This window comes from Spea bombifrons, chromosome 5, assembly GCF_027358695.1.
Source record: "Spea bombifrons isolate aSpeBom1 chromosome 5, aSpeBom1.2.pri, whole genome shotgun sequence".
Taxonomy (NCBI): domain Eukaryota; kingdom Metazoa; phylum Chordata; class Amphibia; order Anura; family Pelobatidae; genus Spea; species Spea bombifrons.
In genome coordinates this window covers 31,639,115-31,783,293 of record NC_071091.1, presented here as the reverse complement: position 1 = coordinate 31,783,293, position 144,179 = coordinate 31,639,115, and the positions used below count along the sequence as shown (strand labels likewise).

General features: G+C 40.2%; 4 protein-coding genes across 5 annotated transcripts in view; 2 read left to right on the top strand and 2 right to left on the bottom strand.

Annotated features, from left to right (window-relative positions):
* The window catches only part of EEPD1 (endonuclease/exonuclease/phosphatase family domain containing 1), a 50,351-nt gene extending 18,098 nt beyond the window's left edge, over positions 1 to 32,253 (top strand). The window contains exons 2-7 of the mRNA XM_053466390.1: positions 10,729 to 10,780; positions 20,927 to 21,037; positions 26,916 to 27,050; positions 28,221 to 28,347; positions 30,746 to 30,940; positions 31,632 to 32,253. Coding sequence (XP_053322365.1) covers positions 10,729 to 10,780; positions 20,927 to 21,037; positions 26,916 to 27,050; positions 28,221 to 28,347; positions 30,746 to 30,940; positions 31,632 to 31,831 — 820 coding nt within the window. The 3' untranslated portion in view covers positions 31,832 to 32,253. The remainder of the gene's footprint in view (positions 1 to 10,728; positions 10,781 to 20,926; positions 21,038 to 26,915; positions 27,051 to 28,220; positions 28,348 to 30,745; positions 30,941 to 31,631) is intronic.
* A 5,588-nt stretch (positions 32,254 to 37,841) lies between these two features.
* Positions 37,842 to 46,841, bottom strand: MATCAP2 (microtubule associated tyrosine carboxypeptidase 2). Its single transcript, XM_053468066.1, has 7 exons — positions 46,632 to 46,841; positions 44,063 to 44,748; positions 42,838 to 42,981; positions 41,982 to 42,114; positions 40,859 to 41,164; positions 39,421 to 39,518; positions 37,842 to 38,308 (listed from the first exon to the last, which is right to left on the bottom strand). Exons 1-7 carry the CDS (start codon positions 46,663 to 46,665, stop codon positions 38,147 to 38,149), a joined length of 1,563 nt encoding a protein of 520 aa, XP_053324041.1. The 5' UTR covers positions 46,666 to 46,841; the 3' UTR covers positions 37,842 to 38,146.
* Positions 46,842 to 61,010: 14,169 nt separating this feature from the next.
* ANLN (anillin, actin binding protein) lies at positions 61,011 to 81,991 on the top strand. Of its 2 annotated transcripts, none has more exons than XM_053466670.1 (24): positions 61,011 to 61,190; positions 65,798 to 65,951; positions 66,672 to 66,965; positions 67,379 to 67,725; positions 68,024 to 68,318; positions 68,741 to 68,922; positions 69,000 to 69,104; positions 70,248 to 70,368; positions 70,759 to 70,875; positions 71,475 to 71,770; positions 71,901 to 72,040; positions 72,702 to 72,849; positions 73,224 to 73,359; positions 73,777 to 73,956; positions 74,731 to 74,857; positions 75,183 to 75,231; positions 75,483 to 75,539; positions 76,815 to 76,850; positions 77,213 to 77,234; positions 79,879 to 79,991; positions 80,131 to 80,217; positions 80,513 to 80,620; positions 80,720 to 80,892; positions 81,043 to 81,991. In XM_053466670.1, the coding sequence occupies exons 1-24, from the start codon at positions 61,173 to 61,175 to the stop codon at positions 81,158 to 81,160; spliced, it is 3,423 nt and encodes a 1,140-aa protein (XP_053322645.1). In that variant the 5' UTR covers positions 61,011 to 61,172; the 3' UTR covers positions 81,161 to 81,991. The 2 variants fall into 2 exon arrangements, with proteins under 2 accessions (XP_053322645.1, XP_053322644.1); XM_053466669.1 differs by having other exon boundaries at positions 71,472 to 71,770.
* Positions 81,992 to 84,735: 2,744 nt separating this feature from the next.
* AOAH (acyloxyacyl hydrolase) lies at positions 84,736 to 119,468 on the bottom strand. The gene is made up of 21 exons (XM_053467712.1): positions 119,325 to 119,468; positions 115,435 to 115,530; positions 114,925 to 114,991; positions 113,750 to 113,849; positions 111,609 to 111,671; positions 110,839 to 110,921; positions 108,237 to 108,285; positions 107,647 to 107,717; positions 105,283 to 105,331; positions 104,941 to 104,989; positions 104,184 to 104,278; positions 101,189 to 101,280; positions 100,683 to 100,765; positions 99,462 to 99,498; positions 98,923 to 98,997; positions 97,227 to 97,399; positions 96,404 to 96,462; positions 94,906 to 94,965; positions 93,394 to 93,490; positions 86,396 to 86,472; positions 84,736 to 85,649 (listed from the first exon to the last, which is right to left on the bottom strand). Exons 1-21 carry the CDS (start codon positions 119,464 to 119,466, stop codon positions 85,521 to 85,523), a joined length of 1,746 nt encoding a protein of 581 aa, XP_053323687.1. The 5' UTR covers positions 119,467 to 119,468; the 3' UTR covers positions 84,736 to 85,520.
* Positions 119,469 to 144,179: the final 24,711 nt, after the last annotated feature.

The following is a 144,179-nucleotide window of genomic DNA, read 5'->3' as shown; positions in this document are numbered from 1 at the left end:
TGTTTGTCTCAGACAATAGAATTACTGAGAGCTTTCCTGCTCAATAGGTAAAACTTCATGTTGTATGTGTAGGCTACTTCACACGAAGTTTTTTTGTACTTATAATAAGTTGTGATGTATAACCATAATAAATACATATACAAAACTGCGCTAAAACAGGGCTGGCCTTGTAGGCAAGTTGAGTGGCTGCCTGTGGTGCCAGTCGGGGATCATCATGTGGTTTACCAAGGATAGATAAGTGGAACAGTGGAAAAGGTATTATATGCTGAATTTTAGCAGACACAAAGCTATACTGAATCTAAGGTCTGTCTCTAAGCCTGGAAAAATTGGCTGACTAGATCGGCTGGTTTTTATCTGCCGTCAAATTCTGTGTTTCTATGGTTTGTTCTTATGTTGCAAAGCAAGTGCAGAAAGAGGAAATGTCTTAGACGTAGGTTGCCTTGGCCGCCAATAACTCTGCAGGTGGCCATGATTGCAGCCTTCAAAATAGATGCTGCGTCTACTCTGTGCGACTATGTATTGATTGTGTTCTATGGTATGCATCTGTTCTAGACAAATAGGCCCATTATTATACCTGGACAAAGATTTATATTTATGTATATATTTTGTGAGGCTGTTAACCCCAGGGAGATGATTAGCATGGCATTTGGGCTCAGGTGCTATGAAGATCATACATATGGGTCCCTGGGGTGGAGCAATTGGAGAGTATCTCCCTGTTCAGTAGGAAAATCCTTGCCGGCTTTTTCAAGAGGTTAGAGGTCTGCAGGATCCGGCCCGGGATTAGTATAAGGCCTGCACATTAAAACCTCCTGGAGCCTGTGAGAGACTGTTGAGGGAAGAGGAAGTTTCCCTATGCTCCTGAAGAAGACCATCCCTGAGCCAAGTGAGGCAATACCTACCTGGATCTTTTGTGTGCTGTCTCGGGAAGGTTTTCCAGAGCCTGGCTTAGCTGGGTCTGGCTGGAAGGTCAAGCTAGTGGGTGATTAGGCTGGCTGGCCAGTCTGGGCCAGCATAGTTTAGTCAGCGAGGGCTTCAATTCGGAGCTGAGTTTTTCTTTTTATGATTTGGTTTTGGGGTTTGAGCAGTTAAAAATAAAGTACTGTTTATGCTACAAGCTGGTGTTCCTGACTCTGATTGCCTTAGAGGACTGTGCTTAAGACTCCTAACCGTGGCATTTATGGCCCTCGTGCTACAGGGTTTGTCATAAAATACTTTAAGAGAGTGAACAACAACGTAAAAAAAAAAATCATGGCGACCTGGCTGCTGAAATGCGTCAATCCTTATACTGTAAATGTTAAGCATCTGTATTAGTGATAATTAAAAGAAAACAGTTCTGTACTAAGTAAGTTACTTCATGACTGTCTGCTGCTGTCTTATACCCATCATATAAAATAACAGCAATTTGTAACGAAAAGAATAGTAATGTCCATGCTTCAGTGTTTAATTGTTATAATTTAGCACCTAGCAATATATTATTATGTATTGTTCCCAGCCTTGGTGATTGACACCGAAGCCCATCTGTTAGCTCAGTACCTTGGTACTGTTTAGACACCGGATGTTTAGATACCCAGCTGGTATTCTGGGGTTTTTAGTTTTTTTGTTTGTTTCTCATCATGGAATCTATTTCAATTTATACAAAGAGGAAAGTAATCCCAAGCTTTTTTTCTGATCCCTGGTGTCTTTTATTCATAGTTATTGAATTAAATGGGATGGTGAGCATAGCCTAGTTGGGATAAAGGACAGATATTTTTATTGTCAAAAAGTGGAACTTAACAGGGAAGAGATAAGCCAACGGGGAGGAATAATCATTAACAGCCCGAGATAAGACTTTAAATTAATCTCTTCATTGTGTATACGAGAAGTAAATGTGTATACGATTTATATGTATGATGGGTGCTAAAAGAAACACATTATAAAATCTTTATAGAACAATAGAAACTAGTGTTGGCTTATCTTTTATCTTATTTAACAAGTGAAGGAAGAAAGTTGACTTCTTGAAATGTGAGTTTAGTATGTCATGTGACCAAGCGTCATGTGATTACATTGACGCAAATATAAGCAGTCACATGAATCAGTCTAAACTGTTTACTCTTCCAGAAATATTGTGCAATGTATATATGTGTAACTTTGTGGATGACACATCCAACAAAGAGTAGCTGGGGAAAGCTATTCAGTAGCTATTTTCTCTCAGCTGTAGGACAATAGGGATCTAAACAGCAACATAGTCCTAGAAAGACAAGTTCAGGTGGGCTACAAGACCGGGGGGGGGGGCCTGTGTTCATTATAATCAAATTCTTTTTACACGTTATAAACGTTTCTGTTGTGGGAATGAGATTTTTAACCTGTCAAAGAAACATAAGAGCTTATCAGAGGTGATATGTTTACAATACAAATAAGAAACCTTAATTATGTTATTGTTAACATACCTGGTATGTTAGCATTACCCTCCTAACCCTGTAATGACCAGAGCAGACTTGCCATATAATGGGAGAATATGTTTACCAAACAAACATTCATTTCTAATATTAGACTTATGTGAATAAAAGCAAATTATGCTTTTAAAAATATACATTTTTGAAATAAAAAAAAATTATAATAGGCAGACTTGTGGTGTGATTTGCCACATGACTTCTCACCTATATTTTAGGAATTGCAAGCATTTCCCTTATATTTCCACTTATATTTGTTTAACAACCTTCTACAAAAATGTATTAAGGATTTGTCCATACCTGGGAACTCACTGGGTTTCACCTGGAGTCTCCAGGTGAAGCCCTGCTTCCCAGGGTCTCCAAGTCAGATTTTGCTTTCTCTTTGACCAGGCTCACTCCTGCCCACCCTTAAAAGGCTGTTTAGCGCTCTCCCTGCCCCATATGTTGCATATTTTTTAATGTTTCGGATGCTTATCTGTGTTAGATAAATATACCCATGACTCCTCTAGAACCATCTTTCTGGTGGGGTGGTGGCAGAGTAGTGCATATTGGAGACTGATTATCCATCCATCTTTCTGATGTTAACATATACATGAAAATACAGTTCCTGTTATAAAAAGAGGGTTGCTTAGTTTTAGGTAGGAGTTGAAACCAATTAAAAGTAGGAAAACATGTCTGATTCATCATATTGTGAAATAGAAATGAGGCCAAGTATGGTCAGTGGAGCTCCAAAATTCATACATGTTTTCCATTGAATAGTTTCCCCTTGACAATTATTAGAAATTTCCAGAAAATGAATTTCATATTTGCTGTCACACTATTTCAGGGAAAGAACAAGTGGTGGCAACTGGTTACAATTTAGATCTGTGCACCAATTTTTTTTTGGGGGGGGAACTGGAATCAAAACAATCGTAAAAATGAAAAGGGCCATCATATACATCATGTACTCATATGGTGGGTAGCCATACCTCTAAATTTACCAATTCTTGCGAACAGACCCTCCTCTGGCCAGCCCCAACACAGGCTTCTCGATTTGGACACCTGTAATGTGATACAAAAATCCTACAGTAGAGATATTTTTAGCCCAACAGAAAGCATTGATTGATCAATGTGCAGCTGCATTATTCTTAAATATGTCACCAAGTAACTGAATGTGGTTACTGGAAACAGACCTCACAAGGTTTGTGATATCAATGATATAGTAATATAATATAAGTATTATAAAGTGAATTGAGATCAGATAAAGCATTTCATCTAGTGGATTATTCATACTACAGGGCTCTGAACTGGCCCTGGATTATAACTATATTTCAAGAAATCACATTGTGTGAATTCAGCTATTCTTGCAGGAGAAACTCACTAGGGTTGGCCCTAGTATACAGTTAGGTCACTAAATTCCAACATACCATGAGTCATCTATTTACTATATGCTCCCTTACTATATATAATTTTGTTTAAGCACCAAAGTCATCCTACGCACCTAATACAACCTACAACCGGTCATCTGCTGTTCTGCTCAATGGACCAAACACCAGTTGTTTAAGTTTGCATACTTTTTGTTTCAATGAAAAGCGCATCGATTTCTACCAGGACATTACTGCTTCTCTGGCTTTTATTTTTAATTCTCCTGCACATTTCTCTCAAGGATAACCTTATTGATCTCATTGATTTCTATTAATATTTAATAGCAGTATTACAGGTATCCTTAACGCACTGAGCGCTTTCTTTATTGACAATTTTGTGCATTTCTCTAGACTCCAAGCAGTCCTTACAGTACAATCTGTTTTACTGTCCAGGTGTGACAAGGTTCGCTTGAGAGCTGGACTTTAAAGAAGATCTTTTATCACAAAAAATAACAATAACAGTTATACATACACATAAGAGCAAACGAAATCCCAATATTGTGTAGCATAATAGAATTTAAATATAAAGGAAAACATAGGAGAGACTCTTACAATGTAAAATGTTGGTGCTCCCTTCTTATATAGTCAGAAGCGTCTTCTTATTCAACCAACAAGATGGTCTTAGAGATACTCAATGGGTGCTCTCAAATAATAATGAGAAAGGCGGAGAGGAGAGGATAAAATGTCTTTAATTTGAAAGTAAAATATCGGATCTTACATTAAAATCCGTTCAGAGTCTTGGAGTTCAGTCACTGGCAGTAAGATATGCAGCAGCACTACTGCAATATCCTCGTGTACAGTCCCTCTGTTGAAGAGAGCTCCAGGTAGCCTATCTTGGAAGGTTCCCAGGTATGGTGGTGTCTAAAATGTGATCTGTTGCAACATCTGAAAAGTGGTCTTTAATCACCAAAGCAGCCAATGTAATTATCCAATCAGGATGAACATTCTTTTGATTGCTATGGTGATAACTGTCATGGGAGCAGGCCTGCTAATAAAGTTACAATGAGTGGGAGGAGTCACATTGGTAACTGACTCCAGAGGGAGAGTAACTGACAGCAGCCATGACAAACACTGCCTGTGAGTTATGCTAGATGTTTCATGAATAAAGCAGTTAACAGAAGATCTACTGGAGTGTTTATTTCATGACATGGTGTCAGAAGTGCTGTTTACCCTACATTAACAGTCTGCAAGTTTGCCAACATGTCCAAGTTTCAGCCTCCTGAACCCTTTGATTTCTCTCAGCCTGCAGCATGGCCAGCATGGCGTCAGAGGTTCTCCCGGTTTCGCATCGCTTCAAAATTGGATAAGGAGAGTGGAGAGGTACAGGTTAACTCACTCTTGTATGCCATGGGGAAGGATGTAGAGCCCATATATAATGCATTCATTTTCCAGGAAGGGGAAGAATATAACTTTGATATTGTCATGGACAAACTGAGTGCCCATTTTGTCCCACGGAGAAATGTAATCCATGAAAGGGCCTGTTTCTATAAACGCAGTCAGCTAGCAGGAGAGTCTGTGGAGTCCTTTGTACGCAGTTTATTTGAAATGGCAGAGTACTGTGAATTTGGTCCTGCTAAGGAGGAACACATCCGTGACCGAATTGTTATTGGTGTAGCTGATGCTGATGTGTCGCAGAAGTTGCAGCTGGAGCCTGAACTGACACTAGATGTGGCTATCAGAATGGCACGCCAAAGCGAGATGGTAAAAGCACAGAATGTGACCATGAGGTCTGAATGCATGGTGAATGAAATGCAGACTACCACACGTTCTATTAGAGAGAAGCATAGTACGGGCAGTAGGCTGCAGACTGCAGAAGGGCTGAAATCACGCTGCTCTCGCTGTAACCGCATTCATGGACCGAAAACCCCCTGCCCTGCTAAGAATAAGAGATGTAGAAAATGCAATCGCATGGGTCATTTTGAAGTTACATGTAAAACAGAGATGGTAAAGGAAATTGAAGTTGGATGTGAATCTGAATGTACAGATGAACTATTCCTTGGATCAGTATCACAGTGGCTGGACACCGATGACTGTTGGAGTGTGGAACTCCCTGTGATGGGGGCATGCATCAAATTCAAGATTGACACAGGGGCAGATATCTCTGTTATGTCTGAGAAAAGCTTTAAATCATTACCACAATGCCCCATCTTGGAAGCTAGCAGAGCATGTGTCCGCAGCCCAGGAGGGCGTGTAGACTGTGTGGGCAGATTCCTCGCACGCAGTGTGTATAAATCAAGGCACTTCACCTTCTGGATCTATGTCATAAGAGGTCGGTGTGGTAACAACCTCCTTAGCCGCACAGTGGCTTGTAGATTAGGCCTTGTCTCTAGAATTAATGAAATACAGAGTGACATGTTTGGAGACATAGGACTATTAAACTGTGAACCGGTACGGATTCAACTGAGACCCGATGCTGTTCCTTACAGTTTGTCTACTCCTCGCAGGATACCATTTCCTATTTTGCCCAAGGTAGAGGCTGAACTGAAGCGTATGCAGGCTCTAGGGATAATTGAGGTGGTGACGGAAGCAACCGACTGGTGTGCACCCATGGTGCCGGTAACAAAGAAAAATGGAAAAATCAGAATTTGCGTGGATTTAAAACGTCTGAATGCGGCAGTAAAAAGAGAACGGTATGTCTTGCCTACACTTGAGGATATTGCACCTAAGCTGGCGGGGGCACGATTCTTTTCCACACTAGATGCCTCTAGTGGATTTTGGCAGATCCCCTTAGATCCAGGTAGCCAGAAATTAACTACTTTTATCACCCCTGTCGGGCGGTTCTGCTTCCGCCGCCTCCCTTTTGGCATCTCCTCGGCTCCAGAGATCTTCCAGCGAGAGATGAGTGCTCTCTTGAGGGACCATGAAGGCGCAGTAGTTGTCATGGATGATATTCTGGTCTATGGCTCTACAGCAGAGGAACATGATCACCGTTTGGAAAAAGTGCTACAGACTATCAGACAGTCTGGACTTAAGCTGAACAAAGATAAATGTTGCTTTAAACAATCTGAATTGCGCTATTTTGGACATCTTGTAAGCAGTCAGGGCATAAGGCCCGATGAAAGCAAAGTACATGCCGTCACAGAAATGAAAAGCCCTGCGACAGTGCAAGAACTTAGGCAGATTCTGGGTCTTATTAATTTTCTGGGCAAATTCTTGCCAGATCTATCAACAGTTTTGCACCCGGTGACCGAACTGTTAAAAAATGATGTTGCCTGGTACTGGGGTGAGCCCCAAGAGAAGGCTTTGGCTCAGGTGAAGAAGATGTTGGTGTCAGCACCAGTATTAAAATTCTATGAGTCTACCAGGACAACAGTGGTGAGTGCAGATGCAAGTTGTTATGGGCTTGGCGCCGCACTGCTACAGGAACATGATGGGGAATTGTGTCCAGTGGCCTTCTGTTCACGGACCCTAACAGATACTGAAAAGCGGTATGCCCAAATTGAGAAAGAGTGTCTGGCGGGTGTGTGGGCCTGCGAGAGATTTCAACGATATCTAGTGGGCCTGGATTTCTTCAGCCTGGAAACAGATCATAAGCCCCTGGTGCCTCTGATTAACTCATTTGATCTGGATAAGGCCCCAATTCGCTGCCAACGGCTACTAATGCGCCTTCTGAGGTTCAATGTCAAAGCCATACATGTTCCTGGGAAGAGGATGGTGGTAGCTGATACTCTGTCAAGACTTCCCTTAGAAGACAGTGACTTCTCTGACTCTGACTATGAGGTCCAAATGTTTGTGGACTCTGTTATGTCTTCACGTCCAGTTTCAGAAGCAAGACTAGAAAAAATCAAACAAGAAACCTTGCAGGATGCTGATCTCCAGGATGTTATCCGGTTCATTCGGGAGGGTTGGCCAAGCTGCCGATCCGCCTGTGTGTCCCTAAGCAGGTATTATACTGAGAGGGCTCACCTCTCTGAGGTGGATGGCCTTATTCTTTTCCAGGATAGGATTGTCATCCCAACAAGCTTAAGGCGCGAGGTGCTACAACAGCTACACCATGGCCACCAGGGCATCACAAAGTGCAGAGAAAGGGCTGCGCTATCAGTTTGGTGGCCTGGCATCAATGTGGATATAGCAGAACTGATCTTAAGGTGTGCTTTCTGTCGTGATAATCGGCCTACTCAGAGGAAGGAGCCCCTGGTAACATCCCCACTGCCTGGGGGCCCCTGGCAAAGGATTGCTGCTGACCTATGTGAGATGAGGGGTAGGAGATACCTGATTGTGGTAGACTACTACTCAAGATACATTGAAATAGCACCTCTCACTGCAATGACTAGCCGAAGTGTCATCTCCCATCTCAAAAGCATGTTTGCTAGATGGGGCATTCCACTGGAGTTTGTGAGTGATAATGGCATGCAGTTTGCCTCTGATGAGTTCAAAAAGTTCAGTGAGGAATATGATTTTCGGCACACCACGTCTAGCCCACACTACCCGCAGTCCAATGGGGCTGCTGAGAGGGCCGTCCAGACTGCTAAGCATATTCTGAAACAGCAGGATCCGTACCTAGCCCTCATGGCTTATAGGGCCACACCGCTGCAGGCAACCGGTACAAGTCCAGCTCACCTCATGTTGGGCCGCCACATGCGTACCACTGTCCCTCAGTGGAATCTCAGTGTACCGGCAAGTGATGACCTTCCATGGGCAGTGAAGGAGAGAGACGAAAAGATGAAGACGTCTTATCAATTCTTCTACAACAGAAGACATTCAGCACGCCCTCTGTCTAAATTGTCCCCTGGCCAGAGTGTTAGGGTGAAGCTAGACCAGGAGACAAGCTGGAAGACCCCTGCTACTGTTATATGTCACTCTCAAGACCCACGTTCCTATGTAGTACAGACCAACACAGGTGCTGTGCGCAGGAACCGCAGGCATCTCCAAGCTATTCCAGATTTAGACTGCGGAGAACAACCTGGGGAACACTGCACTGATACTCCACTGGCAGATAGTGGACCATGCCCAGTTTCGCAACCAGAGCGTAATACAGTTGTTCCAGGAGGTTCCCAGGTCTCTGCTGCCTCCAATAACTTCAAGACAACTTCCAGCGGCAGAGTGGTGAAACCTCCAATCCGTTACAGGGACACAAACTGTATAATGTTTAGTTAGTACAGTAACATGAAGAATGGGCAGAATAATCCCTATGTTACTGGGGGCTAGGGTAGTCTACCCCGATGCCCAAGTCAGGAATATGTTGTTGTTTAGTTTAAAATATATGCATATTACCTACCTCCCTGCTGATGGTACCTTTTATATTGTTATGTATTGCTGGTGTTTGTTCTTATTTCTTTAAGGAGGAAGATGTCATGGGAGCAGGCCTGCTAATAAAGTTACAATGAGTGGGAGGAGTCACATTGGTAACTGACTCCAGAGGGAGAGTAACTGACAGCAGCCATGACAAACACTGCCTGTGAGTTATGCTAGATGTTTCATGAATAAAGCAGTTAACAGAAGATCTACTGGAGTGTTTATTTCATGACAATAACATCATTTAAAAAAAAAAAACTTTGCATGAGAACACTTTTTTGACATAAATCCATGGGCGTCTTGGAAGCTCAGTTCTGTTATCTCTGGGACCCATATTTTTATGAAGACATTCATTGCAGCTGATGTCCAAGACTTTCAGCAAACCAATTTTCTTTTGTTCTGTGTAAACAAAGTTAATTTTGGCAGATCACTATCTCTAAATTTTTAGTGCACAGCTGCTATTTTATACTGTTGAACAATAGCAGCATTCAATAAAACTCTAATGAGGTTTACATACTTTTGGAACCTAGGGACTATAGATTGGTGGAACCCAAGGACCACCTTACATTTTAGTGTCTAATGCAATCATGCAAAAAACTAATAAATATAATACATTAAAAGAGGCAGTAGTGCATCAGTGAAGCATTCACCCTTAATCATATCTGGGAACTCTATGGGTTTGACCCGTAGTCTCTGGGTGAAACACTGCTCCCTGGGGTCTCTGGGTCATCTTGCTTTTTCTCCAGGCAGAGAAACATTGGATATTCTCATGCCCTGCCCATTTCTCTCTTACTCCTAGCTATTTATGGGTACCGGGAGCTAGCCCCATCCCTTGCAATGCTTGCCTAACCGCCACGTGTGGGCAGCCCTGCCCCCACATAAAACCACTTCCCTAGAAGAGGGCAAGCTCAAGATGGGTGACCCTGGGAAGTTTTCAGATATGCCCTTAAAACACCCAAAAGTGAACACCACCTGCTATGAAATTAAATGGGATGAAGCCAAGCGACATTACAGAGTGTTTCACATAAAAATAGTTCCCTGAATAGCATGAAAGACGGTGGGGACAGTCTCTTTTCTATTGAAACATCATCATTTTTTTTCACCCATAAATCAGGTATATATGTGTACAATATAGCTTTTTTGTTTTTGCATGCACTCTTTTACAACATGTTACATTTTTTCCATGTATTTACGCTTTGGTTCCTATTTGAAGAGAGAAAAGTATATGAACATTAGAAACAAAATATTATATTTTAATTGTATATACAAGAAAGAAAACTGTATCGGCTGTTTTTTTAAAGGGTGTTGATATTTATAATATTTGGCCTTAATAATCTGACCTTGAAAGTATTGAATTAGACAAAGAATACATTACATTAAATACCGATTCTGATGTGTGTGTACAGTTATTTGGCACATAGAGAGAACATGTTTCATCCTTTCTTTGGTGCATTCAACTGGAATAGCAATTTTAGTTAAAATCAAATTAAAAAAAAGAATATTTATAAATCAAATATGCTTTATTGTTGGCATCATGACAGTTAACTTTTTGTGCTGGGTTATATTAGATAGGCCATATGCAAACATGATGAAATATATTTATACAGAAAAAAACACAAATTGTTAAATTAAATTTTACACATTTTTTTCTTTATATTTAGTATCAAGCTATTGGCTGTTCAAGAACTGTCTGATCGAGATGCCCTGGAGAAGGTAACTTTCTCTGTATTTTTTCATTCATTTATCTAATTTAAGGTAACTGTTACTGCTGCTCGATAGAAGCTTCATGCAATAATTATATAAATGTGTAAATAATACAATACTAAATTGCTTTCATTAGTTTTTTTTTTTTTTAAGGAGAAACACAATGTTCATGTGAAATAGTATAGGGATGAAGCATATGTTGTTGTTCACATCTTTACTGACATATGAATTGATTGCTTACATCTAGCCAGAAACATTGTATAAAAATGTGTCTATATTCATTATTTTGGTTTAAATATTTAAAGTTATGATTAAAGGGACAGTATGATGCCCCATACTGCCCCACCAATGCAGAATGCTGTACTTTTTGCAGCCAAAGAGCTCTCTCATTGAATTCCACAGCTCTGCTTCTGGTCTTGCCTGTTTTTGTTCTTCTCATCTTCTGTCTTCTTTCTTGGCTTGCTTCCGCACCCACACTCTCCTCCAATTGGAGAAATGTGCAGCATCAGCCCCCAAGGGGCATGCTGTGGGTTTTGGCACTTGTCTTTCCGTGCAAGTCTGTCAGCATTATTCTGACCTTTTGGACAGCCTCTCCCTTATTCCCCCAATCGGAGGAGCTAAGGCTCTGTTGCGGAAGTGCTCCAGGATGCCAGGTTAATGGAGCGAATAGCAGGAAGAAGCAGATCAAGAAAGAAGACAGAAGAACAAGAAGAGGCAAGACAGGAGGCGGAGCTACAGAACAAGAAATTGGGACACAAAAGTAGCTGGTGAAGAAGGCAGGGAGAAACTGAGAGAAAGTGAATGTGAGAGACTCTTAGTAAGTTTGAGTGAGAGTGAAAACATTGTGAAAATAATCTGCTTCATTTTTGTTTGTTTCGTTGTGGTCCCTCCTCAGTTTCGAATATTCATAAGAATTAATAAAATTGGCAAATTTTGTTAAAATTTGTACAAATCCAAATGCACAAGTCTAGTAAACAGCAACGTATGCTACACTAGAATAAGAATTCTCTGAAATATCTACTGCAAGGTATGAACCAGAAAATGGCTTGATGTAAATGTGTCACCACCCAGCTGCATTGTTCCTGTAGAAGAATTATATAGATCAGGGATGTCAGCAGCATGTAATCCTGCCAATGTTTCTTCTAACTAGCATGTAATCAAACAATTACATTGCATGTTACTGAGCAATGTGTCAAGCATTATCCTATCAACCTATTGTGTCTGGAATTACATTACTAAAATCAATTTAAAGCAGATGTATCATGTTTCTGAAATCCTTTGTTTTACTCTGCTATACACTAAATAAACGTATGCAATGGTGCTTCCAGGTAAAGATAAGCAATGCATATGTATTACAAACCCATCTAGCCCACAGGGGAAGACATCTTCACTTTTTGTTCTCATGATCTACATTATTATTATTATTATTTCTCACAACGTCATCCAATAACTAAAGAGAAAGTTTGCTATAGAGTTGAACATTTCATACCCTTGATACCATAGTCCATTATCAGCAGTAAATCCCATAGAGCAGGGGTGTCCAAGTTTTTTCTGCAGTGGGCCACTTCATCAGAATTGTATACGTGCGAGGGCCGCACTCATTTTTCACTGTGAGAAAATATGGCCTTTAATAAGATATGCAGATTAAAATAAAGTAAGTGACACAAAACCTTTACTTTTCCTCTCACTGATTTCTGGGCCTAGAAAGTTTTGTGACTACAAATTCAGGATTCTGGATAAGTAAAAATGAAATAGTTCTATTTATTTTAGGGATGCACTAAAATGAAAATTCTGGACCAAAACCGAAAATTCAGGGTTCACTTAGCCGAAACCAAAAATGACCCCCCCCCACCTTTAAAAATAAAAAAAATCCCTTTTACACACCAAAATTGTACAAAAAAAATGATATATTATGATTGTTAACAGCAATCTCAGGCATACCCAGATTCCAGCATGTACTGGTTGACTGGGCATGATAGGAGTGTGATTGCTATAAACAATCATATATAAATTAATAGTTATTGTATTTTTTGTCTAATTTTAGTGCGTTAACACACCACAATTGGACAAAAAAAATCAACAATATGACTTGGCATGATAGGAGTGTGATTGCTAACAGCAAACACACTCTTTTTATACCCAGGCAACCAGTAAATGCTGGAACCTAGGCATGATGGGACTGTGACTGCTGTTAGCAGATTGCTGTTAGCAATCACACTCCTATCATCCCAAGTCAGCCAGTACATGCTGGTACAGGGTGGCTGTAAGGGTAGACCCCATACTGCTGGCAGCATCAATATACAAGAGGGGCAGCTAGCCAGGTTTCAGCATGTACTGGCTGACTTGGCATGATAGAGTGTGATTGCTAACAGCAAACACACTCTTTTTATACCCAGACAACCAGTAAATGCTGGAACCTAGGCATGATGGGACTGTGATTGCTGTTAGCAATCACACTCCTATCATCCCAAGTCAGCCAGTACATGCTGGTACAGGGTGGCTGTAAGTGATGTGCAGACCCCATACTGCTGGCAGCATCAATACACAAGGGGGCAGCTAGCTAGGTTTCAGCTTGTACTGGCTGACTTGGCATGATAGGAGTGTGATTGCTAACAGCAATCACAGTCTCATCATGCCTATGTTCCAGCACTTACACATCCATGCTATCATACACACACAAATTCATTCATTCACAGATTCATTCCCTCAATCACGCATACTCATTCAAACAACCTTCCCCACCCCCTTACCTGCACTACAGCCAGGGCCGGCCGAAGACTTAACGCCGCCTGGGGCGAAGTTTAAAACGCCGCCCCCCCCACTGACGCCGGGGGGGGCGGCATTTTAAACTTCGCCGACGCCATTATCAACCCCCCCCACCCCGGTACTTACCTTTAAACAGTCCTGCGGCGAGTCTCCCTGCTCTGCCACAGTGCCGGCTTGTAATGCTGAGCGCCGGAAATTGACGTCACTTCCGGCGCTCTGCATTACAAGCCGGCACCGGGACCGAACAGGGAGACTCGCCGCAGAGGAGAGAGAGAGAGGGGCGCCAAGCGGGTAAGCGAAAACTACTCGGTGCCCCTCTCTCTCTCCTCCGCTTCAAAAAAAAAAAAAAAAAAAAAAGCGCTTGGGGCGGCAAAGTGCCGCCCCTTCTAAAGTGCCGCCTGGGGCAATTGCCCCAGTCTGCCCCATTATAGGGCCGGCCCTGACTACAGCTCTCGATGCCGCTCACAGACTTCAGCAGGGGGCGTGGCCTCCCGCTTCTTCTGTGCAGTACAATAGATCCTCCCACAAGTAAGCAGCAGGGCTCTTGTGATCCTGGCTGCCAATCTCACGCCGGCCGCACCTCGAGGTCCCGCGGGCCGCATTTGGCCAGCGGGCCACATGTTGGACGCCCCTGCCATAGAGTGTCTCCTGTAGGAAGCACTGAGCTGGCCCTTTATAATGCATAGTTAAATTGGCGAGGATAGTTTTAAGAACATTACCTATGCATTATACTGGGGCAGCTCAGCCTTTATGATATTGCATAGTGATGTCAGGGATGTATCAAGAATGAGACTAGCTTAACCGAGAACAGGTAGCGTCTTAATAAGCTGCTGTAAGGTTCTTCCCTGTTCAGGAGACCCCCAAAATTTGAGCTCACTTGTGCCATTACAGAGAAAGAATCTCCATCAGCAATTTCAGTATAATCTGGCCTACAGGGACAGTCCAGAACCAAATTGCGAGGGCATTTTTCCCTACATGAGAAATATATGTTCTCCTTTTTGGAAAACTCTTGGGGCCCTCCTCATCTGTAAATGCGAGTTCAGATGTAGACCTCCTAGCACACATCAGTCTCACACAACTGGCAAAGCCCATAAACATACACGATTGTTTGTTCCCTTGTCCTGAGGAAACTTGCTTCTCATCTTGTTTCTTGACTCACCTTTTGGGCAGGATAAGACTGACATGCTGATGGAGATTCATTTGTTTTGTAATAGCCCAAGTGAGCCGAATTTCCCAAGTGGGGATTCATCATAGGGCAGGATATTAAGACACTGTCCGTTCTTCCTTAATCCAGTCTCATACCTCTTTATGGACATAATGATACATTAAGGTTTTATTTTCCAAATGTTCCTGCAAACTCCAGAGTTCATGTTGATATCAATGTCCTCTGTATATAAAATCATAAAATTAAAGAATGTAGAAACACTATATTTACATCAAATATTGTTACACAGTAAATTAGACATATGTTCTTAAATAATTTGATGAGTTCACAGACTGGCCGGCGAATGCATTTGTGTCGTGACCTTTATTTATTTATTCCACTACAAAGAAGACCCAATGTACCGTTCAATTAAAAGTTTGGTCCAGATGATAATCAATTAACAATGAAGGTTTTGTTCTTGTAAAGGTAAAATCGGTCAGTGGCCATAAGTTCTATTGTCAGGTTTGAGTCTCACAGCTGCTCAGGGTGAAAACTAAACACACATTTTGGCAGTGGGCCCCGGTGGGACAACACTTGCCAAGAAAGCCTGACCTCGAGATAGCATGGATCTGTAGCCAGCCATTGTTTATGCGCTCTCAAGGAGCAGTTCTCAAAGGTCTATTTGAAGAATGAAAAAAAACAGACTTTGCTAAATTATGCCACTTGAATATATAATAAGATTTACATTCATAATATGCTGGTTTTAATATTTAGACCATTTAAACCTTATCAGTGTTATGCTTCATTGTTATACTATAACATTGCTGTCATTTAAGTAATAATAAATATAATTAATCAGGAAATTATGTTACATGATATATTATTATTATTTATTATTATTATACATGTTATTGGAACCATTTTCATTACAGGGTAGGTGTTAGCTCTGAATGATCCTCAGTCTAATGAGATTTTCTGGTCTGTCTCAATTTAGGTATGATCAGCAAAAGGATAACTACTACCATATGATAATGATTATAATTTTCTTGTTTTCAGAAAGCGTATCCATTTTCACAGTCGATATATTATTAAATATTAAATAAACTTTGTATTTGTTGAATATGACAACTAGAATGATATCTACATTATGCAATCAATAGCAAATTATGAATTATGTATTGGTTAGGCAATTTGAGTTTCTTGTAAGGTACACCAAGCAAAGCTCCGCGGAAGATGTTGGTATTTCAAAACCTGTGTTAAAGGAAGCAAGTAGAAAAGTGTTTTCCCACATTGCTGTAGTTATGTTTCATCTAATTTTAGGTATGTTTATTGTTATCCGGTGTTCCTTCCTGGCTAATCAGAAAGTCATCATAAGGATACAGCCCAAGCCCTACATGAGCATTAATATTTCAATGGAGTTTTCCTGGACTGAAGAATAGGGTCTTAAGTTGTCCTTGAGAATGGGGTATTTATTCTCTCTGGCTTGTGTTCTGACTTCTTAAATTAGAACTTGAGGGACCATTATTTTCTGCTCACAGCCAGGCAGTAGTTAGGATATTTATAAACTCTTTCCAATGTTTGTGTTTAAGAGACACTTCTGTTGGGAAAGATTATACCATACTTTTTTGACCCATTTCAGTTTGCCCCTCTCATGTACTCTGGTGTTAGAACAGTCCTCCACCACAATTAAACTCACAATTATGTATATTCCATGAGCAATAAAATGTGTATAAACCATTAATCAGCTACTATAGATGAGAGATTCTCAAAAGGTCTCATTCCAGGACTATGTAGAGTATACATGGATGCATGCATGTATATATATATATATATATATATATATACCGTATTGGCTCGGATATAGGCCGCCCCCGTATATAGGCCGCAACCTAAAAGTTTGGTGCTTTTTTAAAGAAAAAGTTTTTTTCTTTAAAAAAGCACCAAAAAAAACATGCTGCCACTCTGTCCCCCCCCCGAGATATGCTGCCACTGTCCTCCCTCCCCGAGATATGCTACCACTGTCCTCCTCCTCCCCCCCGATATGCTACCACTGTCCTCCCCCCCCGATATGCTACCACTGTCCTCCTCCCCCCCCATATGCTACTACTGTCCTCCTCCTCCTCCCCCCCGCGATATGCTACCACTGTCCTCCTCCTCCTCCCGCCCGCGATATGCTACCACTGTCCTCCCCCCCCCCGAGATATGCTGCCACTGTCCTCCTCTGCCCCCCCCTCCTCGACTTACCGGAGCAGACTCCCGGGTGTCTTGCGGGGCCGACGGGGGACATCTACGCAATACGCGTATGCAACTTCCGGTGCCGGTACCGGAAGTTGCATACGCGTATTGCGTAGATGTCTCCCGCCGGCCCCGCAAGACACCCGGGAGTCTGCTCCGGTAAGTCGGGGGTGGGCAGAGGTAAAACGCATCGTGCGGACGGTCCGCACGATGCGCTTAGACAACCTCCCGTGCCGGCACCCCCCCTGTGGGAAGTGCTGGCAGGGGAGGCTGTCTGAGTGTATCGGCCAGTAGGATGCAGGTCCCCTGCACCGCTGCGGGGGATCTGTATCCTAACCCTGCTGCCTGCCCGGCGCCCGGGACTGCATGTCCCGGGCGTCGGGCGCTAAACCCCGAATATAGGCCGCACCCCCACTTTAAAGACTTAAAGTGGGGGAAAAAAGTGCGGCCTATATTCGAGCCAATACGGTATATATGTGTATACGACAGTATGTGTTTAGGTATGTATATTTTAAAGATATTGTGCTGGATTCAATTATGGAAATAATCTATCAAAGAGAATTAAATAATGCTTCTTGGCCAAATAATGATCTGGGCCAAGTTACTGTTTCTCATTTTTCTATTCTAGTGTGTGCAAGGAGTGTTGTTTTATTACTTGTGGTAAATTAACCGTATTTGCTCGATTATACGACGACCCCCCAAAATTTGAATATTTAGGAAAAAAAGAAAAAGCCTAAATATAAGACTACCCTATAGGAAAAATGTTTTATTACTAAATATTACGTCACATTTAAACTTACATGTTTTATTTGCCAACCTGCCCCCCAGTTATGCACATCTGGCCCCAGGCTTGCCACTCTGCCACCCCAGAAATGCCTTATACCACCTACATGCCACTCTGCCCCCTCCCATAAAAAGGCATTATACCTGCCTATATCCCACTCTGCCTCTCTGATAGGCCTTTTAACCCCCTATATGCCACTCTGCCTACAGGAATGCCTTAACTCCCCCCATATGCCACTCTGCCCCCCCCCCGACTTATCCCTCATACCTCAGACTCCCTGGTGGTCTAGTGAGGCAGCTGGTGGACGTCTGTGACTGAGCATCGTAAGGTCACGTCACGCCGGTGCTCAGTCATAGAAGTCCCGTCGGAAGTGCCGGCAGCAGCGGAGGTTGACTGTCCGCATCACGCAGAGATTCACCGGCTGCCATGCGCACGGACAACCTCCGCTGCTGCAGGCACTTCCACCTCCCATGCAGCGCTGCGGGGGATCCGGATCTTAGTCTTATAATCAGACCACTACATGTCCATCTATGTACATATCACACCTTCCAGCATTTGAACTGGCCAAAGAAGCCCAGTTTTTTTTTTTTTTTATAGACAAGTCTCTACATACTTTTTATTTAACTTTGTGACCTACTGTAAAATAGTTATACAAGTCAGGCATCTTTGTATTTTATTTACACATTTTAGTTTATAATCATGTTGTTTTATTGTTTTCTGCACACTTTTAGGCTGTAAAACACTCATAACCTACCAAATATTCTGAACTCCTATGAGTGAGCAGAGGGGGAAACAGGGTCATCAAGTGACGAAAGTTTATTCCTGCAGCTTGTGTGCTTTCTTTTACTTTTTATTTTATTTGTTTTCCTTTTTAATTTCAAGTTTGCTTACATACATAAATATATGCATATTGTCTTTGTCTTTAGCTTGTGCATAAAATGTCTTAGTTTTTATTTTAAGTTTTTTGTAATGTCTAAGTGTTACTTGCCAAGCCTTAAAAAAACGTCATTTTGTTGTTTACAGCGCGCAGTATGATAAGGGTGTTTATCCAGTAGATTGGACTATGATAACAAATTGCTAAAATTTAGCTGCCTGAAAACAATATATTATGTAAGAGCTAAGACTTTTAACGCAAAAAACAGAGCATCATTTTGGAAAACGTACTTTTAATTTTATACTTTTGCTTTGAAGAACTATAACGTATTTGCAGCACAGTAATAATTGCCCCTTTTATACATGTTTCTTAAGTATAATGATTTTGAACTGACACAATGTGGGCTAATCTATTATCAAGTTTTTTCTGCCTGAATAGTTTAACCCCTTAAGGACAATGGGCGGTCCCTAAACCCATCGAAAACAATGCATTTGAAGCCCGTACATGTAGGTTTTGTCAAATATATAGATAGATACATATATACACACTGATTAGCCATAACATTATAAACCACTTGCCTACTATTGTGTAGGTCCCCCTATTGCCACCAAAACAGCCCTGACCCATCAAGGCATGGACTCCACTAGACCTCTGAAGATGTGCTGTGGTGTCAAATTTACTCAGATTCTTACGCTAGCCCATTTTTCTTGCTCCTAACACATCAACTTTGAGTTCGAAATATATGCGCATAGAAAAATATGTTTTTGACTTAATTTGGATTTTATTTCCCCCAACGTTGGACCATTTCATTAAACTGTCCTGTAGACTGTCCCATTAGACACACTCGGTTGACAGTATTTTACCTACTCTTAGCCTCACTTGCATACACTCATACTGGCCACTCTTTGCCACATACCAAAACTCCACTGACCACTCTGACCCTACTCAATCACACCAACATATACTTTAATATGTATTATAATAAGGCACATGGCGTATATTCTAACAAACATACCACTCTCAGTAAGATAACACAGTATCCTTTAACACAAACTCAAAACATACACATTGTGTATATCTATCACAAACCCCCACGCTTTGTCACAAACACACACTACACACAGACACACCATACTCAGTAACACACACACTGCTTTTAGCCACACACACACAATACCTTGAGTACCTTGCACTTCCCAAGTGTGGAGTCCAGTTACCCCACTGAAGACCCCTCAAGCAGGGTAGGACTGGGGATGTTGAGGTGGCCCTGGCACTTTTAAGTTCTGATGATGTAGATACGATCAACTGCCGGATAGGAGCAGCCACACATATCCAGCCACTGGCTGCTCCAACATCATCAGGACATACAGTGCCAGGGCTGCCTAGACATCGGGTGAGTGTGCGGTGCTGTCGGCCACCGGCCCAGCTTAGAGGGAACACTGCCACCTCTGGATCCCATCAGGAGATAAGACAGTAATTGATGTTGGGTCCGAGACTAATCAGCCATAATGCTGCAGTACTTAAAAACATGAATGGTAGACTCTGTGTCAGCAGTCTGTGTAATGTGACCTAGCCTTGGTTTTGTTTTACCTGACTTGTCAATTTGTTATTTGTAAGCACCACTGAGTTACTGTGTTTTTCATGCCTGTAAAATCAATAGTTACAGAAACAAACAAGAAAGAACATCCTGATTCTCCTGGTTTGTTCCATTAATTGTTACTCTCTGGTGTCTTTCCAATACACAGTAAAACTAAAATGTCAAGGCATACAGTTAAAAAAAATTCTATCACTAAACCCATGCTCTAAATCCCAAGCACGGGGAGCTGGTGGCATGGTCTGTCAGCAGGGTCACATCAGGTTGGCAACTTGGCTCAGGTTAGGACATCCGTAGGCAACTTCTGGTGAAGGGCATTCCTTCGTTTCCCTCTGCAAGACTAATGATACTTATTTATCACCATAATATGCAGTGTACATGAGGTCCAACCTCAGTAAACATCTGCTGCAGGATGTTCTCAACTGGCCCTGGATAATGTTTAGTTAATTCAGTGAGATTTCTGCAACGTCTCGTTGTCCACTGAATTATGGATTAAGCAGAACAAGCTCATTCTTTTTTGCTGGAGAAATAATAGTAACTAGTGAAATGAGAGAGTTGAAACCACAACTCTCCTGCCAAGACTTCCTTTAGTGAATAAAACCCCAACTTCATTTTGCATTAGAAAAACACAGTGCCATTTACGTATACTTCTTATGATATTTAGCGAAAACAGAGGGGTGGATATAATTCAGCTATTTTTATATTTTTGTGTGAATGTTAATGAAAAAAAAAACTAATAATTGTTTCCTCTTTTGCAGTTTTGTTTGGAATTAAATCAGCCATCTCTGCCCAACATTCGTAAGTGGAAAGGGGTAATGGGATCGTGGAAGTGCGTTATTTCCGAAAAGCCATCATCCTACTTAAACGAGGTATGTAACAATTTTATTTATGGTTACACTCCCTTTTTTTTACTGATAGAAATATTTGTTGTTTCAAGGGAGATGTTTTTAATTTGTTTTGGCATTAGCCTTAGCATTAATATTATCATTGTTTTTTTGGCAAAAGGCAGGTATCCGGCTGTTCTTTTCAAAGCCCTATAATGCAGTGCCAACTTTGGAGCAGTGTATTATGGCTGAGGATGTGCGTATCTAAAGCTGGGACAATATTTTTGCAAATTATTATGTTTTTTGGTTTTTTTATACAGTAGTGTAGGATTTTTTAATACCCAGTTAACCCTTGGCCGTCACATGATTAAAAGTTAGGAAAATATATATGTGGCATGGTTTGATTCTGCATTTTAAAATTATATTAATGGTTTTATGTATAATATTAATTACATTTATCTTACCTACTTGCTAATATGTTTTGAAATGTATCTTTAGTTGAGCTAAATTCTTTGAAAGCGATAATGTCCCCTTGGTGTCCCTGGTCACTAAGATAATGGATAAATGATTAAGGAGTTAACAGAGTATTGTCTTTGTGCACAATACATGTTTTCGGTCAGCAAAAGGTACATATATAGTTATATTTTAAAAAAATTTATGATTGGATGAAAAGCTGATATATAGATGTTTTTAGCTCAATCAGGTCACTTACTGCTGACAGATACTTGTTGGCAACTCATGAAAAAAAATTATGATTTTTATACTTTCCACTTTAATTGTTCTATTTTAATAAACACACTTTCTAAGACAGCTTACAAATGCTCTGTTAGCATTACAATGAGTCAGGGTATTTATTTAATTTACTAATGTTAAGAAGTAGGCATTAATAATGGGTATTTTAATTGGCCATGTTTAAGCTTTGTATACTTAAAGTTCACATTTATAAACTATGCAAAGGCTTAATTAACCCATTAGGTTGCTATGTGTTTTGCCAGGCTCTTAAATCTAGAAATAAAGAGGCAGTAGTGCCTAATATCATTTTTTTGCAGGAATGAGTGAATAAACCTGTAACATAACTAGGTACGTAACTAGAAGCCACCGGACAAGGTGCCCTCTCACTTCACCAAGCAACATGCCCCCCCCAGTGTCACCTTTGCCTCCAAACAGTTGATCAGTGCCATCTTTGTCCCCAAACAGCTTGTCAGTGCCCCAAAACAGCCTGCCTGTGCCATTTTGCCCCCAAACAGTCTACCCTGTGCCCATGCTTACACCACTTACCTACAGGAGTGGTATGTCTGCTGTGTGCAGACCGTTTGAGCATCCAGGAAGTGGATGTGGTGTCACTTCCTGTCCTCTGGATCAGTCAGGTGCAGGGTGAGGGTGTGAGAGATCATGCAATCAGATGATCTCTGTGCTCTCCATGCCGCTAGCTGCAGGTATTACCTGCACCTAGTGGCTTTAAATGGGCAGAACAGTGGTCGCAGGGGACACCCTGGCCCCCTACAGTTGCAGGCCCCTGTGACCATGATTGTTTTGCCCCTCCTCATAAGGAAAAATGCTATGCTGATTTTATAGCAGCATCAACTTCCTCATTAAAATGTCCTCTGACTTCATTCTGGACATCTGCACAGAATAAGCTACCAGCACACAAGCCTTTGCTGGTGGCAGACTAGATTGTGTGTATACCACTTGCATTTTGTATGTACTACTTTATTGTTGTACCTCGCGGCTCGTCCCGGCTGAACTTTGAACTGCTCCCGCTCGGGGTCCCTGCGACCGATCACGTCGCTTTTTGGACAGGATATCCTCAGGACCCAGAGCTATCCATCCCTGCCGCTCCTTCGGGATCACCCCGAAAACGACGGTTTAACGGTGTACGGACATTGCGGGGCTCGGTGGCCTAAGTGTGGCACTGGACTGGGCGGGGATGTGTGGACTTGGTTTATGGCCTTTTTCCTGTGTTGGACTGTGTATAAGCCCGAGTGTTTCCTAAATAAAGAGTCCCGGTTTTACCTCACTACGAGTCCTGCCTTGTTATTGAGGTAAGCCTCGGCGCTGCCAAAATAGCCAAGCAATTTACATAATAGCACTCTTACAACAATACAAATAATTGTAAAATGTATTATGTGTAAGAACTTCCTTCCAATTTCCTCTGGTGCCCCATGCAAATGTGCTTAGGGACTTTTGATCTAAAAAGAAGGGGAAGAGGTTATAAATGGGTACATGTGTATTTAAAGGATCATTATGACAATGTATGTAATAAAGTACTGTTAGCTACATTTGGCTACAATGTGATAAACAGAGTGTGTACCTCTGTATTTGACAAAGAAGAAAAATTACCTGCACTAATATATAAAACAGGTTCATGAATGAATAAATGAGTGCTTATAGATCTTATATGGTCAAAAATGATACTCTTAGTCTCATAAAAGGGCCTCCCAGCTATCAACCCTCGCACCCTCAAAAACCCCATATGTCTCACACCTGGTACACTTAACTCTGCTGATGCAAGAATAGTTATATTTGACAACAGAGCATCACCCATCAACAGGGATTTGGTTAATGAGGGTATGAAGCAGTAATAGTACAAGGCATAGGGAAACACATTCATCCACTTTTGTTTGTGATTCAAACACATGGGACCCATAACCTTGGGGAATACGGTGTAAGTACAGCTAAGGATTCCGGGAGCTGGCATGTTTGTGTAATTCAATCATGGGTTAATAATTATCAACTGACAGGGATAACTGGGCACCATGGTGCACATAGCTTTCTTCCATTCTAATAATCTAGGTTATACCTTAGTGCACTGATTTTAAAATGGATGTATTGAAGCTTGGCTCCCTTTACTGTAAAGATCTTCATGTGAACATTGCTTCATATTTTTTTTTTTTTTACATGAAATGGCTATATATATACTGTAAATGGGAAAACACATATTCATCACTGCTTGGGTGGCTTGTTAGTTCCAAGTATATTTAGGTTCTAGAAGTAAATCCTGTGGCTGAAAGAAAAGTTCTTAAAGTAAATCATGCGTATATGAATAGTTTACATTAATCAACAGACCATATTGTACTTTACTAACACAAATGTATTTAATATAATCTGTTTTATGTACATGGAACATAGTATATCCCAGCATGCATTTACTTTTTCTGTGTACCTTGATTTATAATCTTGAAAAAAGCGACTGCTAAAAAAATGATTGTTGTAGATAGTGGGGCTGCAAGTTATTACATTACATTAGTATACGTTATACTAAAGTTTCCATTTAAGAACCAATAAGCCACCCTTAGTTCTCATTCAGACAGTTGCTTTGGCACTGTCAGCACCATCAGCCATGTGTACATTTTGTTTTTTGTTGAAAGGATTTAGGCAGTGCTGTCAACAAATTAATAACTCTCACTAGTAAATGTTCCATATCAGTAAACTCTGATGCTGCATTATTTCTTGTCTCTCTCTGTCTCCCCAGCGCATTAAATCTGCCCCATTTCTTCCTTTCATTAGCACTGGAGCAGGGGAATTAGAGCCAATGAGATGATCAAATAAAAAGCTTTTACTCGCAATTAACTGCATATAACCTGCATGGGAAGACAAAGCCTTACAGTAATGCTATTTCAAGCAGTCATCTTTTATGAGATAAGAGGCAGTTTATAGGTTGTTGATGAGTATGCGGAGTTGGCAGGAAGCAGATTGCCACTAATACCAGTTTAATGGAATCTTATTGATCGTGGAAGTATATTGTTTCAGGATCTGGCAATGGCATGGTATCTTATAATAACTTTTACCCGTGCAAAGGTGATGAAGTTAGATGCATCCACATAAGTGGATTTTTGTAGCTACAGCTAGACCCACCTCAATGTAAACACAAGTTTTTTGTGGTGGGTCTTTTATGGATAATGGAATAAATCCATACTAACAAGCTGAGCAATTTGTTTAAAAAAATCAGGGGGCTTTTTAATGCAATTATATTAGTATTTTCTACCCACATTACTTAATCCAGTCCCTTTTCTCCAATTCCATATTTTTTCATACTGTATGTTTTGAGTTGTGAAGATTTGTGTTTGGAACCAATTAATATAATCATGCTGACTGGCAGATGTGTTTCATTGCAATTTCAAATATAATGGGTTCAGGGGACACCAACAGGGTCTAATAGTAATTGGAGTGAGAAGTCTTAATTCGAGGTCTGCCCCTGAAAAGAAGGACATTGGGTCATCCTGCCCTTGGTGACCATATGTTTTATATTTTCTAGGCTGTAGGAAGGCTATACTAGAGAAAAGGTAGGCACACTGCATAGGTAAAGAGGGAAATAGCACGCTGTGGTAGCAGGTGTGGGAGTGAGAAGGCGCGGGAACATTATGGTATCCAGAAACCTTCTCTTAAGATGATCCAGCATTCATTGGGGAATTTCATTGTCATTTTCATTTAAACCACAAATTGAAACCTTTCATCTCAACAAATGTAGCTATGCATTACCCAGGGCTAACACAACCCTTCTTGCTGGAGAAACACTCCAGAGTTGGCCCTCCGTAATGTGATATCAATCAGATGAAATGTGTAACCTCCCAACAACTCATCTACAACGTTTACTGCATAAACTTAAAAGAAGTTTAGTCACTCAATAATGAGCTTTATGTGTGGAGGTGCGTAAAACAAATGAAAATCTGTCAGTGGCAAAAGAATTGTGAATAAAACTCACCGAGCCACTAAAGGTACAGTGTCTTAGGTACACTCCAGCCATCATAAGCACTTTAATACATATGAGAAATTCAGATTCAGCCGAATACATCTCCTTGTACGTGATAGACTTATCTCCAGAACTAGCTCTGTGAACACTGCCGGGAGTCCTCTGTTGTACCCGTGTACATGTGCAGAATGTGATGTCATTGGGTTCATTGGAAACACTTTCCTGCCGCTAATTGGCTTCAAGCAGCCAATCAGTGGCAGGAATCTTCAGACCATGGAGAAAGCGAGCTGCAGCTTCTCCCTAAGGTTATTTTTTTTTAAAGCATGCATATTAAAGTACTTTAATATGCATTCTTCTTTAGCTAGTCTGTGAAGCACAGTAAGCTGTCCCTTTAAACCATTTGGTGCATAGTTAGCATGCAGTGGTCTGCGTGTCCATGTCACTTTTTCTGCTCCCTATGATTGCCATCTGTACTGCAACATTCAGTAAACGTCACCTGATTTATTTTGCAAGTGTCACTTCCCCCCTTTAAATTTATTGAAGTAATTGAGTAGGCACTCTGTTCTATTGCCAAGAGCATTAACCCAATTGGTACTGAAATGGTTGAAAAGATTTAAAAAAGCAAAACCCACATTGAATTAAGGCATTTGCTAATATATAAGGGAATGCCTTTCACTTTTTATTACTAGTATTTATATAATGTATATGTATATATATATATATATATATATATATATATATAAATATTCAAAAATATTGTGCTTTTTTAAGAAACTATTATATTCTTGATGGTTTTAGGCAGCTGCATATTAGTAGTTAATATGTGTTCATGCACCAAGTTATCTTAGCCCAATTTTCTATACAAACAACTATTTTCAAGGATACCCCCTTTAAGAAAAGCAACAGAAGCAAAACATATACTAAAATAAAAATGCCTGTTTTGTTCTAAGGAGCCTATATATTAATGTAAAAAGAGGATCTATGATATAATACAGGATGTTTCTACACGTTTGTTTGCTAGTTTCTATTACAGTATATAGCGTTGTGAGTTTACAATACATGTATATAATTAACCTGCAATCATCAGAATGTGTAGTTTTTGGAATTGGAAGATTGAAATTACTTTTAGATGTTAATTAGTAAAATAAATCACCATAAAACTTCAGATTCCTAACCTCATTATTTAGTAATAACCATGATCCATTAAAGTTTCTTTTTTTTTTTTCATTCCAGAAAGCAGAATTTAGCGGTTTTCTCTGGGACACATCAGCTGGCATTGAGCTGAAGAATGCCACTTTACAAGAAAGCCTGCAGACCAACGGTAACAGCAAGCACACATCTCCTCACCCGTTCCTCGCACATTTCAAGGTAATGCTTCACCAACAGCTGGATTTTATTATCCAAAGCCTGACAGCTTTCCACTCTTCCTTCTAGAAAATTCCATAGTCCGATGTGTGCAGTGATGATCCTAGCTCAATTAAAAATGTTTTTTGTGGACTCTCGGTTCCAAACACTGGATGTTTTTTGAGACTTTTTCCATAGTCCACTTATGTATGTAGAGAAATTTTCATCTTAGACTCATTTACAAAGAACACCTGAAAATAGTATTTTTTTTTTTTTTTTTGGACACCTATCAAGCTATGAGCATGATCTCAAAAAATCCAAACATCAAAAATAATAATAAAAACTGCGAAATAGATTGCTTGCTAGAAAACTGGTTTTGATCATGGGAGGTGGGCACCAGCAGTTGACAACTAGCTACCCCTGCTATGCAATCACATAGATTTCCTAAAAGAAACACTGAAAATACAGAAAAGGATTTAACAAATTGCATGAGGGATGTTTATTTTAAAAGAGGAGAAAGGTTAGAACATGCGGTCATAGACTAAAAATAGAGGCTTCGATGTATAACTAATGTAAAGTTTAACTTTACCGGGACGCTCTAGATAAACAGCCTTGCTTCCGAGCAGGTTTGGTAGAGGCTAATACAGTGTGGGAATTTAAACATGCCCGGGATTATTATTATTATTATTATTATGTTTTATTTATATAGCGCCAACAATTTACGCAGCGCTTAATACAACACATATAGGGGTATGACAAGACTAGAATTGACAGACTAAGACAAACCGATACATTAGGTGGAGAGAGCCCTGCTCGCAAGCTTACAATCTTGAGGATAGGTTTTTGGTTATCCTGAATCTATACCAAGATTATCTTTATTTCAGGAAAGACGGGACATACAAGATCGGCCGAATGGTTCTTATCTGCCCTCAAATTCTGTGTTTATAGGATTTACAGCCATTCAGATTTGTCTGCTTCTAGGTGGTGTTAATTATTGCTAATTTTCTGGCGATATTGGGCGTCATGTACAATGTGGTCGTGAGTTCCAACGAAGTTAAGCTGAACACAGCAGATAGAATAGACAGCACCGAACCTAGAAATCTGCAGCAATATGTGTGGGGAAACTCAAGAGGAACTACAACAAAGAAATATATATATTATATTATACTTATTTATTTATTTCTCCCTGTGTAGGTTGGAATAAATGAAGTGACTCTGGTGAATATTCACCTGTCCCCTAACCTTGGCGAAGCCGGAAAGAATCATAACGACAGCCACAAAACGTCAACCTTTGGCCAAGCACTGCAGGAGACTCTGAAAGGTATGTAAAGCTGCAGAGGCTTGGAAGCTGAAACATGACCCAGCCTGCCACTTCCAGCCATTCCAAGAATGTTTCCCGGCAGCCAGTAGAATGTACATTCATCTAACTGCTTCTTCTCCATTAGCTCCATGTTGATATTGATATTTCCTTGACTATGGCCCAACACACAAGGTTTTATTGGTGGATACGTGGTGTAAAACATTGTTTATTTTTATGGACTACCTGAAACTATGTTTGCACAAATGAGGCATTTGTGTCACGTAAGACAATTATCTTCATGGCTAAATTTTCCAGGGCCATATATATATTTATGTATAGGCAGGGCCATAATTCACTATTATAACCCAGTGAATTCCTAAATGCTCGGCATAGTTCCTAACCTTTCAAAAACAAGTCAATCAAGTGAGGAAATACATGTGAAACTCCTATTTATGTAGGACTGTTTTACACAATCATAATCGTCGGCGTATGGAAGGTTGACATGCGGGAAGATGTATAGATGTGTACAATCCAATAAAAAAATAAGAGTTAAAAAGAGATCAAAGTAGAAATGGAGTCTTTAATATGCAAATTAGCTGAAAATATTGTTGGGTCACCTGTTGAGGTGTCATGTAGTATATACCGTGAGCTTTAGTTAATGTTCAACTCAACCAACAGCTCACTTGAACCAGTTGTGCTTTTCTTTCCAATATATTTTAACGTGTCTCTTTGTGAATTTAGATTCCATCTAGTTTCAAGTTTTCTTGGAAATTTGAGGCAACGCTCAGGAGTTTATTGAATAGTCCCAATCAAGTCTGTTAAAAAGTTCTAAATGCAGAACAAATACCAAAGTTCTAAATGCAGAACAAATACCATGGAAAGTAGCAGAATTGTTCTGCTCCACATTTAGCACTTGGGATTATACTTTATAAATATGGCTAATTGTATCTAATCTTTGGAAACCCGAATTCTATGTTGCTAGAAATAATATGGCTTACTCAAAATCTGCACTTCACCAGGAGAAAGTTTTGTGAAAAAGCCATTCATGCTGTTCCGTATGAATGACATATTTGACATGTTCTACGTTTGTCTTGACCTGACCTTTGTTGTACACGGATTTAGACACGTCTTGTATGCCACCCATTCACTAGCACAGGCATGATGATTTCCATACAAACATGTGGCTCAGCAACATTATCTCATCACCTGCTAAAGCAGACACAGTTAAACTTAGTTATATACTGGACACTGAAATGAAAATAGCATGTCAAATTCTATTGACATAGACGACAGCCGAAGACATCTGTAGAATCGGTAACCTCAGGCATTCATACTTCTGCAGACTACAACTACTAGCATGTACTTCCAATCTACATAAACAGAAAGATCTATAGATATATTCAATTGTGTAGAGCATTTTTACTTTTACTGATGTGATCATTTAGTGCTTAATGTATTTTACCCATAAGCCCTATAGTGACGTGCGTACTACACGGTTATTGTCTCAGACATGGCTGGTTAAGTGAATTAGTCTTCCTGAAATATCGCACATTACCTAAGTAAACATTAACAGTAATAGGTGGCTACAGGAGAAGTGTTTTGTGGACAGTGTGGCGCTGTCTCATGAGAATCTAACCAGATGTTTGTGTCCGCTGCTGACCCAGTACAAGATGCATCTCTGACTACTTCTTCACATGGACTGTAAAATGTGTACATTTTCTCTGGAGTCTATGTGATGTTGCATTTTTTTCTGTGTTGGTATCAATATTATATACATTTTCTTAATTTTTATTATAAATTCTAGGTATAGCAATTCACTATTCTTAATTTCACAAATGTAATCATGTAATTAGACTATTTTCTGTACATAATTTGAATCACATATATATATTTATATATATATATATATATATATATATATATATATATATTCAAATAACTAAATATATACTACTTTCTACCTTTTTAAAAAAATGATTTATATGCATAATTTACTTTAGAATATTTTTTTACTGAATATACTTAAGACTCTTAAGAAAAGAAATCTTCTTTTTTCTTCATAGGAAGCAAAGGGAAATACAATTGCAATAAGAAAATTAAAACATTATTAAGTTAATTTTAGGTTTTTTTATTTTGTTAGTATTTTTTTTTAAAAAAAGCAAAATGGTATTGAACAAAAATATATTGTTTTTCCATCAGAATTTTTCAAATCCCCCCCCCCTAGACATGTACTTTACACACCATACACAGTTAACTAAGAATAAAAAAGAGGTTTTAATGATGAAAATCAGAATATATATAAAAAAAAGCTGGTATATAGCAGATGTATCATGGAGTGATTGTAGAATGCATCACAATCCCTTTAACTCACTTCTTTCCAGAACGCTCTAATTGTTTGATTGGTTGTTTCCTGTTTCAGGTGAAAAGGATTTAATCATCTTGGGAAGTTTTAGCCTTCCTCCAGACAGCAATGACTTTGATTGCTTGAGAAAAGAGAAATTGCACAACCTGCTACCTGCTAACACCTTCACGAACATCAGCACAAAGAATCCACAGGGGAATAAGTCCCTAGACAACATCTGGTTCAGCAAGAGCCTGAAGAAGGTGTTCACAGGTAAGAGATCATACCTCCCAACAATCAGATTTGTGGGCATTGTTCTGAGTAGCTGCTCCACTGTCCCACTTTTGCAGGCAGTGAGGAATATGGAAAGAAGAAAATGTGAGGGTACCAGTGTCTTTGAGTGAGGAACATGGACCAGTTGGGGAGTTCCACTGATCCCTGGGAGGGGAAAAACAATGGAGGTTTGTGCTGATGCAGCTCCCACATAGCCTCTGTGTGACTCTAGCATAACTAGGTGGCTAACTGAGTAGGCAGGGTGAGTGGCCATGCCTACCTGGGGTGGTAGGTATGGCCACTTGTCTTGTCACACCTCCAGCATCTGAAATGCCAAGGGAGATATGAGTTAATTCCACTGCATCAATGGCACATGAGTGACACTTTTTAGAAAGGACCACTCTTGTGGAATTTCAAAATGCTTTAGAAGAACAGCACAATACTATATAACTGTATAACTGGTTAACAATGTATTATGAAAATAGTGCCCAAAATGGCATGCTATCTTCAGCATGGTAGATCAGTGATGAGTTACAGGGTTGGTCAATTGGTTCTAGTTGGTATCTAGACCCCGGGCAGGTTTCACTGATAATACTAAAGTAACCTAGATAAACATGTTTATGAAAACTTGTTAGATAAGTACTTTCTGGTATATGCTTCCATTTGCTAATATTTGTATTTTTTATTGTAGGCTACTCTTTAGTTGTGAGAGAAGGCCTCACTAATCCGTGGATCCCAGATAATTGGTCCTGGGGAGGGGTGGCTTCGGAGCATTGCCCCATACTGGCAGAATTTTACATAGACAGAGACTGCAATAGGAAGGAAGTTATTCCCAAAGCCAATGGAGTCACAGTGGAACGCAATGATTCAAACACCAAGCACGAAAGATGAAAAAGTACAGAAGCAAAGTGAAGGAACAAGGGGTTTCCACCTTTTGCTTCGACTGTGAACCCTAATCCAGAACTGCTACGCTTTCCATATCACAAATATTAACGTTTTGTTTTCAAGTACCCTCCCAATTCTCATGCTGTAAGTGGATGTTTTAGAATATCCTAATGTGATAGATCAGCTGCTATCTAGCTTTCAGACTCAACTTTCAGTGGGCGCTTCATGTGCCAGACATGGACAATGAATAACGATATAGAAAACAAAAAGAAAGGAAAAATACTTTAAAATTTCTGTGAAACCATTTTTTTTCCTTTTATTTGTAAATGATTTCTTGTAAAGCGATGCAATAATGTAAGACTGTAAAAATGAGACCTTTAACACTGTCAGCATTTTTTTCTCAATTAAATTAATGAAATTATGTGAAATTTGCAGGAATTATTTTGTATGGTTTATTGTTGATTTCTGTTCACTACCTTCATTTACATGAAACCTCCTTTCCAGCAAACAAAAGAGGATATGCTATAGGGGATCTTAACTTTTCTCTCCCCTGCTCACCGCACGACTGCAGACACAGGTGGGTGGACAGTAATGATATTGGGGGCTGATTGCATGACCTTCCGCCCTGCCATGGGCTTCACGGTAGAGACCCCTTGGTACCAATTCATAGCATTTTCCATTGCCCCATGACACAAAAATCAATGCAATTTCTTGTGGCTGTATAAGAAACCACTGATTCTGCCGAACATATAGAATAAGAAACATTTCTAATAATGTTGAGCCAGCCCCTGTTCTTCAATCATGTGAAAATATTACGCCTTCATCTTTTTAGGGGTGTCTACAAGCATAGAGAGCACACCTATGCATCTGCAGATGCAAAATGATATATGTGAGTCCCTTAGCTAAAATGATTTTGTATATGACGTAGTAGAAGATTATACAGAAGTACATCCTGAAGTGCGGTGTAGTTCTGACGCACCGGCTATTAGGATGTTGGTTTAGGCATATAGAGCCAATACATTAGCTATCTAAAACTTAACAGGTAGCTCTATGGTTGTGGTGAGTACGTCACTGCCTCCCCAGCACAGAACCCTAAAGATTGAAATGAATAGAAGCTAAACATTTAAACTCCTGTCCATTAAATGTCATGTTTCAAATACACTTATATAGCATCTCCCATTTTTTATAGTCATAATGAATCATAAGTAGCTTTTCATGTTTTGAGACCAATGTGCAAACTGTTTAATCTCGCATCAGGCATTCGCACAGCAGCCTCCAGTTCTTGTCAAGTTTAAGCTTGATTTGTCTGCAGGATACTCATGTCGTGTTTTTGTCAGGGCCATCCCTTGTTGATGGAATGGCCTTGCCTCATTAACTTAAAGTTTTTTGCTTTCCCAAAGACAATATTTTATATATAGCCAGCTCTTCACTTCTATTGTTTGTGTGTGTGGACATTGTTAGGAATTTCCCTATGTTTTTCAGCATGCAAGTGCCTTGACGAACCATTGATGGGGCTAGTCCAGCGTCAGTGTAATGCCGCCAGTCATCTTGTCTTATGTTAAGTCTTGTTGATATACCATTCTTACAGCTTCTCTGTCTGTCAGGAGTATGTCTCTTCTGCCAAGGTGTGCCATAGAGACACTACCATCCCTTGAAGGGTCAAGTTGGTTTTCATCTCTCATTGCTCTGATGTTTAGGTTTGAATACTCTTATCAGTCACTGGTTCATAACGTAGATAAGATGTCTAATAAGGTGTATATTCTGGGAGTAAGCAACCACAATGTAGTCCTTACTCATGAAGCTAAAACGTAATGGTCAACATATTAAACCTGACCAGCAAGCATGCTAACCATCCTTTACCATTATCTGTCCACCATGGCAGTGTTTCCCCCTAGCTACACATATAGACCACCAACATGGCCTCCTAGATGAGCACTGGCCAATAATCCAACTCTGTCCTCATCATGTTTTGCATCAAAAATCCATCTCTCTCCAGGAGGGTACAAAGAGCTCAGTGGTTACAATCTTGTACACAATTTTATAGAGTATAAAGTCCGATGTCTCCGTGCCAGATAGGGTCTCTTAGCAAATCCCTCTATGATGTTGACGATAAACTGTTATAGGAATAATCACAGTCATGAAGTGTAGCAGGCTATTTTGTGCCTACTTAGATTTCTTTTGCTTGTTTTCTACACTTTATCTGCAGACAATGGCTTCCAAAATAAACTATATGCATGGTGAACTTTATTTCAGCAAGGGTTTTGTTTTAGCTTTTGTGTTCTTCTTTTTGTTTTATTTTTAATAGACAAGTTCCCAAGCCATGTCTGAATGAGCTCCCGGTAACCTCCATTTGATTCCATGTAACATCATGCTCCCTTAGTCTGTCTTGCTCTTTTAAAAATTGTGAATATATCTGCAGCTTTTTGATTAAACTACTGGCACAACATCTACCTCTCTACTTGCCAATAGCTTACAAGAATGTGATCTCTTAATTGCAGTTTAAGGTGGAATACTGAGCGTTTGTTATAAAATCATTAGCATGACCAAAGAGCTCAAACATCAATTTTTTAGGCTAGGAATTCTGTGTATCCTTGACGTGTCTTGGAATATTCAAAATGTGTGGCCTGTATGCGGCCCTCGAGTAATCTAGTTGTGCACCCATGCATTACATGTGCCAGAAGCTCCCTCAGGTGGCCAGTAATGACTATGACAATTATTAGGTTAATAAGCTAAGATTTATTTGCATAGCGTCAAATTTAGAATATGAATCTTCGGTAAAGATTTAATCTGATTCAAAGTTTTTGAAATGGCAGAAAGGGGGTTCTGTGGTTGCAATTAAATGTAATGAATTTGGGTGGAATGTTTAAAAAGTGGTCTGTTGGAGAGTTGATTTAGGGTTAGCTAGAGAACAGAGATATCCATCTAGATTCATTTTTCCTATGCTTTAAATAAAACATTTATTTTTTCTTGTAATCTGTACTTATTTTTACTGGTTTTTTTCATGGTCTAATTTACTGATTTGATCTGTGGTTTGATTTGATTAGAGCATTTTGCCATGATTAGATCATACAAAATGAGCCTTTGCCTGCCTCCCCCCAGCCATTAGCCATGCAGGAGATGTCTTCAGCCATATCCATGCACATGATATACTTACCGTCAGTGAGCTCCAGCTCTGGCTCAGGAAACTGATTTGAATGCTTCGAGTAGCGGAGGGGCGTTTCAAGGTCAGGTGGGGCCCTGGGCAAATCTATTACAAGGACCCAAATCTGTGACTTCAAGCTCAAAATTCCTCTGTCCTGTTTTTTCTCCCCTGATGTCCATCTTTTCTAGGAGCTCGGAATGTGAACGTAGGCCATTATTTACCCCTTTAATATTTATGGTGGAATGCATAGACTTGCCCTTCCAGGGATTATTTAAATTATGTGTTATGTATATTAGCTGGAACACTTTAACCTCTTCGCGACATAGGGGATACGTCACAAAAAACTGGTCCTAGAGAGTCGGGCCCCGTCACAGTTGTGACTGCTCCAACCCCTGTAGTTATGCCACTGGTTTGGTGAGTTCTATGTAATTTTTCATCTGTGTTCCAGGTGGGGCTGCTCGACCCTAAGGTTTGGTCATTACCTGCAAATATACACAGCACAAAAAAAATATATAGAAAGGGCACCGCACACAACATAAAAAGCATAAAAGACATACACAGTGAATAGCATTAAAAAAACACCTATTTAAGGCATAAAGTGGTGGGCTAAGCAATATATGGCCACGTATGGCCAATACGTGGCCGGTATATGCCCAATATATATGAGTATGCACTGAATCCTTGCTTTGCTTTGTGCACTTATTATTCTAGCAGCAACCTGGGAATCTGGATGTGTGCGTCCTTCTCCTCTCTCCTATATCAAACATGTCATGACTTATCGGCGCTACCGCTCTCCACCCTCATATTTGCTCTTTAGGATGTAGCCCCCAACTACTACTCAATCCTCACAACGCTCATGTTTTCAACCCTGGCACACAACAGTAACTCGACACCGTTTAATTGTTTATACCCAATTTACTGAGTTTCTTGACTCCAACTCCTTCAGTCTGGTTTCCTCTCCCGACAATCTACTGAGACCTGTAACTGAGTTACTGATGACCGCTAAATTAACAGGCCACTACTCTATGCTCATCATACTGGACCTTTCTGTTGTTTTCAACACTGTGGCCCACCCTTATGATCTTGGTCTCTGTGACGCTGCCCTCTCCTGGTTCACATCCTACATTTTTGATTGTCCCCAAGGCCCAATTCTAGTTCTCCCTTTACACTATCTCAGTTGGCATGCTAATCTCATCCTTTGGCTTTCAATACCACCTGTATGCTGATGACACCCAGATCCATCTATCCTCCCCTGATCTCTCTCCCTCTGTCTTAGATCGTGTAATTTACTGCCTTACATCTGTCTCAATCTGGATATCAGCGCGTTTCCTAAAACTCAATCTCCTCATATTCTCTCCCTCCAATGCTAACATTCCCTCATCAGTTTCCCTTAATGTTAATATTGCAATAATCTCCCTGTCCCCTCAAGATCACTGCCTTGTTGTCACCCTTGACTCTGACATCTCGTTCACCCCCACATTCAGTCTGTCTCAAAAACCTGCCATCTCCATCTTAAAAACATTGGCTGCATTCATCCCTTCCTAACACAAGATGCCACACAGGCTCTAGTCCATGTCATCATTATCTCCCGCCTTGAGTATTGTATGACTGTCGTAGCTGGTATCTTACCTGTCTCACCCCTCTACAATCCACCATGAACACTGCTGCCAGACTTATCCTCATGTCCCCTAATCAATTCTTCTGAATGTGATTGTGCCTCCCGTCCTTTTTTGTATTTATGATCCTGGCAATCATGAATTACCTAATCCTTTCATTTTTGTAATCTATTAATTTTTCAGTCATTTAGAATAATTAATGTAATTTCCAAATGCTTACCGATGTGAAGTATTCAGTGACTCACAAGGCTTCAGAATAGTTCTTGTGAGCTGCTCATAACCCCTTTTTTCTGTATTTGTATTATATTACGGTTGAGGTTACCGTATGTTTGAACTTACTCCTTGTGTCCTTATATACAAGTACAAACATATTTAAAATTGAGTGCTCACCTCTTATAGATTCTCCTAACGAAATATCCTGGCAGTCATGTGTCATTAATAAATAACATAGTACAACAACATCGTTTTCAGGGAGCCACATGAATAATACAGGAATTTTATAAATAAATAAAATATAGTCAGATTAAGCCTTGGCTACCACGAGGGCTATAGGGATATGATAACCTAACTGCAGTAAACTAAGACTAACAACGTTAATTAAAGAAATATAATTCATGACTTGTTTACAACAAGTTATTTTTATTATTTTTTTACGGTAATGAAAACTTCACCTTTATATCAAATGGAGATACATTTGTAGCTCTGAAAACACAAGTAACCCTTTTTAACAAAATAATATCAAATTATTAACAACTATGTATGCAACATTTTATTAGTGAAAGAAACACAAACGTGTTCACTATTCCAGGAATCTCTATTTATATGACGTTTGGTACTTATGAGCCCAAATTGTCATGGTTGTGTTAAAAGTTAGTAGGGACCTGGCACGCCTGTTCTTGTGAGCCTTCCTAAGCACCTCTGTATTACCCATCGTCCCCTCCTTCACTCATCCATCTGAGTACCTCTCCCTTTATCATTGAATCCTTTTTTTCCATCCCTGCAGTTAAGTGCCCTGTATCTTCCCCTCTCTCCTTCTTAGTTGGTTATCCATTTGTATTTGGTTTTTCCCCTATGCAATTATGGGCCCTTGGAAGCTTCATGTGTTAAAAACAGCCCTGCAAAATGTATAAGGCTAAATGTGTTCTAATTTCAATGTCCCACTTCCTAATAATGGTTTGCTCATTATAGTCGGAAGTGTCCTCACCATCTTCAGCTTGGTTTTGTGTATGTATATTTTAAACTATATTTTTTAACACCAATTCCTACAAAGAACAATGATAAATAATGCAGAGATTTGTAGGCATATTTGATCTATTTTACATAATTTGGAAAGTTGGGTTCCTTTCCTATAGTATATATAATAACACTCACATGTACAAAGGACTTGTACAAAGTTTTTCAAAAAGTAACAACGAAAATCAGGCTCAGGCTGTATGTCTGTGGTCAGTTAAACATTGAACTTTTTTGACTCACTCGTGTGGTACAAGGTCGTACAAGGTCATCCACAGGTATGATAAGAAGCTATAGCAATCAGACTGTCTGTTCTAGGTAACTTGCTGAGGCTCAGCCAATGAGCTTGATTAGTACCGAATCACTAAGTTCGTTGACCTCCATAATCCTCTCGAGACACTCCATGTAGCGACTCTTGTCTTGGAGGAATTGTGGAATCCTGGCATTGTCAAGAACTGCAAAGTCTTTTAGACGTTCAATGTCCTCATAAGAGATCTTCAAGAAGAAAAAGTAACATCAGTATTTGTGAGTAGTTGCTTTAAGTGTTTCCTTTTCAAATTAGCTTTTAGGAACCTGGGACTGACTTTTATGAGCCCTTTTGATATTTGTAGCACACAATAGTCAAAGGCCAGTGATGTATTCAAATTTGGGGCCAGGTAAATGCCCCCCAAAACTGACCCTGGATTGAAAATGACATGAGGCCATATATTCATATGCCCATATAACACACAAATTCTTTCACTTAGCTTCCCGTTTGGCTAAAATCTCAACCATTTGAGGACATCAGTGGAAGGATTAGGTGAGGCAATAATACATAAAATGGCCATGTGTGAAATGTATAATAGTAACCACCACCATATGGGATCTGATGGCATTCTCTGCAAAAACAGGGCTCTCTCTAACGCAGAGATGGGAGAGCTGAGATATCAAGCTTCGTACAAGTTGAACAAGACATGTCTGCTGGATATGGCCTCTGAACATGTCTCCCCTCTGCCTACACGCTTCAGGGTTCATTTCAAAATCCTCACTCTTACTTTCAAAGCCCTTCACAGCAGTTCCGCACACTATATCTCCTCGCTCATCTCTAAACACACTCCTAACCGGTCTCTCCGCTCATCCAATGATCTCCTTTTATCCTCTCCTCTGATTTTTAGCTCTCATGTACGCTTACAAGATTTGTCAAGGGCTGCCCCGTCCTCTGGAATGCCCTCCCCCTGTCTATCCATCTCTCCCCTGCCTTCGCCCCTTCCAAAAAATCCCTCAAGACCCACTTATTTAAGGCCGCTTACAACATTGCACATTAACACCCCCCCCATATTCCTGTAGCTCACCTTTCCCAGTCCCTCTAATGCAATACGTACACTAGTGTGGCTGGTCCATCCCTAACAATGGCACTTGTTACCTTTTACCTATTGTGTAATACACCCTAAATCCCCTCCTCACCTGTTGTCAAATTGTTATGTTACATACTACTTGTTATGTCCTGTCTATCCATTGTACAGCGCTACGGAATTTGATGGCGCTATATAACACAAACATAGAAGGTTTGTAAAATAAAAAAGATTTGGACAAATATCAGTATCTACAGAATGGATATGCATACATACCTTTCCCATTGATATTAAAAGGTGGAAATCTATAGTGTGCCTGTGCCTCAGAATTTGAAGGATTCCATCCAAGTACACCTGATCTTTACTGAAGCAACCTACAGGACAAGACAGACAGACACTTATCAATGTTTTATTATCTACGATTAATCCAAGAGATTCTTGGTGGGGTAAAAGTGGTGCAGAACCACTGATTTAGCCCCATGGTAAAAAAAATATAAGCATAGTAGCATTAGACAGAACTTACCAAGATTGAGTTCTTGTTGTGCCCAAATCCCAACTCTTTAATGTTTATGCTTAAGTCATCTGCACTACATTATTTTGGAGGAGAATATGATGAGAAAGCAGAAGACCTATATCTCCAATGACACCAGTCTCTTTTTATCTGCTACCTCAATAGTGGGCAAGAACATGCAGTTATATCCTGTGCCCACACTGGACTGCATGCCCCGGAGGGGTATGACACAGGTGGACAAAATATGATCCCAGCAATGGTTAGGAGCGAGGGATCGCTATTCAGGTCCACTACTAGCCACATTTCATATAATGTACTTTATAAGCCAATTAGCCAAAATCTAGGGAGGAAAAGATTTCATTGGACAAGCAAGACTTCATTAGCATAGCCATTAGCAATGCTAAACTAAATGCACAGTATTTAAGGCTCAAAGAGAAATATATTTTTTTTCCCTTAAACAATCTAAGTGCATACCTTTATGATACAAATGGCATAATCTGGTATACCAAACGTTCAAAATATGAATGGGTTATTAACAATAGGTCTGGCATCCTATGGGATGTTATTTGAAGCACCAGTTTAATGCAATTCACGCAATCTAAACTTCTTTTCCAGTTCAATGGAGGTAATTTAGGAAAAGCAGCTCTGGCAAAAAAATAAAAGTGGTCTTACCCTGGCACCTAATGGAATGTTCCTGCTGTCTGGACCATACCACTTCTTCACACTTTAAAAACTTTGCATTGAAATTGCTCCTTGTAAATGGCCCACAATGTTATTTGTTGGCATATATATGATTGAGAAATTCAGTAACATTACTAGTGGCCTATTTACCTTCAGCGTCACCCCCTCTGTGCTGTTGTCCTTCTTAGTGGTCGTTGGGATAGGACATCATATCCAGGAAGCATGGAGCAGAAGGAAACTATGGAGGACAGTGTCGACTTGGCACAGCCCATCATAGTGCTAATGGACCAGTTGGGGAGATCAGTAATCTCCCTTTTAGTCAGCCCATTGACTAGTGGCATTACATGGAGCCTGAACTGCTACCCTAGTTGGCATATGCAAGAATACACCCCTGAACATGACAAGTACTACTGCAAAAAAACTCAGTGTTCCTTTGCTCATGCAATGTGTTGGCACTTACATACAGACCAGTCACTTATATTTAACCAAGTGGTTCTCACAGTGATACAGTATTAACGTTACCTGGCTGAGATGTATCACTGCAGCCCCTCTTAGCCCGTACACAATAATCCCATCTGGTGTTTGGGTCCTTAACAAATTTGCCCACATCACGGAAGAGTTCACTGAAGGACATTCGACTGGCCTGGTAGACAGTATAGTAAAGAAGAGCAGCTCTCCACAAATAGGGGTCCTTGCGAAATAAAACACTGTGGATGCTTGCAAGTCCTTCTTCTGTTGGGTTCACTGGTTTCAACCCATATTTTTTACGACCGTTGAGATTGCTCCATGGTTGCTGAATGTTGTTCATTCCTCGACAATAATGGGTGCCTGGGTGAAAATAAATACAGATTTGTTTTGTTACAGTGCTGTTTTCTTTCTATTGCTCCAGAGAAGCACAAGATAATTTGTTTTTACAGTCCCTTCACACTAGTCGGTAATTTTGTGTTTTAATTGTAATTTACTAGGTAACCCCAATTTATCTAAGGAGGCACCAGTGTGATGGGATGTCAACCCTGAACCGTACTAGGCCACTAGATGGGAATGGTTGGATGACGTCATTTTAATAATGGCATCCAACATGACATCTAACATACAGTGATGAGGCATAAACTCACCACTAATACTGCAGCTCACCAGAAACCAGCTAGTAGTCACTATATTTACTGTACAGCATTTCTAGTGCTAGAAGAAGAAACGCATTGCTAAATATCAGTGCAAATCAAATATATATATATATACATATATATATATATATACACACACGTATATATCCTGGGCCCATAGTACTGCACTATTTTCACGAGGGACAGTCATTTGAGGGAAATTAAATACTAAAGTGAAATAACGATTTAGTAGCACAAATCCGGCGTACTTTCATCAGCATTGGTGCAAAGTCAGAGTGCCAAGCTGGGTGATTAAGACAGTGCCATTCTAGTGTTTACCACAAGGCAGTATCAGGCAGTGTGTTTGTCTTGCACACCGGGCTAAGAGCAGATACAAATTACTTATATGCAAAATAACTGTTTGCTTACATGGGAGAAGAGATAATGACAACAGGTAACAACTATTTTGCATTGTCAAAATAACTTCTAAAAAACACCTCATGAAAATGAAATATACCATTTCTCTTTTGAATATTCAGTACCTATTTCGTGTCTAAGCATCCCTTCCAGCCATTGTTCTCGTGCTGTGGAGGTGTTGATTGTGAGTGTCGGACGTCCATTCACAACTGTCATTGAGGCTCTTGAAAGTAAATCATCAGTGAGGAAAACGACAATCTGAAAATAAATATGTTATTCTTTAAAATAAAATATATATATATGCCTTGGGAACATGAAAATTATCATTGACTCTGGGCGGGGCTAAAACCAAAAGTCCAACGATGGACATGTCCAAAATGTCCAACTTCCTCAGGTAGACCTGTCCCTCTTCTGGGGCAATGGATACACAAGGGGTGGGGCTAGGAGTGTATGCAGGAGGGACTAGCCACACACACAGGGGCAGGTATAGATACATACAGACAGCCTTAAATGGGATTGGAGTAGGAGGGGTAGTGGGCAGGGTGTGGGAGGGGTAGTGGGCAGGGTATGGGAGGGGTAGTGGGCAGGGTGTGGGAGGGGTAGTGGGCAGGGTGTGGGAGGGGCTTAACACTGCTCCAATGCTTGGAGAATGGGAAAGTGACCTGTAGATCCAGGGAAGTAGGACTGGAGGTGGGGAGTGTATGGGATTTGGACGAGATTTGTGTGAGACAGCAAAAGGGAGAGAGACTGACACAAAATAAGATAAAATTTCATTTTTGGCATGTCTTTGTAATGGCAGGCATATAAGAATGTATAGATACATCACAAGTAGGATGCAAATTGTCCTCTTTTAGCTGTATTTATTCTATGCAACATCTAGAAGCTATGATATGTGTTCTGGTTTGAGTTGTCTAACAGGTATCAGGACTGCCGTGTGTGGGATTATAATAATAATTCCTCTTGTACTTGAGCAATACCTACTTCCCCTAGACAACCTTCTTTCTCCATGTATTTCCGTGCCTGCTGCGAGATACGACACTTTGGGAGAAGACTGCCTCCTGTAGCTTGCTCAAACTTTTCATAATTCCCATATTTCTCAAGAGCCCGCCGCATGATGTTGATGGCCTGTAGCAGAAACGAAGAAACAAACCTAGTACTGACAATATACTACGGCTGATAATTACATGAACAATTATTGTTAAAACTATTAAGAAGAGGCTGCCCTCCTCCTCAATGGTCCGGCTATTCTTGCCACCGATTGGCTCTTTTTGAAATCAATGGCAGCACTTTCAACGTGAGTCTGAACAGACCTCCATTCCCAGCTTTCCTTGAGCTGGAGCTGACAGGAGGTGCATCACGTGCAAGAGATGTGTTCTGCGTAATATATCTCCTGCAGGGAAATGAGCTGGGGGGGTGCATTTTCCAAAATGTAAATGGACCACACAGCGATCGCGTGCATTAAAGTGCATATGATGGCTGGAGTGTCCCTTTAAAGGATGAAACCTTCCAAATGTGTAACACATAGTGGGGCAACAATGCAGATGCCTATCTTCTGACCACTTTTTCCACAGGCTACACTCCCTTTATTCTGTTTTATTCATTTTTCCTCTTCCTCCGCTTTAGTCATTCTTACTATCCCTAAATAAGAGGATGAAGTAATATTAAACTGGAGTGAGCAAATATTTCACATACCAAGTTTCATTCCAAAGGGTTTTGTACATGCACAGACATAAAAAATGTAAATACTTAGAGGAATTGAATGAAGACAAGTGTAAGCTACAATGTAAAAAGAAAAATGTCATTGGAAGGAGATGAATGGAAAAAAAAGACTAAATTAACAGGACTTCATTAGCATTGCCAGAAAGAATCATCCCAGTGTGGTGTTTGGGAAGAAAAAGTCACATAAATATCATGTTACTGCCTACAATGGCAGCACCAGAATGCAGACAATGGGAGTTTATTGAAAGAAACTAAATGTTTTTTTTTCCAATAAAATCCTAAAGTACATTACTGTATAGAGTACTGTATTCAATGCTCCTAGAAAAATAATTATTTTTCCCATGGGACTTCAACTTTAATGACAAGTAATATTCAACAGGACAGAAAACATCATGAATGAAAAGATGAAATATGATGTTTTGTCAAATGGAGAAACTAAAAAGATGATTGTTTCAGTTTTCTCAAAAACAACCTTAATGACGTGTACCTGTTGCAGAAATCTGTCGGATGCATGGCTATGTTTGGCTAACACGTGCGGCAAAGCAGGATTGGAATATTCAAACTGAGGATTGTATGTAAACTCTGACTTGAAGAACCTGATCTTCTCTTTTTCGACATTTGACGGCTTTATGGCATTCAATATACAACATTTCTTGGCCGAGATTTCTTCTTTGCCTGGAGATACTGAGACCTGTGTTTCTTTGCCCTTAATTAGGCTGGTTGTATAATGTTTCCTCCTTGCTTTGGTCTTAGGTCTTTGTGTGATACCGATACTGTTCCCTGACACTGAGATGTTCTGTGAGCATTTAGAGTTGGTGGGTCTTGCAGCTAAGGTAGAAACGGATATGTTCCTTTTGGAACACAACGATCCACTTTTTGACGAAGGAGTCCTGCCTTTGTTATGTTCCTTACCACGAGGTGTGCTAGAAGCCTTGTTAGACCTCTTGCGTTTTTTGTTTTTACACAAATGTGAATTCTTTTGAGAGCTTGGCTTCTTCTCTTCCTCTTTGCTTTGAAGCAGGACATTATAGCTGCTGGTGCCAGTTCTAAAGGTATCTCTTAGGATTCCTACGGACATTTCTTGCACATTATGGCCAGTGACTAGGACCTTCTTCCCTTCCACATTTAAGACTGATTTTCTTGAAAATTCTTCTTTAGGCCAATGAAGTTCTTCTGCAAAAAAAAGCTAATTTATTTTGGGATTAGTGTAAACCAACACCAAACTTAAAACCAATGTAAAAAAGTAACCAGGTAAAATGTAGCCATATAGACATACATTAATTGTAAATAAAAGGTTCAAACATTGAAATCGTGCCTGCTTTACAAATGATAAATATGGGAATTACCTCGATGCCACATCTATTTTTGAAATATATTATGTACCCAGTTGCTTTACCATCTAGCTATCAAGCAGGATTTTTTTTTACCATATGACGGCGAGCAGTTGTTTCATGTACTGTATTTCTAAACATTGCCAGAACTTCATAAGTTCAGTCGAGTCAGCAGCAGTACTTCTGTGTACTGAGTAAATGACAAGTTTCTTCAAAACTATTAGAAGTGGAGTTCAGTGGTCAATGCTCCAGAATTCCTGTCCCAGAATGTCTAGTGTTGATCATTAACCATTAAAGGGACAGGTTAATGTATCTGGGAGCATCACCAATGAAGCACTTTAATATACCACCTCCTCTGTGGTCCAATACTGAAATCAATGGGAGTGCTTTCCACAAATATGCATGGGGAGGTCTCTTTGACCCCTTCGCCTGTGATGTTCACCAAGACAGTGCTAGAGGTTATCCACACATCAGGATATGTGTTCTGCCAAAATACATCTCTAGTGCAGAAAATAGCTAGAGGTAGGGAAACGGACAAATGTATGGGGGGGGGGAGTTACAGAATCTCCAAAGCTTTTGCAATAGGGACCACACAAAATATTTGTGGAACAGCTTCTTTAAAGACTTGCATCTTGTGTGGCAGGGGTTAATTTCATGGCTATTGCACATCATCTTGTGGTTGATAGGACTATTAATTTGTTGGTGGCTACGTTTCTTATAATACAATCTCATGATTCTTTCCCACTGCCTAGCACATCTACAAAGAAGCTTAAACCTGTTTCATTTTCTGATGCCCTGGCATGTTTCACAAAAGCTCATTTGGTCCTGAAGTCTGCCTGGATAAAATACAGTTGCCTAGTCCCAGCACACTTGGGCATATTGTTTTCTGTGCATGCGCATTGAGCCTGATTAACCTTTGGCCTTTCAAAACGCATTAACAAGGAAAGTATATAGGATGATATTAATTAAAGTGAACCAGTGCTAATCATGCTGTCCTTAAATAACTTGCACTAGGCAGGGGAGTGAAAAGTCAGCTGGTACATGAAAGGGTAGGTCAGGTCACTTTGGTTACAGTACAAAGCAACCTGTAGTTTACAAATAGTCAAGATTCCAGTCTCTTGAGATCAGTTTATGCAAACATACATTCTGGTTTATTGACTTTGGTGTCTAAGACAATGTTTTAATAGCCACTTAGTAAACTACAGGGTTATGATAGCCAGAGTGCTTGAAAACTGAGCATTCAAATTCCAGGATACCGAGCGCCATCTAGTGGTTCCTTAACGTTATTGACGCGTACGACAGCACCTTCTCACTTGGCCATATTTCCATTAACCCTTTTATTCACACCAGCCTTTGAAAATGGAAAACAAAACCAAGAAATCATGTGCAGCTATACTTCGTGCGTGCATGGATTCGTCATGAAATACTTCATCTGCTTGGAGGTAGCAGTTCTTTGCAGTCACTGTCTTTGGGAGATGAATGACTGGCTCTTGGCTTTGCTGCACTGCGTCAACTACTAAAATAGAATTCACGCACAGACCACAAGAGATGCATGGTAAGCAAGGGGTTAAAACTTCTGCACGAAATACCTGTGGAAATAAAAATGCCTTCAACAGCCCTTGCAGAACCCAAGGGGTTAATGTTGGATTTCAAGTCCATAGCCATTAATCTGGTTACAAGGAATAGCAAACAAGATCAGTAGTTAGATATATATAGAATACTTACCAGTTACACAGATGGATTCAAGCATTTTCTTCATTTTTAGGGATCTTCACAAATAGGTGTAAAAAATCCCTCTGCTGAATAAGAGGGTTCATTAGCGTGGCACTTGCCAGGGGGCCTTCGATGGCCCAACAGTTGGCTAATGAGTCTAGTGTAGTGAAGGTGACAGAGAGCCAAAGCCTGTCACTAAGCCTTTTGACTATTGTCCCTCTCACATTGACAACAGAAGCAGCTTCACGCCGGATTGGTGTAGGGCTCCAGCTTGGTCTCTATGGCAACCCCTGGCAGCACGTCACCGAGCAAATGAATAGACTTCATTAATAGAACTGTCGGTACCAGGATCATGCCAATCAAATCTAACATTTAAATGATTAGTTTATAATATTTATTATTTAATATTAATTCAAATGTAAAAAATAGAATCATCCTTAAAAACAAGGGTATTGAATGGTAGTGTCCACACAAAATATATAATGAGGTTCCCTGCTTTAAGTAGCCCATTAGCCATTTCAGGCAAGTGAATAGGAAATGACAGGTATGAAGGTATTACATAATACTTTTGTTATGACTACAGCTGAAGATTGTTATACACCATTTGAATAACAATTATATTATGTTGTGTATTTTGCTTGTTTACTATTTGTAAAAGTACACAAAGTGCAGACAGAGTAAGAATAAATGTTATAAGGATATAACAGAAATACTGAGGTTTATATATGAAATCGCAATCCTGGTAGGGCAGTCAGGAACCATTTTATTGGTTGCTATGGTGATTGCCCCTCTTTTTCCACCAGTGTTGCCGTTTATAGATTGATGACAAATACTATGGATAGATGTTGATAGTCACAAAATTTAGATGATATCTCGACGAGCTGCCTGTATTTGTTGGCCGTGGGGATCACAGACTGGTTGGGGAGGCTGTCTGATTTCCCTCTGTCCCAGGGAGCGGTAAAATCCATTGTAATGCCCACGTGGCCACCTTGCACTGCTCTGCAGCCCTCCCTACCTGTAGTTACACCCTTTAAAAGGGTGTCCCACTTTGGGTCTGTCCAGGCATAAAAATACATTTTGTTAATGTGCACCAAATTACCCAGTATCTGTACTGCGGCGCCCCCTTTAGGCCCTGTCACGTTTGTCCTGGGATCCGGGAAGGAAATGTTGGTGAGTATGATACACAAGTTGCTAAGACACACTATAATGATTTGTTAATAAACATTGGCCTTTCTATTGCTTGACCGCATTTTACAAAAGAAAATATTTGTCATTGCTGGGTGCAACATTAACAATGTATTTGCAAAATACAACTGTTGAGCAGAATGAATCGCTGTTCCTCCAATATTTGTACAGAAACAGACTAAACATCAGCAATGAGTACCGTATTGGCTCGGATATAGGCCGCCCCCGTATATAGGCCGCACCCTAAAAGTTTGGTGCTTTTTTAAAGAAAAAGTTTTTTTCTTTAAAAAAGCACCAAATAGACATGCTGCCACTCTGTCCTCTCCCCCCCCGAGATATGCTGCCACTCTGTCCCTCCCCCCCCGAGATATGCTGCCACTCTGTCCTCCCCCCCCCGAGATATGCTGCCACTCTGTTCCCCCCCCCAACCTATGCTGCCACTCTGTCCTCCCCCCCGAGATATTCTTGCCACTCTGTCCCCCCCCCCCCCGATTTACCAGAGCGGACTCCCGGGTGTCTTGCGGGGCCGGAGGGGGACATCTATGCACATCGTGTATACAACTCCCGGTGCCAGCACTCAGCGGAAGTGCCGGCACCGGAGGTTGTATACGCGTATTGCGTAGATGTCTTCCGCCGGCCCTGCAAGACACCCGGGAGTCTGCTCTGGTAAGTCGGGGGTGGGGGGGGTGTAAAATGCATCATGCTGCCGGTGAACGTCCACGCGATGCGCTTAGACAACCTCCCGTGCCGGCACTCCCCCTGTGGGAAGTGCTGGCAGGGGAGGCTGTCTGAGCGTATCAGACAGTAGGATACAGGTCCCCTGCACCGCTGCGGGGGATCTGTATCCTGACCCCGCTGCCTGCCCGGCGCCCGGGACTGCATGTCCCGGGCGTCGGGCGCTAGACCCCGAATATAGGCCGCACCCCCACTTTAAAGACATAAAGTGGGGGAAAAAAGTGCGGTCTATATTCGGGCCAATACGGTATTTATTTATATGCAGGGTCACTTTTAATATTGGTTGAACACCATCATACTTCCTAGCATGCAATCACGTGCTCCACTGACACACTGACAGATTAGGAGAAGACTCTCAGAGTAAGTGTGGTCTTCCCTCCTTCCAACCCTAGCGTGACTCCGCATGAGACATCCGCACTCCACATGCACAGGGCAGGGGAGGAGCGCAATGCTATGCGCAATTTAGAGAATAAATGGTGCAGGTCCGGCCAAGTGACCCGAAACGGATGTTCGAGTCCTGATTAGGGCTTACTTTAGGTGTTCTGATGCTCTGTGTGTGCCACTCTCATCACCCGCCCCTGTCATCACCCCCAGAGTCCATTTGTCCCCTCCGTCAATGTTCCACACCTCTATTTTCCTCCCTCCTGTAGGTACAGATCAAATAAACAACACATGGAAACATTTTGTTGCAGGTATAGAGCAACTGAATAACACATAGCCTTGCGGTATAGATCAACTGAAAAATCGCATGTAAACTCAGCATTGTAGGTATAGATCAAATAAATAATGCATGGAAATCCTAAATTGCAGACATAGATACACAGGTTACATATCTAAAAGGCCAGCCCTGGAAGCCAGATTGCAGACTTGTCCAGCAGTTACATCCACAGGAGCTGCCCACCACCCAGGTTGAATGCATAGGACTTGCCATCCTCTTCCCCAAACAGTACGTCTCTACCTTCTTTGTCTCCAAACAGCATGTTTGTGCAATCTTTGGCCCCAACTGCCTGCCTGTGCCATCTTTGCTGCAAACAAACTGCCTGTGCCATTCTTGTATCCATACATACATAAATAAATACATACTCATTCACACATACTTTCATACCCCCTACTGCATCCCCTTACCTCACCTGCAGATTTGTCTGTGGAGAATCCATGCTGTGACGTGACCTAACATGACCATGCTGCGTTCCAGCTTCTCTGGGCAGTACAAGATAGGTGAGGTAAGCTGCTGGTCCAAAGTGGTTGTTGGGGGCTCTAGGGGCAGCTGCTATCGGCCCCCAGGAATGACTGGGCCCTTGGCAGCTGCCCCTTTTGCCCCACGTTATAGACGGCCCTGTTTATATGGCACCATTATGTTTCAGAGAGCTGTACAATGGGTACTTTTACTTTGGTAAAATGCTGTCTCCACTATCTACATTTTGTGCCAGTTTTGTCTGCATGAAGCACTGAATCACTGGCAGGAAAGTGCCCCCAATGAGGGCGCTCTCTGTGCATGTGCTAAATCTGGCTGGTGATGAGTATCTTGTGCATGTACACTGCTCCCTCAATGCATTTGTATGTAAAATAATGCTAATTTAAAGGTTACACTGAGCTATTAAATGGTTTTACAATGCATATGGTGTACCATAGTGGTTGACAAGCCCGTCGGATTTGTCCACAATATCAGGAATGTTGTATGGACGCTCATATGCTCCGAAATCCTGACGAAGAAGTAGAGTTTGATACAGTTCATCCGTATTTTGACGACACAGACTATAGACTATACTTCAAATGTACACATTAAAATTATTATGATTGAATAGGTCCCATTATAACTTACAGGTGGCTGCATTCGATAAAAGAAGCAGGCTGCCTGTGCTGATCACTATTGAATAACATGCTAAAGGCAAGCAATTTTCCAATTGGTTACCATTTGCCACAGGATAACATGAAGAAAGTAAGCTCTTTTCCTATTGGTCACCCTCCTCTTATTGGCTAATCTGTTACAAACCCTAAATTAAATTGTTATACATTATTTAATCATTTCCCTATTATTCTGGTTTGTAACATGACCTATTTTTCCCCCCAAGGTGTGTCTATTACCGTTTATCTGGCTGGTGTGTTTTACTGTGTGGATCGTTTAAAAAGTCCCCTTTAACTCCCATCCCTGCAGGATTGCTGGTTTGGACTGATGCCGCCAACCTCTGTAGGCAGCTAACACAGAGGGGAACCCGACAACGACAGCCAGGGACTAATTGGGTTGCCTTGTACCCATTACAGAACAAGAAAACTGACACACATTCTCTCTGCATTACCCCCATTTCTGTTGTGTGTTCATGGTGCTAATTTGCAAGAAACCTGCAGTGGGAAGATAAGATGACTGTTCCCTCATACATTTTTTGTTATCTAGATCGTAACCACACTTGAGCAGAACCCTCCTTACCTTTTGTTACTAGAAGTCATATTGTTATGTTATTTACTACTTGTTATGTCCTCATGGTACGGCGTTTGCGGAATATGATGGCGCTATATAAACCTATGAATCTTAATAATAGCCTGCCATATTATTTTGGTACTGGTGTTACAAAATTAGATCTATTATTGTTATTCTCCACACTATAATTACAGGAGATTAGATATCAAGCTTAACTTGCCTCTCTGAACTTTGTTATTCACTGTCTTCAAATATATGATACAGTTACCCATTTATCTACAAAAAAAACATTTGAGGTTATGAAAGCAAAATAAAAAATATAGTGTACTGCACACCTACTGTATCATCATCTGCATAAAAATGTATTATTAAATAAATGCTACAGAATATGATGATATATATAAAACAATAAATCATAAAAATAAAGGATATTTTTAAATATTTATCCATCTCTAGCTTACTGTAAGTTTAAATAGACACTAACATTACATTTGTAGATTGGAACATAGGCATAGCTAGATTATTATAAGATAGGGTAATTAAAGCCAAAACATATTTTATCATGTTTCTTAATGTTTTATTAAATACACTCGAGAGTAGCCGAGGACGGTTTCAAACATATGCATATTAGACCAGGTGGAAACTCTAAAGACCTAAAATTGCATTGATCGACAAGGAAACATATAAATGGAGCTTCTACTGTAGCCCCACACATTGAAAATGATACCAACATAGGGGCAATAGACCTTTTGACCCCACTGCCAAGACTCGTTGATGTGTCCGACGTGACAGATGAATGTTGTGGCTCTGTAATTACTGTATCTGATCTAGATAGAGGCACTTGCTAGAACCTTAAAATGTAATAACTGGGGTCCCCATAGATAATTGGAAATTACTTTTTGAAACCCAAATTGATTCCAGTTTTGACTTCCCAAAGTCTCATTCAATTCATAAAAATCATTTAACATTTCTGTATGTAGTTTATACAGTTTATTAAAGCAGATCTCCTACCTTCTTTTTTCTGTGTGTAGCGTATTTGAATTCTGACTACGGTACCTACTACCTAGCAATGTATGCTGAGTATGTTTTTTATTACTTCAGCATAAGAGCAGGAAAACATACATAACATTTTGCATGGTTGTTCTGTATCTACTAGTTCACTCGCAGTATATCCATTTTTCACTACTCTTGTGTGTCGCGTTTACCGGCCGTACGTCATGTGCTGGTGCATTTTTTGTGGCAATATGTGGCTTGTGTAAGGGTGTTTTGCTATTTGCAGCATACATATTTACATAATTACAATGCACCTTTAGTCTTGTGTGATTCCGATCTCCAAAAGGCTTCCAGGTCTTTAGCTTCTTGGGTAGTAGTAGGGGATCATGGGTAGATGAGTACTCATGTTAAACGTAGAAATAAAGTATTTTTTGCAATAAGTATTACATTCTTTACAACCACAGGACAACAACCGAGGGTTGGAGTTTGATTAAGCAAACCGTGATTTCATGCCCCCAATGTTTCAGTTGTCCAAGAGGCAGAGAGGGGCAGGGGTTGAGGGGCAACCTGCCAACCTTACCCGAAGGGCTAACTTGTGACGCTCAACTGCAGAGTCTCGCAAGGAGATCACATCGGACCTACAATAGAGCAGCACAGATGTTCACTGATTTTACAGTTACTTGTGCTTGTCAAGGAGATCAAAGGATCCTCCAAACTGGCCCATTATTCCCACTGCCTGCAAAAACGGGGAAGTTACACGGGGAAAATGCCCAAAAGCCAGGAATGCCTGTGAGAACTGGGAATGTTGGGAAGTATGTGATTTGCTTAACTGTCCTATTTATATCATATAGAATTCAGCAAAAACTGAAAATTAATCAAAATTGAAGATTTAGCAATTCTGCCCTTTTAATAATAGAATACTTCACTTTTCTGGGAGAAAGCAAACTGTAACCACTCCCTACTTTTAAGAACTTGTAAGAGTTACACAGGCATTTTAGTCTGAAGTTTGGATGTGCTTTACCCTGACATTTTTTAAAATATTTTGTTTTCCACCCCGCCTGTTATTCTGTAGCTGTGGAAAGCTGAATCACAGGATTTTGACATGAAGTGACTGTAAAGTGTGGAATTCACAGCCGTTAAAATCTAGCACAATGTCAGCATTGTACGAAAGGGGTCAGAAAGGCAAAGAGACAACATAAAAGAAAAAGAATGTTCCACATCCATGGTTCAGGCATTTTCCTGAAGGATAGGAGCATTCTTTAACAAGAGCTACCCTGGCGATAGAAAAAAGCAAGCTAAGATCCATTTAGTTAGACTTCCTGTATTCACTTTAATAGCTTTGACAAAATTTACATACTAGATAAAACCAACTGGGCAATCCCCTCTGGCCCTTTCCTATGTAAAAAGGCACAGATTAAATATTGATTCTGCTTCCTAATGAATGGAAAAAAAACATTTTAAAACCACACACTTATACTAATCCCTACCACCACCGATGTATAGCTGTTCCGTGCATCAACCACTCTTAAATGGTTTCAGGCAGCCTCCTCAAAGACTAATACATTTCAGAGTACTTTATAAGTACTTCAACGCGCACTCTTTAAACCTGTCAAAAATAAATTACCGTAGGAAGAAGCTGCAACACATCATGGTCCGTTGTTTCAGCCAATCAATGGCAAAAAAGTGCTCCCATTAAAATCCAGGGAATGACTTTCTGTGCTTACATATGGTGGGATTGGCGGTAAGTATGTCACATGGCAAGAGATGTGTTCGTCTTAACATCTCCTGCATAGCAAATAACTGATGGCCACTAAAAGGAGAATTCCATGCATTTGGAGAATTCTGCAGAATCCCTCCATGCTTTTGTAAGGGAAGCAACTTGAACATTTAAAGGGACCACTCAGCTTTCATATATATTAAAATGCACGCGATGGATATAACTGCAAAGTTCAGGTTTTGTGAACAGGAACCTCAACATTTCTCTTCAATGAAATTGAACAATTCTGAAGATAACAAGCCTATAAAGCATTGCGTACACTACAGGTGTAGGTCTCCGGGAGAAGCGAGACCCCCCACAATGTCATCATGACTGCCCACCGACGTCAGCGTTGTGGTGTTAAACCAAATATAAAAATATATCAGAAATGTTTGTCTACTTTAACAGATATTTAATAAGAGACAAAAACACATACAATAAATGAGTGACAGCCCAACAAACAATACAACACTTTCCAAGACTAACCTGCAACCAAAAGGCCCAACGTAACCCAGTACAACACAGATTTATTTTTTTGAGAGCCCAAGGTTCATGCTCTTCCTTTTTCTACTGCTGTGCGAAAATCAAGGTGAAGAAGGTGATCGGTCATCCAAAACTTTATGAGCCACAGTGGAGCCGAGTCACCAATAATCGTCTTCTGGGGCTGCACTTCACAAAGGGATATGCAGCCCCTTCCATCCCACCAAGGCAGAAGCCTTGGGTGGGCCGGGTCTTCTAGGACAGGGGGCATCCAACGTGCAGCCCGCCGGACTTCAAGGTAGGCCGGCACACAGAGATGCCATTGCGGCAGTTGTCTGGCCGCTTCTGCCGATCGCTTAATGATTTTGAAGCGGCCAGTTTGCAGGCACCATGCTCCCCAGTGCTTTAGTGGGGCTCTTCACCCCGCCCCTTTGAAGATGCAATGTGGCGGCGAGAAGAGCATGTTGGAGGAGAGCATTCTGCAGGGGAAGGAGGCCAGCAAAAAAGTAAGTATTTAAACTGTCGTGTGTGTGTGTTTGGGTTTCAGTGTGGCAGAGCCTGTCCTGGTGAGTGTGCTTGGGTGTCGGTGTGGCAGAGCCTGTCTTGGTGTGTGTGTTTGGGTGTCGGTGTGGCAGAGCCTGTCCTGCTGTCTGTGTTTGGGTGTCAGTGTGGTAAAGCCTGTCCTGGTGTGTGTATTTGGTCATCGATTTCCTGGTACTTTACTTACTGTACAAATAAATAGAACTATTTAATTTTTACTTATTCAGAGATAACACGCCCTCCTGGATTGGTAGTCGTTTCAGAGGACAAAACTTTCAAGGCCCAGAAATCAGTGGGAGGAAAAGTAAAGGTGTTGTGTTATTTACTCTATTTCATCTATTTTATAAAAAATGATCAGTACTAATTTGTGACTTCAGGCATCTCGTGTATGATGACTTTTTTTTAGTGTACTGATGTACTCACAATCCCATCACATAAGAGTTTATCTTATATTATCTGCCGAGCTCTGATGTCATCTTTATCCAGTACACATGGATGCCGAGGAGTGAAGATTCTATTTTATTTATTTCCATAAAATGGCCACCAAAATCCTCAGCACCAGGCCATTGATGCTCTTAATCCGGCCCTGTCTCCAGTGTGCGTCAACCAGCTTAAATCCAGCTTGTACCCACAGTGTGCTCCAGCCTTGTGCAGTTTTATTTGGCTAAACTTGTTGCAAATGGTTTGTGGACTGACTTTGTTTTACTGTATAATTTAGTATTGACATATAAAAGTTGTACTTTTTACATTATCGCCAAATTAACCTTGTATTAATATGCATTATAAAGCTAAAAGGCCATATTTTCTCTCAGTGAAAAATGAGTGTGGGCCACGCACACATACATTTCTGATGAAGTGGCCCACTGCAGCAAAAACTAGGACACCCCTGTTCAGAAGGCACACACCATTCCCCCCACCAATACTGGACTGAGTCTTCAGGAACTCAGCTCCACTGTAGCTTCAGGTGACCCAATGGTGCTTAACTCACTACAAAACCTGAAATCATACACGTGTACAGAAAACCGAAAAACAACTGAAAAAGACCGGTACAAAACAGGTGCCAGTGAAGGTATCACAGGCCCCAGCCAATGGATGGTAAGTTAAAAAATTCCCCCTCCACCACCAGCCAGAGACCGGGGCAACTTAAGGGTGGGTATAAAAAAAAAAGTGCATCAAGAGGGGATCCGAGGTGATTACAGTGTGCTTATCACAGGGCTTGACAAATTTGTTGTGAATCTAGGCGCCAGGTAAAAAAGTTAGGAGCCAGTATTTTTTTAAACTAACAGTTGGTCAGGAGTGATCTGATCATCATCAGCCCACTTACTAAACTCACAGCATTTGACCTGGAAGCACCCTGGACTTTCAGGTCAGTGCTGTTTTTTTTTAATTATTATTTTTTTTAACTCTTTCAATGCTGATGTTCCATTGGAGCACAGCATTGACTGATATTTAGTCCCCACAAGCTTGTGGACAAATGTTAACCCCTGCAATGCCACGAATGTGTCATGCACAATTGTGGCATTGAAGGGGTAAACGCTGCACTGTCGCTCTCAGGGAGCGATCAGGCAGCAGGGGGGTGTTGGGGCTGCTCTCCACACTCATGTGGAGACCGAAGAAGCCTCTCCCCTGTCCCTGAAGCTGCCTCTGGCAGCTGGGACTCAATTGCTGGTCTATAGACCAGCCATTGCAGGGGGGAGTCTTTGATGACTGCTGTAGGCTTCCATGCCTACAGGAATCATCAAAGGGCTTGTGGGGGCTCGTTTTTGCTGTTGCTGGTCAGCAGCAGAGCCCCGTACAAAACGGAGAAGTGATTGCCCCATCCATGCAAGATGGTGGGCAGAGAAGGACTGAATTGAGATTTTGCATTTAACTGGCATAGTGAATTTGAAGTGCGCCCTCATTAACGTATCAAAAGACACATGTGGAAGAGTTCAACTGGCAAAAACATTGGCAACAATACTTATGTCACCACATTCCCCCACTTTATTTTCTCATGTGTTGCACATTTTCCAAGTATCTCCCCTCTAATGCAGAATTGGGAGTGAAAAACCCCTTGGGTAAAAATTCAGCCCACCGTCCCTCCGGAATAAATTCCCTCAGCAACATAAGTTTTTCTGCAATGTATTTAACAATACATGTAACCCACATTTTACAATACATTTATCACACAAAGTATAGAAATAAATGAAGTGATGGTCCAGGATAATAGCTGGATGGATTTAAAAGAATAAAATAAATATTAAATATTTCAGCATCCTACTCGCCCCCTTAAAAAACGTTGACATTTAACCTAAACCACAATTTTCCTTTTCTTTACATAATACAATGTGATACAGGGTATACTTTTCCACTGGTCCATCACCGCTGTCACTTAAGCTATATCTCCGAGATGTCCTGTAAGATCAAAAAATAATTGTTGTGGGGTAGGGTGGGGAAGGGTCTAGTTTGAGACCCAAAGAAAAGTTGATCTACTGGATTTGTCCTGTGGAGAGTGTTCTTCAGAACACTCTTCACAACCAGACAATACTTCACTCATATAAGTTTGTAACCCTGTGCTAGAGGGATAAACGGAGGAACAATCTGATTCTCCATTATCTAAGTAAGATGCAGGAACTGCTAGTAATTCTAACTTTTTATTCTATTTTTCCTGTTTCTTGAACCTTCTTTATAACACCCTGGCCTGTTCTCCCAATGTTTCTACATCACCCCTCATTCCATCAACGTGTTGTCTTGGTTCCCTGTAGTTACTCTCCTCTTCTTTCCTCCTCCAATTATCATTTTGCTGTTTCGCTGAGGCTCCACCCATCTCCGATTTCTCCAGTTACCCTCTCTCTCCCTCCTTTAGTGTTCCAATTATCTTACCAGTAACAGTTGTACCTTTGTGGCTCATCCCATCTCTGTTTCTTCCATATCTCAGATTTCAAATATATGTCTACTGTTTCCCTAGAGATCCTTCCATTGCTTATTTCTCCAATTATTCTCCTTGCATGTCATCTGGCCAGTTTCTCCTTGGAACGGTCTCACTGCTGAGACAGCAAAAGCACGTTCAGTATGAGGATGCTCAATCCACCACTTGTCTGCTCCAGTTAGCAACAGTTCTGTGGGCATTTGGTCAGCCTCACAAACTCCTGATATTCCTGCGGTAGAGCATCCAACACTCTGGATATGTGTGCTGGAGAACCCAACACCATTAGGTGCTGTGGCTGGCATAGTGTACATCAGAAGAATATCTGCTGAGCTACCTCTCTAGGACCCTCTGTTTGTCTCATTGTAATGTTAACGAATTCTTTCTTTACACTATAAAGTTTTGGCCTATTATATAAATCTTCCCTTGGTTTTACAGGTTTTATTTTATGTTTATACCCCATTACCATGTTCTGGAGTTCAGTGATTTTAACCAAATGTGTATCCCTCTGTTCCTCTATGTCTTTTAATTCCTTTTGTAATTTGTAGCGGTGGTCTTTAAGGCAGCTAGCGTAATGCAGTCTGTAACGTCCTTACCTGCAACAGCTACGGCCGTAGCAGTCTCCCGCTGACGCCGCCAGACGGGTGCCTCGCATCGCCGCGTTCCTTCTCCTCCAACACGCAGGCGCGTGCCACTTCTAAGATCGCCGACAGAACCAAGTAACAGCCAACTACGCATACGCGTGCCACATCCAAGATGGCCGACCGTTTTTCCTGCTGCAGACTGCGCATGCGCAGCCAGCAATTTAAAGAGACAGTACCGTGTTTTCAGTTTACTTCTGCAATTAGCTGGAGGCAGGGTTATTAGCCTGGGGCTATTTAAGGGCTCTTTAGCTGTCCACAAACTGCCTGTCAAAGAGTTTCTTATCTAGTTTCTCTGGGGTCTGTTTGCGGTTCAGTGTTGCTCCGGTTCTGATTTTGTCTTACGGTTATCCTGACTTCTCCAATCCTAGACCCCGGCTTCGCTTCACAGTTGTCCTGCTTGCTCCGGGGTTCTGACTTTGGCTTCGTCTCTCGGTTATCCAGACTTCTACAATCCTTGACCTTGGCTTTGTTTGTGGACTACTGACCTGTGTCCTTACGCCTGCTCTGGCTCCTGTCCTGGTTCTGCACTGTGGATCCCCAGCTACCGATCCTGACCATTCCAGGCTTGTTACACAGTCCTTTTTATCTTGTGCTTCCTCCATTCTGCCTAATTCTATATTCTCTTTTTTTAAATTTCTGCTTTTACAAAATACCTTTAAACAACCAGTGCACAATACATATTCAAAACAGTAATTCCACCCCAGTCTTGTGATAATGCTGCACTGCAGTTGTACTGTGGACTAAAAATGCAACACTTTCCAAGACTAACCTGCAACCCAAAGGCCCAACATAACCCAGCACAACACAGATTGCCCCATCCATGCAGGATGGCGGGCACAGAGAGACTGAATTGAATTGCTTGTGAGATTGCCGGAGGTGTGCCTTCATTAACATAGAAAAAGACACGTGTGATACAGGAAGAGTTCAATTGGCAAAAACATTGACAGCAATACTTGTTATGTCACCACAAGCGGGACCACCACTTTCTGCCTACATCCCGCACAGCGGGGCTCCAGGTAGCCGGAGCCATAAAGTTCTCAGGTATGCTTTTTGCAGAGACATTTTCTGGACATTTTTTGAAGGATTGCTACCAGGGGGTGTGCTTTTATAATTGACAACAGAAATGTTCTCATATTTTGTTCCTTAAAGAATAAAGGAGACATGGAAAATTAAATGAATGACAAGAAAAAAGAAGAGATAAAAAGGACAGAGAAAGAAGAAGGTGAGGGACAAGAAATGGATAGAAGAGAGAAAAAAGACAAGTAGGACAAGAGAAAGAAGGGAGATAAGAGAAAGGAGGAATGAGAGGAGATGGAAGAGAGAGACAAGAAGGAAAAGAGGAAAGGAGAGAAAAGGGAGAGTAGAGGGTGAGACAAGAGACATAATATAGAGTGAAACACACACTAACTCTTAACACACAGACCCACTTATACATTCACTCACACATACTCAGGCCCCTAATACAACTCACTTACTCCGCGTGAATCCCCAGCCTATCTTCAGGGAATCTCACATAAGGTGCAAGCTGCTGCGGTACTACCACTGTTACGTGACCACGCTAAACCCCCACCTTTATTTGAAAACCACCAGCAGCCCTTCGATTTCCAGGACATAACGAGGTAACTTGTAACGTGGGGCTTACCTTATTATTCTGGGCAAACCGGGATGAGTGGGGCCAGGCTGGTGATGATGAGACCGTCTGATGACATAAGCACGGCTGACAGCCAAATACGCGCACGCTGTGTTTTGATGCTCGCATATTGTGCAACAGCCATATCCAGCTGTCGGCCGCACAATGCTGCATTGGGCATTTGCCCGGGGTGCCAGATGGCCCGTTCAGGCCAGGTGATGGGTGGAATCTGCTTATACTAATTGCTAACATTCTACATTACATTACATTCATTTACAAAGCGCCGGCAGATTCCGGAGTGCTGTTACAGTCAGAAGAACAATTTTAGAAGCACATAAAATAACAAACTGGTACAAAAGGAGAAGAGGGCCCTGGTCTTACGAGCTTACAATCTAGTCGGTGATTGAGGGGGAAGTGAGACAATAGGAGAGGATTGCTTGGATGCTACAATGGCTGATTGCGGTCACTGCAAAAGAAAAATAAACGTGACTGCTGCTACACTTGAACGATGTATGTTGAGTAACTGGGTTCACAGCTCACGCATGCTCCAGGGCAGCATTTTACATGTGCTGCTCAGCAACATGTGAAATGTACATACTCCAGGAAACAATAACAGATGGGGACAACATACCTACTCAGACGTAATGACAGCTCCCAACATTTGAAATGGTCAAAGAGGCACACTTGTTTAAGCGGGTTTGATAATGGGGCTATTTATCACTGAGTAAAGTTTTTTGAATGAGAAACTAATCTACTCTGAGCCTAAAAATACGCACTGCACTTCAGCAATACAGCTTATTTAATGCGCATGCCCAGTTACATGGAAACGTATGTCTCCTAATCCTGATGTTATTGGATAAACCGCTCGACCATTAACCATAATTCATAACTGACGGCAGACTGTGAAGCCGCCACATGATCTGCCGTTCAGGTATCTCGCCCACATTATACCACGTGACCTTCCTGAAGCGACTTCCGCACAGACTCGCCCTTAACCAAGCCTCTACGGCCAATCCGGAGTTGCCTTTGGCCTCTACCCGTGTCATGTGACCCGCAGCAAATGCTCGGCGGTGAAATTCAAATTTTTGAACTGCTCCCAGAACTGTTAGTGGCTGAGGGGAGGACAGGCGTATTCACATTGTGAGAGAGACAGGTCCGTACACACAGGAAGAGAGACTGCTCTGCCTCAACAGACCGGCTTAGAGACAGCAATACCGGGGATTCCAGGGTCCCATACGAAGCTTGGGGAGGAAAGCACGTCTTACCGACATGGATCCGTTCACAGAGGTGAGTTATTTCACCGGGAAGTGGGTCCATAACGCTTTAACGTGACACTCGATTAGTAAACATACAAAACTGTCGATAAAGCTTTATTTACAGGTTAACCGTTGACATTTATGCAATATATATTCCCCATAAGCTTTATTAATGCATGTATTTGGCATATCTTAATTTAATAATCCAATATGCTTTGTATGATCTTGATATTATAGGTATATGCCTTTCTAGCCTGACATGTACGAGTGTATTTGTAATATAACATGGGCCGTGACATGGCTTTAAAACCTCAGATGGATGTGCCCCTCGCCTGAGGAGCTTGCGATCGGTGTCATGAGGCTTTTTCCCCTTATCTCTTGCGTGTGAGACATGGAAAAGTGCTGAATAAGTCACAGTGCAATTAGCATATGCAGCTTTGTGTTTGCATTTTCTGTAATCTTGTTACTGTGCATTATATTGTTAGAGTGGCAGCAGATTCCGTAGCCCCCCCCCCCCAAAAAAAGTAAAAATTTACAATAAATGACTATATATGGAACTGATAAGGTTACCGGCATGCTTTAAGACTTGTCGGTACCATTGGACAAGAGGGGCCCTGGTCTTGTGAGCTTACAATCCATGATATTGTGTGCTGGTGCTGTGGCCCATAATGGCTTGTGATTAAATAGAAAGGTTTTTTTTAGGTTAACCTTCATACCCCTCCACGTGAGAGGTGTAAACATACATCATGGTATTTTGGTAAATAAGTGTTGTGGCTGATGATGTCATTGCAGCATCACTGAGTGCCGGAGAGGCCAGCTAGTCATTGCTCAGATTTGTGGCTTCCAAAATTAGGTTAGTAGATTATAACCATTTAAGATCACTTTTAAATTGGCCTTTTATACCCATTTGTCCTCCCCAGCCTTGCTCTTCCACCCTGCCAGCTTTTTTAAACGCTAAAATTGACTGCTTAGGAAGATAACACTTGTTAATGTAACTGCTTCTTCAGCTTTAAGACTAACTTTAATGTAAACAAGATTGTAAACAAGATTGTGGACTTTATTGGGCAAGGATCCATTGTTTCTTTAAACATGTTTACTAAGGTGGGGGTTAAAAGTCTCAAAACTGAGCTTTGTACTAGAGGGTCCTGCTTCATCGAAGACTGAAACGAGAGGTGGTGGTTTATCGTTTTTTGTAATATATTCTCTGACAGGGTAGTAGATAAGTGGATCAGTCCCCCAGCTGCCGTGGAAGAGGTTAATACAGCGAGTGTATTTAAACTTGCTTGCCGTTAGCATAAGTCTATCCTGTACCCAAGATGTGACCAAGGTTTGTATGCCATGGGAAACGGACTGAATGGACCAGTTGGTTGTTTGATGTTTCTATGTTGTTGCTAATTAGCTGGGGTGAGGAACCATTCTAAACTATGGCAATTATTCCTTAACTAAAAGTCCTACCTGTAGTAAAGAAAGCTTTGTTCTAGTGTCTTTCCAAATTTATGGATGACCTGACACATATGTTTGGACTGTGTGAGGACCAGTAGCAAAGGAATTGTCACAAGTGTTACTAACGTCACGGCATCCAGCGATGATGAATTGCTAATTTCTGTAGTTTCTGGCAGTGAGTTACTTCCTTAGTTTTTGTGGATTCTATCTTCTCCGTTTCCATTGTTCTCCGTTTGCTCCACGCAGTCTACCAGCGGCCAGTTTGAATGAAAAGGGGTTGCTGCCCAACTGCATGTTATCTCGGCAGGATAGGGAGTCTGATCGCAGATTACCCATCACTCCCCACCACATGGAGCTTTTTTGGGGATATTTCAAAGACTTCGGGACCCTCGATGCTCCTTAGTGTCAACGCTAACACCAAACCTTTTACTGCACGGGAGTTTTGGGGCAAAACCCAGAATCCTGGTGCTTATGTTCTCACCCCAGTGTAAAGCTCCCTGGTGTGTGTGTGTGTTTTTAAAGAGATTTATGAGCTTTTTTGTAGCTATTAAAGATACAGCTCAGTGTCCCAAGTAGACTTTGAAACAAAGTACGGTGTACGTATTTAATATGCGTTCATTAAACCTGAAAGAGTTCTCTGTGGTCTGCCTGAAGAATCCAATTACCGAGTTCTCCTTTACTATGAATGGCAGTGTTTTCTGCTCATGCGCACGGGCAGGTTGTAGTTAAACCCCAGCCCTTGCCAAGCAAGCACTAAATCTCACTGGCAGTAGGTATACCATCGGCTGCACGCATCTTATATGCACGCAAATAGTGGAGTAAGGGGCAAATGCATGTGGCGGGATACTGGAGGACCCCCTTGTGCGTTTTCAAGGGGGACATCATTCAGCTATTACATTAATACTGTAAGGAAATTTTACTTTACCCAGAGGGCGGTGGATAAATGGAACAGCCTCCCGTAAGACATGGTAGAGGCTAATACAATGATATGATCACTGTCTGTTTACTTCATTGTGTTAATCCTCTGTAATGCTTACTTTAAGCATCTATGTTTTGGATCCCATTACAGGGTGTCCTTTACAGGGTTTACTTGTTGACTTCCCATACTAACTAGTCTAGATTTAAATCCGCAACAGTAGCAATTTCTCCAGGTGTGTGAGATTACGCAATACAAAATAAAAATAATCATCCTAAAGGTAAGAGTTGCTCCTTGGATAGTCGTAGTCTTTTTCAGAGCTGCTACAGCAAACAAATTATCCATCAATTCTGAAAACTGGCTGCTGGCACCCGATTCTTTGTCGTTTCATTTTCAGATGTAGGCGCTTCATAATCCCAAACTCTTTGAATTTGGGCTTTCTGTACGTCAGGACACAGTGTTATATCTTCTAATATGACAGCTGATACCCTGGGCAGAGACAGGGCAATGCTGTTACAGACAGCTGGGGGTGGGTATCTGAGTGGTGGCTTTTACTAGCAACAGCATGGCAGAGAGTCAGGATGGTAAAGCAGGTCTGTCCCTTTAAACCTGAATAAATGTGGTTTATAAATGCTTAAAGTACGTTATATGTTGTATATAAGTGATTGCATAAGCACTTCCATTGGCTGTGTTAACGCATGAGAAAATTATCCTAGCACGTGGACTGTAGGATCCTAGACGGTTCCTTCCCATTATTTGAAATTAACCGCCGTCTTACTTTTGTATACTTTGATCCCAGAGCTTTTTCCATAATTGGTAGGCTGAAACTCTTTGGCGCGGCAGCCAGAGGAACGAACTGTTCAGCCTGATAGATGCACTTGGCAAGGTTCCAGCACTTGGCAAGGTTCCAGCACTTGGCTCTGTGCAATCACTCTGCGTAACTACTCGCCTTGCAAGCTATAACCCGACTCGATGATATAAGCAGCTGAAAAATGTAGCGGTTGGGACACAGCCGTAATGCAAGAAAGGACTATTGGCTGATTTAAAGAAAACAGGGTGGGAATGACGCTTAGTCATCCCGTTTTCTGTCACTTACTGGGCTTTCTGCTTCGCTGCAGGGAAGCTGTTAAATATTGAAGGATATTTGCAGCAAACGATAAATCCATAAACTACTGATTAACTTAAACTGTTTTCCCCTCTTCGCTAAAATATATATATATATATATATATATATATATATATATATATATATATATATATATATATATATGTATGTATATTTATTACACACACATTCCTTACAAGGCTCAAAAAGGAAAATTACTTTCAAAAGAAATCCGTTTTGGGGATGTGTATCATAGTAAAGGTGGCGTTCCACCTACTCTGCTTTTTAACATCTGCCATTGTAACTAAATCCAGCATTTGAATTGCCCTTCATAATACTATTGAATGCCCAAACTGTTTCCAGAGATATGTGCCATTTGATATATATCTCCTTAAAAGGGTGTCTTGCTTTATAAGTTATCTAATATGTATTCCTTAATATGTATTCCTTAACCTGTATAAATGAAGCAAAAATAGTCATTTTACTTTAAGAAGCTGCAACACAACACCTCCCCCACCCAGTGCTGTTTTTGTGCCATTTTTGACCACATAAATACTGTTATTAAACCAACTTAATGTAAACTCGCTACCTAAACAGTATGGAGGATGGCATGTGGAGCGCTAGCCAAATCTTTGGAAGACATAAGGGTCAGAAGATACGTTAATACTGTAAGGAAATTTTACTTTACCCAGAGGGTGGTGGATAAATGGAACAGCCTCCTGTAAGACATGGTAGAGGCTAATACAATGATTCATTGTGTTAGTCCTCTGTAATGCTTATTTTTGGCATCCATGCTTTGGATCCCATTAGTGTCCTTTACAGGGTTTACTTGTTGACTTCCCATACTAACTAGTCTAGATTTAAATCCGCAACAGTACAAGACATAAGGGTCAGAAGATACGTTAAAGGGACAGTATAATCCCTGGATACCCCTACAGAATATTACTACATACCCGCTACAGAAGAATGGATATTAAAGTGCTCTGGTTACTTCAATGTGCATTCTTCCAAAGCAAAAAATAGAAATGAAGCACTGACCTGGCATGGAAAAGGCAGTCATGGCCCTCCATGGTCCGATTTATTCTTGTCTGTTCTTTTATAATAAGTTGGTATGAGGCTGATGCCGAACCCATCTATTGTCACTTCCCTGCTCATGAGTCGCTTTGTTTTATAGAAACTACTTGAAAGAACTCGCGCAAGGAGAGAGAACTTGCAGAAGAAGATGGCTGACAGGCCTACAGCCGGAGGAAGGTCTGCCGTAATGACAAAGAGGCCCAGAGAACCGCTTGCCGAGACAAACCATCAGCCGCCAGCTCCGACAGAAGATGGTATGGAAAGATTTTGGTGCTATACACAAAGTATTTGATATTGTTCACATATCGAGAAAAAGTGACCGGCCCCGTTTTGGGGTCTAGTTTTATGTGGATGCTGCATTTTGGATTAGTCTACTTTTTGGTTTGTGTTATGACCGTGATAATGAAGTTAAACGTTCTTCATATCACTCTTATAATGGTCTTTGCTATAAATATTTATTGATCTACAATGTGTGTACTAAGTCTCATCTTGAGTTTGAACCCAGATAATGTTTTATGGTTAAAGAAAAAAATGGGATAGCAGACTAATGCATATTAATCTAATCTTGGTCCTCAAGTCTCATCATGTTTCTTAATTCCATTCAGCACAGATGCTGGCTAATTCTGAACTGTCATAGTACTAATCATCAATCAGTTGTTAATACCATCCTAACTGTGGTGCTACCAACTCCGATCTGAAATCTTTCCTCTGATAATTAATTAATTAAAATGATACAGTCTTATGAACACCTCTGGGGAGAACACTGAGAAGCTGTCTTAGCTGTCCATGCGCATTCATAATTATTGTCTGCGTGATTTTAAATTAGACTGTCGTAATCGGAGAACATCCAATCCATGCCAATATGTAAATGGTTTAACTTGTATGTTTTAGAAGTGTTCCCATGTGTTTGTAGGTAGTAACTGTGTACGTAACCTTTAAAATACGCTTAACTGTGGCTGTTTTTCATATGACAGCTAAACCCTGCTCAAAGCCTTCCCCTTCAAAGAGACGCTGCTCAGATAACGTTGAAACTCAAGCCCCGGGCTCCGAGAACAAGCATCCAAAAAGCCCTGAAGGGAATAAGAACGCGCAGTCTTCTGAGAGTATGTCGCACGTCCAAGTGAAGACCACAACGAGGACCTCTCCAGAGCCTGTGTCATCTACAGATAAACAGGAGCAGAGCTCAAATTCCGAAGCAGAGGCCGCTGCTTCAATGAAGATGCGCATGCAGAGGTTGGCAGCACAGAGACATTACTGGGATAATGATGGTAAAGAAACAATGAATTTAAAAAAGTCCTATTTAATTCAGGAGTAGAGTATACCATTTACCTCCAATTTGCTAAAAACATTAAGTTCTGGCCTAGTTACACAAATGAATGAATGCGTGTAGCCAGGGATACCTATAGAATTAGTGATCTGTGGAAGTCAAGCTGTAAATTTTGGCAGAAAAGCAGCAACGCTTAAAAAGTACCTTTTAAGTAATATTAAATTGCCCCCCTCTATACAGCGTTTTATAATTTTTATTGAATGTATTCACAAATATATTTTAAGGCTGCAGCTTCAAGGTAAATGCACACAAACACGAGCTATTATTCCTTAACACATACGTTCCTAGTAGCTATTTTGTTTTTTTAGATGTTATGACATGGTACTTTGTACTGAGCACAGTTTTCATTTCCAGGGAGTCCGCCAGGTTCACCCCCTAAACCTATTCCAACAAAAGATGTCGTGGCTTCTCCTCCAAAGACCTCGGCTCCTGTTGTCGCTGCTGATACTCCCATGGGCAGGCGAGGCCGCTTTGCCAACCTTGCCGCTACTATTGGCTCGTGGGAGGATGATCTAAGTCATCCTTGTGTCAAGCCGAACAATACACAAGGAAAGCCTGGCACTGCTTGTTTATCAAAAGTGTCTACTGCAAGTTCAGCATCTGCCAGCATCAATAGTCGTAGTGTAAAGCAGGAGGCCGTGTCCTGTTCCCAAAGACCCAAGGAGGACACCGTGAATAAAGTCACAGTCCCTACAACACTGGTATGTATTATATGCCCATATATTTCATCTTTTACTTACAGAAAAATTGGTTTGGCTACAAATAGAGATGACTCGTTTATATACAATTCTTTGTGATCTAACATTTTTTATTTTTTGTGACTTTTTTTTTTTTTCTTGTGTACATTAGTGATATAGCACTGGTCTCTTGTTTTGAAGGTCTTTTTTAATTTATAAAATGCATTAACAATTATTCATAGTAGCTTGTGTATGCTTTATGTGCATAGGTATGCTCTCTTAAAAGAGAAGACCATAACACTTTTTTTTCCCTCCTCTTTAGACAAATAGATCAGCTGTAGCCAAGTCCTTAAATTCATCTGCTACCTCCGCCAACCCCACAGAAAAAACAAAATCCTCAGTGGTTCAGTCAGCTAGTCTTGTCCCTTCCAAGCTGAGGGAGAATGATTCGGCACCATCTTCCGTGGTAAAGCCACTTGCAGTCAACCTCCCCAGCCCACAAAAAACGGAGAGACCCACCTCAAAGATATACTCGGCCCACCAAACTGTGTCCAGTGATGATTCCAATAAGGGGACTCCTGTACACTCTCAGCAAAAAGACAAAGCTACAACCCCAGGTAAGCTTATTTACAAAAGAAGCAAAGACCTCTGAGTTAAACGCTAGTCCAATACAATTAGTTGTATTAAGAGTAGGTTGCCTCATGACTGATGGGACAGTAGGGCAAAGGTATTGTTTAAAGTAAACCTGGTTCTTGTAGGATGCTGTGGCTTCTTGTAGGATGATCATAATGCATCTGTTTGTTTCCATTTGAGATATTAGGCAGTAAGTTGAGTGAATACCCACATAGACAATCAAAAATAGCGGTCTCACAAAGGGGAGGGTGTAGCTCTTAGGCCCATTGTTTGAATAATGTGTGTACAGAAGGCTTTAAATGCTAAATAACATTTACTAGGCGTTTGGGCCAAGGTAAGATAAGACAAATGGCATGAAGCTGACTTTGCAATATGCTAATCTGTAACTCACTGATCTTTTCTTAAGGTGGACCAGGAATAAAGTCTTTCTTGGAACGTTTTGGGGAGAAGTGTCAGGAGCGAAGTCCTGCTCCAGTGAATGCTGGACACCGAGCCCCTGTTTTGACACCAAATACAAGGAGTATTCAGGAACAGTTACTGAAGAAGAATGTTTCAAGCACAGCTAGCTTAACCCAAATACAAAAACAGGTACAGTGAAGTTCCACGGCCACAATCTAACAGCTCTAAAAATGATTTAAAAATAAATAACTAAAGTTACTTTGCAGGAGCGTGAGAAGGAACTTGCAGCTCTTCGTGGACGATTTGACAGGGGTAGTGTTTGGTCTGAGAAGGAGGATTCATCCAAAACAAAGCAAAAAGATCCACAGAAGGTATACTTATACCCTTTTCTCTAAAGCACGAGCGTTCCTGTGCTGGCTGTACTGTCAGATTTTGGTTATTCAAAAGGTATCTATACCTGGAGCGGAGTTTTACAAGATTGTTATAGGTTTAAAATATAGGTGTTCCAATGTTAATATAGCTTTTCTATAACTGGCAGGAGACTGGGTAGCTCATGTCTGAGAAGGGTTAGGATGCGTAGCTAATGTCTGAGTAAGGGTTGTGTGGTGCCTTCTAGGAGGTACCTTCTTTAAATGTTAGCTCTGTTAATGTGTTTTTTTTTTTTTTTTTTTTTTGTCCTTTTTTTATTTTTCATTCCAAAAAACAAAATAAAAAATCAACGCTGCTTCCAGTCCCCTCTGTTGAGATCTCTAACAGTGCCCTACCAAGTTTGTCTAAACCATATCTTGTGTTTTCTTGGAACTTTAAAAATAATTTTTATGTTTAATTTACCATGTAATGCAATATAATGCACCTGGCACTGGTGTAATAAGAATGCCTTTGACAGTACTCTGGGATCACTTTGTAGTCTTCCAAAATGGGGAAAAAAATAAACCACTTGTCTATCACAGAATAGGCTGCTTGAAGCAGTAAATCAATGGCAGCACTTTCCACACATGTGCACTGGGCTTTCCCCACGCTAATGCTGCAGCTGATTGGAGGGGACTATTTCACATGCAGGGAGATCCCAAACACATCTCCTGCAAGGCATTTAGCTGGGTGATATGGAAAGTGGCAAATGTATATGGGGGATGCTAAAGAATCTCTCCATGCGTTTGCAAAACCCGTCTGTGCAGCGATCATATGCATTGGAGTGCCCCTTTTAAATTCCTAAATAACTGACTTAAGGTAATCCTGCTATGTCACAAAAGAAATAAAAGCCTAAAAAAGGTCACACAAGCTCAACGACCTTCAAAGATTTCTTCAGATTGGAGGGTTTTGGGTTTTTTTCCCTTAAGGTTTCAGAAGCCTATGTGACTTTACATCTTACCGAATGAATGTTGGTCCGCTAGAGGCTGTAACAAAAATCTTTAGACTATCTTCTGAAACCAGTTTTCTAATTATTGAATAGAGGTCAAATTTTGGGTTGGTGTGAAAATTAAAAATAAATTGGTTTTCATCATAATCTTGTGTAGGAAGAACAAACGCACCCTGTCACTGCCAGCAGACCACCCAGGCCTGATGTGACTACCCAATCGGTACCAGAGAAAACAAAGCTGTGTGGCATCCAATCCACGAAGGCTGATTCAACTGCAGGTAAAACTCGTATGAATCTATTTTAGAATTTCACTTATTGATATATCAAGTAAAATAAAGAAATAATAGTTTTTTTAAATGGGAAATTATGAATGTTCTAAAAACTAAAGTATGAAACAAGGACTAAAGTATCTGCATGTTCTGGTACGTCGGGAGGATACGTTCTTGCAGACGTTACATGATACTTTGGTCTGTTGCGGCTTTATAATCGGTTACCAACATCCAAATTACTGTGGCAGAGGCTTAACTGTTTTTCAGGGTCCCTGTGAGAAATTTCGCTTTCACAAAACTATACCTGTTAGAGTAGACATTGTCGCTTAAGGTTTATTATTTCTTTACTGAAATGTAAGAACGTCTTCCCATTCCTTCCTTCCTTGTTTCTGAAACCAGAGGTGATGGCAGAGCGGATCCGCAGTCCTCAGAAAACTGTAAACACGCGTGAAGACTCCCAGGCGCCATTGGAAAAACCAAACGCCAATAAGGAAATCACTTCCCCCAGAAACACTGGTTAGTTAACTTTAATGTCATATATATATATCTCCGTTTTGTGGAACACTAACATTGTCTGTGTCGATTAAAAATCATTCCACATGGAACCTGCGTGTTAAAGAAAAAACCACTTAGAAATATTTTGCTGTATGTTTATGGCCACACATGTACAGTAAACAAAAACGAGCTCTGAAACATTTTTCGTAAGCGCCAAATGCCATGTTAACGCCATGAAATATATAATGGCTATGTATATTAATCAATACATAGTAATCAGCAAGGCAACCCAAAAACTAGCTAGGTGAGCTATACTATATTCTAGTGTTCATAGTAGAGGAAGGATGGAATGTTCTTGTCGTTTGTTAAAAATATAGTGTTTTTCTAGTATCTTTACGTTGTCTGTGGTCCAGTTTTTTGGTGTCTTTTTGTTATTTTCCTTTTATGAATGGACGCTGATGACCGCCTTACAAGATTCCTGTAGTAGATAGGCTTATAAAGATACTATAAGATACATACGCAAGGAGAGTACAGAGCGAAACTATTTAACAGAACTGTACCTTGCATTATAGTGGAGGCAGTACATGACTCATAATCTTTGGCTTTGCTTCGTTTAGCAGAGGTGTTCCGTGAGATCGAGATGAACGTTGATGGTGATGATGATGAAATTGACGAGATTAACAGTTCTGAGGTGATCACTAGCATATTTAGTGATGTTCTTGACGACAAAGATGAGGAAGCTGGTGATGATGATGTGAATGATGAGCATGCCACGTCCAAACATGTGGAGAAAGTCAGTGCTACTGAAAGTGAAGAAGAAAGTGATGGCGATTGTGAAGAGGAGGATCCCCTGAACATTTCCTCAATGTCTTTGTTGGCTCCTTTAGCAGAGACTGTTGGTGTTGGGAGTCCTGAGGTAAGTTCACTTTAGCTAACTTATTGGACTTCATATTAATTGTCTCTACATACTGACATGACTCTGTTCTGGATACCTCACTCAAAGTACTATGCGTAACGGATGTTGTAATTGGTTTTGTTTCAAACAGGTCCTTCTCTCCCCCTCCAAGGTGGCGGTGGAAAGTAGTGACAGCCCAAAGTCTGTCAGCTTTCAGAGAAGGTGTTTACCCAGAGCAGAGTCTAAGGATGGCTGTATTTCCACCGAGGAAAACCAGAATCTTTTGTACAGGTACCACTCTAAACTTGACTATGTTGCCAGTTTGTCCATTTCCATGAAGCTGCCGAACAGTCTGGCTTTCTTGCGTCGGGTTCGCAATTCTTTTTCTTGGAAATAATATGTATATAGCTGGAATAAAAAAAAAACTCTTCAATGTGTTGAGTCATAGCCATTTTAAAACTACAAATTATGAAGAAGACTACTACTCCATTATTTCTAGTTCTTTTAGATTCAGTACAATGAGACTGCCGAATTTATATATCCACATGACTATGTATAAAATGTGACTCTGTTGGTCAACTATCTCAACTAATGAAATGTTCCTCCTGTTTCATTCTGTCAGTCGCTATGGTGATACGACCACTATTTACAAGAATGCCTTTCTGACCTTCATATTAGATATTCTCCATAGTGTGTACATGAGTAAGGCAAGAGCTGTAAATGGCACAACATGATGCTGGCTTACTAATAATTGGACGGGAAGCATTTTACATGTTGCATATGAGACTGGTTACTGTTTATTCATACGCGACATGAAAAACTGTTTTTTTTTTGGGTTGAGGTTCCATCAGAAGTTGCGTTGGTAGCTTTTACTTGGAGGCAATAGAGGGACACAAAGATATCCCTAACGAGACATCCTGATTTATTTTTGTTTTTCTTTGCTCCCCCAAAGTATTGATGCTTACAGATCTCAAAGGTTTAAGGAGACAGACCGTCCTCAGGTTGTCCAAACCATTGTCCGGAAAGAAAATGTGACCTCCAGACTAGAGGAACGAAAACCTGCCTCTCCACGACCTGTAAACATAAAGCAGAAAATGAAGGTACATTTAATTTACTTAACATATTATAAATTAAACATCAATATGAAATGCTTCCGTGGAACTCTGGTTATGTTGCTGGCATGGAACTATTTTACCAGTTCTTAATATTTTAGAATTGATATTCGAATAAATATAAAATGGTATAGCTAATAAACAAGCATTTTGGAAAACCCAGTAGATCCCGAGTTGTCCCATATTAGGTGTGTGATCACTATTTATTTTAAATGTTATTTCTCATTCCTTCTTGCCTTTTAGTATAAGTAAAGTAAGGTTTTCTGTACCCTTCATACTCCTACCATTAGATATGATTCCGGGTTCCAGGCCACACAACATTGCTCTAAGCAGGGTTTATTTTATTCCTTCCTTTGTTCTAGGTGCTGAACAATGAGATCAACCTGCAGCAGACGGTGATTCATCAAGCTAGCCAAGCTCTCAATTGTTGCATAGATGAGGATCACGGGAAAGGATCACAAACCGAAGCCGAGGCTGAGCGATTGCTTTTGTTAGCAAGTACGTTCAAAAGTTGTGAGATTTGTACAAATATTATGTAGTATTGTAGTGTATAGGAAATTTTAAACTCATAATTACTTTTTCGAACAGTCTTTGTTTGCTAAACCTGAGTGGTCAGTGTGAAATGACGTATAGTTTGAGGAGACCATGGCATGGGTTTGCATCTTTTGGAATGCAGGAGACAAAAGTGTTGTATACTTTAACAAGACACACTTGTTTGACATAACAGGCTAGAAAATACTTGAGCAAAACACAACCAAAAAAACAAAAGTTTATCTTTGGAATATAAGATTGGCCTAGACATCTTTCTAAGTTTTCACTTCAATATCTGTTGGGTTTTTTTTTTTCTTGAAAGTATCATTGCTTCTGCAAATGTGACCTAAATCTTTTTTTTTTTTTCTCGCCTGCCCTATACAGCTGAGAAAAGAGCAGCTTTGATTGCTGAACTTAATAGAATAAAGACTGAAGGACCTCAGAGTCAGAAGAGACTGGACGCCCAGGTTAATGATAGCGCACCATCTAGAGGTCTTCTAACCGTTTCAGAAATGGTCCTACCTCTCAAAGCTGACTTTGTTTGCAACACATCCCAAAGACCAGGTAATGAAAGGAAACATACAATAAACAAATATTCAACTGTATATACTCATTCGTGATTTTTTTTATTTATTTTTTTCCCTTTTTGGGAAAATGTCTCTTACATGTTTTTGGATTTAATGTAAACAGTTTATTAGCCAACCATTTTTAGGCTACTTTTGGAAAGCGTTTTCTCCCGTGGTTCCTTCCAAAGCTAACCTGTATGAAGAATTACAAGGTGTCTGAGGAGTCCTTAGAGTTTCTGAACATAATAAATTACACTAAGTTTTGGACCACCCATTTTACTGCAAGCTCGCATGGGTGCTTTCCAGTACATTTTTTGATTCAAGCTTTTATACCTATCTACCATAATTTGTCATTTTAGCTAGTTCTCCTCAGTTACACTTTCTGTGACCCCAAGTCTGGTTTTTTTTTTATTTTTTTTTTATTTTTTTTTTTTAAATGTGAATTTCTTTAGAGAGCCTTTTGATAGCTACTCTCTGTAGTCAAACATGGCTTAGTATTCTAGAGCTGGAATTGCGCAGCCCTGTCTTAGAGGTCTGTTTACTAGCGGCCGAGACTTCTATCAATTTTGCCCTGCAGATGGCAGCACTAGACCATCAGAAATGAATTGACATCAGAGATTGTTTAAATGACTTGCAATTATGTATATAACATGCTGATGCATGTTCCTAAAATCCCATAGTCTTACAAGTTGACTAGTCTGATCTTTTGCCTACGTCTTGACTTTCTTGCCAACATGAGAATAGATTGGTACAACATCCTTTTTATTTTCAGACTCTGCAAACTACTACTTCTTCATAATGATCCGCTCTGGAGCAGAGAACATGGTAGGAACACCACTTGCAAGCATATCGAGCTCCATGAAGGGAGATGCTCTGACGTTCCCAACGTCTTTTACTCTGTAAGTACCATATTCTCTGTCTAATAGACCGCATCACATTAGTGCCATTACCTCTCTCTTACTTTACCTGCGTTAAATGGGGATGGCTTGTGACTGTAGGCTTCTTGTGTATAGTTGTATACACAAAAAGCAGCCTTTATTAATTACACGATAACATTTTGCGTGTTGTACAACATGAATCTATTAATCTTCGCTAATAATGCGTGACTGTAACTATGGATGTATTTTTTTTTTTTTTATGCTTTCCTGTCTAGACTGTTTAATATTTTTGTTTTGAAAATGTAAGAGGAAGTAATTTTATTAATATTTCTTTTTTTCTTTCTAGTGAGGATGTTTCCAGTGACTTTGAAATCTATATTGATGTTTACAGCTTGGTATGTCCTTTTTATTTATTTTATTCTGCAGCTCATTTTTACTCCCTAATGCCTAACTTTTTAGAGCTCAATCTTTATAAAGAAGATTTGTAGTTTGTACCTAATTTCGCAATAACGTGAGATTGTGGGTGTAAGTTTCTGGAGTCTGATGGTGGACTTGGGGCATCCATACTTGGCTGATTTAAAAACTGAATGTCGAACAGCAGCAGATCTGTGTGCTGGAATCCCTAAATTAATTCATATTTTTGTAGGTACAGAGAAAGGAAGGGCCTGGAACAGACAAGAAGAAAAAGGCAATGAAATCTAAGGTTGGTATCCGACTAATAGATCACGGGGGTACTGTATCTGACTTAAGTGACTTAAGTATTTTTATGTTTTGTTTTATCTCCCATATTTTGTTGTACTTCCGACAATTGCTTTCAGTTAATTTGGTTAGCTCTCTGGTTGTTGTGGGTTCCAGCTGAGCAGAATAGCCTAGATGGTGTAGGTCCACCACAGAGAGCAAGCCATTGGCTACCCTTGGTTTAGTAACGTGTTACACTTGCACCATTCCCACTAAACGTTGCTTTCGTCCAGCTTGTCCGCAGAACGCCACGTTTTTCCACCTATCGTCTAATGCAGAAAATCCTTACATCTTTGGTATGGCTCTACGTGTGTACCTGGGTTGCACACCGTACTGTAGTGTCTGTGTGCCAGTACTCCTATACTGTGTGGATTTTGATAGGCCACCTCTAGCTTTACTCCGCTAAATTAGACTTGACGAGACCAATCGCGAGCTTCTGCATTATTTTATGATGTACGGAAACAAATACAAAGAATGCGATATAACCCCACCTTTTCCGTATGTGCTTAAGCAAAGGTATTTAAAATAACACAAATCCTAATAAATCATGAATGAAACATTGAGGATATGTTAATTTGGACTGTAGTGTTATTAAACTTAGTTTTATCCTCTTTTCAAAATGACAGCTCTCCAAAACGCCAAATTAAATTTTAGCTTGTTAATGCATCATTTTAGTGAGGGTACTAGTAGTGAAAGAATACATCAATGAGGGTCTCTGTTCAATACTATATATTATGAGCAGTACACGCAATCTGGCCAGTTGTATTAGCTTCTGGGCTTAAACAAGCACAAAACCCTATAATGTTAATATAAAGTGTTTTCAATAAAAAGTCTTCCCTACTTTACTCTAAATGGTAAAATCTTTTATTTCGATGAGCATATCTTCCAATCCGCAGCTGAAATAACCAAAACATATTTAAAGCATGTATGGAGTACTGTACGCAGACAATCATAGAAGCACTATTAATGCACTTCCTGGTTTAAGCACGTCATTGTTGTATTGTGATTATATTGGGATAACCGGGATCACAGCATTGTGGTGTTTTTTTTTTTTTGTTTTTTTCTTTTCAAGGAGAATCAGACTTTTTTTTATTTTTTATTTTTTAAATGTAATTTGACACTGATGTATATAAATTTACAGTGCTCATAACTGCGCATAAATAAGCTTCATAAAATCCCTTGGACAATAAGGTGGTAAATGGACTTTAATAAAAAAAAAATGTTTTGTGTGTTATTTCAGGCAATCACTCCAAAGAGACTTCTCACTTCAATTACAGTAAGTAGAAAATGTAAATTCTGATCCGAGGGCAACTGTTTTTATTAGTAACTGAAGTCACTAAGATGTAAGAGTTCCTGTTTACTAGGCTGGGTGATCTGCGGTACTTTGCTGGTCGTTTTTCTGATTTTTGATGATCTCGTCCCAATATGTGGGTTAAAAGCTAAATGGGGGTGGGGTTTCCGGTTATAAATGGCTTTGATGCAGTGTCCAAGAGTAACAGCCAGCTTAAAGTGTCTGCATCTTAAATGCATGTTTGTAATGTTCACAAATCTGTTTTTCATTTGCTATTGTAGGAAACGTAATGCATGCTGGCTAATTTTTCAACTAATTTTGCTTTTTTTTTAATTTTATATTTACAGAAGAGCAACATTCACACACCAGGTAACTCTTTCATATTTTATTCTATTAAACTTTTTTTCTTAATGTGCTCATACTCATTGTTCTGTATAGATATCAGAACTTACCGTATTGGCTCGGATATAGGCCGCCCCCGTATATAGGCCGCACCCTAAAAGTTTGGTGCTTTTTTAAAGAAAATTTTTTTTCTTTAAAAAAGCACCAAAAAAAACCATGCTGCCACTCTGTCCCCCCCCCGAGATATGCTGCCACTGTCCTCCCTCCCCGAGATATGCTACCACTGTCCTCCTCCCCCCCGAGATATGCTGCCACTGTCCTCCCTCCCCGAGATACGCTACCACTGTCCTCCTCCCCCCCCGAGATATGCTGCCACCAGAGCCGGCCTTAGGTTTTCTGGCGCCCTGTGCGGACTACTCCTCTGGCGCCCCCCTATCCCAAAAAAAGAAAGGAATAAAAACTTGTAAAAAAACCCCAATCACTATATACTACGCCAAACATTGATGTGGTGTAGGCCTACCACTTCATTGTCTGCCTTAGTAGTAGGGATGCACCGAAACGAATTCTGGACTGAAACAGAAAGTGCAGCATTTACCTGGCCAAAACCGAATATGACCACACCACACCATAAAGAGATCTAACACTTTTATTTAAAGTAAGTAACACACTAAAATAGGACAAAACAATTAAATAACAATAAATATATATATATATATATATATATATATATATATATATATATATATATATAATTAACAGCAATCACATTCCTATCATGCCCAGGCATACCCAGATTCCAGGATGTACTCGCAGACTTGGCATGATAGGAGTATGATTGCCCTATCTACCCCTTCTCACTCCCTTCTCCCTATCTACCCCCTCCTAACTATCTACCCTTTCCCTCTTTGAAGTTCACTTACCTTTCAGGAGTCCTGCGGTGGGGGTGCAAGACCTCTGCCTCCCAGCTCTGCCACTGTATGGAACAGTATAGAGTGATGGGAGTTATGATGTACTTTTAGAGCATAATTAGAACATGAAAAAGACATTGGAAATGGTACAGCATAACACCCATCACTCTCACACGTATACCAACCCACACGTATACCAACCCACACGTATACCAACCCACACGTATACCAACCCACACGTATACCAACCCACACGTATACCAACCCACACGTATACCAACCCACACGTATACCAACCCACACGTATACCAACCCACACGTATACACCAACCCACACGTATACACCAATCCACACGTATACACCAATCCACACGTATACACCAATCCACACGTATACACCAATCCACACGTATACACCAATCCACACGTATACACCAATCCACACACATATACCAATCCACACGTACACTAATCCACACGTACACTAATCCACACGTACACTAATCCACACATATATACAAATCCACACATATATACCAATTCACACATATATACCAATCCACACACACACATATACCAATCCACACATATACCAATCCACACATACTAATCCACACATACCAATCCACTCTCACTGAATGCTTTCCTACCATTCCTCTTTTCTCCTTACAGCTTCTTTTCCTCCTCTTCGCTCCTCTTCTTCAGTTCTTCTGTCCTCTGTCTTCTTCCGGGTCAGAGGGCACGGACAGCGGTGGGCGCGGCTTCAGTGCTGTGCGCCGGGATCTCACAACAAACCCCGGCGCACAGTAGCTGTTGCCACGCGGATCACAAGGGAGCGATATCGGAGGTCTTTAACAGACCTCCGGCTCCCTTGAACGATTTTAAGCCGGGTTCAAGGTAGATCCTTAAACCGGCTTAAAATCACTCAAGGGAGCCGGAGGTCTGTTAAAGACCTCCGATACCACTCCCTTGCGAGCCTGCTCCTCCAGCGGCGGACATTACTGTCAGTCTCTGGAGGGGTGCCGGGTGCCCCCCTGATGAGCGGCACCCGGTGCGGACCGCCCCCCCCCGCTAGGTACGCCACTGGCGGCAGGGGACCCCGCGGCGGCGCCCCCTGGAGTGTGCGGTCGCACAGGTCGCACACCCCAAAGGCCGGCCCTGGCTGCCACTGTCCTCCCTCCCCGAGATATGCTACCACTGTCCTCCTCCTCCCCCCCCCCCCCCCCGAGATATGCTGCCACTGTCCTACTCTGCCCCCCCCCTCCTCGACTTACCGGAGCAGACTCCCGGGTGTCTTGCGTGGCCGGCGGGGGGACATCTACGCAATACGCGTATGCAACTTCCGGTGCCGGTACCGGAAGTTGCATACGCGTATTGCGTAGATGTCTCCCGCCGGCCCCGCAAGACACCCGGGAGTCTGCTCCGGTAAGTCGGGGGTGGGCAGAGGTAAAACGCATCGTGCGGACGGTCCGCACGATGCGCTTAGACAACCTCCCGTGCCGGCACCCCCCCCCCCCCGTGGGAAGTGCTGGCAGGGGAGACTGTCTGAGCGTATTGGGGAGTAGGATGCAGGTCCCCTGCACCACTGCGGGGGATCTGTATCCTAACCCCGCTGCCTGCCCGGCGCCCGGGACTGCATGTCCCGGGCGTCGGGCGCTAGACCCCGCATATAGGCCGCACCCCCACTTATATTCGAGCCAATACGGTATCTTGTTAAAAAGTGTGTGTATATAATTCTTTTATTTTATTTTTTTTATTTGCAGCTTTGGCAAGTCCAGGTGGCCCGAATGCTGTCCGTACCAGTAACTTTGTTCTAGTTGGATCTCACAAGCTCTCACTATCTTCGGTCGGGAGCAACAAATTCCTTTTGGACAAGGTAATCATGAAACAAATTTACACTAAACACACTTACAGGCTACTTATTTATTAACCTCTCGGAAACGGCCACATACGATTTGCCATGTTATACCAAATTTTGTTCAGTAAACACTTTTTTTTTTTTTTCCCCCTTACAGGTGCCATTTTTGTCTCCATTGGAAGGACACGTATGTCTCAAACTAAAGTGTCAAGTAAATTCATTTGTTGAAGAAAAGGGGTTCTTGGTGAGTTATCACTAATTGCATTACCTACAGGCACTACACACACAGATCTGTTCCCGGTGCTTTCGATATCTACATTGAAATCGGAGAATGTTACATTTAATCAATAATAAAGTAATGCGTGAGAGATGAAGATCTTAATATTGCAATGCCATACTGATAACAGATTATTTTAGTAGCAAATAACAGTGGTGTTCCTAATACTCCAGACCTGATTGATTTTATATTTATTGTGCTTTTTCAAATTTTTTTTTTTTTTTTTTTTTTTTTTGCTGAATCCCTTTTCCCCCCTGAATAGACAATGTTTGAAGATGTAAGTGGTTTTGGAGCATGGCATAGACGTTGGTGTGTGCTTTCAGGATATTGTATTTCTTACTGGACCTATCCAGATGATGAGAGACGGAAGGTTAGTGTTCCCAAATCAACATTTTATTTTTATATGTATATATATATTTTTTTAAATTCAATCAATGATATCTTTTACTTTTCCTGCTGATTTATGCAGAATCCCATTGGCCGAATAAACCTTGCAAACTGCACCAGCAAAAAAATTGAACCAGCCAATCGAGAGTTCTGTGCCCGGCCCAACACGTTTGAACTTATAACGGTCAGACCACAAAGAGAAGGCGACACAGAAACCCTAGTCAGTCAATGCAGAGACACACTTTGTGTCACCAAGTAAGTTTTTTTTTTTTTTTTTTTTTTTTTTATATGCTCTTTTAGAAGTTTTTCTGCCTATATCTCAAGGCTTCTTTTACACCTCTAGGAGTTTTGGAGAAACCTTTAATTTGTCAACTTTGTTTTTTTTCTCCCCTCTCGAATTTATAGGAACTGGTTATCTGCAGACACAAAAGATGAAAGGAACCTCTGGATGCAAAAGCTAAACCAAGTTCTGGTGGATCTCCGCATGTGGCAACCAGATGCTTGCTACAGGCCTGCATACTAGGCTTCGTACAGCCATATTTACTTCAAACTGCCTCTTATTGTACAGCAACTTCTATATGGTGTAAAGTTTGTTAAAAAAAAAAAGGCTTCATGCATTATTTCTAACCATTCTTAGAATATATGATCCATTCAGAATTGTGTTTTTTTTCCCGCTGTTTTTGCCATATCAGTTGACAAGACTCTGTATCTGGTATCATACTAAAATGGTTAATGTGTGCCATCTATTACTCTATATATTATACATTGTATACACTCATTTACCTTTGGGGGAGCTTTAATAGTAGGCAGCGTTATGTGCAATATAAAGATTTAGCTTTTGGTTGCTACCAGTTTAAACCCAATTTTAATGGCTGAAGGCATGGCAAACTTATTTTATCATTCTGCTGTACAAGGCTGAACCCAAACACAGCCTGGATTTATAGCAATATCTATATATTTCCTATGCTTTTAATTGTTTCCTTAAAATTTGTCTTGGAATTTAGTAATCCTACTATAAGCAATGTCTGAGCAGTACCGTCCAAAGTCAAAAAAAGCATACTGTGCAGAATTTCTCTAAAATTCCAAGAGCACACATACTTGTCAATGAGTGATCAAAAGAAATAGATTAAATTTAATTACCTACACATTGATCCATTTTGTTTAATAGGAGCATAGCGAACAAACCTGCATCTGTCTTCTTTTCTTGGTTTTATAAAAGCTGCTATATGATGCCAGCTGATTGCTTTACTGGCCAAATGTTTTTAGTATAGGTTAATAACAAGGTTTTTGTAAATATTTCGAAGGCTTTTGTACTTTAGGCCCTGCAGAATACAGTTGTTAGTGACCACCGGGACTGGTTAAATCCTATGTAATTCCAGAATAGGTTTAAAAATGAAATTTAAGGGCTTTATTTTTTTTGTGTGGTACAGGTGTACCGCTTGGCTTTTTTGGGGGTGGGAGGTTGTCCCTCTGAGTAATCATGTTGGCAAAGACTTTGTTCCTGCTGGAATTATAATTTTATATTACGGGACTCCTTTTTACTCTAACGTCAAAAGAACTCTGCAGGGTACTTTTATTTTTAAGCTTTAATCATTAATAAATGTAAGTAATGGACTTTTTTATGGTTTCCATCACTATCCTGGTGGATTTAATGGGTATGCTACAAGATCACCGTTTTTCTGCAAATTATTCTATGAAATTAGTGGAAGTATTTACAATTAAAATAAGCTTGCTTGTTATCACTCGACACTAACAGTTCTTTTCACACTATAAATATTTGTCTGTTTTCTGTTCACTTTTCTGTCCATTTGTCTTCTGTGTCTTGTTTACACTGTAAAAATGTTTATGGGAGTACTTCTAAGTGCTTATGTTGGAATAAAATATTTAAAGTGATCTATAATTTGCTCTCATCCGTGTTATTTACAAAGTTCTGAATACACGTGTATCCAAGCTATCGTAATTAATAGCTATAAAATAAATGTAAAATCAATCTGTTTGCGCTTGATGTCATAATACAGCAAGTTAATAGGATGTTGTTTCACAAATAGATGGGAAAGCTAATGTTTACACACAAACACCCCGTAATGCATTTAGTATGTTTAACATATAATGCACAATACTTGTGGGCTGTGCCAGATGAGGTGACTATGCGGCCATATCAGTTTAAGGCCATGTTGCGTTTTTATAGCCTCCGCAGTACCCGATCTGCCATGGCTGTAGCAAATCTGGTACATATGGGGTCCAATCAGGCATGTGCCAGGTAGCCAGTCCTGGCATTCTTGTGTTCCTTTTATTTGATTTATTTTTGACACCCACGTCACTTTTATACATTCTAAAGCTATCATCGTGGATAGTGATTTAGGCAACAAACCAGCAGGAGTCACTAAAACACTGTGCTTCAATGATAGAAATACCAATAGTGCCAAAAAAAAAGCAGAAACCATGTCTTAATTCTGCAAACTTATGCTTGCAATACAGTAATGTGATGAGTGCTTCATTTAGAACTAAAGTTGCAGGCGAAAAATATAATGCAGGTAATTTTGTTACGTGTGTAACGCACCTCTACACATAGTAACACATAATTATTGATAAGCTTTACCCATGCAGTGTAAACGAATGAATAGTATACGGTACATTCTCACGGAACTAAGCAATTTGTCTTAAAAATCCCAGTGGTTGATTTTGGTTCCCAGATGCCTGAAGTGGACAATGGGAAACATAAAGAAAAACTTTAACCATTACGTTTTTTAGTATTTTATTCAAAGCTATCTGGTAACCCCTCTAGCGCCATTATGAAAAATTGATATTGGAGCCCATTTTGCAGATCATTGCGTGCAGTCTTGGCATTTAAACCCCTTGGTCGCTCTGCCGATACCCCCTGTGTGCAGAAAGTGTACTTAAATATGCTAATTGCTTAGGCAGTCATGGACAACCAGTGAAAGAAGATTAGAGACTCGGGTCTAATTTGCTAACCCCAACAGACATTAAAGTATGCATGCATCAATCAGATGAGGGTTAGATTGGGTAATGGTTACCAGTCTGTTGCACTTTGATGAATTGCGTAATACTCAAAATGGCGCTCTAATTGTAGACATTACGATGTAGGCTTTGCTTCTCTGGTATAGATACCTCTGTCCCTCCTTTTGTTTATGTACCAATGGAGGCCGAATCTGCCCAGGGACTGCTACAATTATTTAAGTATTTTGTTATTTATAGACTTAGGTGCCGGCAGAAAGTTTGTTTTTTTTCGAAGGGAAAACATTTCTTTGTATTCAGCGAAATTTCTCCGCTGAATCCCATTCGTTTGTCCGGTTGCCATGGAAACAAGAAATAAACGCATACAAGATGTTCACAATTTGGAAGAAAGGGGGTCAAAATTAGGTTAGTTATAGGGTTAAGGGTAGTAGTGAACTGGCTAAATGATCTTGATTTAAATTAATGATCTTAAATAAAAACTTAAGAGAGTCTTAGATGCCGAGAAACGGCAGGCTGAGAAGAATCTCACTCTGTAAAATGCTCAGATGGAGCACAGCAGTGTCACATTAAGCAGTTACAGTGAACTTAACAGATCCCCTGCCTGCTTTGCTCTTATATAGGCTCTCCATTACTAGTCTTCTTTCCTTCTTTCTCGCTCAATATCCCTCCTCTTAGTGCAGACAAATGGCAAGATTCTTCTCTTAGCGTAGTTAAAATGGCAGCCATGATGAATGAACAAAGATTCTTGTATTGTGCATATTTGTTGCTTTTTGCTATGTTGCATTTGTTAGTTCATTTATTATTAGGAAGAATGGACGAAACGGTAACATTTGGCACGAAAACGTGATGGTCTGAAAGCGAATGTGCAAGTCTAGTTATTTAACATAGTTGGCAAAAGTATTCTGCGCGCAACTTCAGCACTGGGTTAACTTTTTTTAAAAAAAACATTGAGGGTTATGTATGAAATATTCTGGTGCAAGGTTTGGAATGTGGCCTTATCGCCATAGCAACCAATGGAAACATCCAGTCAACGGAATTATTCCGTTGATTGCTATAGTGATAAAACCACTTTGCAACAGAGTTCCTTTTTATTGACCAGTAACAGGTAATAATACTTAGGTCTTCTATAAGTAGAATCATAGACTGATCTTTATTTTTCTTAAAACCTTCTCTTTAACCCCTTAATGACAAAGCCCGTACATGCATTGTTTTCAATGGGTTTAGGGACCGCCCATTGTCCTTAAGGGGTTAATATTTTAATTCAGACCTCTGAGAAAAAGTGTCCAAACTTTAATAAACATATGTCTATTTTCTATTTAAGTTATGGTTGTGCTAGAAAAACATTTCCTAGCACTATTGCAAAATGTACCATTTATTCATTTCTCAATTTAAATCAATCATATTTGGCCTTGTATGGTCTGATGACCTAATGTTGTTTACATATAATCTGACATAGAACTTTTTTTTCCAGGACATGGTTAAGTCCATGGTCAATGTACTTAGGATCCCAGACCTTGAGGACAATGCTCAGTGGAATAAAACCATAATGTACTTTCAAGTCATGGTTGTGTTGAAAAGACATCAATTGACTAAGCCTTAGTATTGTAGAAGTAAACATTAAAAGAAACCATAATGTCATTTTGGAGGTAGTTTTGGTGGGGGTAGACATCGAGCTAGCATGCAATAAGTGGGAAAATTGTAGAGCGATAGGCAAGGCATAGGTGGTCCGAACAAAGTGGAAACCCCTTCCAGCCAGAGATTACACAATTCCCCAGAGAGCTGGTAATTGGCTACCATCAATATAGCCTTCAAGGCAAAACCAGAGAGATTTCACGGGGATTGATTGCCTATGAGCAAGCTGCAAGTTGCGCACGGATGTCATTAAATCTTCTGCGCATTCTTTCAACTCAATGTCCTCCTTGATCTGCAAATTTTGCGGTAATTTCTTTATTGTGTGCATTCTCCTTTCCAAAAAGTTCCGGCCACTTTAGTAAAGCTTCCTTCCAGATGATTTCCGCTCCGACTGCAGATGCAATCTATAAATGCAATGATACGAGTGTTTTATAACTTCGTGTCATGAATTCATATGTACTGTTATGAAAAGTGGCTGGCAAGTGACTATGATTTTGTAATATCAGGTTTTTGGGGTACTATTGTTTGGGGTATGTTTCTTTAGTTACTGAACTTTGATCATGCTGTTAGTATAATAAATATAAAACTAAATATTAAGAATCATACCCCAGTCAATATGAAATAAACCTGGGATTCCAAAATGGTTAAAAAAAAAGCCATAGTTGAGAGTTAATGAAACCTGTCCTTATTAAAGTTAAAAGGCACTGCAGGAGAACTTGGGGTTAGGAGAAATATACTTGGCAAAAAGTGAATTTTTAGGTTAGATTGTACTTGTCTGGCACATAGTACACTAATGCATGACCCCACATAGGCACCTACCTAGGATTAAGGGAATTAATGAGTTTCAGTAATTGGCATGAATGCATAAATTCCCACTTATAAGCCAAACCACTTAAATTTAGATGCATGTCGAAGTAGCTGATTTCCATTTAGTTAATAGTGGTCATAAGAACCGTGTTAATTTTTGATTGATACATTATGGGAAAATGTGCTCTATTGAGTTGAATGATATAGGCAGAATTTAATTTCCATAATGTGGACAGCCATCTGTGTTTGTGTAAAACACCAGCAATTCCCCTTTTACAACTCAAAATCAATCATAGGGTAATCTGGAATGCAAGACAGACAAATAAATATCAAGTTATAATACCTGACTTGGATGGAATCCATCTACTGGTTCTATCAGCTCCCATGGTTCCCTTCCTAATTTGCTCCATTCCACAGTCACTATGAAACAAATGGCGTTAATTAACAATCATAAAGTAGTGGTAAACAACAAAATACTGAAAAATATGTTTCCCCATTGGGCCCGAGTAAGTTTGCCTCTCAAGTTTCATCTATGAATAGCTAATTTAGCTATGAATCTTTGATAGTCTGGACCTCGTTAAATGGAAATATTTAAGAGATGTTTTGCTAAAAGAAGCAGCATTAAACTCGTTAGTAAGAATAAAAGAAAAATGAAACTACTGTGGGACTCTGCAGATGTGGCACAACTATTGAAGCTTGTCTTTAGGGACTATAAGCAGACTCAAAATGAGGAAGATGAGAGCAAATATAAACCTAAGCTTAAAAAGGGAAAAACACATTAGGAAATGCGCCAAAGCACACACAGAGAAGAAAATTGCAAGGTTAACAAAAAAAGGTGAGGAATTCTGTATAAGTATGCGCCAGTATAAAGGGAAAAGAAGAAAAAGAAACCAGAGAATCGGAAAAATACTGTAGCTGCTATTAACTCCAGAGAGCAGTTACTTGATGCTTAGAAGAAATAATGTACAGTTGTGTGTTGGAGAAAGCGTAAAACAAACATTACATAAAACAAACATATAAACACTACATGTTTCGCCAATACTGGCTTCTTCAGAGGTAAGTGGTTGTGAAATTCTACATATTGTCTTATTTCAAGGAGAAGCAATCCCGATAGCTGTTGGTTCTGATGCTATACCAGTCATTGGTGAAATAGTGTGATGACTTTTTTAGCTATACATTTATGTAAAATGGAGAAAAAGTCAACAGAATAATTAAAGATAAATGAAGGGAGTTATATGAGGATAAAAAACTAGCTGACAGCCAAATAAATTCTTCTGTTTTCACAGAGGAAGGTGCTGTAGTTAGAAAATAGAAAAGAACATGTAATAGAAACATTTAAATACTTAAAGGGACTGAACAAAGTACATAGGGGAAAGTTATTTCGGAGGAGACATGTAAGAACAAGAGGCTATTATCTAAATCTGGAGGGTCAGTGGTTTAGCTGCAATGTAAGTTTTACTTTACTGAGCAGCTGGTAGATAAATCGAACAGCCTCCCATCAAGAACGGTTGGGAGATCACAATCCTCCTCTAACCGGCCCAACATTAGTGGGTGCGGGGTCTGTCACTTCGGGGCGAAAGGGTTGTAAGGGCAGTGTATGTGTGTATATGTGTGTGTTTGTAAGCTTGTGTGCGTATGGGCAGTTGTGTGTAAGAGAGGTATAAGGAATTTGTAAGCTGGTGTGTAAGGGCAGTCTGTGTATATCTGTGTTAATGCAGGTGTGTGTAAGGACAGTGTATGTGTATATGTGTGTTTATGGGCAGTCGTGTGTAAGGGCGGTGTATGTGTATATGTGTGTTTATGGGCAGGTGTGTGTGTGTGTGTGTAAAAAGGCAGTGTGTAAGAATCCTGGAAGGGAGGATAACTTTAGCCTTTTTTTTTTTTTTTTTTTTTTTTTTAAATCTCTGCTGCTGTGGAATACTCTTCCAATGATGCTCAGCCAGCATTATGGTGGACACCTGGCTGGCTGAGAATCATGAGATGTAGTTCACAGCTAACATCTGCAGCTTTACTGTTGACTGCACTTCCCATGATGCTCGGTTAGCATCATGGAAGTAGTATGTGTGGCTGAGCCTCATGGGAATTCAATTCAAAGTGTTGGTTATTTTAATATGCATGACTGTGCTGACAAAAATGTTTTAAGTGGCGATGCAAGCGTGACATTGTAAAGTTTCCCTCTTTCACATTTTGAAATGTTGGGTATGCAGTTGGGTATGCAGTAGTTTAGGTGGGGGTAAATCCAGGATTGTCTTCAAGGCACAATTCTGGGCCCAAGCACTCCATAAAGACCTGCAGCACTTGTTGATGAATACGATTGATGGAGAGGGAGGTAATGGGGTTTAAAAGGATGGTGATGATGGGTACTGGGATGTTAAAAGAGGAGATCAACAGTGATATATAGTGCTTGAGGGACCTGTGAGGATTGCCCAAGTCTCCAGTAACCAATTAAAGAACCTACATTGTATAGACATCCATTGTAGTACTATACTTAAGAGCCTAGTTACACAGACATAATTTGTCCTATCATTAACAAACATACTGCTTTCACCATATGAGGGGAAAAGTATTGCAATTCCAAAAGGAGGAACCAACTGAACAGGCACACCATTTGGCACAAAACTGAAAACCACCGTAGAAAATGGTGAAATTCTTAAACTGATCCCTCCAGCTTCCAGTGCTCTAAACTAAGACAGACTATCCTCTAGTCTTAGTGTACAGCTAATTTTATGAAATAAATCGAAACATGTTTCTATCGTACATGAGCCCTTTAGATCAGAGACGAAGCTTGTCCCATCCACAATACACCCTTAATGGGTTAAGTATATTTTGCTTTGTGCAGTCACCGTAAAATAACCATTATGGATGTTTGCCCTAGAGAGAGTATTTCAAACCTTTCTGTTTTTGTATCGGTAAAACCGGTGTTTATGCAGTATTATTTAGAACTGTTATTCAATATGACAGGCGTATGTCTGAATAATGAAAGGGACACAGCTGGATGCATATGTTATTCCCTACAGTGCTACCGATGATCAAAGTGAAATGAGGACAATAACATCGAAACAGCATAAAATGCAAAAGGAAAAGCTTGACAAATTCTTTTTACAAAGGTATGGATGGAAACCACTTATTATGAGGAAAATAGTATTACTGACATTAAGTATAATTCCAACACAGTACTTTGCAAATGACTTATTTCAGATGAAGATATAGTTGAAGATATTGGGATCAGTCAAGTCCAAGTTGTGGACAGTAAACTGCATGATGGAAAACTGTAGAGATGTAGCCAGGCGCAAACCATACGATTTACATACGTTGAAATAATTCCTTGAAGTATTTTATATTTTAAGGGATATCTGAATTGACACCTTAAGTACGTCCATGGCACCTGGAATCAGGACCAAGATTTGATTTGATCTATTTTAGACATTAGGTTGTGAAACGGAGAAACTTGGTTATTTATGAAAGTTGACATGAAAGAGTAGAAAAAAAACCCTAAACTGCAAATCTGTCTCACCTCAATGCACACAAATATCAAGTCCTATACCAGCAAAACTTTTCAGAACTGCAAGCACAGATCTGCATTGACCAAAAATATAACCGCTGGCTTTTAATGTGCAGGACACGCAAGTCTAGGAGCTGGAGGAGGAAAGAGGCAATTGCATATGGAGGATTCTGCAGAATCTCTCAAGCATTTTCACGGAAGAGAAACAATGAAATTTAAAGGGGACACTTAGCTCTTGCATGGATTAAAGTGCATATGATGGCTGTAGTGTCCCTTTCAGTTATACAGAAGATTAGGTGTAGGCCTAAGCAAGGGCAGAACAACCAGTTGCCCCCTCCGCCCTGTCGTCCTTACTGCTGAGCACCTGGATATGATGATGTCATATCCCAATATCCCAGGGCTCTATCTTTTAAGAATGAGCGTTACTGGGTAGAAATGAACTATGAAGGGCTATGGCAACACAGTACATTTATCCATGCTGTTAATAGGCCGGTTAGGAAATCAGCGGCTATATGGAGCCTGATCACCAAACAGCGTGATTGCCACCTTGTTATGAGGAGCTGCCACCACCACACCACTGCTCACATCTATATATTTCACCAGCCACTGAATAACAGAAGATGGCCAAATTCCTTTCATTGGATGATATTATGGTTCTGGTAATTGGAACAGATTAATCATGCCTACTATTATTACTATTATTAAAAGAATGACAAGCCTAATTGCCAGTTTAGAACTGAACTCGGAGCTTGTGTCATCACGATGTTATGTGGAGGGATATGTATGGGAATGTCATATGATTATGGCATAGTTCTGCTCTGTACCATCAAAGTTAATTCTTATGATTAGATTCACTTCATAAAGAATAAGGCAGCAGACAGGTAGTTAGTCTATACATTTCCCGCAAAACATATATTAGCTTACCCATAGGTTACAGGGGGGTGTATTCAAAATATTTGCAAAATAAATATGTTAATTGTGGGTGAGTTCACAAGAGTTGACTGAAAACTATCATGTTTTTGACACCCAAAATGTTTAAAGGTTGAAATAAATAAAGATGAGTGACCCTCTGCTTCCCCCACCCAATATATGGTGGGGAATTAAAACTATACACACAAGGAGGTACAGAACCTATAGCAGGTATATGTCTGTCAGACTCCATTCAGGCTGCAGAGCTGCTTCTGTCTTGTCCCCCCCCCCCCCCTCTCGCTAGAGTTTCCCCTTTGCAGTGATCCATTTCTGGATTTCCTTATGCTCTGTTCTATGGTTCTGATTCCTTGATTCCAGTTCTGCTCTTTGCTTCAGCTCTGTTTCCTTTATAGGGTCTGCTCCACCCGTTTGTTATGTTTGTCTCAGTCTGCAGTCTAAAGGTATGTCCTTCTCTGTTCTGTGTATAGATCCAATGTTCAGTTTCAGCTTTAGTTATTCAGTAAGCAGGGTTTAGTGCTAGGACCCACCGAACATTGGAGTACTTTGGCATAGTGGTGGGCTAAGCATTCTATGGCCATATGATGTGACGGAATCTCCAATTGTTATCACATAGTCCTATCCTTGCTTAAAGGAGAAGTGTCCGAGGATTCCGTGTCCTTACTCCATCCCTTGTGTTCTTTGTTGTGTCCTGTATCATGAATGTCTTATCTGGCTATTTTTCTTGCTCAGTCTCCCTGTCCCTTGCTCGCTCTGTCCCCCTTACTTGCTACGTTTCTGCTGTTACTCTGCTTAGCTTCCCTTCTCCCAGCCAGCAGCACCTGCCCATTTCTATGTTCCATTATGTATCATGCCTGCTCCAGGGTGCCTGCCGGATATCACCAAGTTCTGCTTTGTTCTGGAAAACATCCACTGCTATGTCAGGGCACTGGTATGTGGCTGCACAACCCTAGATGCCCACCCGGGAGAGTGCAGTTGCCCTGCTCCAGGCCCTGTCCAACTGCGCAATAACTCCTGAACGCAATCTTTAGGCGCTCTGGGTCATTACAGTCTTCTGTATAGACCCAGCCTGTGACAATGTCGGACTTTTGTGGGTTCTGCAGCCATTTTACTAAGCTACATTCAGGGTGAATTATACAATGTAGGGCTGAGTTCAGTTCTCTTCCTCTTGTGCTGTCTCTGGAAAAGGACATTAGTAAATGACCAAGGACCACAATAAAAATGGCATGCAGGTGTGCAAGCTTGAAAACAATCCATGGCTGTCGATGGCTGCATACGTGAGGCCACACATTGCGGGTTTTTTTTATATGTGCACAGACACACACTATAGGGTCCGATCTGCTTCTGGAGCAATAGTATCGGTAGGCAAGCGGCCCTACTGGCCACCGGCAGATCGGGCACCTCCACGGTGTATCAGATGGCCAGTTTGTGCCCAGTGTAAGACATTATATATAATGTTTTCCTGTAAATTGAAGTTGAAATCTTAAACCTAAATTAATTTTAACACAACTTAAATGCACAAACCTTAGGAACATATGATCTATTTGTGAGGTGGAGGTTTTTATTCAAGGTATTTATGCTCAGTATATATACAAGAAAGGAAATGGAAGTGTGCACTGCATTTGAAAATGATGTACGATGACAGGGTGACCTGTGCTATGAAATATTTAATTTCCAGTTACAAGTCATTAATTCAGTCAGAATACATTCTGCTAGAAGGGGAAATTGTAATGAGTTGTTGTTTTGGGGGTATAAGAGTTTTTTTTTCCTGAAAAATGCCATTTGATGTTTGCTTCTTTTAATGTACTCTGTTTCTAGTGATGGCAGATTGTATTGCTTATACAACCGTGATATTTGATGCAAATTACAATAAACCTTAAGGCTAAAAGAGAACACAAAATAGACAAAGCTGACTTGTTTGTCTTATGGAGAGAAGACATGGTGTAGGTGGAATGAAATATGATGACACCTCTTGGCTGAAATGATATTTGTAAATCAGCGCCCTGGTAAGTTATATCCTAGAGGCATAATAATGTAATATTTCATGCCTGTCTCAGATATAAAAGCTGAGCATTTTATTAAAATAATAAATGCTCAAATACAAGTGGTGGCTTTAAATCTTATTTGTAACATCAAGATGATAAGATGTTAATCTTTTAAGGGCTGGGAAGATGTACAAAGTACTTCCAGCCCTTCTCCGATGCTCAAAGTACAATGTGTATATCAAAAGAGTGGAAATGTTAGCAAAAGAGTCATAGTTTTAAACCATTCTTCAACGGCCCAGGATTTAGCTAGACATTCATGATTTTTGAGCACTGTCCTGCTGTCATGGCTAGCTGCTCCACTGTTCCACCTTTGTGGGCAGTGGGATTATGGGTCAGTTGCGGAGATCCTCTGCTGTTGCCCAACTATACCCCTCATTCCCTGCTCAGTGGGATGGAGGGCTACAAATATCTAAAATACCCTTAGGAGGCAAATATTTCACTCTGTGCATCTACCTCACCATGCACAGGATGATGGGGGTTAAAGTGTGAAAAGTACCCTTGGGGGAACAACTGCTATCTAGGCTTTGTTTAGTAAACTGTCACAGACATAGCTTATAGCAAATGTGGATCAAGGCCAGTAGGCACCCCGGGACAACCGAATAAATACACACATATATATACACTAATCAGCCATAACATTATGACCACTGACAGGTGAAGTGAATAACACTGATAATCTTGTTATTATGTCAGTGGGTGGGATATTTTATGCAGCAATTGAACATCTCGTCCTCAAAGTTGATGTGTTATAAACAGGAAAAATGGACAAGCTTAACAATTTCAGTATTGTCCCAACAAATGTTACCTTAATTATCCATTTGCTTTTGGCACCATAGTAACATCAATTCATCAACTTGATCATCTTACCTTTTTGGTATAGATTATCAAAGTAAAATACTTTAAAGTGTTTAAACTTGTAGGATGATGCTATTTCAGAAAGAACGCTGGAAAGCTGATCAGCTCTCTGAAAAAGAAATACAAATAAATGCAATGGCGTCACTTGTGATGTACAGTGTGATAGCGAATCCCATCTACTTTATCTTGCAACGTGGGTTTTAGCATTGGGGAAACAGACGTATTGATACCACACAGATAGGGCTAATACAAGTCATTTTGTGAGAGCAGGACCCATATTACAAGTGCAAGTACATCTGGTGCCTGTATTGTAAAAAAAAATGAATAGAATTGTATGTTAAGTACAGGGCCGGCCCTATAATGGGGCAGACTGGAGCAATTGCCCCAGGCGGCACTTTAGAAGGGGCGGCACTTTGCCGCCCCAAGCGCTTTTTTTTTGTTTTTTTTTTTTGAAGCGGAGGAGAGAGAGAGAGAGGGGCACCGAGTGGTTTTCGCTTACCCGCTCGGCGCCCCTCTCTCTCTCTCCTCTGCGGCGAGTCTCCCTGTTCGGTCCCGGTGCCGGCTTGTAATGCAGAGCGCCGGAAGTGACATCAATTTCCGGCGCTCAGCATTACAAGCCGGCACCGTGGCAGAGCAGGGAGACTCGCCGCAGGACTGTTTAAAGGTAAGTACCGGGGGGGGCGGGGGTAGATAATGGCGTCGGCGAAGTTTAAAATGCCGCGGTGTTTTAAACTTCGCCCCAGGCGGCGTTAAGTCTTCGGCCGTCCCTGGTTAAGTAAGTGAGGTTTAATTGAAACTGATAGAAAAGAGCACAGTCACACAGGAAAGGGCCTTCCTTAAATTAGTAAAAGGAAAAAAATGCAGCAAAGATGGTAGCATACAATTGTCTAAAATGTCTTTGTCTGCTGTAGCATTAAGATTACCCTTCACTGGAGATAAGGGGGCTAGCATAAACCCTGAAAAACAGACCCATACTATTATCCTTCCCTCAAACATTATTATAGTAGGCATTAATCATTCTGGAAGAGAGCGTTCTCTTTTGCATCTGCCAAACCCAGGTACACGATGCATGATTCATCACCCTAGAGAACATGGTTCCACAGCTCCAGAGACCAGTGGCGGTGTGCTTTACACCACTCCAGTCGCTGTTTGGCAGTGTGCATAGTGATCTTCGGCTTGTGTGCAATTGTTTGGCCGTGGAAACTCAATTCATGAAGCTCTTGTGGCACTCAGCTTTGTGGCTGAGCTTTTTAGACACTTCCACTTCACAATAATATCCCTTACAGTGGACCAGGGAGGATCTAGCAGGGCATACATGTCATGAACTGACTTTTTGCAAACATGGCATCCTATAAAACCCTTGTATTTAGACTGGCTTGACTACAAAAAGTACCCCACCCAAGTTGGTTTTATGCAATTACTTGTTGTAGCCTCATTGACAGGCTTAATCTGAGTATGAGGAAGATATTTTCTGTGATTTGGTCCATATTTATCAAAAGGAAATTTTGATGACTTGCTAACTACCTCAGTGGTTAAATTGCGAAGTGTTTCATTCTCGGTCATCCATCCTTCACATGGGTTGATCTAGAAAAAATAAGCATTATTTAGCATAAAGAAGAAATCTACAAAATACAGGAAACACATTAATTCAACAAAACAGGTGAGAAGGATTTACATTCCTTGTCATTTGTACTGATGATAAAGTGCATATGCTTCCTATAGTCCAACCTTTGTTCATTCTTTATAAAGTTAGGAACTTTTTAAACATTTTGCCCTTAGTCAGATTTCCATTGGAAGGGTATGTATAAAAAGCAATTTTGGTGCAAAAACGTGGAGTGAGTTGTAACATTGGTTGCTATAGTGACTACTTTACATCTGCACCAAAAGTGCTCTTTATACATATCCCATAATTTGTTTAATTTCATAAATAGTTATATCAAGGTGTGGATGGAATGCCAAGATCAGTAGCAGTGTTTTGGCTTTAGGATACCTCAAGTGTACAAGGGCTGTCACTATTACAAGCTAAGAAGGAAATAGGAAAAGCGTATTAATTATTTTCCCACGATTCCACATTACTACTAGTTTTCCATATGACAAATATGGCTGTAAGCCCTTCACAGCGGTTCCCCTCCCTACATCTCCTCACTCATCTCTAAATACACTCCTAACCGGTCTCTCCGCTCATCCAATGATCTCCTTCTATCCTCTCCTCTGATTTTTAGCTTTCATGCCCGCTTACAAGATTTCTCAAGAGCTGCCCCTATCCTCTGGAATGCTCTCCCCCGGTCTATCCGTCTCTCCCCCTGCCTTTATTCCTTCAAAAAATCCCTCAAGACCCACTTCTTTAAGGACGCTAATAACATAGCACATTAACGCCCTCCCATATTCCTTTAGCTCACCTTTCCTAGTCCCCCTCCTGCAATACTTTCGCTAGTGTGGCTGGTCCATCCCTAACAACGGCACTTTTACATATTGTGTAATACACCCAACTCCCTCTAGATTGTAAGCTCGTTTGAGCAGGGCCCTCCTCACCTGTTGTCTCTGTTTGTTATGTTACATACTACTTGTTATGTCCTGTCTACCCACTGTACAGTGCTACGGAATTTTATGGCGCTACATAAAACAATAAATAATAATAATAATTTATGAGTATCTGTACAGCTATGCAAATAACATGATGAAAACAAAGAATTTCACATATTTTAATGTGAAGATATATCTGCTGGCTAAACTTGTCATAAATTCAAATGTACGCAAAAAAGGAGTTTATCCAATAAAATTAGAGTTAATAGGTAAACTGGACATTTCAAATGACTAATATCACTATTACATTTTTACTTGCCAACACCAGTGAATTTCGCCTACATGAAGAGTTAAACCTGCATAATGTATATGATGATGACATTCAAGGATTCACATATTTAACTTTGGTGCAATACTTTATTGGTGAGTTTACCTCACTAAGAAACTACAATTAAAGTGAATAAACCCACAAATATAAGTGGGTATTTCCCCAAATTACCTTAAGACAGCTCAGGAAATTGTACACGTGTTTATATTTCACATTCTTGTTTAATTGCCCTGTTTAATAGGAGAGATGTGTTTAAACTCTTGTCATAGTTGAAAACTATAAACCACACATTAAATAACATGAAAGCATTCCCTTTGACTTTCAATGTAGAAGTTTGATTATAAATGAAGGTACCGCCTTGAGCAGCACCCATGTAATTACATCTTGGGTCATAGCCTAGATTCAACAAAACAGACAAAGGACAACATGAAATTCATAGTGATTGGAGTACAATTTGTAGGAAAACATTTTGCTCTGATCTTGCTTATTCACGTGAGATAGAGTGTAACCCATTGTTTTGTATTCAGGTGCACCTCGCGCAGTGTTGCATTTGGGATAAAGGGGTCCTAGTGTAGTTCATGTGTGGCAGCGAATGTGCCCAAGTGTGAGAAGGCTGTAATGAGCTTTGATAATGTGGGTGTATGAGATTCCTCGTTCAAATATTTTTCAGATATTTTGTAATTATGTATGTATGTGTGTTTGTTTGTGGATGAGTGAATGAGTGACTATTACAAAGAAAACAGTGTATTAAATACATATATATATAATTCATCGTATAAAAAACAAGCTGCTTTCTACAAGAATGGTACACAAAATCATTAGTTTATGGTGGTCAGTAGAAAAAGTGTGTCTGAAGAGGGCCCCACAAGAACCTGACCCTCTTTTCCCCATAGGATTAACGCTTCCGTATACACAATTTCCATATTCACTGAGTTTTCAAGAAACCCAAACTCTTTGCGTTGCGATGATTGGGTGTAGTTGTAAGTTGACTCACCAATCGGATGATAACGGTCATGGATGGAATCCCACAAGAACCGTCCATCTGCTAATTGCACTAAAACCACATGACTTCCATTCGGCAGTCGAGAATCCAGGTATTCAAGTGTTGTTAAGACGTTGGATTTCATTTCTTGTGGCGTAGTCATGTATTTCAGTGTGTCTTGATTGCTAGAACAATATAAATGTCATTTTATTTTTATTGTGCTCTGCCAGTTAACTATCTATTCCATCTATCTACTCAATGTTTTTCCAATGCTATAAAACAGTAACATGATTTGGAAACCCTAAAGAAAATATATGAAGTTAAAAGTACTTTTATCTAAAAATCACAGGGCTAGGTTTATTCCAGAAGTCAGTTCCGTTTGGCTCCTACAAAAATTTACTACTGGTACAAAATATCAATCTGTCTGGGCTTTCACACACATATATATATTCTTTTTTTTCTAGACAAATTGTACATTGCACAACCTTAATAGAGACCCGGGAAAATTAAAAAAAATTCTCAAGAATTTATACAAGGACGCTCAACAGAGAAATAACAAGAGGAAAAAAGAAAGAAAAAAGATAAGGTAGGACAGGGAATGGGTATGGGACAGGGATGTTGGTAATGACTGTCTAGAAAGATAATATCATGACCATACACCAGACAGAATCACTTCTGTAGCCCATGTGATTGGACCACAGGCAGGGCCGGCCGAAGACTTAACGCCGCCTGGGGCGAAGTTTAAAACGCCGCCCCCCCCCGCCCGACTTAAACTTCGCCGACGCCATAACCCCCCCCCGGTACTTACCTTTAAACAGTCCTGCGGCGAGTCTCCCTGCTCTGCCACGGTGCCGGCTTGTAATGCTGAGCGCTGGAAATTGACGTCACTTCCGGCGCTCTGCATTACGAGCCGGCACCAGGACCGAACAGGGAGACTCGCCGCAGAGGAGAGAGAGAGAGAGAGGGGCGCCGAGCGGGTAAGCGAAAACCACTCGGTGCCCCTCTCCTCCGCTTCAAAAAACAAAAAAAGTGCTTGGGGCGGCAAAGTGCCGCCCCTTCTAAAGTGCCGCCTGGGGCAATTGCCCCAGTCTGCCCCATTATAGGGCCGGCCCTGACCACAGGTTAGATACATGCAGTGACACGCAAGGCAAGTGAAAGATCAAAGTGGTATGGCTGCATTTCTTGACCTGCACACAGTAGTACAAGGAAGTAGATCAAACTTGTGTGTATTTCAGATTTCAATACTGTTTCCTCCCACCAATTCAGATAAAGATAATAATGTAACACTCATACTCTAAAGCTGTTGAAACCTTTCCTTCCTGGACCAATGGACACTAATATCCACTTGAGCTACATAAGAAACGTAGACCCTATCAGTGTGGGTTGGCACATGCAGGGCTGTCTTCACGTAACCTGCTTACTTAAGATATATTCTGCCTTCCACAAATGTACATTAAAGTTCATTTTGATGACGGCATGGGTGTAATTTTCCTCCGGCTTAAATACTGGGTTCAGCATAATGTTTCTCCCCACATGTCTCTCTACAGTAGGTATGCTAACCTGTCAGTGGCTGTGGCCAGTGTGATCCTACTGGTGTCATTTGTAATGCTTAAAATGTTGGAACTGTTATCACTGATGTAAGTGAATCTTAAAACTGATTTTATATTTAAACATTTTGTATTTACCTCTATCTTTCTGTATTACATACCTGTTGCACACATCATTACCAACCATAGCATAGAACACAACTACAGGTTTGTCCAGTTCCTGGTTTCTTGCCAAACTGTAATACAACAGACATCAAATGAAACTATTTTAATCAGATGATTAGTACATGTCATGAACGCAGGCATGTCCCTCCTATATGGCTAATTGAGGCCCTGGACCCCACACATCACGAAAAAAATCACTCTAACCCCCTGCAAGATAATTCTGGAATTGCACCATACAGTTATCTGGGAAGAATATGTGATCAGAAACACATACAATGGTTTTAAAGCACGTGCGATCTTGGATATTACTTTGATAAACATCTGGGAATGGAAGCCCCAAAGACAAAGTTGCCCTGGAGCCCTTCACGCATTCCATTTTGGTTGGAGTACATTAATTTTGGAGGAATATTAATTCCCATCTGTTGACCCAATCTGGCATGTATATACTTTTTTGGGCGTGAAATTCCATATATTTTATTGTTTTTATGTTTCATTATTTTAAATCTATCAGTTCACATGTATTATTATAGATTACCTTTCCACATACTGATACACATTGTGAGATGAACCACCTAGTTAAATAAATAAAGAAACAAGTGAGTAAAAGTAATAACCCAAAAAATATTATTATTTTTCGTTTTTTTACAAATGCTACCATGTTGCATATGGTTTCTCAAGAACGATATGTGCAATTGCAAACAACACAAAATGTATTTAAATATATACATACAGCGCTACAGAATTTGATGGTGCTATATAAAACAATAAATAATATATATATATATATATATATATATATATATATATATATATATGTCTTTCATGTTATAAAGCAAAATATTTATAACACTTTCTGAAATTGATTATTCTCTTATAGATTATAAATATATTAGTTAATCACCCTCCTCAACCCTTGTTTGGTAAATCCAGATTGTTATGTAATGCCCTACTTCTTATGTCATATTTACCAATTTAAAAAAAAAAATGTCTTATATTTTAGACATTTCTGGAAGTAGGACATATAAGTTTTGCTATGGTTTCATTTTATTTGTATTTCACGTATTTATTTGTATTTTTTGTTATTATTACGATAAGCTTCTGTGACCTCCTTGGCTGCTAATCAAATAGTGAGCAGCAAGCTTTGTGTTCTTGGTCGCATGCTGAGTATAATCAGTGGCGTAAAACACAAATGGAGACCTCAAGGGGTTTCTGCCAAATTGATAGAATACTCTTGCAGTATCAGTGATCACATCACCAAAAGCAAATGGATGAGCTGCCAATCAGACATTGAAAAAATGCATGTATGGAATGTACAATAATAGATTTAATATACAGTAGATGCTCAAAATATACTGAAGTATACCGATAACCATTATTTTTTTGTTTGGAACTACAGACCATACTAAAGTATATATATTTATATTGTCCTCTTTAAACAAGAAAATAAATTAATAAGTGGCAGTGCAGTACATCCAAATAAACTGGATATTTTAAATGCAAAAGGCAGGGAATTTCAGATATTTATAGAAACATTGAAACATTTGGCAGCTCTATTTTTATGAATGCAAAAAATGTATTTCACGGAGAGCCAGAGAGATAAAGAATAAAAACAGCATATATAATTTTATGGTCCATAAGCTCATGCTTCCTAGTGGTACGCTGCACACCACATGAAAATTCATAGCTCTTCTTCTCTGATTGAAACCTTTTTTTGCTACAACTATGCCTTGCCATATGGAACGAAAAAGCATCATACCGTTTCTAGCTATGTTCTGGTAATCCCTGTGGTTACAACGGTTCCATTTTCTTAACTGTAAATATAATGATTTTGTCCAGCCGCTAGATTAAATAAAATACAGATTATTATTATGACACATGTAATCTTCATTTAAAAAAAACAAACAAGCATACACCAGAATACTTCCTGAAATCTTTATGGATCGAATGCTATAAAATGACATCTTGATGCTGTGGTATTTAACTTCCTGCCAAATGAATTATAGATATGCATATCAGGGTCGTTAAGTCTCAAAGAACTCTATTATTTAGGGTCTATTCCATTCTCTTGGAAATGTAACAGATTTTGGGTACTTTGCTGGTCTATGTCCTCGCCTTTCCGTTAAAGGTGGCCAGATTTCCCCTTTTTAAGTTACTTTTCCCCAATTGAGTCATCTGTCTTTGCTTATCACTTATGTGAAACCAATATAATATTTTATAATAATCTCACAGACACCGATGAGCATTACCGTTTGCTTTTCTTACCCGATTGTGGCGTTTTGGAACCCAGTGTACAGAGAGAACTGTGGCCAATCAAGTTCATTGGAAAGAGCCAGTGGTAGATCAGCAAATGTTTCCTGAATTATTAAATTAACATAATTTCATTATAATGATAATGAAACTACACATTAAACATATAAAAGAACATTAATAACATGGAGATCATTCATAATCAATACAAATCAACCTATATGATCTACTATGGCTCTACTTTTGCATTGATACAGATTGCTCAAGGTATTCAAAACATAGTACATAAAGTATTTATATATTTTACCTTTACTAAAACTAACTAAACATTTTTCACAATTACATATAGATTGTTTTTTATTAGTTGTGTTATTGTCTTCTATCATTTGCTTCCACTAACTGTTCAATCAGGTCTGGCCCTATGACATCAAAAGTGGTTGTGAAGTCCTCTCCTGCATGACTTGCTTACTAATAAAGGAGAAATGTATACAAAAAAGGACAAGCTCAGCCAAGAGACTAGCTCAACCAACAACAGATAATACTTAAATAACCTGCCCTATGGTGAATCCTCATTCTCAGATTTTAGCTCAGAAATGTCATTACAAATGAAAGATCAGCATCAGACTAATCCCACCTGTAAGGGCAGTCTAGAACTGAAATATGAGGCACCAGGAACCAACAACCCCAGATGTTAAATGAAAATAATAACTCAGCATCATAGGGAGCTCCCTAATGCTCCCTACCTATAATGGTACCTATATGGCGGGGCCTTGTCTGCGCTTAATATATTTTATGCTTAATAAATTAAGATTTAGAAAAACTATTCAGCCAGATCTAATTGTCGGTTATCAAAGTATCTGAATATTTAGCTTTCCTAGTGTTCTTGCATACAGAAGCTGAAAATGCTATTCCCCAACTTTTTTTGTACTGCTAGGTCTATATGTATAAGCAGTGTGCTCCTAAACATGTTGAGCTAGTTTACCTACTACTTACGAGACTACAAATGGCTCAGGGGCCTGTTGACTAAAAGGAGAGTTGAGCCTCTGCTGCAGGAAGAGTTGGGCTGGTCCTGTATAATGCATTGTTAAATCAGTGAGATTTCTTCAAAGGGTTCTCACACAGGACCAGCCTATGCCTTCTGTAGAAATCTGCAAGCATTGACCCTTCATGATGAATAATTATGTGAGAGAGCTGAAACCACAGATCTCTTGGAGATTATCATTATAACTTGGATTGTTACATTAACCCAAACAACCAAAATGTTCTATATGTTGTGATGTGCATTTACCTCAGTCTGGTTAACAGTCCTGAGAGATCCTGCAGTGCTTAGTTTCTGATGATGGAGTCAACAGCAGTATTGATCGATTCAGTGCTCAATTAACGTAAATATTTTATATGTCCACTTTAATAATAACTATAATGCCATACATATTGCTAATGCGTTTTCTCTGATTAGAGCTATCTAATCAGTATATTTCAGAATTTCTTTACAGTATTAAAAATGGGTTTGTAAGCAGATATAGACCAAGCTTCCTACCTAAAGATTAATTCTACAGAGGTGGGTCGATATACATAAGCAACCCATACAGCAACGCAATGGATTACAGATGAGTTATGAAGACTGGAGGTGTTTTTTTATATATATCAATGCTATGCACACATGGAGCTTTCGATACAAGGAGTACATCAGTCTTCTCAAATAAATGCAAATGGTCCAGAGGAGATTACTGCTTTTATTTCATTATTCTTAGCCATACCACTGTCCTTGATACCTGCCTTCCAGTATAATAATACAAAACTGTTTCCAGATTTTCATTTTTCCTGCCAGAAGGTAGTCATGCCTTTTAATTCATATGAACACTATTACTGATATGTTGTTCATTCTAGGCTGTGCATCACTACAGCTTGAAATACTCTTGCACTCTTGAAGGTAGCATTGCAATTCATCTAGAATTTTTAGAGCGCCTGTGTTCTGCAACTCTAGCATACACATGAGAAGGAGAGAGAGAGGTACGTATGCCTAGCATATGCTGTCTATCTAAATCACTGGTCAACTCTTGGGGTTTGCATGGCTTAGCCTTACATCATATCTCCCTTACATCGTATCTACTGCTTGTCTGTTGTGTGAAATGAATCACAACAGAAATGTGAACAGAAACATTGTTAATGGGAAGCTAAAAGGACTAATGACCCATGTTTATAAGGAAAAGATTTTAATTAGGAAGGCCATCACTTTGAGGATATTACAAAGTGAATGTGACAGAACGAACAACAAACCAACACATCAGGTAGGAGATGGACCTGTTCACAAGCTTACAGTATGTGCTTATGGATTATTTTAGGTTTATTGAATAGATGCTCAGTATGTGTAGGTGGTGTGCACATGATGTATATGTGAAGGGTACTTAAAGCTTACAATTCAGGAGGCTTTATAATAATAAGAGGAAAGAGAAGGTTACTGAGACAAAGAATATTAAGGGGAGACCAAGGAAATGATAAGCCCTGTCCCTGAAGCTGCCCACGATAGCTTGGGCGCGTTTGCAGGTAAACCGGGGGGGGGGGGTGACCCTACATGATCGCTCCTGTGGGGGCTCTTTTTTTTGCTGTTGCAGTAGCAGTGCCCCTGTAAACGAGTAGTGACCCCTACAATGCTGCAATTATGACATTAAAAGGGGTTATTGCTACACTTTCACTATCATGGAGACATGACATGTCTGGGCAGAGAGCAGCAGCAGTGCCCCGCGATTGCTATGATTGTGGTAACGTAGGGGTAATTTTAAGCACGACGTACCAGGTACATCACCGGTCCTTTGAGGACACTTTGGCATTTCATACCTGGTACATCAGGACAAATGGGCAGACTGTATGGGCCAAATGGTTCTTATTCACTGCCTAATTCTATGTTTCTAAAAACAAGAGGTAAACTTGCAAAAATTGATATGTTTTCCAATCAACTATTGTTTACTGTTCTGATGAATGCCAGCATTTATGTAAGCGAGCTTCCACTCACCTTAGACATGTTTATTGCACTCAGCCACTGCATAGGTATGTGAAAGTGGGCTGCAGCAGAATCCCCTATTATTATGATACCTTTTGCATCAGTTCCTAAAAAAAGGAAGAATTTAAAAAAATTTACATTATTCACATACCTTACTTCAGAAGCTCAAGAGACAGAGATGGTGTGAAGCATTTCTGCTTTCTTTTGAAACTACTCAGCCCATATCTTCACTGTAGGAGACATCATACCTATTTTTATTTATTTATTTTTTGCTTTCTCCGCCATGTTTATTCTTTTTATAAATAATGTATAATACCATATATGCTGCACTTTATATTAAGACTGTGCCTCCTCCAAGGTCTCTTCTTTTAGAATGGTAATATTTTCCTTATTCCCACTCAACACTGTGGGGTGGCTGACAACATTAAGTCTAGGGGCAAGTCTAAACGTAGCAACCCAGTAATTAAGCAGCCCAAAATACATTTGTCAGAGAACACACTCAGTATACACTAGAATTGTACAAAGCACATTTAGAGAAAATGAATACATGGAAAACGCTTAAAGAACCGTGAGTTTTTTTTAATAAAGTTTCAAATGTGGTCTTATCACTATAGCAACCAATCCAGTGTGCCTGTCAAATTGACTTCTCCATTGCACGTTTAGAACTTTGACACACTTTTAATATTTTAACACCACGTTTGAGAGAGCAAATGTAACACTAATGTAACACTATGTACATTTAAAAAATACGATATAAAAATAATAATACCGTCACAGAACTTTTTCTCATAAGGAATTCCATCTTCCGGATCAAAACCCTTAAAGAAATAATGAAAGCAACATTTAGCAATTGCACTTTTTTTTAAAGTTCTGTTGCTAGTGTAACACTTTTACTATTTTATTTACTCTTTTTACATCACACGGAAAAGAAAAAGGAAATATGTTTGACAAACCCAAAAAACTTGAATACTGAACATTTATGCAAAATACATGCCACAGAAAGTAACTGAGCTGTGTGTCTCTTTATATATATAAGAGGAAGTGCTAATCACCTTACTAGTTCTTATCTGTCATCAAATTTTATGGTTTCTATGAGTTTTCTAATAGTTACCCATATGCCATTGCAGTTTGAATCTTCTAGTGCATCCCAATCCTTTGGCCTACAGTAAAAGATAAAAAAAACACTAATTAATATAACACTGGTATACAGTATACACTAGATTATGCCCCGAAAGCAGTTTTTGGTTTAAAATAGGTTTTAGTTGTTTATCATTATAATAAATAAAATGTCTTGCACATAATGTGCTGGGATCCAGCAGTTCGCCATCTTCATCCTTTCAATGGTGCGGAGAGACTCATATGTTTCAAAAACATTGGTATTGCATTGATGTAGAGCCCTGCGCAGGGCGGCTTTTTTAATCCCGCTCCCACTGATTTTTTGCCCAATCCTGCCCGCTCCCGCAATGTGGGTGTTCCACTCCCGCCAATCCCGCTACCACCTCCTTACCTAAACTGCAGATTACCTAAACCTCGAGTTGCTCCCTCACAGCGTCTCTTCTCTTGCTCCACCCAGGAACAAGGCGGAGTCATGGGAAGTGACATCACATCGAGAAGGCAGCCTTGTGGGACTGCGCGGGATTACCGGGACCCGCAGGTACAGTGCGTGACCGCCCGCTCCCGCCTGCAACCCCAGCAGAGTTGCGCCCAGCAAAGTTGCGCCCACAAGTTTTTTGGCGGGTCCCGCGGGACCTGCCTCCCAATGCAGTCCTCTACACTGATGCTGTAATAGATAGTGGGGTATGTACATAGGAGGGGGACTTTCACAGATCCTAGCTCACAGAATTTAGACTAACCTGGCAAGTTCTACCAAAAAAATAGGTGACAGAGAACCAAAGTTCATCCACAAATAGAGCAGGTGACTCAGAACATATGTCACACAGACAACTTGTCATATGATGTCAGGTGATGCAATAATTTTGCCTAGTTTACCCTACATTTGACTCCAGAGACCAGATACCTTATTAACCTACAGTATATCCATAGCACATGATTACTATACTGGTAGAACAGGATAGAAGAATTTATGCCAAAACACAAATATATAACTTCAAGCAGCTGTTTTTTTTCATATAAAATTTCCATTGATTATATTTACCATTATAGGGTTACAATACTCAGAATGACCTACACAGATGAAGAATCACATTGCAGTCTTGTTAAGCAATATTTTCTTGCAATATTAAATTGCAACAAAAAGCAGGGTCAAAATTTAACTAAACAGGATACAGACGTCACAAAAAAGACTTATTTAAACAAAGATGCAGAAGATGTGGAAAGCTCTGCTTGCTAGATAAATGTTTATCGATAGTTACATTATTTAAAGTCCACTCAATTTGCATTTTGATCTGAATACACAAATCCGTCCTGTGGTCATCATTCCTATACAATGTCAAAACATGCCAATGGATGGCTCAAAAAGTCAACGAACCATAATTAATAATGACATTTTACCCAGAATTCCTAAAATATTGAAACAGAGTAAATTTTAACTACCCTTTCAGGCAACAATCAAATATAAAGTAAAAAAAAAAAAAAATTCCTAACAATTAATCATGCTGTTTATTTAATCACGCAGAATAGAACAAAACAAGTTCAGAGAGAAACTGTTTTGCAGAACACAATATGGGATTTCAGTGCACGTGGAGTTAATAAATGGAAAATCCATTTGTACTCTACACAGTATAAACCTACAAGCTATTTTTAGATTTATATGGCTTTTTTACCTGCAATTTTATTGTACTTTCATTCATATATTTTTCATATGAATTGTGAGTTAGGTGGCCTAGAAATATGACTGAAGTATAAATAAATAGTTCAACTTACGCAGAACATAGGCTATATGACCAAAAGTATGTGGACACTGACCACCACACCTATACAATATGGATAAAAGTATTGTGACACCAGACCATTACTGAGCTCTTCACTTTGACCCATTCTACTGCTGATGGTTCTCTATGGAGATAGAATGCCCATGTGCTTGATTTCATACACCTGTTAGCAATGAGTGTGGATGAATCACCTAACACCATGCATGTATTGCATGCACTCGTTAGTGAGATCTGTACACAGTGCTTACATTTGTTCCTGGATGTGCATACAACACCCTTGTTGAACAAGCACATATGGCAAGATATAAATATGATTTATCTATATAGTTCTCCCATTTGCAAAATATTAAGCTAGTATAATAAAACCTGTATGAACGAGACTATCCTCATCCTCTGTAAGTCTAAATTATTATGTGATGCACTACTTGTTTTGTCTCGTTTACCCATTGTACAGCACTGCGGAACAAGGTTGTGCTATATAAACCAATAATGATTAATAATATATAAAATGTGTTTATTCTGTGAATCAGATTAAACACATCTACACTTTGAGAAATTAATTAAAAGATAAAGCAACAATTTACCTCTTTCCAGGATAAACGGACTTGTCCATATCATTACAATCTCTTCCTCTCCAGTGATATCCTCTCAAAGTCTACAAGATACAGTTAACACCTTTACTTTTATACATTATGACCTGGTATGACCTAGAAAATATTTTTTTATTCATATTATATGTTAATTAAACTAGGAGACAATTGCGATTGAGCTCCAATCTCCCCAAACTACCCTGTCCCCTAGGCGCCCCTTCACCCCATGCACCATCCTCAGTATGCCCCAGGATTTTTCTTTGGATAGTATCTCATCAATCAATGCAGAACAAGAAAAAATATTTCTTTAAAGAGTTGGCGTGGTGAGCGACAACAATTGTATTGATCTCCTAGTATCTACTGTCACTGTCCACTTTTCTTGGGACGTCTCTTCCTTCGGGAGGCTGAACATTACTCGCCTATGTGCAAAAAAGGCATTCAGGCAATCTAAAAAAATGTTAAAAATGTTAAAAAATGTTCTAAAAACAGGAGAAAATATCTTTAACTCCCCAGTACTCAACACAATCAACTGTAGCCCATTAAGCTAATAAGAACTAACTGACCTTATCACATGATTTACTTACCGGAAAAAAACTAAAGTTGTCGTGGTCAAAATCTTCCAGTGGAACTGACCTTGCAAAATTAGACAAAGAATTAACATAAATCTTATACAGAAAATTAAAATAATATTATTACATGTCCATTCTTATACTTGGCAAAGTGGTTATGAAACGGTATAATTGCTACCCTAATATCAAATAATGATTTTCCTTTGGTTATGTAAGTGGCGTAGGGGTTTAGACACGGAATCAGCTGGGATTATGAGATGCACGTGCAATTTAGCAATCCTTTTTTTTTGGATTTGTACCCTAAGGCTAGGTTTCCACTTGGGTTTTTTTAGCTAAAAACGCCTATAAAAACGCCAATAGCGCCACCTGGCGTTTTTTTGTGAAAAACGCATGCAGCCAGATGTTAGCTGTAATTCAATGGGAAATCGCAAAATGCCATTTCCACTTGGCGTTTTTCTGTTTGGCGTTTTTTCAGTCCTCTTTGGCGTTTTTCTGCTTTTTTGGGCTCTGTGGCAGTTTTTCAAAACTGCAGCATGTTGACACTCTGGCGTTTTTTGCAAGAAATCTTGGCTTTTTTTCTCCAATAGAAGTCTATGGGAGAGAAAAAACGCCATGAAAAAGCCATGTGGGTTTATTGCCTTGGCGTTTTTTATGGCGTTTTTTCCACAGTTACAATGCAGAGGATGGACCCAGTATCTGTGTGTCCTACGAGAAATAGGCTGAAAACAAACAGTTTCACACAAAACAAAGTCCTGGACTGGTTCATATTGAATTTTACACCATTTGGAACAAACATGCCATTACAAACAAACATACGCGACCAGATCCTGCGTGCCAAAAGCAACAGCAAACAATTTGCACCATCATTTGGGGCCAATCTTCCCAGAGGAGCAGACATTCGGAATAAAGCATGCCTTACAAACCACAGAAAAGAGACAAAAGGGTCTACCAAGTAAATGACATCAGGAGAGGGCAGATACTTGCCATTTATCCTAATCCCTTTTAGCTGGGTGAAACTTCTAACTTGTAAAGGCTGGAAAAACTGCCTAAGGTCAAAAAAAGCAATTTCCACAGAAAGGCTAAAACGCCAGAAAAAACTGCAAAAAAAACGCCAAAACGCAGGTAAATGCAGCGGCAGTTTTCTTGGCAGTTTTCCTGGCGTTTTTCATCAAGAAAAAAACGCCGGACAAAAACCCAAGTGGAAACCTAGCCTAAGGCTAGATTTCCACTTGGTTTTTTTTTGCTAAAAACGCCTATAAAAACGCCAATAGCGCCACCTGGCGTTTTTTTTGTGAAAAACGGCTGCAGCCAGATGTTAGCTGTAATTCAATAGGAAATCGCAAAATGCCATTTCCACTTGGCGTTTTTCTGTTTGGCGTTTTTTCAGTCCTCTTTGGCGTTTTTCTGCTTTTTTGGGCTCTGTGGCAGTTTTTCAAAATCGCAGCATGTTGACACTCTGGCGTTTTTTGCAAGAAATCTTGGCGTTTTTCCTCCAATAGAAGTCTATGGGAGAGAAAAAACGCCATGAAAAAGCCATGTGGGTTTATTGCCTTGGCGTTTTTTATGGCGTTTTTTCCACAGTTACAATGCAGAGGATGGACCCAGTATCTGTGTGTCCTACGAGAAATAGGCTGAAAACAAACAGTTTCACACAAAACAAAGTCCTGGACTGGTTCATATTGAATTTTACACCATTTGGAACAAACATGCCATTACAAACAAACATACGCGACTGGATCCTGCGTGCCAAAAGCAACAGCAAACAATTTGCACCATCATTTGGGGCCAATCTTCCCAGAGGAGCAGACATTCGAAATAAAGCATGCCTTACAAACCACAGAAAAGAGACAAAAGGGTCTACCAAGTAAATGACATCAGGAGAGGGCAGATACTTGCCATTTATCCTAATCCCTTTTAGCTGGGTGAAACTTCTAACTTGTAAAGGCTGGAAAAACTGCCTAAGGTCAAAAAAAGCAATTTCCACAGAAAGGCTAAAACGCCAGAAAAAACGCCAGAAAAAACGCCAAAACGCAGGTAAATGCAGCAGCAGTTTTCTTGGCAGTTTTCCTGGCGTTTTTCATCAAGAAAAAAACGCCGGACAAAAACCCAAGTGGAAACCTAGCCTAATAGTTGAATTGCTTTCTTGCAGGGATGCTCTTAGCATGAAATATTTAGTGTCTTCAAAAGTGATTAATACATGTTTATTTAGGCAAGTCTGCTGTAATATTTTATTCTACTAGAGATTTTCTGAAAAAGACAAATGAAGAACATCTACATAAATTGATATAGCTTCCAAAAAATAATTTATCTAGCAAATCACTTCATCTCGATTCATTTTTCTATTTCCTGTACTCATCTCCCAGAATGAAGAATAAAAAAGTAATTTAGGTAGTAGGATGTAGAGAACTTTTTTGAAGTTACCTTGATGGCTTATCGTAGGAACGAATGCATTTGTAACATCAATTATCAAAATCTTTCGGGAATATTTCATGCATTCTGAACAATCACAATCGCACATGAATTCTGACTGCGTAGATTGTGTGCATTGCACTGATCCAGAAGTAATGCGGATAAGACAATATACTGCTATGCTCCAATTATTCGTGTTAACACTCACGATTCCATTGTTTCACAGATACTTCGTAAAATCGGAAGGGAGCACAACTTGAGGAAGACATCAGAAATGACATCTGCGTTTTTCTGTGGTTAAAAAAAAATGAAACAAATTTACCTTCCAGAAATAGTGGTATATTAGTAAATGTGATTGAATAAAAAAAAAAAAACAACGAATTACTTCCTAAAATGTAGGTATCTACTGGTTAAAATAACCAATACAGGTGTATGGCGATAAGAGCAGTTCCGGTTATAGCACTGATTAAATAGAGGCGATACAGCTTAAAATAACAGCTGTGTGTAATGGTCTGCTCTCATTTTGAAAGTGTTTGTGTTACATATTCCTTTCTAATTATACAATGAATGTGGAAAAATATTTTTTAATAGAGAATTAAACATTATTTTCCTCATCGCACTGCAATCAAACCAGGATAGACGTTTTCCCTTTAGCTGCATGCATTGGGTCTTTTGTGATCCAATACATGTGATCCATTCTATCATATTTCTGACAGTTCTGAATGTGTAGTCCGTCTCGGATCCCAGTATATCTGGGATCTATTTCTCTGATGACCTTAGATATACAAACGTTTGTAGAATGGGTGCCACTGGAGACATCCCAATTCTTTAAAGTACATTTGCTGTTGTGCTACGATAAAATAAATAATAAGCAACTTCAAGTGATTCCTTTTTCTGGGTTTTACATATTATTATGTAATTATACATTACGTATTCTGATAATTAACAGTGTTTAAGTAGCACATTCTTTAACTTTACCATGACAGTGTTGGACTGCATAACGATCTTCTCTGCTTCCTTGAAGGCCCTCTTCAACCCACCCTTTAAAGAAAGAAAAGAAAACAATTGTGTTTGCTGCCCAATATCCTCTTTTATTGTTTAATTAATGCTCGCTTTTTCTTGTTGCAGTACATAGGGTTTCACAACAGGAAGGCAATCTCTACTTGGAAGGGAGCCATGACAGCCTTGGCTTAAACGGCTATACGCATACATAAATACTTAAACTTCCCACCACTTATTGTCCTCACGCAGTGCAATCCTTAATCACCTCATTCGTTGTGCAAAACTCTCCTACCCCGACCCCTGCTAACCACACGTCGGCCATGGTTTATGGCCCTATCGTCTCAAGATGATTAATTATGTAAACGAGCGGTGTTTTCCACCTTTTAAACATTATATATGAAAGGAGGTATGCCGTAAACATAGCAGAGAACTGTGCATATGTTTGTTGACTTTCAATTTGACTACCATTTTGGAACATTTTGAAAATAGGTTGTATTTAAATTGTTCACCTGCTCCCTAGTCTGCTGCTTTGTGATATTGTAAAACCCGTCTTTTCTGATGATATATGTATATGTCTATGTGTTGTTTTAATTAGATATTTGTTTTTCATCCTTGTCAGTAAAATACCTCAAATAAGAGATCCTTCTTTGGTTTTCATATTTTGGCAGCTTTACAATGTATCTCAGGGTGACCAAAGAACAGTTCGTATTTCTGAGAACATCTCTGACACATAGCACTAACACAAAAAGAACTGAATTTGTTCTATTCAACCTTGTTAATTTTCGAGATGACTGTCATCAGTTTGCAAGAAGCTGCTTTATTAGTGACGATAGAATTGTGACGATCTGCCTTAAAAAAGGAATAGCATAGCGCTTCGTTTCATACAACCTACAAAATATAAGCTATAATGTCAGTGTGGAGGAAGACTTGTTTTATAGGGTCTATGGGGACACTGAGTATCACATGGAATATAGAGTAGAAAAAATAGCAATAGACCTTAGTGCAACACAGTGCTTATGGAAGGCGGGAAGGGATGTAGGAGTAACAGCGTATAGCCCCACTTGAAAAGGTAATGGATTGAACTTGGATAGGAGTGAGTGTGACCAAATGCGCTCCCCTCACTGGAGACTGGAAACTATAACCCAGGCAAGCAGAGTTTTGCCAAGCTCTGGTCATGGCAAATGAAGGAAATTAGACATGTAAGGCCCTAACTGTGACTTTAATATTGTGACATTGCTTTGCCATGGTTTAAAAGGGACACTCCAGTACACTAAGTACTTTAATATGCATTAATTTAACCTGCAAAAGCATTTCTGTGCATACACACAGGGAGGTCAAACAATCTTTTGTATGGCAAGAGGGGCGAATGCATATCATTGAATTTGCAAGGAGCACCACAAAAATGTAAAGGCACATATTATGGCTGCATTAAAGTGCACTCGACGGCTAGAGTGTCCGTTTAACTAAAATGTAGTTCATATGCTGCTGAAAGAAGGAGGTTATTTTGTTCCACTGTTATACTGTCATGTATGGAAACCATTTAAAAATAATGCAATTATACAGACTATTAGTCTTTGTCACGGAGCCTTAGTTTTAAAATATGTTTTCACTTGAATATAATGAGTTCCGGTATGTTAAATGACAAAAAACCACACATTTACCAAGAATAACTGTCTTTGTGGTTTTATAACCCACACACACAGGTTGACTTCAACATTTTTTTAGCCTCCATATAATACAAGGACATTTTTTAACCATATTAAGCACTCATGTTTCATTGAAGAGTATACATTTCCAAAAACAAATTTGGTATTTCAGTATAATTTTTATATAAAATAACATTTTGCTTGGCTATCATATGCATTAAAAAGGATATAATGACTGGATTGGCCCTTTAAGAACAGTAGAATTTCCTTTTAATAACATTATTTTTAAAGCCTAACTTAAGATTTATAATGTTCCACTTTCAGGTTCATAGTTTACTGATTAATATGTTACAGCTAAACCCTCTATTACATAATAGATATAATAATATGTTTTGTATGTGGTGAAGAATTTCTAGGAATGTGTGGGAAAGTTATCAAGTGCCCCGCATTTCTCTCTCTTTTCAGTTTTACCTTTGGCGTTTGGTATAGGTGACAAATGGGCTCCCCTGGAACATTATTGCACAACTTCAGGGCGTGACATACTATATCGCCATTCAATTTATAATTGAGCCTGTAAACAAAACACAAGACACAAGAACATATTGTATCCATGGTCTCAAACTTGAATTGGGACATGAGGAATATGGTGTCATTGTGATAACAATATAGGAGCTGGAAAGTGCCCATTTTAAAGAAACAAAGAAACCTATGGAGCAAATCACCAATATATCAAAGAACTGCCAAAAAGTTATGTGGCGGAGCCCTCCGTCACTGCGGCCCCTGGGGAGGCCTGGGAGCCAGCCTTGTAAAGACTACTGTGTGTAGGTAAAGGGGGTAAATTTCTACTGATTTTATCCCTGGTGCAGGTTTTACCATATTTCCTAAACATTAGAAACTCTGAGGACTGTGGTGCGCTGATATTGATTTGGGATTGGTCCTGTACTTTGCCAACACAGATGATATTGTGCAATTACTTTTCCTTGTGTCTCCCCATGTTTTCAGCTACCCCCAGAAGTATATTATCTCATCATTTAATATTTTGTTTAAGTCAGTCCTTATCTCCCCCCCATTGTATTCCACTATGTTGATAATTCATTTATGTCTGCATAAAACCCTGTGTGTGAATAAACAGTTCTTGTACTTCACCCTGCATTACGCTTTGGCTAGTGAGTTGGGGACTGGAGAGTTGGAGTGTGCCCGTATACAGTTCTTGTAAGAGCTAGGAAGCAGCTATTGACAGAGGTGCCCAGTCGAGGGACCAGGGGGTTCAGTCTCAGGTTAGTCATATCTTCCCTTTAGATTATCTTTTTATCTTTTATTAACTTTTATCTTTAGATTATATTGTGTAAAATTATTATAAAATATATAAAATCTACATAAATTATAAGAATCCCTGTCCCCAAGAACTGTAAGACTACACCTCTGCATTAACTATCTCTCTCTGTTGTTAAGTTACTGATTGTTGGATATTGGTTCAGGGTGCCTTTGGAAAGTGGAAGTGAAGAAAAGGTAAAAGGCTTTAGGGCAGGGAAGTGATTCGATAATGCTTGCTGTGCTACTCTGAAACAAGCACAAGTTATATGTAATTTTAATGAACTATACTAAAATCTGCGACTGTTCAATTTTAACTGTTCAATGATACTTACAACTTGATTAGATCTGATCCAAACAGTTCAATTAACAAGGCACATATACCACTTAAATTTGGTTCACCTGCCAAAAAAACCAAAAGAAATGATCTTCTGTTATGTGGTATTTACTAGATTATTTGTATGTATCATGCTTAAAAAAGAGCAAAGTAAACAATCTTGGCTGTTTGACAGAGCTGCTAAATAACGACAAGATGGCCAATATATTCACTTTAGGTGGTTACCAGTGCAGAGAAAGGGCATTTTAGTATAGCTAATATTCAGCAAAACGTAGACTTCTAAAGTGCGGCTCTTAAATATGGTACTGTAATCGATTTTGTTTTCTCTTTATAGTTTATGATGTATAGAAGGCTTAAACTTTGCGTTCTATATACTACAGCACTGGCCTAAATGCTGCATTGTTTATACACCGAATTAACCTAGTTGTTTCTGCTTCACCATAGTTCTTAATGTTGGTCCTCCTGAGGAAAACAGACATACATTGGTAATTTTAGGAAAGTTACTTACTTGGCAAGTAGGAACACAGTAAGACCATGGCCTCCTGTATTGAACTGTTGTGTACTTGAGCAAGCTGTTCAGTTATGGACACTAGAAGAACACAACCTGGAATGACCAAGAAAACAAAATACAGGTAACCACTCAGTCTTAACTGGAACAAAAAGGCTATTTTCTAGTCAGGTAATCAGTATATTACACGGTATGACAATTTATATTTTATTGCAACACTTTTGAACAAGGGGCTAAGGGAGAGGTCTATTTATCACACTTCCATTCAGAATTATGAACTTGTGGGTTTGTTTTAGTTTGTTCGGGCCCCTTTTCCTTTTACCAAGTACCCTGTGGTTGAATAAGTTGTATAATCAAATTTTTATAGGGCTTATAAATAATTTACATATTTCACTAACCATACTGGTCACGAAAATATGTTTTGCAGTTTTTATATATATATATATTATATATTTACAGTGGGGCAAAAAAGTATTTAGTCAGCCACCAATTGTGCAATCCTCGGTACAATAAGTATTTGGTCACCTACAAACAAGAATGATATCTGGCTCTCACAGACCTGTAACATCTTCATTAAGAGTCTCCTCTGTCCTCCACTCGTTATTACCTGTATTAATGGCCCCTGTTATCTTGTTATCAGTATAAAAGACACCTGTCCACAACCTCAAACAGTCACACTCCAAACCCCACTATGGCCAAGACCAAAGCGCTGTCGAAGGACACCAGAAACAAAATTGTAGACCTGCACCAGGCTGGGGAGACTGAATCTGCAAAAGGCAAGCAGCTTGGTGTGAAGAAATCAACTGTGGGAGCAATTATTCGAAAATGGAAGACCTACAGGACCACTGATAATCTCCCTCGATCTGGGGCTCCACGCAAGATCTCAACCCGTGGTGTCAAAATGATCACAAGAACGGTGAGCAAAAATCCCAGAACTCTTCCCTGTTAATCCCAGCTCTTTGGTCTTGGCCAGAGTGGGGATTGGGGACCTAGTGAATGACCTGCAGAGAGTTGGGACCAAAGTAACAAAGGCTACCATCAGTAACATACTACGCCGCCAGGGACTCAAATCATGCAGTGCCAGATGTGTCCCCCTACTTAAGCCAGTACATGTCCGGGCCCGTCTGAAGTTTGCTAGAGAGCATTTGGATGATCCAGAAGAGGATTGGGCAAATGTCATATGGTCAGATGAAACCAAGGTAGAACTTTTTGGTAGAAACTCAACCCGTCGTGTTTGGAGGAGAAAGAATGCTGAGTTGCATCCAAAGAACACCATACCTACAGTGAAGCATGGGGGTGGAAACATCATGCTTTGGGGCTGTTTTTCTGCAAAGAGACCAGGACGACTGATCCGTGTAAAGGAAAGAATGAATGGGGCCATGTATCGTGAGATTTTGAGTGAAAACCTGCTTCCATTAGCAAGGGCATTGAAGATGAAACGTGGCTGGGTCTTTCAGCATGACAATGATCCCAAACACACCGCCCAGGCAACGAAGGAGTGGCTTCATAAGAAGCATTTCAAGGTCCTGGAGTGGCCTAGCCAGTCTCCAGATCTCAACCCCATAGAAAACCTTTGGAGGGAGTTGAAAGTCTGTGTTGCCCAGCGACAGCCCCAAAACATCACTGCTCTAGAGGAGATCTGCATGGAGGAATGGTCCAAAATACCAGCAACAGTGTGTGAAAACCTTGTGAAGACTTACAGAAAACGTTTGACCTCTGTCATTGCCAACAAAGGGTATATAACAAAGTATTGATATGAACTTTTGTTATTGACCAAATATTTATTGTCCACCATAATTTGCAAATAAATTCTTTAAAAATCAGACAATGTGATTTATGGACTTTGTTGTCTCATTCTGTCTCTCATAGTTGAAGTGTACCTATGGTGAACATTGCAGGCCTCTCATCTTTCTAAGTGGGAGAACTTGCACAATTGGTGGCTGACTAAATACTTTTTTGCCCCACTGTATTTCCATATATCCTCCAATATACTGTATAGATCTTCCAATCAAGGAGAGGACATCAGTGAAAGCACCACGATTTGGGCGCGATTGTGGTGCTTTTGCTGACGTCCTCTCTTCCCCAATTGGATAAAAATAAAGGAGATAAGATGAAAGACAGAAGTTAGACGAGAGAAGATGCGGAAGTGGACCTTCAAATTTTGGATGAACCGCTGGTAATAATTTGCAAACCATTGAAATTGCTGTAATAGGTTCACTCCACGGGGTTGAGGCCATTGTAGTACAGCCTGGAGTTTTACATATTGTACCTTGAAACCAGTGGCACTGGTGACGTATCTCAGAAATGTCACTTTGGATACCTCACTTGTATTTTTTGAGCTTTGCATAAAGACTATTCTCCCTTAACGTATGTAATACTTTCTTAACTTGTTCCTGGTGCGAAGGTAGGTTGGAAGAATGAATCAGGATATCGACGATAAAGAATTCATGTAAATAGTCTCTGAAACTTACGTTTACAAACTGCTGTATGCGTGCAAGATTATAGGCACCTCATAGATCCAATTAAGTGAATAACTTGGACCTCTTGAGTCTATCAAACAATTCAGAAATAAGCAGAAGAGGGTAGGTATTTTTAATGGTAACACGGTCGTACCATATTAGCCATGTAGTCAATAAAAGGTCTGAGTCCACTGTCCAATTTGGACACAAAAAATAATCCAGCAACCGCAGGAGATGTGGCGCTGTGTATGAAACCTTCAATCTTGGCAGAGAATAATGGGTAAATTCTACACCAAGGTAGTACGGTGCCCAGCAATAAATCTGTGGGGCACTCATAAACATGGTGAGGTGGAAACACAGCATACTCCTGATACTGCAGGGGTTTCAATGAACTATTGACGGATAAAGTAGCTACCAACCCAGAGTAGTTGGTATGAAATACTAGAGATGCAATGCCAGAAAATAATATCTCGAGAAGACCATTCAAATATGGGGGTTTCCAGCTAAAGCCATGAGTACCCTAAAACCACAGGAGCAGATGGAGAGGAGATGGCATTGAAAATCAGTGTTTCTTTATGAGGAACTCACACATACAAACATAAAGAAACAGTCTCAAGAGTTAGTGTGTCAGGTTGGGGTAGGCGTCCATTGATTTCTTCAGCACGTACAAGGTTTGTTTCAGTGGTCATGGGTATACCATGAAGATTACAAAAATGCTGACAAAAATGTCAGGGCTGGAAAATGAGGCAATAAAAGTCAGATGGGGTCTTCTGGGGTCATAAACGTGAGCCCTGCTCTCAAAGGGAAATGTGGCCTGACACATGGATGCAGTAGCTGCTAGGTAGCAGGCTTGTCACGAAGGTCCGCCAGACGGGAAAGGTCGGCTCCTGAGGGGGTCCCACCCCTGTAGTAGCTGGCGGGACCAATGCGTTGTGGAATACTTGCAAGCACCAAGTTTAGCTCCTGCATGCTCATTACTTTCCTGTGTTTGCCAAGTTCTAATTCACACCGACAAGTAAACACAAGCCACTAGTTGGGTTGCAGTGAAAGGTAGTGAGGAGATTAAAATGCATCTGTTGCCGGATGCCCACAAAAGGAACCAGCTTGTCAACCTGGCATTACCCCACAGAAAGTCTATAGTGGAAAAACACTTTGGAAGTAGTTGCTGAATATATTCATGGTAATTCATGGATAGTTGATTAAAAAAATAATGTCTTACATACATAAATACTACTTGTCCTGGAAAAAATGCATAATTTGTGAGAATACACTAAACAAGAAAGGGTGATATAACAATTAAAGAAAGACATAGGAAAAACACTGAACCTTGAAAGAGTTAATGCAGTTCTCAGATATATATATTTTTTTGGCTTGTTTCCCACAAAATCTATCGCCTGTTGAAGTTTTGTGACATGTTTAAACTCTACATACCAATGCAAGTACTGCTTTTCCGGAGTCTGGACTCAAGGTTCTGATTCTGGTCCAAATGCTCATGTCGTAACTTGAAGGAGCAACTTGGTCCAAAAAGAATAAGAAAAATCAGTAGGAGACAAGCTGGGGTGTGAGGCCTCATCTTCTCCAATAGAGCTGCATGTCATATGACTGAGTGAAGGGAAATATTCACACAGTAGGCACAGAATGCTAATCATTTAGTCACATGGTTTGCAAGAATCACCAGGAAATTACACAAAAAAAACCAAAACAATGTACCGCATATATTTTCCTCCACGTTAATACCAACAAAGAGTGTTTAAGTTCCCTGCTTGTTGCACAAGGTTGTGACACTGTGTAAGATAAAAAAAAGAAACACTATGTGCCTGAAACCATCATAACATTTTGTGTAAATGATAAAATGTTTTTTTATTATTTATACATAAGAGAAACTATTAAAAATACATTTTCTTTTCATACAGTGTGTGACAAACACTCATCTGTAGGGTTTTACTTCCCTTGTCAGGATCACAACGTGCTCAAAACAGGAACACAATGACACAACTTATTCATCTCTAGCATAAAGAAAGAAAAAAAAATAAACAAAAAGCTAATCATTAACCAAAATGGTTTGCAAGTTAATGTGGTTGATATTAAAATATATGCAGCAACCGGTTTAGATCTTTTTCTGCTTATTGATTTGCAAAGAAAACAATAAAAAAAAAACATCCAAAAAGGATCAGTACGGGTCAGTATGTGAAGTTTCAGTGAGCCACGCAGGAAACTATAACCAATAAAAGCAACAAAATCATTTTAGAAATGAAAGGCTAATATTTTTGTCCCTCGGTACAAATGTATTTAAAAATACATAGCAATTATGTAACGGGGCAGTGTGATGGAGTGTATAAACTCTTCACCCAAACAAGGCACCATGGGGCTAAACCCTCCAAACAAGGGTGGGGAGTCAGACCCTTACAATGCACAGGCAGGCGATGTGCAGGTGGATTGTGGAGACTAATCCCTTGGGTTTAAAAAGTGCTGCTCCTGGGAGAAGAGGCCAGTGTGAGAGGTTTACAGACTGGATGCTAGATGCTGTTATACTGGACCGTTTGGGTATTTTTGGGGACACCTACAGGCAAAAGGTTCTGGTGAGAGAAGTATCTACCAGGATCATGGCCCCGAGCGGTCACCCAGGTTCTTCATGTCCTGGGATCAAGGTGGCTAAAACCAGACAGCAGGAGAGCAGCACAGATTGTTGAGCTACTTGTTTGTGTTCAGTTTACCGATATGTTGCCTGCAGGAGCAGGTAGGAGTAGGTGTGTCACACAGAGCAAATGCCATTGGCCAGGTGGTAAGACTTATGGAAAACTACATGTTTGCAAAAGACTATTGTTCCAGTAACACTGAAAAAAAACCATACTGACAAGGGAGCGTCTAACCACAGACCGAAACCCTGTTTCTAATGCCTAAGTGGTGAACATGTGCAACAGGGGAAGCGGAATGTCCAAAGTCATGACAGGGACAGAGTTCATCACACAATAAAGACACAAGAGATCTGATGGATTTTAAAAGGTCACAGTAAGTAATTATAAACATGTAAAGATCTATTCAAGTTTACATAATCCCCAAATTTGCATTAGCTAATATCACGATTCCTTAAGGGCATAACCAAACGCAAACTGAAGACCTTAGCTTAGTAGGACAGGGTCCTCCGGGAGTGCTGAGGTAGGGGTAATTGATGATAAGAACGCTTACTGGTGTAATCCCTAAATAGTATCGAAACAAATATGTACTACCCAGCGCCAGCCTTAGGGGGGGTCCTGCAAATAGCCATCTCGCTAATGCCACCTGAGTTGCGTTCCCACACTGGCGCCAGACCCTGCCATTGCCAATATGTGAAACCCTTTGCACATTATTGAAGACCCCACATAGACACAGTCCTCTCCACACACGACTGAACTGTTAGGTTCCACAAATCCAGTTGCTCACTCAGGCTGTGGACGGAGGCCCAACGAGCAGCCCAGAATGCAAATAAGTACCCGAGAATGGAAACTTGACAGCAAGGGAGACCTAAACAGATACACAAAATTGAGGTATAAGCCATCAATCAACACAGTACGGCCATACTATCCATGAACTGACAACCCTGCTGGATGGTTGTCAGTGGGATTTTTAAATTGCCAGCGGATACCCATTGTTTGCTGAGGCTGAGGACCTGCTAGGCGCCCTGGAAACCGTCAGAAAGGGCTGGACTGCAGTATAGCCAGGAGCCATAACTTTGAGCTACAAGCAAAGTTTTCAAGCTAAGTTATAATTAACCTCCTGCTTTAGGTGTGCCCCCAAAGGGTCCTTAAAGCAGAGGTAAATCTCGCCTCAAACCGAGGGATCAGGGACCCCGACATCTGCCATGGGAGCATAGGTGTTCTGAATTTGAGAGGTTGATGGAGCAGCCTGAGCTGGGGCAAAGCCCTGTTCTGCGGCCCTAAGTGCATGCTTGATTGCAGACACTAATTGGGAGAGCAAACTTCCCTTCTGCACAGAACCCATAGCCATGAGGGCAATTCCCGCATGAGAGGTATAGGGGGAGACACAAATGGCTCACTCCTGGAGCCTGCTCCAGTCCTAGAGATGGCAAATGGCCGTGGCGTAACAGGTTAGCGAATACAGAGAACCAAATCAAAATACATGCAATAGAAAATTGCCGGTATGTAAATGCTACTTTAAAACCTGGCATTGCTAGATGTCCCAGTAGAAGATCGCTCCCGCAAATGTTATCCATAAATTATGGTGTGACCCTAACAGGACGTTCAGGCAGCTGTTTAGATTTTTTATTTTTTTTTAACTGAAATATACTGGAAAACAAATTGCCTTTATAGTGTAGGTTCAATAACTATAGAGGATACTTAGATATAATGTGAGGAAGTTTTACTTTACTGAAAGGGTGGTAGATATGTGCACGAAAATCAGTCTTTTTGTTTTTATTTATTATTTTTATGTTTTCATGTTTATTATTTTATGTTTTGGATGGCCACCTTTTCTTGGGCCTAAAATTGACTTTGCAAATATTTACTGGAAACAGGTTAGTGATGATCTTATTTTTAAAAGTTGATTATAAGAGGCAGGGGCTCCCAATTCCCAACACGCATTTGTGTACCACAAGCAACTTCAATTCACATCAACTGAACTTTCCTGCAGTGAATCGTATGCAGGTTGATATTGATTTGTTGTTTTTTGGAGTACATTAGGATTGCGATCTGCAGTAAAGATAAGGGCTCTGCTCAAGGTAAGAGGGAGGGGAGGGAGAAAGAGAGGACTGATAAGCTGCACTGGTTAAGAGAATGTGTGTGCGTATGTATGAGTGTAAGGTTGAAGAGTGAGTGTATGCATGTGTATGGTGTTAGATCAATTATTGTGTTAGTGCATGGTGTTAGCATGGATGTGTGGGGTGGGTGTTAGCATGAGTGTGTGAGTGTCTGTGTGTATATATTAGTGTATGGTATTAGTATGGATGTATGTGTTAGTGGATATTGTCAGCATTTGTGTGTTAGTGTAGGGTGTTAGCATTTAGTGTTGTAGTGCATGGGGTTAGTCTAGGGTTAGTGGAGCTAGGGAGAGTAAGGAGTGATTGCGTTTATGCATGTGTATGTTGTGCAGGTGTTTTAGTTAGAGCAGGGAGCGCTGAAGAAATACAGCACCCAGGCATCTCTAACCTTAGGCTCAACCCTCTTTACACGTTTGGTCATCAATATTAATGTATTTGTTCCTTTGAAAATTGTCATGTACATTCAATTGTAAAATTCTATTATGCGATATAAAAAGAAGTTACAACCTGATGCATATATATATTGCCACTTTCTTTTCTAAGATAATCCTTTTTTCTTAACAGTAATAGGCTCTCTGGGTTGAAGCAAACATATTTCTAAAATACGTTGATGGAATAACAGATTATTTTAAAAGAAGGACACCTTTATATAAACGTTTATAAATATTGTATAAAGTGAATAAAATACAGGAGCATGAAGAGTCATTTAGATGGCGGGTGCCTTAACCTGTTTAAGGTATAACAGTAATTGTTTGCATATTCCAATTCACCTCCCCATTAGATATTGGGTATTTTCATGGAACATTGGGAGGGGAGACTGAGATACATCTAGCATGTATGACACAGGTATCAAGATAAATATTCCACTTTAGGTAAACACAGATATTTAACATTTTAGATTTATACTGAAAATAAACGAATGCACATATATTGTGAAAAAATCAATTTATATGCTAATTGGCTGGCTACAAAGTAGGCTTTATTTTAGTATATGAGAAAGAGACTTGATATTACAGGATAAAAGCTTGCCTAGATTTGGGATTAGTCATATGATTGATCTTCTAAAAATTGTTTATCCATTTTTCTTAAGAAATCGCTACATTTTGGAAAAATGAGATTATAAATATCTTCATTCATAATAAATAAATATATTGAGGATTATATTAACTCTATATATATATCTCTTTCTAGATTAACTCTATGTATATCTTTAACTGACTGAAAAATGTGACCAATAAAGCAGCTTCTCAATGGCTGATCCTATCACAGGAAATAGGAAGCTAACTCCACCATCACTAATCATACACTGACAATGGAGTATGAGTCTGCCCCGCTAAGGTCCACTGGAGCCCCAAACCTAAAAATTCTGGGGCTACACTCCCTGAAGTGACATCTTCTTTCACTCCCCAGCCAGAAGGTCTGCGAGAGGGTCTGATCTTGTTGGTCGCTCTCCAAAGAGATGAACCACTGTCTACAAGCGGAGGCAGGAGCCGGAAAGGGGAAGCCGGACAAAAAACAAATCTTTTGGATATCCAACCTCCCTGTGGCTGAATAAACTATTCCAATAACAACAAAAAAAATAATCATCACAAATACACTATGAAAAAACCAATGTAAACATGAGGGCATCTATCTATCTATCTATATCATGGTCCAATGTTGAAAATGTAGTCTTAGGAAAACAATAACCAATGGAATGGACACACTGGGTGGACCATTCCATTTGCTGCTATGTTGATAAGGGCACTTTTTAATATAATAATTTTCTCCCCCTACAGCCACCTAAGATATTACATTACAGGTGATCAATATGTCATGATGTCATACATTGATACATTGTATCTTGTAATTTTTTAACACAGCTTTTGTAGTTACACTCTAGTTCTGGCTTTATAATAGGTTACATATTGTGGAGGTACCACACCAATGCTCCTAATAGATACAGTATAACTATATATATATATATATATATATATATATATATATATATATATAAATATTAGGTAAAGTTTGCTTATCAGGGTGAAAGATAGAAAAGTCAGCATTGAATGTGTTATTAGCTTTATCTCTACACAGAACACAGTAACCAACATATCTCTGTATTTGCTAATGACAGAAATAGCATTCTGGAATGAGTTGAGCTGAAGAGCAAAAATGCAATTTGCTAAGAAGATATCTGAAGATAATGTATGAAGTAACATGTCATTTAGCATACAAATTGAAAAAAATGTGAGATTACTCTCATTAATGGTTCATTAACTGCATAAACAGTGCTAACTTGTCCAATTTTCCATTACTTTAAGAGGCCATTATGTCAGACCTTTTCAAGATTAAATTGATGTGATTGCCACATCGCTAATCTTAGGACACAACAGACTACGAAACAGTTTGGAACAACGTTTATACATTAGAAAATAAATAAATAAATAAATATATATATATATATATATATATATATATGCTCTACCAGAATATTTAATGGTCTTCAAGCCTTAAAGTGATACCAAGTAGTCCTAGAAACATAAGTAGTTGACTCCTATTGATGAAAAAGCGCAAAATAATTTAAAAACATTTTTTGGAAAAAAACTCAACATAAATTGTAAATGTCTGTTTGTCGCAACCCTTTTCTGGTTTTGTCAGTTGTTGCTGATGTTTGCCTTGTCAGATGTCCTGGGAGAGGGGTCTGGGTAGGTGTTGTGAAAAACATGGTGCCCTCACCTAGCTGCTCCATGATTCACTATGTTTATAGTGATGAGCGTGTTCAGCATCAGGTGACCAATTGCTTCCTGATGTGTGGTATTCGGGAGCAGCTAGAGTCGATGGTGGTGGAGGAGTTTCTTCTGTAGGATGAGTAAGATATCTAATGGAAGCAAGCCAAAGGGAATAATGCAATGGTGGGCTCAACCTAGATAGTCAGTAAGGTGCTACTCTTACAGCATTGAGGTCTATGGTCTTTGCAAGGGAGAAAAATGTGATCTCTGTTCATGCATATTTATAAAGAAATGTGTTATGTATCTAACCACATAGCAAGACAGATTGGATAGACTGAAGATACATGATTGAAATTTTAAATAGTTCAATAGATCCAAGAAAGCGTTAACAGCTATAAGGTATTCAAATACATACGATTATATGATGTATTTATCTGTGGGTCCTTATCAGTCCGGAACTCGGGCCGCAATTGGCCCACGGGCCGGACTTTGGACATGCCTGGCATAAATATACAGTTGATCTAATCTCCCACATGAATAACTAAGAAAAATATCTGTGTACACACAAAACATAGAACCAAATTTTTTTGACTATAACGAGAGGTTTCTAACAGGGAGAAAATTATTAGGTCGGAAGTTTTTGCATATAATTCTAGTGAAGGACCCTCTTTAAAATGGTAGAAGCACTGGTTTGCTTCAATAACAGATATTGTTTTGTACACGATTTTAGGTGTTCCAGACACCCTTTACCATTTCTCTTGTGGAAGGCGTAAAAGATTATTAAAAATAACTTAGGTTCGATTTAGTTTAATACAATTTGAAACCACTCTGATTTGCGTCTCCTAATTCAGTCCATTAAGTGGATACTGCAGTTTCAAAATCTGCAATTCATTCTAAGTGCTTTCATTTTACCTCGAGCCAAGAGCCTGAAAATCATATTTGTTGGGATATTACTGGTTCTTGTTTCATCTGTTTTTCACATTTGTAAAATCACTAAAATATAAAAAATAATTTCAATGGATTAAACGTATACCAGAGACTGTTTCTAGGCAAGCAGTGGGACCTCATTCAATGTGAATATCCGAAGTAATCCACAAATCTTCTTATAGTTACATAGGATGAGCGCTTGGACTTGTATAATTGCGATATTGTTCGTAGATTAAGGTGATCAGCATGCATCTGGACTGTTCAAAAGACCTGGCTGTATATTGTACAACTCTATGCTTCTGCTTCTATACAAGGTTAATACAATTATCTTAAATTGGTCTATTGTACAAACTACCTTTCCCTTTATTAATATTTAATAGCTCTTTATTGCACTGAAATTATTACAGTAGGAGACTGATTAATTTCATCATTTAATCGGCAGGGTTTATACTCGCTTTTCAATTTGATGGAAGGGATTTAATCCAGCTTTGAGACTGAACATCTCCCACTCCTACTTTAATTTGATAAACGCCGCTGAGCTTGAAATGTTCCTGGTAATGTATAAACAGTTTTACGTTCGCAGTCACCGGGTACGTGTTTTCTATTGTCAAACTTCAATTTTGATACTCATCAGAAACTATACTGAATGCAGTAATTAATTTACTTATGCTCTTAAAGCATGCAGCAGAATGTTCCCAGCACGCATTCAGATTTTATCCCTAGACCATTGCTGGTCTCCTCCACCACCGCCAGTGTGCTCCCCACCACAACCTTCCCACTTTAGCCAATGAAAAATTCACCTATAACCTTCTCCATTCTCCATTCTTTTTTGTTTCTCTTTGTTTGACATTTAATTCCCCATGGCTCCAGTACTATTTGGAAAAAATTAACTTTTGTTTGAAGAACATCAATCAAAATTCCACTGGAGGCATCTGTCATGGATGGAGACAACCTGAAAAATGCATTAACTGTGCAGACCCTGTGGAATATAGTGAGGCATAACGGGAGCATGAGGTTTGTTTGAAAAAATATGTTTTTTTGAGCTGCGGTCATGAAGCCATTACCAACTTTTGTGATTCAGTGTTTCTTCTAAAGTGTATGATTCTGAAAACTTTAGTCCTTTAAAGTATTTCTCCATTCTCTTAAATAAAGAGAATGTGTCAGATCTATCAAATAAAAAGCACAGAAATGTTTAGGGAACATTTTCAGTTGTGAAACCTATCAGTGTCAAATGATAATCAAGCATTCTCATGAAAAATTATGAATGAGATGAGTAAACTGGAAAGTGTCGAGAGGTGATAGACTCAATTATTAAAACGGGAGGAACCTTGAGCTAAATGCATTACATACAGCAGGACTCAACAGGGAATTCAAATGGTCCATGTTGCTAAAGTATATTATAACAGTCTAGGCAGGTGTTTTAATCAGAGGTAGAGCCTACCCCCTTAAATAATAATGGCGTAGGAAACGCTAAAACCTGTTGGGATTATTGGAGTGCCATGACCATGTTTGTTTGTGGATGTTTTTCATGCAATTTTAAATGGATACAACAAATCATTCGAGTTTTATCCTTCTTGTCAAGACCTGTTGTATATACTTTTTTGGAGGTTACATATTATTTTAGAAAGGGATTTCCAGTAACCTTCGGATAATATCTGCATGTAAATATGCTCCGTTTGTGTAGGGAACCCTAGAGGAGTTCCTCAAAAAATACAGGTGGAGACCGGAACGCAGGAAGCAGGCTGAGGAACAGGAGCCGGGTCTGGTATACGAGGGGTTAATCTTGAGCAAGCCGGGTCTGGTACACAAAGGGTCAATCTCATACAAGCCGGGTCTGGTACACAAAGGGTCAATCTCATACAAAGCCGGGTCTGGTACACGAGAGGTTAAATCAGGAACGAAAGGAGAGAAACTCACAAACTGCACAGCACAATAACTGAGCACTGAATGAGTCTCAGTGCTCAGTTTTTGAATTGCTCGCTCGTGAACGCCACGCCTACGTGCGTGACGTCACTCAGGAACGCATAAAGTTTTGTTGTGACGTGCGCGCGTCTAGTAGCTGGCGTGCCGCAAATGGAGGAGGAGGAGGCGCCGCAAACGGCGCGGGACCTGCCAGACCGGACATCCCGGTAGGTGCTGAACCCTGGGACCCTTACAGTTTGTGAGCCTTGAGTTTAACACCTGTGTTTTTCTACCTGCTTGCTCTTTATAAAGTTGTTTCTCCCATTGTTTCAACTGACAGGTTCCTCGCAGAAAGAATAATTACTGAAGAAAGAAGATTTTGACATTATTATTTATAAATATCAATCCAGCTATTGCATAAAAAGCTAATTTGTGCTAGGATTATTAACGTGCAAAAATATGTTGCTAACTTAAGCAAAATTAAAGAAAAGTAAAATGCTACATGTAGCAATTATATGGAATGACGGTAGTAGAATACTCTTATAAACAAAGCACTAAGTAATTTACTGAGAAAATATTGAATGCAGAGGAGGCGCTGCAGTATAAGCATTTTAGGAAACTGCTATGGCCATTTTTGGTCTACAGGTCTAGAGAGGGGTATAGAAATTGTTTTATTACAGTGTAACTTCCTATGCCACTTGGCACAAGATGAGGAAAGACATGGGATGGGCTCTATACCTCCTGTGGGTTTATTTTATTATAACTCTTTATTATCATCCCAATAGTTACAGGGTTATATATGAGGGGGTATAGGTGGGCTTTATTTATTACCCAAGTTATTTCTTATTACCTCCACCATTACGGCACCCTCTTGGTTCAAGGGGAGTTTAAATAAAACGTGCAAGTTGTCATTCATCTCACTTTCGCTCGCCTGCATTCAGCAACTTCCATATTTTCATTTCATGTTTCTACTGAGGATCCACAACTTGCTTTTTTCATTTTTCCTTATACCTTTCAGTTCTTCTTTTGACGTTGTCATTTGTTCTTAAGTTCATTATGCATGTATAAGTATTACCATTCTGATATGCATGATAACCTGTACTCTGCTCTAGATCTACTATGAGATAAACAATTAAACAATTGCATTTACAGTATATGAGATATTGGTTTTGTGTGCATTTTGAGAGACCCATTTTTTTCCTTTGTCTCTTAATTACACCTCCATAAGGAAACTTGGTCAGCTGTACTCATAGGCAGTCAACTGACAACTTACTTGTTGGCAAGCATGTGTCCACCTCAGGATACATCTGCCTTGGCGCATATGGGACAGCAATGGCCAATGTCAAGGAGAAGTGGTCGAAGAAAGAGAATGCAAGAAGCAGTGGATGAAGAAAGAAGAACAAGAAGATGCAAGGGAAGAAGCAGAGCTCCATGGCAAGGACACAGGGACAAGGAAGTCGTCGTCGGAGAAGGTAGGGAGACGTTCAGAAATGAGTGTGAGTGACAACAAATTTCATCTCCGGCTGTAAAGTGCCCTCCGATTTCCCTGGTGAAGTAGGCAGTGACTTATGAAACAATTTTTTTGCTTAGAGAGGATTCTGTAGCAGCATTATATTCTCACACTATGTTATTTCTGGTTTTTGAGGTTCCCTGGAGTTGAGTTTAAGACAGACTGGCAGATTACATTCAACCAGGCCCGGACTGGCCATCGGGCACACCGGGCATTTCCCCGGTGGGCCGGGCCGCGGCAGGGCCGGATTGACTTAGGGGCTGATGGAGCTGCAGCTCCAGGCTCCTATCTTAAAATAGGCCCAGTCAGGACCGGACTGACTGGGTCTATGCGGCCTCATTAACGCAGGGCATAAGGGGCACCTGCCCCTTAAGCCCGCCGCAACTGCGACCGGGTCCGCCACTCTAAGAGGCCGGGAAGCCCCCACCAGGGCTGGCCTTACGGGTGTGCGGCCGCACAGGGCTTAACTTTATTTAACATGGAGGATGTTAAATAAAGTAAAAAAAAAACCCCGATGTTTTAAATAAAAATGGGCTTCTCTTGCTTAAATGCCCGGGCCTATTTTTTGTCCCAGTCCGGGCCTGCATTCAACACACCAGCTTTGCTATACCTATAAGTAGCCCATTGGGGCACAGGTCTATTTTGTGTATATATATATATATATATATATATATATTGTGACAAACCCTGTAGCATGAGGGCCATAAATGTCAGACTTACCGGTGTTAAGCACAGTCTCTAGGGCAATAAGGTTAAGGAACACCGACTTGTAGCAAACAGTGATTTATTTATAAATGTGTTTATTTATAATATAATATATATTATAGCACTGGCAACATTCTCTTTCTCCCTCCTCAGGCAGGGGCATCACGGATCAGTCAATACCTGCATAATCTTATTCAGTAGCGCCACCTACAGTATGTTAAAGTGAAACTTCATAGGACTCATTTGATTTGTTGTTTTGCTGACTCTTGGTAATTATTGGTTATTGATTACCATAACACAATGTAATTACTCATAAACTGTATTTGTTATCTCTAATCTGCTTCGGTCAAGAGCAGCAATTCTTTTACAGATGCTGTCCCACCGGCTCTGCTGAATGAACCATTGGAAGCACCATTCCTAGTACCGTTGAATGCCAAAAGCTTTCCCAGAAAGAATTCTTTAAACACACAACATTTTGCCTCATTTATAGTAGTATTATTACTATATATTATATTATATATTAATTATATTATTAAAGTAGTAATTTTTTGTAAGAAAAAAATAATTGTCACTTGACACAAGACATGAGCAAAGCATAAAATCACTGATAAGGTTTATTTGCTTTGCGAAGTAGAAATATGTTTACACTCTTTACAACAGCCTTCAGATCCACATTTATAGTATTGTCTCGCTGAGACATTTATACGTAATAAATACAGCTTTGCTAATTGACATCGTATGAATGCTGTAAATCCATAGATCAATTTATTTAAATGGCATTAAGTTGAAGAAATGCAAGGCTTGACTTCTGCACGGATCCAGGAGATTAACAGTGTGGCATTTGACAAAGAGCAGAGACAGTAAATTACCATGTACTCCAGATCTATTGTGATAGGTCACATATTCATAGTAGGGTGATTGAAAATTAGCCTTTTTATTTGTTGTATGTAAGTGACATTGTTTTAGCCTCTAATGGATTCGATATTAAAGGCCTGTCATTATGGCAAAACTATATTTGGGCCAATCATATATTTATTAGGATGTATGTGCATTAAATCTTTGTAGGTTTCTGAGCCATATTTAATTATACAGGGACTTTTAATTTTACTTTACTGATTTATACAAGGAAGTTTTCTTCAGCTCTGTACGCCGGTGACTTTATGAGATGGGTTTCCATTGCTGAGCAGTTGCACACAACCCGAAGATCAATGCACAAAGTGTCAGCTGGAGTGGTGAAAAGGCACCCTGCCACTGGACTCTGGAGCATTGGAAATTTGTTCTCTGGAGTGTTGAAACATGCTTCACTAACTGATAGACTTATCTGGGTTCCGTTGATGCCAGGAGAAGTACCTACCAGAATGCATTAAGTTTGGTGGAGGAGGGATAATCATACCTGGGAAATCCTGAGCTCTGGCTACCTGGAGCCTTCCCTTGCGGGACGTGGCCAGGCCGTTCACACTGATGTTGGGTGCGGTCCAGCTGATGTCAGGTGCGTTCCCGCTGATGTCAGGTGCGTTCCCACTGATGTCAGTGGGCGTTCCCGATGGTCGTGAAGGGGGGCATGTCAAGACCCCGCTCCCGCAACATGGAGGATTTGGGTGTTCACCCGGAGAACCGGAGAAGGAGTGCTTCGCCCAGAGTGAAACCTGGAGAACTACAGATATGGGGATAATGGTATGGGTCTGTTTTTCAGTGTTTGGGCTAGGCCCCTTACTTCCAGTGAATGTTAATGCTACAGCATAGAAAGACATTGTGCACAATTGTATGCTTCCAGCCTTTTGTACCAGTTTGGGGAAGACCCTTTCATGTTCCAGCATGGCTGTGTCCTTGTGCATAAAGCAAGGTACACAAGGACATGATTTGACAAGTTTGGTGTGGAGGAACTAAAGTGGCCTGCGCAGAGCCCTGACCTCAATCCCATCGAACACCTTTGGGATGAGTTGAAAAGCTGGTCGTGAACCAGGGCTTCTCATTCAAGAGCAATGCCTGACCTCACTTGCATGGAACATGAGAACAGTAAAACTTAACTTTGTGCCTTACTACGTATTCCCACTTATTTCCACCAATACATGGACCTCAACCCACTGACAAGTGCCACAAAGACCTAAATATATGTTTAGGGTTGTTGGTTCCCTTTTGAAGAGGAAGTTTGCCTATTGCATAAGCTGTCTACTTACATATCATTGCCTGTAATGATGGGAGTCTCCTACTGGGAAAGATGGAGTCCAGTAGCAGGAGGTCAGCCGGCACACGTGAAAGGAGGGCCCTGAGGGACCTGAGGGAGCGCAGGGCATGACATTGCCCTTATGGATGTGATATAACAACAAAAAAAAATCCTCTGCAATAGAACAAGTAAAACTTGAAGATATTCCTAAGTAGAGACTTATCATAGGGCAATCTTTTCAGCATTGTCCATTCTTGACTGAGCTAAGTTCTTTCTTACTAATATTCATACAGTGTACTTTGCCATCCTTTGCAACATTTCTAAATTCCTTTTTTCCTGACTTGTTCGCCATCCCCTAATAGAAGCACAATAATCTAAATGTGGCAGTAGACTAGGAATAAAAACATTTTATCTTTGGGAAGGAATACTGAGACTGACATTTAGATATCCTTATAGTGCAGTGATAGCTAGAGTCTTTTAAGTAGCACAGAATAAGCTAATTAAAAAAGAAGTTAATACAAGTCATAAGTTGTTTTAAGGTTTTTTTTTTTAAGTTAAATGTGCATTAATTCCTTTTTTTAGAAACCTTCGTTACTTTTGTAGTCAATTACAATTCACATTGTTCAAATTCTTTAAAAAACACGTTATGCTTAATTGGAAATACATGACATCTCTAAACGCTTTTGTATCATCACGTTCTGTCTAAAACGACTTTAATATTTTTTTCCAATAATATTCATTTTAAATATAGTGCCATACATGCTCCAAGCAGCAATAGAGCAGAAAAAGATATTTAAAAATATCAAATGTTATTCTTCATTGCTAATACATTCCCCATTGCAATGTTTTTGAGCTATATAGAGCTAATTGTGTGTATGCTAAATGGTGGTATCTAAACCACATAAATATGTTAATTTTATTTTTAGTGATAGCAAGTTTTCTGCCTTTTTTAATGTTCTTTACTGCACAAAATTAAAATAAACAACCAAAATCCCAGCAAATACAAATGTAAGACCTCATGACAGTAAATGTGACCTTGGACATGGTTATTTCTGCTCGCCAAAACACTACAGGCCAGGTTTTCAAACAGTTTTCCGGACAAGCAAATCTACGATTGCAGGATCCAAATTCCTGTTGCTAAACGCGTATGCTGTTTTATTATACACATTTTTGGCATGATAAAATGCTTTTTCCCCCATGTGGAAAAAAACTCTTTATGGGTCACACCGCAACAAATGCTATTACTGTGTTGCCCAAAAAACTCAGGAACAATGTTAGTGTGAAGTCATTCTCTGAATTTACTTATTATTTATTTCTGTAAGGAACATTTGCAGATTATTAATTACAATTAGTAAAGGAATACTAATGAATATATACAGGGGCGTAACTAGACGCCTCAGGGCCCGGGTGCGTGAATCTGTTAAGGGCCCCCCCCACCCCCTCACCCCCCAAAAAAACATGATTTTTACCCAACAATTTTTTTTCAACAAATTCAATTTACATATTGAATCATATCTGTAAAAAAATCAAAGAAAAAGGGGCGCATGTACAAAGGGCATAATCCAGGGGTGTCCAAGTTTTTTCTGCAGTGGGCCACTTCATCAGAATTGTATACGTGCGCGGGCCGCACTCATTTTTCACTGTGACAAAAAATATGGCCTTTAATAAAATATGCAGATTAAAATAAAGTAAAATGACACAAAACCTTTACTCTTCCTCTCACTGATTTCTGGGCCTAGAAAGTTTTGCGACTACAAATTCAGGATTCCCTAGATTTATTCTAGGGATGAACTAAAATGAAAATTCTGGACCAAAACATTCAGGGTTCACTTAGCCAAAACCGAAAATGACCCCCACCTTTAAAAATAATAATAAAAACTCAAATTTTTAATAAAAGTAGGTAACACACAATTGGACAAAATTAGCAATATGACTTGGCATGATAGGAGTGTGATTGCTAACAGCAATCACACTCCTATCATACCCAGGCAACCAGTAAATGCTGGTACCTAGGCATGATGGGACTGTGCTCGCTGTGATTGCTGTTAGCAATCACACTCCTATCATGCCAAGTCAGCCAATACACGCTGGTACAGGGTGGCTGTAAGTGATGTGCAGACCCCATACTGCTGGCAGCCTCAATACACAAGGGGGGCAGATAGCCAGGTTTCAGCATGTACTGGCTGACTTGGCATGATAGGAGTGTGATTGCCTAGGTTCCAGCACTTACACATCCATCCAGTAAATGCTGGAACCTAGGCATTATGGGACTGTGATTACTGTTAGTAATCACACTCCTATCATGCCAAGTCAGCCAGTACATGCTGGTACATGGTGGCTGTAAGTGCAGACCCCATACTGCTGGCAGCATCACTACACAAGGGGGGCAGCTGGCCAGGTCTCGCGGGCCACACCTCGAGGTCTCGCGGGCCACACCTCGAGGTCTCGCGGGCCGCATGTTGGACGCCCCTGCCCGATTTCGGGCGGCCCCTTGGCTTGGGCCCCCCTGCCGCCGGGGCCGGTCGCAGTCGCGACCCCTGCCACCCCGGTAGTTCCACCACTGAATATATAACATCACAGCAGAAATCAACATGTATTCACTCAATATGCTTTATTCTCTTCTAAATTTGAGCATGCACTGTAATAATAGTACTAGATGAAAGCCCAGGTACTCTGAGGTGTAATTTAATTGAATTAATTGTAGTCCAAAATAATCTTTTGTATGTTTTTCTTTTCAACAAATTTGGATTTATATATTGTATTATTTATATAATTTTCTAATTAGTGTTTCTTCTACTTCACTGATTAAGTCAACTAGTGTTTTTTTTTGTACATATTGCGCTGATTATGCTATCTTAGTTGTCAATAATGATATACAATTATGGAATTTTAAACTTTTGCCTTTGAATAAGATTGTATTTTATTTTTTGGCACATCAAAGGTTAAATGAAGTCTCTCCTATATGAAGTTTTTAATGGGTATATTTCTAGCTAAATATTTAACAAGTCAATTAATTATAGGAGTAACTTAAATAGTGAGTCTATTTATATGCACTGTTATTGCACTTTGTTGGACATTATCAGTAAACGATAAGTTTAGCGCAAAACGTGTTAAGTAATTAGTCCGTTTGGATTCTCTGGCACTTTATTCAATATACATATTTGGTATTACTTCCATTCGGAGTGCGGGACCTGTGTTTTTCTTTGTATAAATAGCAGAACAGCACTCCAATATTTCTGGTGCTTGAACTGGGCTCCACCAGCACCCCAAAATATCACAAATAATGTCGCAACACGGGCAACGTTTCGACCTTACGGTCTTTATCAAACATAAAACTAATGCAAACAAAAATATTTCAGGACAATTTGAACTACTTAAAAAAGAACAAATTAATAAACAATACTTAAAACTGTCTTGTCCTGAAAATAATTTGATGTAGACCCCATATTTCATAGTACTATCGTTGCTTACATGGTATATATTTGTGAGGTCCTGGCCCCAATATTTGTTGTTCAGTGTCCTACACTCCATGTCCTATCGCCTTAATATTCCTCAGCCTCATCATAACCCCCAACATGATCATATTCCTGCCAAAGATATTGGCTGAGCAAAGATTATTATACGCATACTGAGACATACCATGCTTTTCCATAGTGATGCAGGCTAGAACAGACTGACCACCAATAGCCAAACCAATGAAAATTCAAACCTGATGACCACCCTTAGCCAAAATAATGCAAACACAATGACCACTTTCAGCCACACTGACATGAACACAAACATAAAAACTACCCTCTGCTAAACTGATATCTATATACCACTAATTTCACCCTTTAACAAATTATCATGAAATGATTTTCATAGAACCCTATTAACAGCAAAAAATAATTGTTTTGGAAGCCTAGGGGCACAAAAAGAATGGTCTCTCTATGCATTTGAAATAACTGAAGTACAGTGATGAAATCATTGTTACATAGTAAGGTTGGAAATCTATATACAGCTGAGTGAGTTGTACCTAAACAATAACTGCAATGCTCCACATGAAGGCAAAAAACAAAACCATTTAAAACACATGCCAACTTTTCCAGGAAAAAAAACAAAAGCAGAATAACAGATGGATCAACATTTTGTAGACTACAATATAATAACTAAACAATTATTTTTTGCAAAAAGGAAATCAAGCTTATTATTAAAAGCCTCTAAAGTTCCAATAATCACCACCTGGAGTGTATCGCCCATTCCCCACCCACTTCTCCTTCTTATCACCACCCATGTAAAGTAGATGTAGCCCCAAAATTAGCCTGCCACGCCTTCACAGATGGCTAGCCATGCCCCTCACAAAGCCACTACCCCAGAATATGTAGATAGCTGGGTAGCCTAATCTGGGACATATAATAAAAGTGTCATTATAAATTTTCTAGAGTAAATACAGTAACCTGATTCTGTATTGCAAAAAAACACATTTTTCTCTTATTGAATTTGTAGCTGTTTTGTACTCGTCACATCAAGAAAGAAAGAGAACTTTAGGCAACTGTGAACACACCATTTTGTTGCTCCTCTAGATTCCTTTATATATATATTTAAATATGGACTCCATGAAGTAGGTCCTAGGTCAGGGTGGCTAGTGACCACCATAAATACACCACTGATGTTTGTGTATCTAAACACGCATATATATATATATATAGCATTTCTAAATAAGTTTGACACTTAAGGGGAGGCCAGCTCTATATGAATGCCTATGGTATTGGAATAGGATGTCCAACAAGTTCATATAGATATGATGTCTATATGATATGATGTTCACATACTTTTGGTCATATAGTATAGCAGTGAACATAGTTGGGACCTTCCCAGTATACGCTGCCCTGCTGTCCCTCATCAAGTGTAGTGACTTTGTGAATGGGAGAGGCTAGTCATACACAGTGACCACCATAAATACACAACTGATGTTTATGTATCTAAACCTACATGCATACAACATTTCTAAATCAGGTTGATGCTTGAAGATCCCAGTAGTTCTGGAGCCACTCTGTCCTCCTCATGGTCTAGAGACAGAAATTGGGAGCTCGAAGACCTTGGTGGCAAAATGTGATATTTGATGTTCCTTGATGGAACAGTGGAACGCACTCTTCTTCTAGAACAAAACACTGATTGCAGACTCTGGTCTACTTACAATAGGTACTAAAATGGGAAATCAAATAAGACCATCTGCTCATACGTGCCCCTTCTGGTGGCCTTTCTACAATTAAAATAAATGCATTATACAATTTCCCTAGTTGCAACCCTTATTACTAAGAGACATCCTGTCTACCCTGAGTTTGTCTGCCATGCCTTTTGATATTATGTCTTAAATTGCAAAGTAATTACATAACATTTCATGATAATACACCATACAAAAGTGTATGTACCTTTTGTAAATCTTTACTTATTTTTTTCAGATGTTAGAGGCATTGGTAAGCCTTGGGCACCGGTCTGTCTCTTTAATTTTATTGACCTTCTCTACATGACTCTGGCATTTGGCTATGTAATACATTGATGTGACAGATACTGACAGATGAATGTTCTTTATCCTTGCTGTGACCTCCCTTTAGGTTTTCTAAAACAGAATTTTGCAAATTGTCAAAACCTTCTTCATGATTTCCAGAGGGTTATTATGTCATGACAGAAGGACATCCTTTAGTTAAAGCTAATTTAAGTCAGAAATTAGCCAGATGGCATGTAGTCACATTTCCCTCCCAGGGTTGACAGTCATGTTTCCAAAATACTTGTCTACTCTCCCTTTTGTGTTAAATGAAAGTAGTAAATATTTGTACTGTGCATGCATTTTAAGGAGATTCATTCTACAAAAAAATAAGGGAGAGAAACATTTATTCAATTATTTAATACATATTGGTTAATAGCTTTTTTTCATAGGGAATCAGATTTTTGGGTTGAAGAAGAATTTACTTTTTGGGTTCAATTTAGGTGTTGACCAAGATGGCTGCATGTTAATGTTGCTCTGCACTAAAAATTGTTGTTTAAAGATTATAGATTGAGATACAATAATATACTTCTTTGTATGATTCTTTGACAATTATACACAGAGACACGTGGGCACGAAAGGTAATCCTAGAGAGTATAGGTAGGCTTCCCTATTCCAAACATGCCAATTTTCCCAGGGATGTCATTAAAAATATACAGGTTTACAGTTTTTCTGGCATCTTCTAGCAGCATAGGGAGGTGGGACCAATTGCTTCCACCTTAAAAGCCAATAAAACAGTGTACCCATGTGGTCTCTCAGTCCAGTAGATATACTGGAGAGAGGGATTGAGGGAGTGTTAATATTTACATGTTCGTGTTGGAGATGAGTCTAGGGTTAGTGGAGCAGGGGAGAGGGAGAAGAGTAGTGGCAGAAAGAGAGAAAGTGTGTACATACGTATGTATTTGTAGGTGTATTGTGTTAGAGTGATTGTGTGTAAGGTATTGGGGCAAGTTTGTAACAAATTTGTGTGTTAGTTACCGGGGGAATGTCATAAAAAAATTCTGCACCCAGATGCCACCAACTCATAAAATGATATCACTATAATGTATTTTTATTAGACAAACTTGTAATTGTCTAGTTAATGTTACTAAATGTATAATTATCATATCCGTGACAAGCAAAATGTTAACCTCACAGCCAAATATGCACACACAGAGATTGCAAAATTAAAGAGCTTTAACTTTTTTGAAGAGAAAATTGTAATATCATCAAGAAGTGCCGTGTCAGAGAGAACTAATTGCCCTGCCATCTCAAAGCTACTTTACCATCGTTCTTATGACATATATTTGTTAAGGTCAGCTACATAGTTATTATTATTTCTGTGGAATGTTCCCTTTAATAAAATGCCTTACATAGCTACCAGGAGAGGAAATAACCAAATCCCCTTTATTTTAAACATTTAAAAAATTCAGTTTCTTGTAAATCTCTGTCTTAAGAAAAGCAATAAAGTGAAAAGCTAGCTATATACCCTCAAGGTGTATAAAATAAATCTCAAGGCCTTTGGTAAAGTCACAGTCTGGCTTATTCACTACACAGTAAGTGAACATGACAAATACGACCGCTTAAAGGATTGTGTAACATAAAAATGCCAAATTCTGGAGGGTATCCCTGGTGACATTAACAGACGAATCTCTGTGAATTTGACAATGTCACAGTCCATTTTCAAATGATAACGTACTGAAATCGACTGTATTATAAAAACGTCAGACTGCATTTCTTCTCCGCACTTGGCTTCTAGGAAGCCTTGTTGGTTCAGTGTATACTGGTGTTGAAAAGAAATACTTAAAGGTACAGTCTCACTGAAAAATGCATATTAGTGTACTCAACAGAACATCTCCTCCGTGGTCCAATACTCGCTACTGGCAGAAAAGTGGCCTCACACTGAAATCAATGGGAGCACTTTCCCTATGTGACGTTCACCCCATATTGTTTACCGAGCCAACGCTGGCACTGACCGGTGATATCACGTCAGGAGAAAGACCACCCGGGGAGTGGGTTTATGTATTCGTAAGTACAAGTTAACCTTTGTCATACATTGTGATAGACTAACCTGTCATACAAGGCCCCAAGGTAGCCAGAGATGGCTCCAGACTGGTTGCCAAACAAAGATTGCACGGGCAGGAACTCCATTGTGTAAACTAATCCCATTAACAGGATTGCTGCCAGGGGGCCACAAGGTAGTTGTGTCTACTTATTGGGTACACATAGCAGGGTTCCAAGGTGTGCATGCTGGCTGGTGCTGGAAGTTATTCCGGGGACAACAGGAGGATACTGGGTGATCTTTGGGAGTTACTACAGCTCTCTTGGTGAACCTGTTACATTGGTGGCAGCGACGGGATCCTCCTTGCAAACATCCAAGTGGAGTACCAGCGGGTATACCAGCAGCAAGCTAAAGATGGTTCCAGCACTACAGGACGTGTTGGTGCGCAGCAGAGTCATGGGCTACCTGAATGCCTGGATGGAGGCTCTCAGAGTGAACCAGGGTGTCCGGGGAATAGTCCTCCCATCCTCCAAGGAATGGTACGTGCTACAGCTAGATTGGTGAATGCCGCACCTGGGAGAGCAGCCTCAAGAGGACTTGGTGGCTGAGTTGGAGAAGTTGCTTCCACTTGAAATGAGTGTGGATTGTGGACACCGGGCCCTGTATTGGCAGGCCGCACAGTGGTATTCAGAGCTGAAGGATGACTACCTGCCAGAGGGCGATGATTTTGGCGGCCTGGGATTGATAATGGAAAGCCTACAGGGGGACCGAGAATTTGGGAGCCCATGGAAGTATCGGTGCGAGGAGATCCGGGAATTCAGGGAAGGGATTCTCGCAGATGTGCCCTGATACCTGCCAGACCTATGGGCTGTTTTGGATTATTTGGTTTACCAAGAATGGATCCTGGAGCAGGCCTACAGAGAACTATTTGACCATACTCAGCAGTGTGCCCCAGAGGAGGTGGATCCTGTGGGTATTAAGCCCCCAGCAGAAGCACAAACAGCCGGGCAGACCGCAGCAGGCCTCTGCCTGCTCCCGTCCCTCACCCCAGACACTTTGCCCTATTGCCTGCAATATGGCCAAGAAACTGACCAAGACCCCCCTGCATGTCCCAGCCAGATCCCCCAGCTGAAATGCTTGCATCAAGGCAAAGCGCTGCTGGCCCTTGCCCACCCCTTCCCCTTGTTCCGAAGCCGGACTGCAGCAACCAAGGAGGGTCCGGTCAGGCAGCCCCAGAGTTGGTGGTGCCCCTGGATTTTACAAATGTAGCTGAAGCGATGCCCTCGGGACACAGTGCCGCTGGCCTCTGCCCACTCCCCTCTGTGACCCCAGCTCCATTGCCTTTACCCCCGCAATGTTGCCCAGAGGCCGTGATTTCTATGGATCCTGTAACCCCAGCAGAAGTGTTGGCAATGGGAGAGAGGCAGATCGACATCTCTCCCCAGCAGATGGAGTATACAGGAGGGGATGCATGTGACTTCCCTCCCCTCACAGTGGATCATACAAACATTTGTACCATGCAGGTGGATTGGACTACGGTCGCCACCTGCAGTCCCCAGAGGTGCCGAGCAGTCAGCCCAGAACCGCATATGGAAGGGACACCGGCCTCTCTGTTTTCTCCCCTGCAGCTGAGAGGACTCCAGGGAGAAGTGACATTTGGCCCTTCTTCCCAGGAGCAGTTACGTTATTTGGGAGAAGCAGAGTGCGGCTGGGTGAGTACTGCTCTTTTGTTAAATTGTTTTGGGAAGTACCAATTTGTGGCTGGCAGTGGTGGTCCAGATATACAGACTGACTTCGGAGTCAAACCGTGTGGGGTCTTATCAGATGTCAGTCTCCCCCAGAAAAAGGAGTGTGTGAGGTAACTGTCCATCACTGGGGCCCCTGGAGAGGACTGAAAGCAAGTCTGCTACTGACAGATTATGGACCCTGTCTCCCTGCCCTGGCGAGTGGGCCTGTTGTCTTCCAGTTCAGTCTTCTTTTTAAAAGGGGAAATATGTGATAGAATAACCTGTCATACAAGGCCCCAAGGTAGTCAGAGATGGCTCCAGCCTGGCTGCCAAACAAAGATTGCACAGGCAGGAACTCCATTGTGTAAACTAATCCCATGAACAGGATTGCTGCCAGGGGGAGATTCAGTAGCTAAAGGGGATTTATCAATGTTAATTTATGTTAATGACGTTCTTTGGCTATATGAGTCTATGTTTTACAACAATAAATTGTTCATTCCTGCTGTGCTCAGTTCAGGGTAGTTTTGTCTACTTATTGGGTACACATAGCAGGGTTCCAAGGTGTGCATGCTGGCTGGTGCTGGAAGTTATTCCGGGGACAACAGGAGGATACTGGGTGATCTCTGGGAGTTACTACAGCTCTCTTGGTGAACCCGTTAAATACATAATGCATTAATGGTTGCACAAGATCGCATTCCAATTCTTGGAAACAATAACTGACACAACCCAAACAAGCAGGGAACCCAACATAGGTTTGAGTTAGACCAACATCCTGTCAGAGCACTTGATCTCTCAAAGGGATACACTGTAATCAGAGTTGATCCCAATCTAAATCTTGACACCTGATCAAGGACATACATGACATAAATAATGACTCTGATGACATAAATGCATATCGGTGCTGATGTTGTGGTAGTGGATGCTTGTCCTTTAAAGAATTGCAATGAGAACCACCCTGTATGTTTAAAAGTGTTGACACTAGAGACCTTGATCATCAGGTTTAAAGAAGATATATATCGGGCCCATCTGTCCAAAAATACTTTGGCCTACCTGTGCAGTGATCTGAAAAATGAACTTAAATCTCGGAAGAGCCATTTCTAACTCTGATGGCTGGTGATGCATCTACTGTGCCAGGGCAGCCCTTTTAGCAGATGGCACAATGAGCAGAGACCTTGCTCTCGCAGTAAGACCCGAGGAGTCCAAAATCAAAAAGTGCCCCAACAGCTTAAAGTTGTAAGCGCTGGCCCAGGTTTTGACTGGCAAACTCATCGTCATCCCAAAATGACTGAACTAAGTCTACGCCTTCATGTTAACATTTTGAGCAATTAGATTGGCTCTTGTATCCAATATTTAATCTGAGTTTAGGTCACATGTATATGCTGTATTCTCTGCAGTAGCGTACCTAGCGGGGGGCGGGGGCGGTCCGCACCGGGTGCCGCTCATCAGGGGGGTGCCAATTTGCCGGCACCCCTCCAGAGACGGACAGTAATGTCCGCCGCTGGAGGAGCAGGCTCGCAAGGGAGCGGTATCGGAGGTCTTTAACAGGCCTCCGATACCGCTCCCTTGCGATCCGCGCGGCAACAGCTGCTGTGCGCCGCGGTTTGTTGTCAGATCCCGGCACACAACACTGAAGCCGCGCCCACCGCTGTCCGTGACCTCTGAACCGGAAGAAGACAGAAGAACTGAAGAAGAGGAGGAAAAGGAGCTGTAAGGAGAAAAGAGGAAAGGTAGGAAAGCATTCAGTGAGAGTGACAGTGACAGTGAGAGCGGATTGGTATATGTCTGGATTGGTATATGTGTGGATTGGTATATGTGTGGATTATTATATGTGTGGATTAGTACATGTGTGTGGATTGGTGTATATGTGTGGATTGGTATATGTGTGGATTGGTATATGTGTGGATTGGTATATGTGTGAGAGTGATGGGTGTTATGCTGTACCATTTCCAATGTATTTTTCATTATATAATTATGCTCTAAAGTACATCATAACTCCCATCACTCTATACTGTTCCATACAGTGGCAGAGCTGGGAGACAGAGGCCTTGCACCCGCACCGCAGGACTCCTGAAGGGTAAGTGAACTTCAAAGAGGGAGAGGGTAGATAGTTAGTAGGGGGTAGATAGGGAGAAGGGAGTGAGATGGGGGATAGGGGGTAGATAGGGAGAAGGGAGGGAGAAGGGGTAGATAGGGAGAAGGGAGGGAGAAGGGGTAGATAGGGCAATCATACTCCTATCATGCCAAGTCTGCGAGTACATCCTGGAATCTGTGTATGCCTGGGCATGATAGGAATGTGATTGCTGTTAACAATTATATATATATATATATATATATATATATATATATATATATGTTAATATTGTTATTTCATTTCATTTCATT

What these genes read in the sequence shown, in the direction of transcription:
- AOAH (XM_053467712.1), bottom strand. Translation starts at nt 119,466, where the DNA reads ATGAGGCCTCACACCCCAGCTTGTCTCCTACTGATTTTTCTTATTCTT. An exon ending in GGATCAGATCTAATCAAGTT is followed by an intron (nt 113,850 to 114,924) that starts GTAAGTATCATT and finishes TTTTGTTTACAG; the next exon opens with GCTCAATTATAAATTGAATG. An exon ending in TTCGCAATTTAACCACTGAG is followed by an intron (nt 93,491 to 94,905) that starts GTAGTTAGCAAG and finishes TTTCTTTTTCAG; the next exon opens with AGAGCTGATCAGCTTTCCAG.
- ANLN (XM_053466669.1), top strand. An exon ending in AAAAGGCAATGAAATCTAAG is followed by an intron (nt 75,540 to 76,814) that starts GTTGGTATCCGA and finishes GTGTTATTTCAG; the next exon opens with GCAATCACTCCAAAGAGACT. An exon ending in TTGAAGAAAAGGGGTTCTTG is followed by an intron (nt 80,218 to 80,512) that starts GTGAGTTATCAC and finishes CCCCCTGAATAG; the next exon opens with ACAATGTTTGAAGATGTAAG.
- MATCAP2 (XM_053468066.1), bottom strand. Translation starts at nt 46,665, where the DNA reads ATGAAGAAAATGCTTGAATCCATCTGTGTAACTG. An exon ending in CCGACAGATTTCTGCAACAG is followed by an intron (nt 42,982 to 44,062) that starts GTACACGTCATT and finishes TTTCTGCTACAG; the next exon opens with GCCATCAACATCATGCGGCG. An exon ending in AAGAAGGTTGTCTAGGGGAA is followed by an intron (nt 42,115 to 42,837) that starts GTAGGTATTGCT and finishes ATTTATTTTCAG; the next exon opens with ATTGTCGTTTTCCTCACTGA.